The sequence below is a fragment of the Podarcis liolepis genome, assembly GCF_965112155.1.
Source record: "Podarcis liolepis genome assembly, chromosome: 5".
Lineage (NCBI taxonomy): Eukaryota > Metazoa > Chordata > Lepidosauria > Squamata > Lacertidae > Podarcis > Podarcis liolepis.
The window spans coordinates 48,019,895-48,132,019 of record NC_139556.1 but is presented as its reverse complement, the minus strand read 5'-3'; the positions used below and the strand labels follow the sequence as shown (position 1 = coordinate 48,132,019).

At 41.8% G+C, this 112,125-nt stretch overlaps 1 protein-coding gene across 1 annotated transcript; it reads right to left on the bottom strand.

Moving 5' to 3' along the window:
• Positions 1 to 18,881: 18,881 nt before the first annotated feature.
• Positions 18,882 to 88,369, bottom strand: CPXM2 (carboxypeptidase X, M14 family member 2). Its single transcript, XM_083506141.1, has 14 exons — positions 87,723 to 88,369; positions 78,513 to 78,614; positions 62,668 to 62,777; positions 58,293 to 58,432; positions 45,415 to 45,499; positions 44,198 to 44,348; positions 42,354 to 42,442; positions 37,006 to 37,129; positions 34,532 to 34,728; positions 32,517 to 32,696; positions 31,892 to 32,189; positions 27,336 to 27,475; positions 25,229 to 25,328; positions 18,882 to 21,039 (listed from the first exon to the last, which is right to left on the bottom strand). Exons 1-14 carry the CDS (start codon positions 88,045 to 88,047, stop codon positions 20,768 to 20,770), a joined length of 2,313 nt encoding a protein of 770 aa, XP_083362267.1. The 5' UTR covers positions 88,048 to 88,369; the 3' UTR covers positions 18,882 to 20,767.
• Positions 88,370 to 112,125: the final 23,756 nt, after the last annotated feature.

Here is a 112,125-nt window from a genome sequence, read left to right as displayed (position 1 = left end):
TTAATACTCTAGTACAGGCATGGCCAAACTTGGCCCTCCAGCTGTTTTGGGACTACAATTCCCATCATCCCTGACCACTGGTCCTGTTAGCTAGGGATGAAGGGAGTTGTGGTCCCAAAACAGCTGGAGGGCCAAGTTTGGCCATGCCTGCTCTAGTATTTTCTTCTTTTTCTGCAAGTGTGAGTGTCAATGGTATAAATGGTATAAGGAATCTTGAAGCTAATTTACATGCCATTTTCATGGGGTGAGGTGTTGGCTCCTAGGCAAGTGGTGAGCAGCAGCATATCCTCCGGAAAGTTGTTGCAGAGCAAAAGGCAGGACAAGGCTCTGATAGAAGTGTCCAAACATTAGAGATCCATCAGTGGAATGTGGCCTTTATTTGGACTTCCTCTGTCAATCACTCAACTAGACAATAATGCCTTTTATGACAACCTAGCATTTATCACAGCTTGTCAATAATGAAATTAAGTGATCAATTTCTCAGTGGTTTGGAAATGAAAATGAGTTCAGAAACTATCGGGAACCAAACATGGCAAATTCCAAGGATGTACAGAAACAGAAGGTGGTTGAAGGGGAGGGTGCAACTTTGAGGTCCGCTCCCCCCCCCACTTCACTGCTGTATCTTTCGAATCCCATGAGATTACATTTCTCAGTTCCATTCTTACACTTAAACCTATAAACCTATAAAGTTTGAGAAACCATAACTATTTGGCATAGTTCTGCATATCAAGGGAACAGCATTTATGGGAGCCTACCTCACATGATAAGAAAATTCTGGTTGCAGAACTAAAGTTATGGGTTGGAATCAGACTTTGCCTTCTTCAGGCAGAAAGATTCCTTCCATCAATGAAACAGTTTATGAGCCAGCAGGACCAATGGTCTGGAGCTGTGCGGGAGGTAGCGGTGTGGACTGTAGTAGAGTTTCTCTCACCACCCTGCACCAGTTGAAGAGTCTGTCTGAGTTGAATTCTGCTCTGGGGATGCTGCTCTTGGAGGAAGAAAAGTCTAGATGCAACTCATTTTCAGGTATTGGCCAAACAGCTTATGCCAACATTATTTCTCCTATTCTTCTGTATTTCAGATATATAGAATCTTCTGCATAAATAGATTTTCATTATCATCCTTATTTTGATTTCCAGTCATTCTTGGATTCCACAATGATAAGAAGTGATTGTTTTGTACATTTACCTGATTATGTATTTTTTAAAAAATAAATCAATAAGGGGCCTGTGTTGCCTGTTCTGTTTACAATGGCTTGTGTTGTGTGAAGACATATCAACTGTTGTATGATATTTTTCTTATGTAAAATTCACGCTGAAAAGACCATATAAATGTATGTGTGTGTATGTGTGTGTATTAGGATTTTGTTATACTCTACTGGTATAAAAATGTGGTTCTAACTACATGAACTTCTGTGATAAATTTTTATCATAAAAGTTTACATTAAAAACCAACAACAATGCTGGCTCAGTTTATATCATTATTAATTAACCATTAGAACACAATTGCAAATATGAAATGATTGATAGATCAGACCTGTGTGGGGACTGGCAATCATCACCGATGTCATATTAAGGGCCAGACTCAATGTGAGATCAAGCACATAATTAGCCCTTGGCATTTGTTTTTTAAGCAGCCACTGTGCTTAAAACTGGCCTCTTTTGAATAAATAAATACAGACTCGGGGGGGGGGTCAATGTGGCACTGTTTACTACAGACAAAACCTTCATGAGCAAAGAATAGCTCAGCAGGGGGGTGGGTTGATTCTGGGCTGGAAACTAGTGGTAGACCAAAATCCCACCTTCATTTTCATGTGATCATTTGCTCTCCTGTAATCCCACTATCTAAGGTGCCTTCAGTGGTTTTCAAAGTGGTGGTGGAATACATTTATAAGAATTTTTCATGGGTGATAAGCCTGCAAGGGGCACTTGTAGCAATTTTTCTGGGGGTGGGTGGAATAAAATACTGAAAAGGGGGGGTTAGTGTTAGCATCGCCCTTGAGCCAGTGCCACGAACTGGACTCATCCATTTCAGCCCCAACTGGGCTAGGCGAGCTGGGTAGCACTTCTAGAGACCACCTTCTGCACAGGAACAGGTCAAAGTGCTGTGGACTCACAGCTTAGAGTTGTGAGCACCAGATTCACTCCAACAAGAAGACAGTCGTCGCACAGCAGAGTATAGCAGAGCAAAAACGACTCAGAGAGCAGCTCTGTAGAATATCTTCTTTTATTCTATCTACAACTATAATACACAACTATGTACAGAGCTAAATGAGGTCTAAACGAAAAATGCTGAACTGCACTGAGTGTCTGCAGCTGCTCTTAGCAGCAACCTTATCTATACACACGATCTCTCTCTAACACTCAGTCTCTCTCTCTCTCTCTCTCTCTCTCTCTCTTTGATGTGAGGCTGGAGCAGAATAAGTAGAGAGCAGAAACTGCCCCCTCCTCTCTGGAGAATCAGCAGAGAACATCAGCAGATTCTTGGATATGGGAGGGGTGAAATCTCCTCAGTTAGTTTCTCACTCAAAACGAGAGGAATAGTGCCTGTTCATTTTAGCTCTTATCTCAGGTTCTACTAACACCACTTGTGTTGAAACTGTGAACTATGATTTATTTCTCCACCCTATAGAGAACCACATCCTCCTGAGTATCTCTTGCTGTGTGAGATCTGGCACATGAAGTGAAACTCTTTTTAATTTTTTTACTTTTTTACTCTCCCTTTGGTATAAAAAATGCAATACTAAACTGGGGGAACCTAATTCAAATTGGGATGACAGCAGAAGGGAGGGCATGGTTAATATTTTCCTCTCCAGCTACTATTTGAGGTAGATGAAATGACTAATTGCAAAATGACTAATTGGTAGCTGGCACCTTGGGAACCATCAGCATCTATGGGAGAAGATCGTTAACAAGCATCTTTCCACACTTTGTTTATTTTCTCATTTCACTGTAGTAAGCAAACAAAACAGCTTCCAATTACTGTGGGCAGAACACTAAACAGCTGGCTTTCACCAAATATCTCCCAAATGTCACAACTCTGAAAGCAAAGTGGCTGGCATATGAGCTCTCTGATACTGTGTAAACTGAAGAAGGTTTTCCCCCCACCAGAGTTCATTACCAGCAGCTGGGAGAGAGTGGTTGCATTCACATCAGATTGCTCACCATGGGGACCAGTATCTCCTTCTCCTGCTTCTGCTTGCCATGTCATTTAGATAAGGGATGGTGTCAGAGGTTGGCATCACTGGGCACCTCTTAAGTCCCACCTCTCTGCATAGGGCCCACAACAGACCACCCCCCCACACACACACCTAGGCCCCTAATGCTCCTCCTGTTTGCTCTTGCTACCTGTTTATATGTCTACATCTCTTGCCAAAGCTTTCAATTTATGCATCCAGTATGTCTATCAAGGAATCCATTCATCATGATGTTTCTCCCATCCCTATCTAGGTAGCCCAGGCAGCTGCTCATTCTTGAAAGCAGCCAACCCATTCTTGAAAGCAGCCAACCCAATTTTTGCTTAGCAGAAGAAGAGAAGAAGAAGAGTTTGGATTTGATATCCCGCTTTATCACTACCCGAAGGAGTCTCAAAGCGGCTAACATTCTCCTTTCCCTTCCTCCCCCACAACAAACACTCTGTGAGGTGAGTGAGGCTGAGAGACTTCAAAGAAGTGTGACTGGCCCAAGGTCACCCAGCAGCTGCATGTGGAGGAGCGGAGACGCGAACCCGGTTCCCCAGATTACGAGACTACCGCTCTTAACCACTACGCCACACTGGCTCTCTAAACCACTGTTCTCCAAACTTGGGTCTCCAGATGTTATTGGACTATAAATCTCATAAACTCTAGCCATTTTAGCCAATGCTTGGGGGTGATGGGAGTTACAGTCCAACAACATCTTGAGCAAGCAAGGTTGAAGAACACTGATTTAGCTGTCCAATGAATATTCCAGAGTCTTTAAAAATCCAAAGCTCGCAATGTAAAGAATAGTGCAATAAGTTAAGAAAGAAACTTAGGCACAACAATCAGATTTATGTGCAACTTGACTGGAAATCAGACTGAAGGGGAGGATGGATTAACCGCCACCCCAAACACACACTCTCACACACAGTTCTGCATCCCCCCACCCCAGTTCAAAACCATTTGTATTTCTTTTCACTTATTCGGATTTTCTTGGCAGCCAAGCTGTAACGACAGAGAACATTAGAGGAAGGAAATCAAAATTAATTATGTGGCAGTAAACAAAAGCTTATTCATGTTTAGCACTTTGTCAGCAGACAGAACTGATGCTTGAAAGGAAAACAGGATTAAAATATATTAACCATTCTGCTTGTCACAAAATATAAGTGCCTTTGACAAGTGAGAGACATTCAGGAGGTGTTTCCTAACGAAATATGATAAAAGAATGGCCACACTGGAAGACAGAGGAGGCCTTTGAAGAGGCAAATAAATCCTCACATGGCCCACAACCATGATGATTCAGTGTTAATAGGTGAAGGGAGATATCCTATGCTCCTTGGAAGGGTGGTTGCCAAAATATACATTTTTTGTTTATTTCATTAAAAAAATTATATACCCCTTGATTGTGAGAAAACCTCAAAGCAGTTTACAAAAGGTAAAACAATAAAAATTTCAATAAGAAAAATTAACACCAATAAGACTTCAAAAAGTTAAAATAATGATAAATTCAATATAGATTGAAACTTTCTAAATATCTGGATAGGCTTGTCTGGACAAAGGCAGCCCTGTTCAGGGAAGTTTTTAATGTATGACATATTAGTGTATTTTTGGTCTTTGTGGAAGCCGCTCAGAGTGGCTGGGGAAACCCAGCCAGATAGGCAGGGTACAAATATTATTATTATTATTATTATTATTATTATTATTATTATTATTATTTCTAGCAGGTACCCAAAAGAGTACGGTGAATGTGCCAGCCCAATATCAATGGGCAAGGATTTCCATTGTTTTTGTTCTTGAACTACCACTCTCATCATCCCTGATGGGAGATGTGGTCCAACAACATCTGGGGACCCAGCATTGAAAAACTGTGTTCTAGAGTGGCTGTTACTAGAGTGCTGGTTCTGGATGTGGGGAGGAAAGGTCCAAATTCCAGCTTTGTTATGAAGTCTGACATCCGATTTGACCAATCTTGAACAATTTAATTGGAAGACTTCCAAACTGTTCATTTTCAATATATTTTACCTAATTGAATCTTCTTTAATTCTCAGTCTGTCACTTGATAGAGATAACATCTCCCCTTTTCATTTCATTTTGCCTTTTGTATCTTCCTGGTAAAACATTACTGTCACTGAACCTGCCATCGCTTATGTAAATTTCAATACTGACAAAGGATTTCCTGGTGAATATTCATATAGATGCCATCATTAAAGCATACTTAAGCTTTTGCAAATTAATTCTGCAGAGGGTTTTGGTTTTTCCCCCATTTGCATTTGCATGTAATGCATTTAGTTATGATGGATCCCATTCCTTCCTAATTAAAGCTGCTATTCCAAAGTATTCTTCAGTTTCTGCCTTAGGGTGATATTTTTCTTTTCTGTATTATATCTAATTTCTATTCAGTGCTAAAGATTACATCTTCTGGCTTTCATAGCAGATCACACTATCATCTGGCTGTAATCCAATCTCTAATGAAAGCAATGGCAAATCTGCAGGGACTTTAGCTAAGCTTTGATTTTACTCTACAGAGAGCCATGTTTAATAAGGCTCTTTAAATTTTTCTCTTTGCCAGTGAGAGCTAGATCTTTTAAACTTTTCACTTTTCCCAAACTGGAAAGGAAAGGAGATGTAGCCAATCAAGTTAGGTAAACAGGCTCGCAGCCATGAACATCTGCAATCATTAACAGTGTGAACATTTTCATCCATGGCTTTGAATAAAACCAACTTTGAATGGAAGCAAGCCACTTCATGTATGGCCATGATCATGATCAAATGGCAAAGCCTTGAGATTTCAGATGGTGCGACTTTCAAGGGACCTAAAGAATGTACTCTCAAAACTGCAGGCCTTTTATTTAAACATTATGTTCAACCCTAGTATGGTGGGGCACAAGATCTTATCCACATGTGACCACCTCCATCCTCTTTGCACAGTCATCAGGATGCTTGGAATACTATGCAGATGTAAAGACAGTGCCTAGACTCCTGAAGCTCTGCTTGGCAGGTGACTGTGCTGAGCAAGGGCTTATGTGAGCATGGCAGAGGAAGTGAACAGCATCATAACTTGAACAACAACAAATATGACATCTTTGGCATCAAACAGATAAGAAAGATGGTGTGAGGACAATAATATCTGAAGCATCATGGCAGAGCAAGCCCTGTCTCTAGGTACCACCCATCTCTCACATAGGCAGTTGGAGGGAGAAGGCTTTCACTCTATATCTTAATTTTCAATATTCATTAATAACATTTGTAAGTTGTCCTGGACTTCCATTAAAAGAGCAGCATCCAAATGTGATTGATAAATTGTGAGAATTATGATAACCTGAGATCTAAGCAAGGAAAAATACATTTATCCAAGCTCTTTGGTTGCCCATTTCCTTCTGAAATGTTGTGAATGTACACTGTTAATTGAAGTTTTTCTGTGGTTAACCTGGAAATTATGCCACATGCTGCACATGCATTCAGCAGGCACTCTGAACAGTTCTTGTGTGTATTTCTGGGACATTATATTGCTTTGTTTTATTTTTAAAAGGTGCAATTATGCTCTTTAGGGCATCATTTGTCATTTGCTATGGCTACTGGTGAGTCACTTTCTCTTTAGACACCTGCCTCCTAGGTGTGTGATTATAATAATCTGAAGCTCGAAAACTTGTTGAGAATAATCACTTTGTTAGGTACTATTCAGTCAAAATCACAGTCTTGCTTTTGTGTCATGTAGCTTTTGCATAACCATTTTCTGCCACTGAAAATGTTAACACCAATCACAACCTGGACTTCCAGACAAACACAATCTTTGCCTTCTTGTTTTTACTGTTCCTTTCAAAAATAATGGGGTGCACCTTACTGAGGCAGGCAGGTTGTGCATGAAAATATCCTCTAAGACTCAATAGAGCCTTGTTGCTTTTTCTTCCTAACTCAGCATACGCACATGAGTACTTCAAATCATCCTGATACATTTCTGATTTCATCAGTGGTCCGTGATAAGACCTGGCTTTCTTTCAGGTGACGGTAATGTTACACAGTTGCAATGCATTGTTGGTTTTGTAATGTTGGGGCTACAAAAATCACAAGCTGTTAATATTTCTCATCAATGTATCCTTATAGGAAGTGGTCTCTTTGGGATATTTAGGGGTTGACATATCAGGAGAATAAAGGTATCACAGGAATGAGTTGGTACCAATAACAGAATACTGCTGAAAATGCAGCACACAGTCCAAAATAACACCGGTTTGGGTAAGACAACCTGTGGTAAGTCATTTTTCTGTTTTGTTGTACCCTAAATTTTGAACTGCACACTGTTTTGGATAGAATACACTAGCAGGAACCTCGAGTTGTTTATTCTGCAGTTTTCGCATCTTTGTAAAACAGTGAATTCCACCCACCACAGATAAAAGCCTTGTTCACATTTACATGATTACTTACTTCAGTAAAGCTAAGTCAAGAGCCCTTGATCTGCCAGCAGTTGTTGATGGTCTTTCAACATATTTAATTTCAACCTCTGATTCACCTCTTGAAAGTTTAAACAAATCAGAGGGTAATTGAAAGTGTAGCCCTCAGCATCCCAAGTGTTTAAAAAAGTTTCACAATTGGGGGGGACGGGGTTTGCTGTCAACAAGGCTCAGCATGCAATGTTTCTTAAAAAAGAAAAATCCCAGGCAAGGTCACAAAATATCCACCTACATATGCATATACTCTTTAGAGATAAGGCTTCCATTAGGGCTGAGCAGACTGAAGACAGGATGCTTTCTGAAAACATTTACACCGCCTTTGAAAGCCACCCCTTTCTGCAATTCATTTGGGAGGCCTTTTTCTACTAGGGTTGGGAAAGCAGAGCCCTGACTGACTCCAGCTGCAAAAGCTGAGGCTTTGGGGCTAGGGTTTTGTTTAGAGGGTTTTGTATGCGGGGGGGGGGGGGCTGTTGTTGTTATAATTTTTAATATCTTTATTTTAGATTTTATAATGATATATGTGTGGAAATTGTTTGATTTGGTTGTGTACTTTTTGATGTTTTATTGTTTATTACTATTGGTTATGCTGTAAATATGTATTTTGTCATATTGTAAGCCGCCTTGAGCAAGGCTATAAAACGATGGAAAGGCAGTGTACAGATAAAATGATGCAGGTACGTTAAAAGGAAAGGTAAAAGTCTTCGTAACATGGTTCCCTTCAAATAGCTTCTGAGAGTGAGAAGAACAACACCTTCTATTTCTGAACTGGCTTTGTGATTTAATGTAGCCAAAAATGACTGCCAATATAGTGTTACCACAAAGCCAGTTCAGAATGAGAGCTGGAAGCCTTGCTCCCACTTTGAACTGACTTTGTGTTTTCGTCATATACCCATATCTGATTGGCTTCTTGATGTTAGTGATATCATCTCCTGTCGTGGTGTGTATGGTGAGGTGGAGTCTCCATTCCAGCAGAGGTGTCAATGTTGCTCACCTGGATGGGCCAAGGCTAGGCAGTGATAAGGTTGGGGCAGCACAGCTGCACTCTTGGCACCAATCCAGCACTCACTCCAACTGTGCAGCTGCAACCTGTCATCACCCCACTGCATCCAGGTAGGAAGTATACTGTGAGTTTCCTGTATGACTATTGTGCATGGCTCTGACACTATAATTTGTCATGAAAGTGCAAAAGAAGAGGCCAGGCATAGGGTAGAGGCAGCTTATAAAGTTGATGGTGTGCCCCAATGCCAATGTAGGCTTCTTGTGAAAGAGCAAAGGGGGTTGCAATGTTCATCCATGAAGGCTTATACAGAAGAACCATCCCTGCCAAAATGCTGCACCAAAATTGCCACCAAGAGAGATGGAGAGCTTCATAAACAATGGCAATAAAGATAAAGTGAAGGGAGTTTGGAATGCACATTTCAGTTCCTTCAAACCCACCTTTCATGTCACAGATATTGGATGCTTAAACGTTTGTCATGGCCCCAACTTTTGCTTTTTCAATGGACTGAAAATCTGTGTCCTGAGCAGCTGCGTAATAGACAAAAAATCACAATTGAAGCTTTTCATAACTTACATATATAAAGACTGCCCGTTGCTTTATGCTGGTGTCAAAAGCTGCCAAACTCTTGACATTATATGGTGTGGTGCAAGTGGTCCTAATTGGCAAAGGCAGTTTTAGAAATATATTCCAAAGGGATTCCCAGAAATAAATGCACTTTTCAGATTTCCAGGTCATGCTACAATACCATATTATAGAAAGCAGAAAAGTCACTGGATTTCACTGCACAATCTGCAGAAAGCTGCCCCCCCTTGCTTGTGACCTTCTAAAAATAGAGCTGTATGTTTCAATTAGAAGCTAGTGATAAAACACGACAGCATTCTGCACCTCATCGTGTGGTGTGAGCTTGCTTTGAATGTAGGGCAGGGAAGCAGAAAACCAGCACTGAAATCACCTGTAATCACCACTTAAAAATCGACACAGGATCTTTAACAATTAAAGTTTGAAAGCGACAAATAAAAATAGCCTGTTTAAACCCCTTGAAAGGAGCAGACTGCATAATAATTGATTGCATGTTCATTTTTAGAAGATTGACCTTTCCTTCCAGTTGTGTGATGTGGAGATTTGCTTTCAGTACTTTAGCTATCATTTGCCTTTGTTTATTCCATTAAAGAAAAAAAGGGGGGAAAGGGTGGAGGGGGGGGAGCCTCTTCTCTGCCCAGCATGGAATATCACTGCTGATCTCATTTGGTGTCTTCTAATAATTGCAGGTTTTAAGCAAGCTGGAGACATCAACTTTCGCAAGAATTAAGCATGCAGTGAAAAGGAACAAGGGGGGAAATGAGTGGGAGTATGGTAATTGCATCCCTCTAAAGGCAGGCAAAGTGAAACAGAGCAGCAGATGGTGTCGACATCTAAAAGAAAACACGACGTGGACAAATGCAGACAATAGAAAAGGAAATTATGAGATTTTTAAAAAACAAAAAAATCCATAAACCATGGTTCTACAGGGCAACAAAGGCTTTCTAAAGGGCACTAAGAGGTGGAAATGATTACATACACAAGATCGTTGCACTGGCATCGCTGTAGAAGTTAGGGTAGTGAATGGAGGGGAGGAGTCTGCTCTGACTCCACAAACATTTTTGCAGGTTTGTAAGAAGCACTCCTGCAAACTCCGGGAAGAGAAGAGTTCCTGGCGTGCTCTGCTCCATGGGGTCACAAAGAGTCGGACACGACTAAATGACTAAACAACAAGAAGAAGCACTGTGACAGAGGATTTTTTTAAAAAAAATCCAGTAAATTCCCTTTGCTCTGTCTTCTCTATTTCATAGGCTACAAACCTGCTCTTGCTTCCAGTCCTATTCAGCAGAGGATAAACGTCTGAACCTGAACTACGCAGACAGTGGATAATTGGGTAAATTGTGTACCTGGACTTTGCCACTTCATCCTGCAAGAGGAGAATTGTATCATCTGAACAGTTTCCCGTATAGCTAGCTAGGTAGATGCTATATCTATATAAAGCCTCTGCTGCAGTCAGGCAAAAACCTTGAAAGAGAGTGTAGGAAATGGCAGTGGTCTGGGGAGTGTCCAGAGAGGGGCAGAGAGAGCTCTATGGAATCCACATTCAGTTGGCAGGCCAGAGATTCTCCTCCCACCTCCCCAGCATTAGCAGATTCAAGGAGCGGGACCTTCTGATTTCCAATGCTGCAGTTAAGGAATTCCCTGCTTTTGGTCAGGTTTTGAAACTTTTATTGCCATAGGTATTTGGTGTTGGAGATTTCTCTCGTGGTTAAAATAGTTTGACACTAGTTTTAATGCCTCTCTCTGGGCTTATACATACTTTCTTTTGTTTCATGTTTCTATATTGCACCTTAAAGCAACTGGAGGCATAAAAACTGACTCCTTCTGGAATAAAGCATCGTCCAGACCCATAGATTGTTATTCAAAACTTTACTTGCAGAACTTCCTTCAAAACAGAACAAAAACATCAAAGATACATCCAAATAATTCCATACAATATATTGTGCATGTCCAGCACAGGCTCGGCATCTTATAAGAAACAGACCTTTGAACAGACCTAGAAGCAAAGGTCTGTCTCTCCTTACAGCCTCCATTTTGCCTGGAGCTGTATTCACTCTCTGGAGAGGGTCTTTTACATATTCTTACTCTCACAGTGTAAAGACAGCTCCCTTTCGAAGTGGAGATTTGCAACCAAATACCCACATCATATGTTCAAAGGTAAACATTCAGTTTTAGAGTAGATAACATTTACAGTTCATTATCAACCAATTAAAGCTCAGAGCCCTTTAGTATGCTGCCATGGAAAACCCCCAATGTTAGCAATACACATTTAGCCATTCTCCATTTCAGTGTCAATTAAACAATTATACTTAATATTCTAGGCACAGGTCAGCACTTTAAAGCTCTGTATCTGAGCCCATCACCTTTTTTTGGTGCTTTCCCTATGAAAACCTGCTATCACAGAATTGGAGTAAACGGCAAACCACATAAAACTTGAATTGCTCTTTGTTCCGATTCAGTGTTAAAGAGTGGGTTTTCGTGGGGAAAAGTGGTGTGGCCAAAAGAGGGGGGGGCTCAGACACAGAGCTGACCTGTACCTACAAAGCATAGGCAAAAGGAAAGTGTGAATGCGCCTCCTCCCACTATATATATTTCTAGTTTGATTTGTACTGTTCTTGTATATTAATATATTATTGTTGTTTATATTGCATTCTGGTTTAGTTAGATTTGTAGAAAATGGGGTAGAAATTAATGAATAAATAAAGTTCCTTAATGGGGCAATTCTATAACATTCCACTGAAGATGGTTTATCCCTGACACTGGTGCACATCTCTGAGGTTTTTTTCTTCACTGTTCTGCTTAAGCACCCCAGCACAACATACCCCAGCTTCTCTGTAAAGGAATAGCTTTCAAGGGAGCCGATCAAATTTACAGCCCAGATTTAAAATATTTCATGCTAGACTTCGTCTAGAACATAGCATAGGGCACCACTGTATTTTCAATGAACTTTTCAGGTATCGTTAATAATAAAGACTAAGTTTCTTCAGGCTGAAAGTGTACTTCTAAATACAACATTAAATATGAAGAAACAGATGCTGTACTTGAGATTTGCCAACAGTTACACCACACATTTCATGTTGCTGTTGCTGCTGCTGCTGCTGTTGTCATCATTATTAATTTCATGTATGAATTACTTCCCATGAAGTATCCCAAACAATATACAATGGGCTGTTATTTACCAATGACAATCATTTCACAATGCTGTATTGATTAGTTGCGTTCTGATCATCCTGGCCAATGCAATTTCATTTAAGCCCAATATAGGCTTGAGTTTATTTTCAGTAATCATGATTTAGAGATAGCTATGCAAACAGGTCATTCCAGGGTGTTTTGGTTATAACCTCTTAACAGTTATTTCTGATTATCTGCTGTGTTTCTCAATGAACAATAGTCCACAAATCAGAGATAGCAACGCTGCTGTCAAAGCCATACTTTTCACCTCCCAATGATGGCAGAGGTGAGGGAAGAGCCAAGTCGCTAATATCCACAACATCTTCTGTTTCCCCTCTTTGAATGGAGAGTTGTTATCTGCGAATAACTAGCAGAGTACATTAGTCTTGCATGTTGCTTCACTGCACGCAGTGCGCATGAAGGGGAAGGAAGACTGCACCTTCTGGCCACACCTCCAACTTTGCCTACCAGCTTCACCCACATCTGAAAAGGAGAGACTATGCATGGGCACATATTATTATTACACTAGAGGCTGCTGCCCCTGTTCACTCACCAACCCCATCTACCCACCAACCCCTTGCCTACCTGTCTCCCTTTATGCCTGGCCAAACCTCCCTCCCTTGATACCTCACTCAAAAGAACCTGTCTTATCACCTCACCCAAACCATTTACCACCTTGCTGAAAATCCTCTCTTCTTCCTTTGCACCTCACTCCCCAAAAGCACAGCCCGTCACATGATCTCATCCCTGCAACATTTTCTTAGCTGATGCAGATTCCCCAGCCTTGCATTAAAGTGAGGTCGCCATGATGAAATCCAAGAAGTGATACATCAAGGTTTATTGAGAAAATAATGTTTTATATATATATATATATATATAATACAGCCCTGACATTTGTTTGCAACATCATTATTCCACATGCCACTGAAAAAAATTAATCCTTGATATTTTTCTTGTTTAATATACGGAATAAGCAATATCTACTCTAGTTGTGCAGTCATTTTGTCTTCCCAGATAATAGCTCTTTTCATACAATCAACAGTTTTGTCCCTGATTACATTTTTATTCTGTGGAAAAGTAAGTGTTGGGAGTTATATTTAGGCATGGATGAAGAAGGATTTTTTTCATAATCTATTTCATATTTCACGCAGCACATTAATTATTTTAGCTACTGACTTAATTAACAGTGGCAATTTCCACCCGTATCTCATAGTTGGATAGTTTCTTTACCACATCTAACAGGAAGTTTCAGATAACCAGGTGTCAAGTAAGATGTAAGTCACCATCAGACTGCCTAGATGTTCTGCAACATTCAGCATAAGTAATAACTGAGAGAGAAAAATACCCATTACCCACTTGTCATTTTTGAGAAACAAAGATTCAGATTATTATCATCCCATTGTCCTTTACATCACTGAACATGAAATATCACTGTTGCTTTATGAATATACTGCTTGTTGGCCAAACCACAAACACCATTTGCTTTTAATTAAGTTTCATCTGCTTGTGATAATTTAATGGGCCCAAGAGCACTGCCCCTATTCCACTCACCCTGCACTCGGCTCCCACCTGTGGCTCCTAGAAGCTGTTACCATGCAACAGCAGCCACACCCAGGACCTGCTTCGACTGAACGACTAAACCAGGTGAGGAGAGCCAATGGATGTCAAGCCCTCGTTGAGTTAAGGACTTCCCCTGCATGCAAAGATATGCTCTGGCAGATTGAGCAGACGAAACCAATAGTAGGTCCAATGGTCAAGAAGGCGGTTTCTGCATGTGCTGTAGAGGTAAGTGAGTGGCAGATGGGACTTATCAACCAGGGAAGGTAGCCCATCTAGACCATGCCTCTAAACTTCATGGCCCTACTCTGAGTAAGACCAGCATTGGCCACAAGACAATGTATCTCACCGTGAACAGAGGGTGAGGGGTCATGAAAGCCAGCCCTGCCCCAAATATCCCCACTGCCTGTTCCACCCCCCAACTAGGAAGATCTGAAGGGGTGCATTTGAGTGAATGTACTTTCAGGACTCCCACAAGTAAGCCTGATAATGCAGGATTTCCAATTGTGGGGAGGCTTCTATGTGTGTTCCCACAAACTGTTAGAATCTTCCTTCATATCTTTCCACACAATATGAAATCATAGAATTGTAGAGTTGGAAGGGACCTCAAGGGCTACCTCAACTGCCTGCAATGCAGGAATCACAGCTAAGGGGAAGGCTGGATAAAGATAAGGAAATGGGGGGTGGGGCCAGAGCTTAAATCTTCTGTTCCATGAACACTTGGTATGCTCTCTTCAGGATCAGTCCTTCCCAGTGCAAAACATGTTTACTAGGAAGTAAGTGTCACTGTTTCCAAATGCCTAGGGTTCAGGTGGGTTCAAATATGCAAATTTCTCCACAAAAGACTTACTGTGCTTCTCATTAAATCTGAGTTGATTAGTTCTGATCCTGATGCAATTATATAAAAAAGGTTTTCCCAAGACTGTATTAGAAGTACAAATATTGTTTATTCTCAGCAAAAAAATTCAATTAAGAGAAGAACACAGCACATTCCAATTATATAATACCTCAGGCTTCCTATGACTCACTCAAACCTATTGGCTCCAAGTATACTGATGGGTTTAATGAAGCATAACAACGTAAGCAAGAGTAGACGAGATGCCACAGCGGTCACATCTAAATGTTTTGTGGATTCCCTATAGTCTTTACACTGGCAGTTCACGTTAACTGATTCTCAAACCGTAGTCTAGAATCTAGATTACCTGCAAATATAGCAGATCTGTTTTGAATCAGAGCTTAATATATGCAGTCAAAGTGCAGGAATAAAATGCAGGCAATTCATCCACAGAAAAAGATTCTGGAAATTACTGGCAATTTGAAAGGAATATTCCACTTTAAAAATTGGAATGTTAAGTACTTTACAGATAATTTGACTTTAATGCCTGGGGTTTAAGCATATTCACAAACTGAACTTCTTGACTTACATCAAACCATTGGTCCTGGCTTTTCAGGGGTTCCTTATTGTGTTCACCATGGGAGGCAGTTGAGGAAAAGAGCGAGGAGATAATCCTGTCCCTGGCGCTGCTGGTGATGAACTAGTGTATCTGTTGCCAAGTTATACCTCTCCTCCAGAGCAAATTGGCTGTGCCAGAAGGCCTCTAGGGGTGAGACATTGGAGTGGATGCAACTTCTTTCTTAAGATTCACTCCCAGGCTATCAATGAGACCTTACCTAGTAGCATTGGGCTGGATGCTGAATGGTTTTTATTGTATTTGCATTGCTTCTTATAATAGAATCATAGAATTGTATGGTTGGAAAGGGACCCAAGGGTCATCTAGTCCAACCCCCTGCAATGCAGGAATCACAGCTAAATAATCCCTGACAGGTGGTCATTCTACCTCTATTTAAAAAGCTCCAGTGAATGAAAGTCCACTACCTGTTCCACTGTCAAACAACTCTTACCATCAGAAAGTTGTTCCTAAAGTACTCCACAAAGTGGCACTAGGCAGAGAGAGACTTATTTTGTACGTAGGAGTAAGGAAAGGATGAAAAGGCCCCTTTTGTGAGGTGAAAAATTGAAAGAGCCTCTGAGGTTTGGCCTACGTAGCAAAAGGGATGCTACTTTCAGTAAAAATAATAATTGAAAGTTCAAACATTAGTGTAAATAGGGTGTCATCCTCTAGAGTCCCAGTTTTCAATTCCCCCTGCTTATCTTGAGTCAGTGGATCAGGTAAAACTGAAAACAGTCTTAGGTTTACAGAATGCAAACATACCTTTCCTTCAGCAAGATCTGTCAACAGATTCACAGTAGATCTAGCCATTCTAGCAGATCAGAGCAACAAGCAGAAGTGGATTAAGCAGCCACTTGTAGATAAATCAAAATTCGCAAACCACACTCTTCTATAAATATCTAATTCAAAACCTAGAGTGACGTCAAGCAATAATACATCCTGACAAATGCTAGTCAATTCAGGTGACGAAGTATATGCCTGAATGAGAGCAAGTCTTTGGACATTTTGAATTTTTGACTCATAGCTGAACCGCCACAAGATTGCATTAAACGTGATGGATTCACTGCCTCTGGGCACAGTTTTATTGCTCAGAAACTCTCTTGCTGAGTCAAAGCAAAGTGGAACAATCCGATTCCAGCCTTTTCATGAAATATCAATACAATAATTTACATTATGTTCAGAACAAGACTGTGCCTTAAGTCCCTAATCCTGAGAACTGAGATCCATTTAACAAAAGCATTGTCTTATTCTGCCAGGGCTTCAGAATGATTCATATATGACAAAAACTACACAAAAAGCACCTACCCACATGGGTACTTCATGAGACAGTATTGTACTTTAAAGATTTAAACTCCATGCTTTGGTCTACATTAGGGTTGCCATATCTCAAGAAACGAAAAACCAGAAACAGAGGTTGTTGAGCTTTCTTGGCAAAATCACAAAAATTATGTTTTTCAGCTATTGGGGGTGGGGAGGGCCAAAGTGACATTACCGACATGGGTTGCCAAATATCTGGATTTTCCAAAACATTTTGCCGATTTCCAACAGGACACTGCTTCCAACTGCAGTATTCTGGGTATGTCTGGGAAATTCTGGGAATTCTGGCACCTTCATTACATATTTTAGGTGCCAGGAGAAAATGTTTCTCTATAACCAGGCCTTTGGCGGATTAACATTCTATGTCCTTGTAAATGTGCTTGTGGGAATGGGTTTATCGGTTTGTTTTTATTTTATTGTGTATTTTGTATTCCCATTCTGTTTGTTTTTTCAGTTGTGAACTGCGCTGTGATCTTCGGATGAAGGGCGATATACAAATTTAATAAATAATAATGGTGATGCAGGAGAGATCCAAGACCCAAACAAATTTGAGGGATTTGCACAGTCATGCAGTCAAATTGGGCGGGGGTGTGTGTGTAGATGTACTTCCCACTTCTGACCACATGTTTAATTACCACAGCAACCATTCCAGTCTTCTGCAATTCATTGGTCAGTGCCCAGCAGTTCCCCTATCTGCTCCTCCTGTGCCAAATCTCTTCTGGTTCACAGGACATGCCACTTGCTACTTGGTTGTTAGAGGAGAGATTAAAATTAAGCCATCACGAACAGTCTTCTGGGAGAGCGTGCTGGCTGTTCCTTAGCAACCCACCATTTTTTCTGTCCTGCTGCCTCATTAGAAGGTGGCAGTTCTGCTCTGTGTCAGTCATGTGAGCATGCTTTCTCAGACAAGCAGAGGGCTTAGGGAGAGAGATATGGGGTGATGGGAACATTTTCACTATATGCACCACTGGAAGTTAGGATTGACAACTGACCAAGGGATAGGAACAGTGCTTAATAGTACCCTGATATGGCCAGGGGATTATGTTACACTCTCATTAAAGGCACAGCTATTGATGCCAGTTGAAAAGCTGGCAACCCCAGTGAGAAGTTAGTGGGACTAGGGGAGGTTTCATGCATATAATGAGTTGCTATTGAGAAGGCTGGGGGAGAAGGAGATCTCCCCAGGTGGACCTGATGTGATCCAAGGCTGTCTCAACCTGATCCAGCCAAACCATGGGTTGACCCAAATCTGCCTGATTTCATTTGGGATCTGGGATCCAGTTGGCTCCCATGCACAGCCCTAATAGATGCCATCTATTATGGAGAGCACAGTTATTTTGTATGGCATCGTCACTCAAAGGTCCAGCACATACACAAGGTCCCAGCAGGGGTGTAGTTTGGTAACCTTTGGTAATATGGTGCCCTGAGCAAGGCTAAAATTTGGCAACCCAAATGGATTTTCTCCATTATGGATCTTCTCAATTTTGTACCCCCTTCCCCACACAACCCAATATCCAGCACTAGTCCCAGATTCATCCATGGTATCTTCAGTTAAAAGGGGTAGGAATCTGGTGGTGTGAAGTCCTGCAAAGCCACAACTAGTCAGCAGTAGACAACATTGGTGTTGATTGACAAAAATACTCACCTGGTATAAGGTATGTCCACCACGCAGTAATTTATGAAAGGGAAGACAATCCTTTTTTAAGCTTCCCATTTCCTTGTAATCTAAAGGGAAAGAAATGGAATTTGTATATATGTGCCCTTCATAATCAATGCTTTGTGTTGGTGTCATGATGCACGCACGCGCGCGCGCACACACACACACACACACACACACACACACAGAGAGAGAGCAGAGGTTGGATGCTCATCTGTCATAGATGCTTTCATTGAGATTCCTGCACGGCGAGGGGTTGGAATAGATGCTCCTTAGGATCCCTTCCACCTCTACAATTTTGAGGTTCTATTCCATACATGCACACATTCTTCAGCCTCATTACCTGTAAACAAGCACTATCATCAGATGGATGCAGCGTGAAGATTTGCAGTGGTTGGAATGTACGTGCTGCTTGCTTTTAATGAGACTTAGTCACTCTGCACATTTTGTGGCTTCTGTTCATCACAGAGGATATGTTGGTTAGTGTTAATAAATTGAATATAACAAGTATGTTGCACATCCACTGTCAATTTCCTACTTGCAGCAGTTTTATTTCCTTTAGTTCTGAATGTGACTGAGACAATCATTATTTGTTTTTTACACGTCTCACAAGTATATACTGAGTAAGACAACCACTGCAATTAAAAATCATAATGGTTAACAAACAGTGTACAGTAGTACCTCGGGTTACAGGCGCTTCAGGTTACAGACGCTTCAGGTTACAGACTCCGCTAACCCAGAAATAGTACCTCGGGTTAAGAACTTTGCTTCAGGATGAGAACAAAAATCACGCGGAGGCGGCACAGCAGCAGCGGGAGGCCCCATTAGCTAAAGTGGTACCTCAGGTTAAAAACAGTTTCAGGTTAAGAACGGACCTCCAGAATGAATTAAGTTCTTAACCCGAGGTACCACTGTACTTAGTCGGGCTCAGTAAAGTCTTGTTGTCATGCATGATTCTATATGTGACACAATTGGCTTATTTTCAGTCATAAGAGAAGAGTTGAGATTCTGCTATTGAATGGCATAATCATGTTCAAACCCTATATAACTGATACGAGCTTACATCATGTTACACAAGTTGAAGAAAATGTCCGGTATTGACTGGTTGGTTGTTTTACAAGCTGATGTCATTCATTTATAAAGACAGTAGCAACACACCGTTTATATATCACATCTGTAGTTTTCACATACATTATCCTTATATCTCTGCAAGGCAGGTAAATAATGTTATTTCTGTGTTGCAGGTGTGACGCAGAGCTGAAAGAGAATCAATTTTCTAAGCTCACCTGTTGAGTTCATGGCAGCGATGTCTTGATTCAGGGCCCAGTTGCTGTGCTCCAAGCCTCCTAATCTTTCTGGCCCATCACAATCTAACTATAAAGAAGCCTGCTTTTCAATAATTTTAACTAGTTTATGTCCTGCAAATCACTAGGAGGATACTCAAGCTACTATTAATGTTAGAGAATGGAAGTTTCCCTGGTATTCTATCCAGGGGTTTCTCCCTGTCACTTGTCCAGTGAACCTGGAAGTAGCAAGAATATGGAACACTAGTTTAAAGATGATGTTAACTTTATAGTGAGACCAAATATTGAGGTCACTTTTAACATATTTGCAAGGGTGGTGCATTTGTTGAACATTCAGCAACAATATGGTGACTGGTGATGGGTAAGAGGTGAAGCTCAGTGGTCACTTTTGCAGAGCTATTTGTCCACCAAGCTGTTGCCTTCATGACACCATGTTGAAATCTGTTCCAACGTGGCCCCAGTTGGACTGATCTGGCACCACAAAGGTGGTATCTGAAATAACTCTTGAAAGAACCTCTCGATCTAATGTTTCATTCCTCCATGAAAAATGGGCACCATTTTAATTGCTTTTGCTTTAGACATCTTTGTTCACTTTTGCATTTCGTTTGTTGGATTAATGACAGAACAGGTGCCACAGATAGTATCTTGGGCAGAATCTGAATTCTGTCTCCCAGCTCAAAAGTATTTCAGTGCTGAATCTTGAAATCTCATTTCTACCCCCCAAACCCAATGCTTGTATTTGCAGAATCTTTAGTTCAATGGTTTCAAGGAAGTACATGGTCTGCGGCTGTATATGTGTGGAATTTCTTCTGGTTATAAAGCCTCTCCTCTGGGTCAGAGAATACCAGTGCCACATGCAATTGTTACGCATCAGATCTTTTTAGAAGACAATATTTTATTCCACATTTTTCAGATGAGCATATAAATCTAACATTAAGTAGTGGAATCCCAAGATATTCTATAATAAAAGATCCCTAATTAGAATACTGTCAGACAGGGTTGATATTATATATATATATATATATATATATATATATATATATATATATATTCATTCTACTACGGGAGTAGGTCTCAGTTTAGATGCAGAGCATGATAACATAATTTGTTACACTGTAGAAAGTTGTCTATATTGCTGGCGCCTCTGCCTTGCTCGCTGTCTGTTCCGCCGAAGTGACAGACTAATGGGCTGTTTCCCAAATTTCTCCATGATCTCTTTGATTCGGGCCAAGTTGGTTTTGCTGATGGTGAAGTCACACCGGGTCGCACCCATGTCATAACCCACAGCACAGTTTTTGGTGGCAGCAGTATAGCCCTCTGCTTTTGCAGTGACGACGTATTCTCCAGGGTTTAGAAGGCGCCAGTAATCTCCATCACTTGCTGTTGAAGAAGGAAATAACAAATATTGTGATACATTTTTGTTTAGCCTTAACTTCCATCTTTCTATTTAGTATCAAGGAGCTTATCCATTTATTGTTTCAAATTTGTAATGCTGGGGAGTCCAGTCTATATTTTGTACCAGTCCACCTAGGTTTGCAACAGCTCCAGTCAAAGTTTCACCCAATAGCTTTAGAACCAAGACTGGGGCAGCTGGGGACATGGATCTCTGGTGTGGTTTTCCTCATGTTTGTTTGAGTTTGTTCTAAATAAATAATTTTGGTCACCGTCCTTTGTGCCAAGACTACATCTTCCAATAGTTTTCCTTCCCCAAGGAAGTTCTAACTAGCCTTTAGGAGCCATTTTCATCTGATGGAAAGAACACTGGAGACTTATGGCATCTTTGTAATAACCTGAAAATATACAGGTTGAAGAATAACTTAAGGCTTGCAGATACTAACACACAGGTAGTGTGAGGAAAACAGCAACATCATTCCCTCAAAATCAACCTCCACAATGCAACAGAAAGGATGAAGAGGAGTATACAAGTTTTAATAATAATAATAATAATAATAATAATAATAATAATAATAATAATAATAATAAATCATTTCCTACTCCACTGTTAGCAATGGAGTAGGTAGATAGAACTGGATGTCACTGATCAGTAGTTCTGGAGATTCGTTTTTCCAAAAGTCAATAAAAAAATGGGTTCTGTTTGAAGAATCCGAAGAAACAAAGGCTCTGCACTGCATTTCATCTGATAATAGATTCTAGCATCCTTCAATAGGGAAATGTAGAAGAAGACTCTGTATGATTAGTAAAAATGTGAATTGCCATCATGTAACACTGGGTGCGTTCACATTACCACTTATTCCACTTCCAGTGCACTCCCACTGCTAGTTTTTAAAGCTGCATTCACACAACTTTAGCCACAATCATATGGACCCTGTAGTTTATCAACAACTACTGCTGTCTGATGCACTTTTCCTCTCAAACCAGATTCAATCTGGCTAGAAAACCTAAGCTGCATTCGCTTTATATTGACAGCTGCCACACATGCGCAAACAGCAGCTTCACGAATAGGAGTTCCAGGGGTGTTGCAGGAGCAGGGAAGCCAAAAAGGTCAGGTGTATCAGGAGAAGACATCCCTGCCCCCTCTTTGATGTAAGCAACACCATGCAAATGCAGCTTGAAATTCAGCAGGGGGGGGGGGCTTTGCTGTGTTTTAAGCCACTGATGTGAACATAGCCACCATTACAGTGTTTATGTCTCATTCTATCCTTCCACAATAGTGATTCTTCTGCCTGGGAAACGAAAGCGTATGATTAAACTTTGTTTCAAACCCATTGATTCCAATGAGACTCAATTGGCTGAAATCTAAATATTGTGAATTGGGCTGCTAATTAGCAGGCTGGGAACCTGTTGTGGATCACAGCAACACACACACACACACGGGGGTTCTTTTGGGGTGGAGTTAGTACAGTATATGCATGATTTAACTACCATGAGCTTTGCGGTATAAGATAATGTTAACTGTTAGAAAATAAGATAAATTATTGCATATGAGGACCTTATCTGTACATCCTGCAGAGTCTCCTTTATTTTTCTGAGTGCATAATAGGAACACAGGAAGCTACCTTATACTGGGTCCGACCATGGGTTGAGCTATCTCAGTATTGTCTACAGTCTGGCAGTGGCTTTCCATGGTTTTAGGCCACAACTTTTTCTCCAGTCCCTATCTGAAGACGCCAGGGATCAAACCTTTGACATTCTGCATAAAAGTCAAGTTCACTACTACTGAGCTGCCTTTTCTCCCAACACTTAATACAAGCTGCACTTCTTCTGGAGGGGTTGCCATCAAAATACTAGCTTACAAGGGAAAGAGGTAGGCAAATATTTGAACATATTTTCAAGTTTCCTATAAACAATTCCTATAAAGAATGTAGAAAGTCTCTTGCAGTTGACATTTCTTGCACGATGCAGGGCATTTCGAAAGGTAAATTGCCTGCACTTTGTTTTGAAGTATTGTCAACATGCTGAATCTGGGTTATTCCCTGTGAAGCCAGTGACTTCTCCTGCAGATTACCTGTAGCCCGCTGAGAGCCTTTCTCCATGTTTCTGAGCATGTAATGCTACATAAAAACATAAATACACAAAACAGCTCCCTGTTTTCACACTAATGCAAAATGACACCGTTACTATTATTTGTCTTGCCCGTGGGTAACTTACAATGCCCTGAAATACTATACTAAAAAGACAAGTTACATTAATGGAATGCATGTTGATCATTGTTGGGCTGGTTCTGCTCATATTTAAGAGGATATGAATTGTGCCCCAGAAGATAAGTGGGTCATGAGTAGCACACACACACACACAAAAAGCTTAAGCCTAACCTAACCATCAAATGGGGACGCGGATGGCGCTGTGGGTAAAACCTCAGTGCCTAGGACTTGCTGATCCTACATTCGGCAGTTCGAATCCCCGCGGCGGGGTGAGCTCCCATCGTTCGGTCCCAGCTCCTGCCCACCTAGCAGTTCGAAAGCACCCCTAAGTGCAAGTAGATAAATAGGTACCGCTTTATAGCGGGAAGGTAAACGGCATTTCCATGTGCTGCGCTGGCTCGCCAGAGCAGCTTCGTCACGCTGGCCACGTGACCTGGAAGTGTCTCCGGACAGCGCTGGCTCCCGGCCTCTTAAATGAGATGGGCGCACAACCCTAGAGTCGGACACGACTGGCCCGAAAAACGGGCAGGGGTACCTTTAACCAGCAAATATCCACCACTTCCTGTGAACAGCTGAGAGTTGAAACTAAACCATCTATACTATAGCAGTGAACCTGAAACACCTTGGCAAATTATACTAAATTGTTGAAATGCGATAGAACACACAGAGCAGGCTGATTGGTATTCAGCTCACCTCACTTTTCATACTGACCCTCAAAACCTATTTGCTTAAGAATGGCATACAGCAAGCAGGTAAACATTCCAAACAAAGCTTGCCCAAATATTTGATACCTGAAGCACAGGGGTTTTGTTTCCAAAAGGCACATGTCAGTCTTCCACTTGGAAAATAATCTAGGTATTTTTTTGATCTGCAGCAACTGGCAAACGTTTTGCCTCCACCCCCAATTTCTCTCAGTAGGTTAGTTATCCTGCCCTCTTTTATTTTTCTAGTCTGGGCTTCAGGAAGAGACTTTGCTTTCTGGGCAACAGTGATGCTTCTGAGATAGTGATATACATAGCAACTGTAAATATAGGCTGCCTCAGGGAATGCTCCCTTGCTATGGTGTCACAAACTATACACTGTTCAAAGGATGGTGTCAAGAAAGCCTGGTTTTGCTGTTCACTGAATTCAATGGGTTCTACTTCTGAGTAGACATGCATAGGATTGAACTGTAAAGATATGCTTCATTTTTAAAATCAACAACAACAAAGCAAAACCTGATTTTTCCAGACAGTAGATAACTGACATGCATACTTAGACAAGTTATTTTATGCCATATGGCATAAAATATGGCTCCATCATGCAGCAGCCTTGACCCTGTATACTTGAAGGAGTGTCTCCACCCACATCAATCTGCCCAGACACTGAGGTCCAGCTCCAAGGGTCTTCAGGTGGTTCCCTCACTGCAAGAAGTGAAGTTACAGGGACACAGGCAGAGAGCCTTCTCAGCACTGGCACCCACCAGCTTCCCAATCAGATGTAAAGGAGATTAACAACTACACCACTTTCTGAACACATCTGCAGGAATCCCTGTTCTTTGATGATTGATATTTTGCTGTGCTTTTATTATGTTGGAAGCTGCCCAGAGTGGTTGGGGCAACGCAGTCAGATGGGCAAGGTCATAACAACAACAACAACAACAACAACAACAACAATTGTATACCACCCTTCATCCATAGTTCTCAGGGTGGTTCCCAACATAAAAATACAAGATAAAAACCAAACAAAATCCATAACAAAAATAGGAAATAGAATAAACCAATACCTCCCCCCATTGCGATGTTAGGTGGGCAGCTCCACCAACATGACAAATTTGGACCACAATAATGCTGTGCAGATGTTGTACCAAAGCCCATGCTCAACTCAACAAAGTGCCTCATTAATAAAGTTGCCAGCTAATTAACTTGGCATTGTGTGTTCCAGTCCTCCTTTCACCCTTCTCTTGTGACACAGAGGCATGCAATTACCTGTGCGAATGTCGTGGTTAACGCCTTCTACAGAAATAATAGCGTTTGGAATCCCCTTGCCATGTAGATCCCTCACCATGCCTTTAATGCCTCGGTGCACCTGTCAGTAGAAGTAAGTACATGGAAGTGAAAAATTAGGCATTGACAGAAAAAGAGAAGACTGCCAGTCATGATGAACCAAATGATGTCAACTAAATCATAGAGAATGGTATTTTTGCATGATATATATGCTGTTCCAAAACTATGTACAGTAATTCACATCAGGCCAAAAGCTTGAAAAGAAACATATGCTCTTAGAGAAAAAAAAAAAGTAAAGTGATGAATGTCAGAGGTGCCCATGAATGATATTTTACTGGACGTTTATGAATGAGATCATTTTCTACCAGTATTGGGTGGTGCCATATTTCCAGCATCAAACATGACATGGATCTTGTGGGGTAGATTCAGTTGGTATTTATTGACTGCGTGTGTTTATGCTTTTTTCTCCTTCAAAATATGACACACTACAAATGTGATTAAAATGATATCTACTAAAGCACATAAAAATCATTCCCCAAAGTGTATTTAGCACAAGCACACACAAACTTGGAAAAAGACCATAGCTCAGAAACAGAGCAATTGCTTTGCATGCAGAAGCTCTCAGATACAATCCATGGCATCTCCCAGTAGGGCTGGGAAGGCCCATCCCCAACAAAAATCCCAAAGAGCTGCTGCCAATGGACTTACTTGATGTAAGCCAACTTCCTATGTTCCTAAACTCCTCCCATAGCAAGGAATTACATCACCTTGAATGCCCATTAAAGCTTTGTTTTAAAACCTTCAGCGAAGGGCTCAGATGGAACGGGATAGGCATGTTGCTCCACAGCCTTGGTACCATGACCCAAAAGACAGTGTTTCCTTCTTTCACACAGTCCTCCTCCCCTGGAGATCTCACAAGGCACGACATGACCACTCTTTATGACAGGCAAAATGCCGCAAAGCATTTAGCACCTGCACACAGCGACTTGGTTTGCATGGTATGCATATCATTCAAGAACCTTCCCATGGCCTCTTGAGCATGCTGTCGGATGGATAGGAGATGGCTCTAGCAAGATTGCATTAAATAATTCAAGCACCCAACATGTCCTGTGCACCTGGTGGCCATCGGTATTTATATAATTTATATAAGAAGGGTGAGGGTTATATGTAGATGGGCAGCAAAGATAAAAGCAGTGCAGGTACGTCAAGTGGGGGAAATAGTTGCCGATGTGTAGAAAACGAGGAAGGCAAAGTTAATGTTGAGGACACATGCATAGGTAGGTAGAGTCTCACAGAATTTTCAGCAGTCATTGCTTATCCAAATGTACTTTGCATCTCATCCAAATCCACCTTTAATAGCATAAGGAGAAAATCAAAGACCCTGTATTTTGTTTACATTTAGAAACATGTTCTGGTGGCATGAGATTCACGGAGATGGCAACATGTACGTATGTCTATTTCTGACATGTATGTATGTCTATGTCTACTTCTCTCAGAAAGAGACACATACATTACCAATACTATATTGCAGTTATTTCTGTTCCAAGATAGGGAAATGGTGACCCATGTTTTTCAAAAGCAACGTTGAAAGCTCTAAGTCTTGGATCCAGTGCTGCCATCTTGCTCACGTATCAGATTTCTGCTTGTGCAATGTAACTTCCTCTTCACCCCTGCAGCCTCTCAACACCTTCTAAATATGCTCTGAAGCTGATTCTGGGGACACACCGGGGGTGGAGAGGAAGTGGAATTCCCATTGCATGAGTCGAGCTCCATTTGCACATCACTGGACACAACCTCAAGTTTCACGGAGCAGGCCCCAGGGAAGTGATTTGTTTTGACTTTTCGGAACGTGATGTGCCAGATGTATACCTTTCTGTTCTGAGTTAGTGGAGCCTGACCCAGATTTTGACTCAACTGCCAGTGTCTTTGGAAAGACTTTGCATTCTGCTCTTCCCCTTGATAATCTTATAGGCAAGTAATAGAAAACAGTGAGTTGTGGTAACCAGATGTAAAACACCCCAATTAAAGAAAAGGAATTCAATTGGAACAGATCTAGATTTGAATCAGCCCAAGTGTTATTATTTCATACCTGCTCCATGAAAACAATAAGGGACTCCCTGTTATTTTCCCACTCTTCAGGTAATTCACTTTCGTGGGGATATTTATCACAGCCAACATATATGGATAGTTCAAAACAATTTGTATGTAGGTAGCTGAAGTCATTTATACCTGTCAATGCAATGAAAAGAACAAATAAAAATAATGTAATAAAAAATAAAATACAGCTTTTATTTAATCTAGGAACCAGACACAATCATTTTAAATAATTAAATTTCCCTAATAGTTGTGTTAAAATAGATTCGATAAAAAAGCTTTTATGGAAATGCATGCATTTTGTAATGATATCAATAATTTAATTAAAATGAACTCATAAAACATTCTGCCAGTAAAATGTGAAGATTTATATTCATTTTTAAAAATATAACAGACATCTTGAAATTTAGCCTAGCCTTGTATTCTGTCGGGGCTTCAGAATCTGGATGGACTTCCAGGAACTTTTTAGAAAGTCATGAATTTTAAGATGGCAATGTTACAAAAGTCTTCAGTTTCAAAAGTCTTGACATGCATGTGATTAAATTGTAAATATTATTACTTTCTCATCCAAAGAGGATAATGTCAGGCCACCACAACTTAGTCTGCAGGTCATCAGGATGTTAAATGGTTGGTTAAAAAAAAGTACATTGTTGCAGAACACTTGTTACAGTCAAACTGAAATTAATTTATAAAGATTATTCACAAAAATGCAACTAAATTGCTGATGACAAAGGTATGCGTACTATTCTTTAAACAGTTGTTACTATATCTGGGAAATTCATTTATTATGATGATTTTGCATGCATATATATATATATATGTAGTTTTGTCTCTATTTTTCTTACCAGGAATAGGAATACTTTGTTCGTGAGCAAACTGAATTTCAAATTATATGGCAAGTTTTAAGCTTATAGATGAATTTTAATTGTTTTAATTCATTTACTTTATAATGACCAAATATAGAGGAACATGGATGGAACTAAGTGAAGAGAAGGTGGGGGGCAGGAAAATATTACTATACAGCTGCTACCGAGCACTTAATGAGCCTGAAAACACCTTCTGGTTTCTCTGTAGGAGGATTATGTAATGCAGATGTTAAGCTTGTCGATAGGGAAAGATTAAAATATCACAGTGTCGGGTTCTGCTGCTATGCTAAAGCTTTTCTCCTTCCCAGTTAAGAGTAAGAAACATTTTTACTCCGTCTGAATTAATATTTTTCCAAAGATGCTTTATCTACAAAGTTTCATTCAGTTTTTTAGACTGTCCTAACCCGGAGATAGGGACGCGGGTGGCGCTGTGGGTTAAATCACAGAGCCTAGGACTTGCCGATCAAAAGGTTGGCAGTTTGAATCCCTGCGACGGGGTGAGCTCCCATTGCTCGGTCCCAGCTCCTGCCAACCTAGCAGTTCGAAAGCATGTCAAAGTGCAAGTAGATAAATAGGTACCGCTCTGGTGTGAAGGTAAACAGTGTTTCCGTGCACTGCTCTGGTTTGCCAGAAGTGGCTTAGTCATGCTGTCCACATGACCCGAAAGCTGTACAGCAGCTCCCTCAGCCACTAAAGCGAGATGAGCGCTGCAACCCCAAAGTCGGTCATGACTGGACCTAATGGTCAGGGGTCCCTTTACCTTTCTTTAACCCAGAGATGGGGCACCTCTGACCCTCCCAGTGTTGTTGGACTACATCCCCTATCATCCCTGACCATCCTGGATCAACCTGATGGGAGTTGAAGTCTACCAACATCTAGAGCAGGGTTCCCCAAACCTCAGTTTCCAGCTGTTTTGGACTACAACTCCCATCATCCCTACCTAGCAGGACCAGTGGTCAGGGATGATGGGTACTGTAGTCCAAAACAGAGGGAGACCTGATCCAGTGTCAGAGCAAGCTGCATGGGCAGCTTGGATAAACGTTACTGCTAAGAAGATCATAAGTAAAATGTAGCAGGAATTCTGCGAAGTACTGTAATAGAGATATTTATTGAACACATGCTGTGTAAAAGCCGCTCTCATTCAATTAACACCTTTTTGCTAATTCCACTTTATGTTCATTAATCTGAGACAATTCCTCTTGTATGTCAAGAGTAAGTAGATGGAATTTTAAGTCAATATTTGAGAATCATCATCACACAATGATCCAAAACTTATCATTGCATTAGGATGAGTATTATTATTATTATTATTATTAAAAAACCTCAGAGTATAATACAGCTGTAAAAAATGAATTTGATGAACTAAATCCAAAGCAATAATTGCTGCTAAGAAACCAGGTAGTACTTATTTTTGTGGTTAAAGCCCTAGCATACTGGATCAATTCATTATCAAGTTTGCACAGCACTTTAAAAAATGAAAGTCATAAATTAATGAAGCAGTCAATTCTGAATTTAAAATGGTTATTGTATGGGAGGGGGGGAATAGGACATGTATTGGGCCAACTTATTCAAAAAAAAATTATGCTGTACCACAAACATATGAAACTATCTCCATTTCCTGAGTTCAAAGAGTTTTTGCAGACAGCAAAAGAAATATTCTGCATGCTGGCATGTGAATCATTATGTCCAGGCCAAGATTAACTTCATGTGGTCCAATGCAAATATTATAAAATTAGCTTCCAAGTTGTACACTGTTTGTTCAGTGAAAGCGCAGCTTGTAGCAATGAAACAGGCCAACAAAAGGACTGCAGGAACTGTTATCCTTATTACTGCTAAAGAGACAATGCTATGGATGGCTATTCATTACTCTGTGCCCAACACACACAATTCGCTTGAGGTGTTTTTAGCTTGTTTTTACCAAGGTTCATCTTGATGAGATTCATGCCAAGCAAATGTTCAAGCAGGAGCTTTGAAAGCAACTGAGATCTTGCCCACCCCGAATCCTCTACTTTGCACACAATATCCATGGAAGCCAGTTAGTAGTCCCATGTGCTTCTAATTGGTTACCCAACTGATCTGTAGGCAAAGGCATAACAGAATGTCTCTTCTCTCTTTCGCTGTTAGGCGGAAACAAGAAAGTTGGATGTGACTGATCATTTCTGGTCTCTGAGTACATCACAAGGACACTCTAGGAGAGCACAAGGGGTGAAAGGCCTTTATACCCAACACAGAAGCATTCTTCTCCCGCTCATATCCCAAAATATATTAAATGCCTTCCAGAATGATGATGCAGTTAGAATTCATCAATATATTATTCTTTTCTTAATATAAGATAACTGAATATTTATTTACTGATAGCAAAAGCAGGTGCATATGTGCAGCTAGTTGTTGGGTGCATGATTTTCAATGTATTGTCAGGTTTCAAGAAGAAAGTTTTCTTCCCAGACTTGTATGTGTTAGTTATATCATTTAATGCTTTAAACACCAAATTCCTCCACTGCAAGGCAAGATTATATTGGGCAAAAGATTCCTGCATTGCAGGGTTTAGATTGGTGACCTTCGGGGTCCCTTCCAACTCTACAGTTCTATGATTCTATAATACACTTGTACCTTGGATCCCAAACACCCTGGAACTCGGACGTTTTGGCTACTGAATGGCCCAAACCTGGAAGTGATTGTTCTAGTTTGTGAATGTTCTTTTGAAACCCGAACATCCGATGGGGCTTCCATGGCTTCTGATTGGCTGCAGGAACTTCCTGCAGCCAATCAGAAGCTGTAATTTGGTTTTCAAACATTTTGGAAGTTGAAACAGACTTCCAGAACGGATTCCGTTCAACTTCCAAGATACGACTGTAATTAGAAATAAACTGCAGTAGTGTACACCTAAGGCAAATAGCTTCTGATCCCTGAATATATGGCTTATCAACTAGGTACTTTAGGGCTTAGCTATATATTACATTAATTGCAAGGTTTGTGGCCATATGTAGGAACCTTTTTTAGAATCATCATCATCATCCTAGGTGCATCCTCCTCCTTGATTTCTATCAGGACAGGAGCAAGTAATGATGGGAGATTTGACTCTTCCATCTCCCACAATGATTCAGTTGGAAATTAGTCCCACACCGTAAGTAGTGGTTGAAAAACATCAACAATTTGCCATTGTCGCAAATGGGACCTTTTTTATAGAGAATTGCAGCATTTGCCACTGCAAATGGGGGAAAGATTCCATTGGGATTGTGGTTAAGGAGAAAAGGATTAAACATCACCCTCTCTACATGGCAGTTGTGATGGAAAATGAGCCCCCGCACCTTGAATGAATCTTGCGACTGGGTTGCAAGTCACACGGTTAACATGTAGCCAAGCCCTTAGTTTCATATCAATTGCCGGTTGCTTAAACAGATGCGTAGTCCCTACTCTATTAAATCGCTTTGACAGGTACCATTTAAATTCATTGCACTATAAAGGCAGAGTAGTATGCACAGAAACCAAAACCTCCTTGGTGAAAATCTGACAGCTCTGCATCAATCCAGGATGCATTGTGAAACACAAAGAGGAAAAGTATTGTTTCTGCGCTGCGTAGGTGGGTGACAGCCATTCAATTTAAGTTAAGGTGGTAGAACAAATAGTACAGGCGGCCTTCTTTATTTTTGAAAGTTTAGGGGTGTTCTGCTTTACAGACACTTACTTCCTGCAACAGTATGCCATGAAGCTCCATTTACAGTCCCGTCTTCCTTCTGGAAGTCCTCCGTATGGCACACTCTCCGGCGAGCGTCTGTCATCAGCCGATGGGTGGAGGCATAAGAATATGCCAGCCACCTGAAAACATGGTCATCTGGGGTAGGCGTGTGCTCCTGGGTTTTCCACGTCGACCGGACCATATCATAGGGGTAGGCAACAACAAGTTCTCCACCTTGTAAGTTGCCACCAAGCACAAAAGGGTTTTTCTCCATCCAGGCAATCACCGCTCGTGTTTCAACTGCTACCTGGGAAGTGAAGGAAGAAAAATAAAATCAGTTCAAGAGGTATGAGAAACTCATCTTGGAACAATTGCCACATTTATTTATTTTTTAAACCAAAGGCATTTTTAAACAAATGGCAGCCATTTCTAGCACATCTACAGAAGAAGAAAGTAGTCCCAGTTTAAACACTGTAGTTTCTTGGCCCATTGAGGGGTGTAAATGGGAGAGGTATGGATGGGAGAGAGTCCCAAGGGCCAGATAGGGAAACATGGATGGCCGCATTTGACCTACTTTAAACCATTTCAAACACAGAAGGTGAGTTTCCTTCCCAGTAGCACTGATCCTACTCACTGTAGCGTTTTCAGACAGGTACCATTCTGGTATTGGTATGTGATGATTTGGGACCTTTCTCATAACCCTTTTACGATCTTCAGATTCCCAAAGCAGAGTATTTAAGTCAGGGAAGTTATTGTTGATGTCAATGCCATCTTGAGTCCATCTTCCTAAAGACCAGCCTCCTAATTCTGAACCCTGTAACAAATTAGGTTAGGTTGTATTATAGTGACAAACTCTGTGTGCCTTTCTTATAGTAATAAAACAAGCCTCCTGAATGCCTACGATTATGGCAGAGGTGCAGCGTTTTCAGGACCTTTGTGATGAAGTTGTATTCCCCTTTTCTAGAAAGCTCACATTCCTCTAAAACAATTTTTATAGCACTCCTGTTTCCTTTGTAAAATGTATCTCATTGCATGGCTTATGGCCAAAGATTGTGGTTTGCTGAGTGGAGATTTATAAAAGCTGAAACTGAATAATATTCAGAGAAAACACTAATTAATTTGTAGAAAGAATCAGTGCTGAGCCATAATTTTTTAAAAAATTACTCTGGTGCAATAAAGCATTGTTTATATACAGCTTCAGTTATTAACTTAATTACAAGTAGGAGAAGAAATAAATTCAATATCACTTAACTGCAAAAATCTATCTAAAGACTCTTTATTGCTTCTCCTGACCACTCTTTTAAATTGCACAATATGCCACCAAGGCACTTTTAGGTCTTAAGAAATGTTTGTGCTTTGATCAAGATGTCACATTAAGTGAATTACTGGAAGAAAGGCAAGTCGAGGAGGTAATATCAAATCAGAGTCGAAACAAAGTCTCTCAAAGTTTCAGGGTGTTCGTTTTTTGAAAACTGAATTTTGGTGTGGACATTCTACCTTAAAATATGACGCTGGAAATTCGGGTTCTAAATTTGGCACCAGAAATCACACATTCTGCTTATTTAAATAAAGTCATAATATAACATTAACCAAATTCTGTTGCATGCCACCTATCAAATATTGTAAGGTGCTGATGCCAGTATTTTTCCCTACATTGCACTCCCTTAAAACATTATCAGAATGGCATTGTATTTGACTGCCCATGAACAGGATGAAGAAAGGTAGGGTGGGGAACATTTCAACTCAACCCTGTTTATGACCACTATCGTGTATTCTTGTAGTATCTATAATCTCATACTTCTTGAAACTGTATCAACATTTTTCGCTCTATAAGATGCACTTTTCCCCTCCTAAAAAGTAAGGGGAAATGTGTGTGCGTCTTATGGAGCGAATGCAGACGGGAGGCTCTGTCAGCGCTCCCTTTAAAGAGCCGCGTGGAGCTGCCCTTCTCCCTCCTCGGGGAAAAGCCCCCAAGAGCCGCACACATGCTTTGCATGCTCTTTAAAGGGAGTGTGGCTCTTGGGGGAGCCTTAGCGATGCGCAGCCTCTCCCAGGCAGGGCAGGGGAGGCTGCGCGCGGCTAAAGAGGAAGCCAGGACAGCGAGCGGGATCCATCCCGCTGACTGTCTTGGCTTATGCCATAGTGCATGGCTCTGTCCCTTCCCCCACCTCCCAGAAAAGCCCCCAAGAGCTGTGCTCCCTTTAAAGAGTGTGCGGCTCTTGCGGGAGGAAAGCAAGTAGGCTTGCTTTCGCTGAAGCCAGGAGGGCAAGAGGGATCGGTGTGCACCAATCCCGCTTGCTCTCCTGGTTTCAGGCGTAGCTCTGCAAAGCCTCCTGAGCGAAGATAGAGGAGTGCTCCCTCTTAGCTCAGGATGCTTTGCGTTCCTTTCTTATTTCTTGTTTTCCTGCCCTAAAAAGTAGGTGCGTCCAATCGTCCAGTGCGTCTAATAGAGTGAAAAATACGGTATGTATTATTCTAATATCTTCTATTTAATTTTTTTCATGTAATCCTACCAAATAGCAGGAAACAATCTTCTGACTCAAAACTCCAACTGAAAGTTCTACGATGCCCATGTTTCTATGCCTCAAAAGGCAGCATGTGTCTTTTCTATTAATCGATCAGCTGCATCCCAGCGCAGTTCTTCCTTACCACTTCGTAGGCCTTTTCATATCCATCTGGGTTGATTGAAGGAAGAAGGTGGATTCTGGTATCCTTAATGAGGCGTACAATACGTGGGTTCCCAGCCAGATATTCCTGGCACATAAACTGCATTAACAAAAGCAGTAACTCGCGTCCCAGCACCTCATTCCCATGAGCCCCTGCCATGTACCGAAATTCTGGCTCACCTGTTCAAAAAACAAAGGAAGATGTGAGCACAGCAAAAACAGAATCCAACTAAGGTAATGCGATTTGGAGGGTCTGGCACAGAAGGAAGACACAACAAAACTTGGTATATTCCAGCATATCATTCATGCCTCTTCAATACCATATGATAGGGGCAGGAAACTTCATGGCCAAGAAACAAATCCAGTCCCTAATAGTTTTATAACCAGCAAAGCTATGTTTCCAAGGAAACATCATCTCCCAAGCGTATCTCGGTGACTTTTCTCTAAATGTGCAATGGAGGCAAAGGGGTCTCTTTAATTCCCTCTCCTGCGCTTTGGACAGCAGGAGATAAGCTTTAGCAGAGTCATCCCTTATTACATATATCAGCTGCTATTTCCAATGCACAAGGGGAGATCTGTCAATTTTGATTTCCCTCAGCTTCACATTTTCTCAATCTTAAACTCAGTTCTCCATATTTCCCTATCAGTTTGAGATTATTATTGCAAATTTCAGCACAAATTAGCACGAATTTCTTCTAATGGAATTGTCTCTGTATACATTTGTCCCCAATATGCAATTTTTTGCAAAACATTTTCTCCCAATATGATGCTTTTTGGGTGTGTTATTTTCCTAAATATATGCATTTTATGCACACTTTTGGTCTGTGCACTTTTGTACACATTACTTGGCTAGAGGACTGCACTGCAAAATTCAGAGAATAGCAAATTTCAAAGGCTGGCTGTGTTTTGGTTGGCATATTGTTTCACAAAGGGCAAATTAGGTGGGTTCAGCTTTAAATGCAAGCAGAATCAGGTTTCTCACCCACCTCTATGCACAAGACAGGGAAATTTCTGTGTGGTAAAAATTGAGCCCACTAAAGCCTCCGCTGCTCTTCACATGGAGGAACAGGCTAAAGGCTGTTTGTTGGTAAGTCAATTGGCAGACAGTGTTGCTGCCTTGCACAGTCAAAATTGTTGCTGACTAGGACCACAAACTCTTTCTCTCCACATTTATGTATTCCCCCTACATGATTATGCAATTTGAACCACCACAAAGTACACAAATACTGGGGCAAATGTTTTCTTCTTACATCACTTAACAATTTGGTAACTAATAACTACCTCATTATCATTAATACTTTTTAACTATCGTACAATATGACCAGCAAACATTCATAATCTAGATTTTATTTATTAGTCTACAAAACTGCCAAGTTACCTTATACAGCGTGTGTGTGTATGTCTGCATATATGCACAGAAAATTCATTAAAATATGTGATTATCTCGAACCATGAAGTCAACCATATTCATGAATATATGTATGTGCATATATAATAGAATTTCTCAGTTCAGAGCGCTAAGCTTGAAAAAATCACATTAAGCAATCATCTCTCTCTTCTCTCTCTCTCTCTCTGATGATACAAGTTCTCTATGAAAAATATTGGGAGGGGCAAGGAAAGGCTAGGATACTTTAATCAGTTGGTGTAGCCATATTTGAAATATCAATCCTGTCAATGGTAATTCTGTTTTGGCTAGGCTGGGAGAGAGAACACAGGTAAATGCTTTTGCTTCCAAGAGTGGAACCACAAGTCATTTCCTTGTTACAGGACTGACCTAATTTGTTGTCTACACAGGAGACAAATACACCAACATTACTACTTTTCACATATTTGATATACCTTTGTTCAAAGGCAGAACAAAACATGATGTTATTCAAAAAAATAGCCCTTCTATGCTGATCTGTTTTCAATCAAAAGCAGAAATTGGGGTGGGGTGGCTCAGAACCATAACCTGGTAGGGTGGTGTTTAACACCATGGTTCCGATCAAAATCTGGTAGCCCCATATTTGCTATATGCAATTAGAGGGAAGCTCCCATTGGGAGCACGCAGCATAAAAGTGTAACATTAAGAAGGCCCTCGGATACACAGAAATTGTTAACCAGATTGTCTTCTAGCTCTTGCTGTCTATTCTGACAATGACTGTCAGTGCATACTTTTCATCATTAAAGTTGGCTCCATTTTTTTATCATTGCAAAAGAAGAATATATGATTAGCATAAAGGAGTTTGATCCCACTCTTTGGATGGCTTCTATTTATATTCCTCTTCTTCTCTAATTAGAAGAAGTATAATCAAAATTCCTCCCACATGTACTCAACACCATGACTGCTTGTAGGCACATGCCTCCACTGCGAAGTGCTGCAAACATGTGGAATGTTAAAAATTTAAACATTCTAAACCACTTCATCCACCAGTCCGCCAGCCGGGATTTTATCTGGTCAGAATATATCGTCCTAACCAACTTCGTGTTCTCCTGGGTTGTCTGAGATTTCAACAGCATACAGCTTTAGCCCTTGGTGGCTTTTCCCAATATTGTAAATTCTTGTGATATTTGGACACATCTCATTCACCACTTTCATCAGCTGCAAAATAATCAAAGAAAGAAAGACAAATTTGTACAAATTAACGAGAGGTGTGATATAGATAAAAGCGTGTACCTCACCCCATAATTGTTTCCATGTTGTAAGACAATGAGTATCACAGATAGCACTCGACAGGGATGGGAAACTAGTAGCCCTACAGATGCTGAGAGACTCTGTTGCCCAACATCCTTGGCTATATCCTGTATACCTGAAGGAGCGTCTCCACCCCCATTGTTCAGCCCGGACACTGAGATCCAGCGCCGAGGGCCTTCTGGCGGTTCCCTCATTGTGAGAAGTGAGGCTACAGGGAACCAGACAGAGGGCCTCCTCGGTAGTGGCGCCCGCCCTGTGGAATGCCCTCCCATCAGATGTCAAAGAGATAAACAACTACCTGACATTCAGAAGACATTGTAAGGCAGCCCTGTTCAGGGAAGTTTTTAATATGTAATGCTGTATTGTTTTTAACACTTGATTGGGAGCCGCCCAGAGTGACTGGGGAAACTCAGCCAGATGGGCAGGGCATAAATAAATTATTATTATTATTATTATTATTATTATTATTATTATTATTAGCCATGTTGGCTGAGGCTGATGGCAGCTGGAATTCAACTTAATCTGAGAGGGGTGTGGGTTCCCCAGAGCTTGAGGCAGTATGCAATTTAAAAAATCGCCCTCTGGTGTAGGATTATGTTTAATGTCTATGAAAATGAATAATTATATAAAAGGGAGGAATAGTCCAATAAGGAGGATGCAGGGTTTTTAACATTATTCAAGAAACTTTGTGCTTTGTTGATTAATCATACAGGTGCTGCTTTAGGGCTTCCCATAAGCATCTGGTTGGCCACTGTGATAACAGAATTCTGGACTAGATGGGCTATTGGGCTGATCTGGCCAGCTCTTCTCATGTTCTCTTACCACTTTTTCTGGGCTGATTCTTAGCTAACAGACTAAATATGTGGTTGGTTGGGCTGTGTGTATAGTATATACAACAGTTTCCACCATGTGTGTACTCCACAGACCAATTTCTCCAGTTTGAAAATGTACCCACAGGGCCAAAAGGTGGGTGATATTTTGACATGGGTGATATATATATGATGTTTAAATTAAATGACAATAGCAATTCTTTGGTCTTATGGTAAAACAACTTTCCCTTTTTCCCCAGAAATGCAGTAAATAAGAGAAAGCATTTTTTTTGCCCTATTTCCCTCTCGTTTCCAGAGCTGTGTAGCACAAATTGCATATTTGGCAATGTGATATGTTAATGCCTGCCTCCCCCCTCCACCTTTTGCTTGTGTTTGCAGAAACAGAGAAGCCTCTGATAATATGCCGTCAAAGCTATTAACAACCAGAAGACTATAAATCATGCCCAGAGTAAATTTGCTAATAGACAATTATTATGAGTTGTATGCAGCAATTATTTCTTCTATTAACTTTCTGGCAAAAAAGCTGCATAAATTCCCTCAGAGAACCCATTAGTTTCAATCTCAGCTCATGCGGTGCCCAAGGCTGCAGAAGGATTTTGAGAGCAAATCTAAGCCAGTTGTCGCAACCTTTGAGGAGAATGTAGTGCTGTGGGGCCAATTTATGACGAATTCTCTTTCAGGTTGTTGACTAGGTCCTTAGCCAGACTCATTCCATATATTTATCTCTTTCATTCTCTTCTTCTCTTTCAAGAAGCCCAACATTATCTGTTACAAACCATATGAGACTAATGCAGAGATCATTTCACTATCTCTTCCCTGCAACATGCAGCACATGCTGACATTCAATTGTGGTCACAAAACACAGCACGGCTTCTCTTGGCTCAGGTTTTTTTTCTCATTTTTGTTATGACAGTATATTTAGATATAGTTAGATATACAGTGGGAAACTGTTTGGTGTGTGTCCCCCCCATTGCACTGCTTCCTGGAACCTGCACACAGACTATAACAAGTCTACGAAACAGACCTACTAAACCTATATTCATAATTGCCTGGAAGTAAGTTCCATTGAACTCAATAGAGCTTGCTTCTGGGCACACATTTGAATAAATCTCTGGCCCTCCAAATGTTGTTGGACTCCCACATCCATCAACCCCAGCCAGCATGGTCAGGGATGATGGCAACTGTAGTCCAACAACATCTGGAGAGCCACAGGTTCTCTATCCCTGATGGATAGGATTGCACTGTAAGGTAGTTTTTGAAGGCTGGTTGAGACATTTTGATAATAACTAATCTAATAAGTAAAATAAAATATCACATAGCCAAAAGTGATTATGTAACATTAATCTCGCATCGTATTGAGTATGTGATCCTAGAATGGCTGGTATCACCCATGTGATAAAAGAAGGAAGAAATGGACCCAATTATTTTCTTTCTTTTTTGAGAGGTGGCGGTGGGAATGGCACCTAGACATCAGCAAAAGGAAAATCAATGCTAGGTAAAGCTAAAGGTACCCCTGCCCGTACGGGCCAGTCGTGACCGACTCTGGGGTTGTGTGCTCATCTCGCTTAAGAGGCCGGGAGCCAGCGCTGTCCGAAGACACTTCCAGGTCACATGGCCAGCGTGACGAAGCTGCTCTGGCGAGCCAGCACAGCGCACGGAAACACCGTTACCTTCCCGCTATAAAGCGGTACCTGTTTATCTACTTGCACTTAGGGGTGCTTTCGAACTGCTAGGTGGGCAGGAGCTGGGACCGAACGACGGGAGCTCACCCCGCCGCGGGGATTCGAACCGCTGACCATACGATCGGCAAGTCCTAGGCACTGAGGTTTTACCCACAGCGCCACCTGCGTCCCATACAAAGGTGAACATTAAGTCATTGGGGGACATATTTTAGCCCCTTTGAGATATCTAAAGGTAAAGGTAAAGGTACCCCTGCCCATACGGGCCAGTCTTGCCAGACTCTAGGGTTGTGCGCCCATCTCACTCAAGAGGCCGTGGGCCAGCGCTGTCCGAAGACACTTCCGGGTCACGTGGCCAGCGTGACATCGCTGCTCTGGCGAGCCAGAGCTGCACACGGAAACGCCGTTTACCTTCCCGCTGGTAAGCGGTCCCTATTTATCTACTTGCACCCGCAGGTGCTTTTGAACTGCTAGGTTGGCAGGCGCTGGGACCGAACGACGGGAGCGCACCCCGCCGCAGGGATTCGAACCGCTGACCTTTCGATCGGCAAGCCCTAGGCGCTGAGGCTTTTACCCACAGCGCCACCTGCGTCCCTTGAGATATCTAGTTCTGCCCTAAAAATCAAAACAAGCAAATATTACCTCTAAACACACACATTTCTTAGAATTAGCGAATCACTTTTTGATTACACCATAGCTAATATTTGGATTGTGCAGAATCAATATCAGTGAAAAGAGACAACTAAATGCTGCTTAATGGCCCAATTATAATAATACTCTCCAAAGGCTCAGTGATCAGAGAAGCAGAGAATGTGGAAGGATCTGATGAAGGATTTTGCTCTCCACTGACCAGTTAAGCTGCTGCTACCATTTAATCACATATCTTTTTGCTCATTATATAAGACCAGAGGAAATAATTTTCTCCTGCTTTAAGCTATTAGTTTTCCCCAAATATATTTCAAACCTGACCAACCTGTCTTTGCACAATTAGGATCTAAAATGCATTTAACTTTATTGTTCTTGACACTAATTATGCCAATTGCATTTCTACTCATCTAATCTGTCTGCTGAAAATATAGGCCATGAAATCTCTTGTGAGCGCAGTATGTGACTCAGTACACAATTGCTCAATAAAAAATGAATGATGACTCATTCAGTATAAATACGCTGAAGATTCAGCACACTAAAAATGATTCACATACTTCTTGTCCAAACATATTACCTTTATATATTTGAAGAAAAAGATAGGAAGAAATATCTTTAACACATTCTACACCTACATCTGTGGTGATATAAATTTGTCCACAGTGCCATGTGCTTCAAGCTAAAGGAGCATAATTATAGCTGGTAGGTCTAAACTTAGACTGGCAGGGATTAATGCCTATGTGAATCTTGGTCATTTGTGTGGCACAAGCCTTCTGTTGCCAGTCACAGTGCCTGTCAACTCTGGATGAAATACTGTTCACGTCTACAGTGGTATAAAATTATAGCTATAGAACTGTAAGGCTGGGACCTCCCTGAAGTACATTTGCCTAAGATGCTCTACACATTAACCCAAATCCATGCCACAAATTCACAGAAATGGTCAACATTGTGTTGTATTACAAGGAGAGAAGGGATGGATGAATCAGTCCTTTTCTGATCCATTTCATGTGTTCATCCAAAGTATGTTCCATCACATTTCTGCATTAATTTGCTACTTAAAAGAGCTACATGAAAATACAGTTGTTAATGTATATATTTCTCTCATACGTTGATTTAAAAAATAAATAAAATTGAGCCAATAACTACATCAGAACATTTGGGTAGTGTGAAGTACAATGGATAGCTATGTTCTTGGGGTGTGGGACATACAGGAAATCCCATCCACTCCAAAATGATACTTCTGATTGTAGACCCTTCTCTTCTTTAATACTCATCAGTGGAGCAAATGTTCTTAATGGACTTGCGTGGAGCACAAGGGTCTACATCTAAGTGGTTTTGGTGCCAGCAGACTTTCCTTTCATCTCATACAAGTGGGATGAATATCCCCCATTCACATGTGCAAAACCAACCTGACAAAAGTCTTTCAGATAGAACAGTTTCAAAAATTTTGTGGAGTGAGGAGAGTTCTCCACTTGTGGAGGTGAGGACTTGTGTTCTTGTCTTCAACCACTTACACAAGGTGCCTCGGCCCAGTTCAATCTCTGCCTTTCTCTCTCATTCACATACACTAAGACACATGGCATCCTGGAGGGTCCTTTAACCCACATTCTGCTCATGGAAGTCTAGATCCATGCATAGGTATCCAACCCAAAGTTCACAACTGAGGAATCTGCAAGCACACATAGCTTTTTTCTTCTTAAACAAGTAATTACCTCACACTCCAGCCATAATGCAAAAAATTAAATTATTTGGACAGACGCAGTATGAATCTTTATATGAATATAAGTAAATTTCAGTGGGATAAGATTCAGCAGAAATAGTTTTTATGTAGCGTGCTCTGAAACCCACATATTGTTTCAGAACATGCTGAATTTGAAAAGTGATTCAGGTGGTGATGGCCTATTATTGCAGTGCTAATGATCCAGTCTTTTAAACACAAAGACATTTGCACCAGAACCTCTATTTGTTGTGTCCTACCTGCCTCATTTCTTTATAGTTGTGGTGCTTAAAATCAAGGTTGTCTGTTGTTGTCATTTCATTTCTTCTGTGGTAATAATTATTTGGGTCTATGATAAAAAACAACAACCAGGAGGATACAATGAAGAACCACAAAACAATTTAACAGTAAAATACTTTTAATCTAAAATTGGGGTCCCCAATGCGACTCTCAGACACCCACATTGCCACCCCTTCTAAAACTTAACTCTACCATGGTACCCTTGAAACCCACTAAAACCCCCTCCCTTTCCATTTCTTTGTGGTTTTTTTAAATATCCAGACATTTTAGCTTGAGGAGATGTTAGTTGATGGCAGATACCAATGGGGACATCAGAGAAGGGTTGCCTATTTTATTGTCTGTGGTATACTTATTTTGATGGGGATATGTGTTTTGCCTGCTTTTGGGAGGGGGGAAGGGTATATGAGCATCATCAGTTTCTCTTCTGTGAAATGGGTACCTGAACCCAAATGTATAACAGGCCCAAAAAGGTTGACGTTTTTTAAAAAACAAACAACAAACAACAACAAAAATCTATCAAGATAGAGAACCTGTAGCCCATAGGCCCCTTGGAGAATGCAATTTGACCTACAGGGCCTTTTCCTCCAGAATAGGCTCACCTGCTAATCAGCTGGTATTACTTACGATAACTGCTGATTTGGGGGCAGGGGGGAGGTTGAATTCTGCATTGACTTTCCAAGAGTGAATAGGCACCTTCAGCCAATGCAGCAGTCAAGACATGTACTGGAGAATTCCCCAAGTACCATTTCAGAAGAAGTGCCAGCTTGGCTCTGCAACCATGGGTGCCTGACCCCCTCATGGGGAATTTTCTGGGTGCTCGGGCACCCAGGGCCCCAGGGAGTTGGCACTTATGCACTTCAATGTGGTTATGGAGGAGGAACAGATGCTAGTAGTCATCTTCTGATCTTCTGATTCAGACAAGTAGCAGGCTGTGTGATTATATTGTTATGGACAGCTTGCCCAAGACCACCCAGTGAGTTCTGAGCTAAAGTACGATCTGGATCTACATTGCTATCTGCTACATTACCAAGTGCCTACAGGTGCAGAATGATTCTCATTCTGCAAAAAATGTCATCCTGCCTTGAAGCTACCAATTCTATGACATACTCATAAATAAATAAATGTGTGTGCTCAAAGACATTTCCTTCTCTGCTTATATCAAGATACTTTCTTTTTTGAAAGTAATTTCCGGGTGGTTCCCTCCCCCCTCTTTTTTTTCTTTGTGTTCAATTTGTGAGAGAACTAGAAATAAAAGTACATTGATCCCTTTCAGGCAATTGCAAATCTCTGTATGTCATTCTGTATCCATCTGCACAGCAATATTCTGGAAACCAGAGAAGAACCTGAAGAGCTTTATCTTCCTCCTCTGAGCCTTCATTATCTTCCTCTTCAGTCTGTGCCTGTCATATTTCCTCTTTCCTTTTTGAAGACCATTTTGCTGAATCTCCACTGCTGGGACTATGAACTGGTTGAAGCACATCTCGCCCCCCCCCCCAAGAAACCTCAAACATTAATTGCCTACTTTTAACTAGCTCGGTGATTCACTGAGGAATTCCAGAAAACTTTCTGGGGATTCTGGGGCTATTCAGTAAGGATGTTTCATTAACTTTATCCCAGAGTAATACAGAAGAATTATTATGTGCTCTGAAAAAACATATCCAGCACATCCCCTGAACCAAGGGAGACAGGCAGGATGCCTGCCATCAGGCACAGTTGTTTTAATAAATAATTCAGACAATTCCCACTGGAACTGGTCCAGGAACTTTGCTATTCTGCCAAGCCTGGTCCTAAGCTTGTCACTTACCTGGGAGAGGGCAGCCTAGGATTTCCAGCCTCATGCATATGCTTCCATCTTCATACCACGTCCTAGGATTGATCCGAATGTAACGTGCAACAAGAGGTACTGGCAGCTCATTGAGGACTGGGATCTCCTTTTCACTGTTGCCTTCAAAAATCTATTTCAGCATACAAGTAAGTGAGCGTCGTTAGTCACAACACCTGGAATAAGTCAAAAGGTTTTCTCCCCATTTCATAACACTGGGACTCGTGGACATCCAATGAAGCTGCGTGTTGGAATTTTCAGGACAGATAAAAGGAAGTACTTCTTCACACAACACATAGTTAAGCTATAAAACTGTCTCCCATGGCAGGCAGTGATGACCATCAATTTGGATGGCTTTAAAGTAAGGTAAAGGGACCCCTGACCATTAGGTCCAGTCATGACAGACTCTGGGGTTGTGGCACTCATCTTGCTTTATTGGCCGAGGGAGCCGGTGTACAGCTTCCGGGTCATGTGGCCAGCATGACAAAGCCGCTTCTGGTGAACCAGAGCAGTGCATGGAAACGCCGTTTACCTTCCCACTGGAGCTGTACCTATTTATCTACTTTGACGTGCTTTCGAACTGCTAGGTTGGCAGGAGCAGGGACCGAGCAACGGGAGCTCACCCTGTCGTGGGGATTTGAACCGCCAACCTTCTGATCAGCAAGTCCTAGGCTCTGTGGTTTAACCCACAGCGCCACCTGCCACCCGGCTTTAAAGTAGGATTAGACAAATTCCTGGAGAAGGCAGCTATTGATGGCTACTAACCACAATGGCTATGTTCTGCTTCCACAGATGGAGGCAGTGATGCTTCTCAATGTCAGCTATGGAAATCACAGGAGGGGAGAGTGTTCTTGTGATCAAATCCTGCTTGCTGGTTTCCCACAGGCCACTGTTAAAACAGGATGTCGGACTTAGATGGGCCATTGGCGTGATCCAGCAGACTCATCTTACGTTCTTATCATTAAATTTGGCCAAACAGAATGAAGAAACCAGAAGCATAGGATATGTAACTGGAATCCAGTATCAACTATCAGATATGCCTTTTGCCAATTTCAGTTATTTTGCTCATGAGAACGTGACAAGAAAAGCCTCCACAGAAATTGAGGGAGTGAGTGTTACCCTTGAGACATTTTATTAAAATGGAGCTGTGACAAACAAGTGCGATGGGGGGGGGGGATATTATGTTTTGCAATACTAACCATGTCTCCAGAACCATTTTTGACAGTGATCCATGCATGGCTGTCATTGCTCACCATGACTTTGTAAGACGTTACCCAGTCACTCCTAGAAAGAATCAAAAGGTTTTCTTTGTTAAGAAATGAATATTGATTTACTGACTCACACAATATTCTAGTAAAATAAATCAGAACAAGTGAAGTTATAGAAATGTAAATTTAGCAGACAATGCAAGAAAACCTAAGTTTATGACGCATGGGGTAAGAAAAGTACATGTGGACAAATTCCTCAAGGAAGTTCTCATGCTGAAGCACCTTCAACATAAATGGGAGCTGTACAAGAGTGCTTGCAGAGTTTAAATTCATTTCAGTGGGAGAACTCCCTGGAGAAATTTTTGCCCATTCTTGTGTCTCATCTTTTCCTTTATCTTTACTGCAATAAAAATTATGCATGTCAACATAAAGTATATAACTCTGCTTGCTTATATACTAATGGCTTGCAGATGAAATGTTGATGTGTTCAATGAGTTGTTCACCGGAACATGGTCTTGCTTGCACACTATTTGAATTTAATGGTGCTAAACTCTAAATGAACTACATTTAAAGATCCACAGGATCAAAATTGCTTTTCCAAATCAGATCAAAATGCATCAAGTCCATCATTCTGTTTTCGAACGGCACCCTGCTCCCAATCAAATGGAATGGGAAAGGTCCATGATTAGGTCTTCCAAAATCTTTTTCTTTAGATAAAAGCAACAAGGGTGGGGTGGGGGTTGAACTGAATCAGCACTCTTTCCTTCATCCACCATTTCCCTTATTTTAAAGCTCTATTCATTATGACCACAAAGAAGTAGATTCCCCACATGGTGTAGATCACACTTCAACTCATAGAGGGCAGACGCCAATGCAATCATCCCCATTTACACATTGCCCCATACCCAATAAAGGCCCATAGGCATATTTATATCCCGTCATTCCTTCCCAAGGAGCCATGGGTAGCAAACAGATAAGCCATTTACTTATATGTGCATCTGTCATCTACACTGCAAAAGTGAGATGGTCCTGGGCTACTATGGTTTGGCTGCTATTTTACAATTGGATAGCACATAGCCATATCACCCCTTGCAGTTCTACGGGAAAGGAATCACTAACAAAAAAAATTCCCTACACTCGTAAATGAATGTGAACCTTTTTGCAATGCAATTTTCAGGCAGTAGAGCCCCTGATGCCAATTGGAATCATAGTAGGATGCAATGAGTTAAAGTCCCCTACCTATCGATTGTGTACCCACTACCCACCCACACTGACAGTCTGTGGAAACAAAAGCAAAAAATCTTGTTCACTCAAGGACAGAACTATGCCATCTAATTTGTCTCTCAGTATAACACGACCCTTAGGTTCCTGAGGGGCAGGTAGTAAGGATAAATGATATAAAATTAATGTAAGTTTTGAACATAGATATGTTCTCTGTTTTCTATTGTGTGACCGAGTTTGGTCTCTTTCTTGACAGATCACATTGGACTAACGTAGCAAGATTGATCCCACTTAAATGAATAGGTAATTTCACCATTATTTCAACAATCTGGTATTTAAAAAAGAAATCTGCTGAAGATACTTGGGGGGGCAGATTTGTGGATTATGTTTGTATTTAAAAGCTGGAATCCGAGGGCTTTTTATACACTGGTTTAATGCTTGTCACACAATCTTTTGACATCAATAGCCCCAAAGCCCTTTAAACAGTTTCCTAATCTTTTATCTGTTTAGAAATCTCTAAGGGCTGAATTTTGATAGGGTATTAGCTCGGGGGGGACGGACAGAGTGGAGTCTCAAGTCTTTCTAAATGTAAAGTGATACAAAACAATGCAAGTACGAGCAATTTCAAAGCTTCATACTAGTTCAGTAACTAATCTCACTTTGTTTCTCCTTCCCTGCTCCCCAACCACATTAATGAAAATTATTGTCCTACCTGATCATACTGCAAAGGTGAATATTGCTTTGGAGGCAATATTCCATCTAGCAGTGTTAGAGCAGAGGAACCCAAGCCAAATGCCAATTAAAGAGAAAACCAGTAGAAGAGTGCAAAGGAGAAAAGAAAAAGCAGACAAATCCCTTATCCTAAACATTCAAAATATCACCACTAATGCAGCACTACTGAATTTGTTAATGATTGAAATTGCCTAATTAGTTAAAAGCAGGGCAACTGGAATTTTTAAAACTCTATAAGCAGTGGCCAGTCCAGATTTTTAGGCTACCTTATATAAGCATTCATCACAATGGTATCAGTTCAATGCAACTTAGAACTACAAGGAACATGTAAAAAGCATCTGACCATGTTGCTCATCAGTCTTAGGTATGTCTATTTTGGAGTCAGGCATCCTCGGAATAATAGTTCTGAAGGAAGTCCTGCTGAGTTTGATGGGACCTACTCCTAAATGGGACGCGGGTGACGCTGTGGGTTAAACCACAGAGCCTAGGACTTGCCGATCAGAAGGTCGGCGGTTCGAATCCCCGCAACAGGATGAGCTCCCGTTGCTCGGTCCCTGCTCCTGCCAACCTAGCAGTTCGAAAGCATGTCAAAGTGCAAGTAGATAAATAGGTACCACTCTGGCGGGAAGGTAAACGGCATTTCCGTGCGCTGCTCTGGTTCACCAGAAGCGGCTTAGTCATGCTGGCCACATGACCCAGAAGCTGTATGCCGGCTCCCTTGGCCAATAAAGCGAGATGAGCACCGCAACCCCAGAGTCGGCCAGGACTGGACCTAATGGTCAGGGGTCCCTTTACCTTACTCCTAAATAGATGTACGTATCAGAGTGCAGGTCTGAATATCCCATCAGGAATAAAGCATGAGATTGATAGTATATTTCACGGTGAAGCATTTGGGAATGAAAAGCAAGCATTATTTTGTCTTCTCATTTATTTCTCCCTTCTTCCTATAAATCTGTGGTCAGATTTACCTATTAGAAAACAGATGCATCTCCATGTTCCCAAAAGGGTATGGCCAAACATACTTTTGGGAAAGCACATAGAAAATGTAAAATGTGTCACGTACGCAGCAGGCAAAAAAATCCTAACTATAGGAAGCTAGCAGAAGTTTCATTGTCTTAAGTTAAGCTGGAAAAAGTTGCCCCAGATCCAAACTCCCAGCAGGAGTGGGGCTACTGCCGGTTGATCAGGCCTGCGCCAGGCAGAGGGAAAACAAGTCTTTATTTTGACTTACACCACCATTTTCATATGTTCTGCTGGGTTGCTAGATCATGTAACTGAGCTGAAAGGTGGTTGGACTGGGTGTAAATCTGCCCTTGTCCTGTTTCCAGCAATGAGAGCTCCCCCCATGGCCCCAGAACACCCATTTCAGGAATTACACCAGCCTCAGTACAGTCAGCTTCTGCCAAGTCCAGAGTGTTGGCTGAGCTTGGGTGGAAGATTTACCATGGCACAAATCCAGGTGAACTAGGATGAGGGACTTTAGCTGGTATAGCCTCAGCCGAGTCAAGCTTCGTCCAGCTCAGCCAGAGGTCTGCTTATTCCAAACTTGCCCATCCTGGTGGATCTTGGGTTTGGCTTATGGTTAAAAATGTAGTTTGTGAAGTACAATACATATACATATACACACAGTGAAGTACATCAAACTGTGTACTGATCTCCTTCCTTTTTTGGGCAGAGAGATTGTGAGGACCATTTCACTGATTTTTCTCAGGGGGGAAGATAGTTTCTCCAACAATTAATCAGAGGTGGGATTTACCATTAGGACAGCTTTTTCCTCCTCCTTGGTTTTTCATTTTCTGTTTATTTGTGTTGCATCTTCTGACAGTGGTAGCAAGAAGTACTGTGTTGGCATTCTCCATAATAAGCAACATCTTGGATCTTCCACAATGCTCTAGGACCTAATGTCATCCATAGGCATTTGGGAGACGTTGCACAGAAACATGGTGGAAAATATTCAGAGAAAAAATTCTTTATTGAGGGGGAGGGAGAAAAAGATAAATCATTCAAATGTTTTGAGGGGGGTGAGATGTATTTTGAGAGGTTTTGACCCAGCTCTGATTGCAATTGTCTTCTATATCAAAAATAGCTCACCCATGTTTATGTAAATAAGCTGCAATAAATAAAATCTGAAAGAGATTTTTCATGTAATTTTCAAAAATGAAAGATTTTTTTTAATCACAGAAAACATGCTGAGGGGCTGAACTAAATTAGTTCAAAACTACTATATGCCTGTAGCATGCAAAATTAGGGATATGCATCCCATTTATGGCTATATAAAAATATAGGAGGGAAAATCAACCATCTGCATAAGAATAATGAATTCATTATCAAGGCTATTTTTGAGCATAGAACAGACAGTTCAAATCTGAATTTTTAAAAGCTTAAAAACAATGTTGTCACAAATATATTTTGTGCAAGCATGAACTTTCATAATTCTGCACAAAAAGCTGAATCTAAAAAGAAAAAAATATTTAAATATTTAGCTATTTGACCAATTGGGGTCTTTTGGAATCCTGTTTGATTCAGATACTTGGTACGAATAATGTTCTATTTTCCGTTTGAGTCCCTTTTTTGTCAATTGGCTTAGCTTCAGTACATAGGAACAAAAGGAGCTGCCTGACACTGTGTCATACCAATGGTCTATCTACCTGAGTAATATCCACACAGACTGGCAGTGAGTTTCCACCCTACCAGGTGATCCCATGGATTGAACCTGTGCTGTTGACATGACCATTCCCAAGGGTCCTCTCTGGTGTCGCAGAACCCACACTTCAGACAATGAAGCAAACTGGGAGACAACTGGAACTCAGGTGGTGGAAAATTCACACCAAAGCTGGCTGAACACTAGTTAGGCTACATAATTCTGCCTACCAAATGACAGGGAAGATGGCAAAGGAGAACTACTTTGCTATTGTGTTGCAGCCTCAAAGAGTTGTTTTGGGCGGTCACAGTGGTAGATGGGCCTCTGGTGTACTCACAGGCATGCTGTGACCAGTTTGCATGGCACTTTGACAATAAAGCCATTAAATTCCATGTTGCCTCAAGTGCTGTGGCTGTCAAATGCAGCAACTTCTTATACCTTCTGAAAAACAGCTCTGGTGGAGAGGGTTGTCAGAATCAAGGATATGCACAAGAGGAGGACTAATACCCTTCCCTGCATACTGCAGTTCCCATCCCAGTTGCCCCCTTTCCCCACAGCTGCTATTTTTAAAATAAGAAACAAACACATTAAATGCTGTCATGCACTTGATAACAATATTCCAAACACAATCACATCCACTACTGGCCTACCCCCTAGAAAAGGCGAGGTTCCAGATCACATAGGCACAACACACACCTGTATAGTTTGTATGCCTATAGACCTTATGATGAGCATGCATGGGGTCATGATCCTGCTTCTTGTTCCTCTGTGTGTGCTCACAATAACTTCTCAACAGGGCCTTCATTTGAAAACATGGGAAAATTCAATGTTGGAATTTCCAGAGATGAATACCCAAGCAAAGCTTCTGCCTTCATGAGTTTGTCAGACTAGCTCTAATCCCCAAAGTACTTAAAGGATTTGTCCCTATCACCACATAACCTCATACTTCAATGCAATTCAACATGATTGGCAGTTTCTCTTCAACAGAGGGTCAAGTCTCGAATAGCAATATTGGAGATTATTCATTGGGGAAGTTCAGGGAAACGCTCTTCGCAATATATGCGGCACCTGCAGATAGAATTTGCCTTTCATTGCCGCAGAAACCCAATTTAACTACATTACACAAAGCCATAAAGAATGAATGGAAATTCTAAATAGTCAAAAGAACAGGTTTTCACCTTAATCATAACCTTCCTAACATTTACAACTAGAACGCTTTGAAGCAAATCACACTCAAAGACCAGGCTGAGATTTTCTCTAATACTTTAATTTGGTAGTTGTCTCCTATGTACAGCCAAATGGCAAGAAAAAAGTATAACGCTAAAGGTACCCCTGACCATTAGGTCCAGTCATGGACGACTCTGGGGTTGCAGCGCTCATCTCGCTTTACTGGCCGAGGTAGCCGATGTTTGCTCACAGACAGTTTTTCCTGGGCATGTGGCCAGCATGACTAAGCCGCTTCTGGTGAAACCAGAGCAGCACACAGAAACGCCGTTTACCTTCCTGCCGGAGTGGTACCTATTTATCTACTTGCACTTTGACGTTCTTTCGAACTGCTAGGTGAGCAGGAGCTGGGACCGAACAACGGGAGCTCACCCCATCGCAGGGATTTGAACCGCCAACCTTCTGATCGGCAAACCCTAGGCTCTGTGATTTAAACCACAGTGCCACCCGCGTCCCTATAGTATAAAGGTACAGGTAAAGGTAGCCCTGACCGTTAGGTCCAGTCGTGGATGACTCTGGGGTTGCACTCTCATCTCGCTCTATAGGCCGAGAGACTTAAATAAATTTGTGCTTGAAATGAAGTTGGTCCTCTTGGGCAATTGTGTTTTGCTTTGTAATTTTTTTTAAAAAAGCAAAGGGGACACTCAACTTATTTTTCTAGTTGCACATAAAATTAAGAAAAAGGGCACATATGGGTAGGGTGCCAAGAAGGGAGCCTCAGGGCACTATGGTGCCCAAGGGCACCATATTAGAGACCTGAGACTTCGTAAATCTTCAAGGCAGGCTTGGTAATCCCTTCCAAGTTTAAAATGCATTCATTTCTGGAAGCCAGGTTGCATGTCTGGTTCTCATTGGTGCCTTCTTTTTATTTTTCTAGCCTCAGGTTTAACCTCCTGCTGGAAAGGCTTTTTGGCACGTGGCCAGTATTGATGTCTGTCAGCAGCTTCGTGGAGCCACCAGCAAGCATTGAGTATCTGACTGGGAAATGAATGCCTCTTATAAAAGAATGTAGCTATCCTTTGGCAAAGTGCCATTGCTGGAAAAACAATAGAAACTCTGTGTGTGTGTGTGTGTGTGTACGCGCGCACACACACAAACACACATACACATAGAATTTCTTAAATGCACTTTCTTAAGTTTTCAAGTAAACGCATTTATTTGAAGAAAGAAATAAAAGAAAGAAGAAGGGAAAGGAAGGGAAGGGAAGGGAAGGGAAGGGAAGGGAAGGGAAGGGAAGGGAAGGGAAGGGAAGGGAAGGGAAGGGAAGGGAAGGGAAGGGAAGGGAAGGGAAGGGAAGGGAAGGAAGGAAGGAAGGAAGGAAGGAAGGAAGGAAGGAAGGAAGAAAGAAAGAAAGAAAGAAAGAAAGAAAGAAAGAAAGAAAGAAAGAAAGAAAGAAAGAAAGAAATTGCTGCAAAATGTACAATATTTGGATGGCATCCAGTTTTCTTTCCAATATTTCAGTATTGAATAACCTACAGAACAACCTCATCCCAAAGCCAACCAGGTAGTCAGTATTTAAACAATAAGTGTCCAATTATCTCTGAGGCTCAGGAGCAGCTGGCAACGGGAAGGGAGGGAAGGGTTGCACAAATGTCCTTCTGACAGCAGGATGCTTACCTGGACAGGGCAGAACCAAGGGAGGGTCAAGGTTGGAGCTGTGCAGGCACATTGCCAGAGCCAGTCCAGTACTACTGCACAGTCCCATTCTTTGATCTGATCCTGCACCATCCCCATAAGCTATAAACAATCACAGGCAATATGCCTGTGATTGTTTATAGGTAGTCTGTTCTTGCAACACAGGGAGTTCCTTTGTTCCATCCCCATAAGCAGCAGTGATGTAGCTGCTGGAAAGGCAGCTCCCCTCTGCCAGCTCTAGCATGACACTTCCAGACAGATTTTTTATAAAGTAAAGAAAAAAATAGAACAGCCAGTGTGCAATATATGAGCACTGAATTAAATCCACCACTGAATTATGGTGAAAATAAAGGCCTCAGCATTCAAGTTGAATGAAGTAATACTTTGGCTATTGCAATGCTTTATGTCTTGCTGTTTAGTCATGTCCGACTCTTTGTGACCCCATGGACCAGAGCACGCCAGGCACTTCTGTCTTCCACTGCCTCCCGCAGTTTGGTCAGACTCATGCTGGTAGCTTCAAGAACACTGTCCAACCATCTCGTCCTCTGTCGTCCCCTTCTCCTTGTGCCCTCCATCTTTCCCAATATCAGGGTCTTTTCCAGGGAGTCTTCTCTTCTCATGAGGTGGCCAAAGTATTGGAGCCTCAGCTTCACGATCTGTCCTTCCAGTGAGCACTCAGGGCTGATTTCCTTCAGAATGGATAGGTTTGATCTTCTTGCAGTCCATTGGACTCTTAAGTCTCCTCCAGCACCATAATTCAAAACCATCATTTCTTCAGCCATCAGCCTTCTTTATGGTTCAGCTCTCACTTCCATACATCCCTACTGGGAAAACCATAGCTTTAGCTATACGGACCTTTGTTGGCAAGGTGATGTCTCTGCTTTTTAAGATGCTGTCTAGGTTTGCCATCGCCTTTCTTCCAAGGAGCAGGCATCTTTTAATTCCGTGACTGCTGTCACCATCTGCAGTGATCATGGAACCCAAGAAAGCAAAATCTCTCACTGCCTCCATTTCTTCCCCTTCTATTTGCCAGGAGGTGATGGGACCAGTGGCCATGATCTTAGTTTTTTTGATGTTGAGCTTCAGACCATATTTTGCACTCTCCTCTTTATGTCTACTGTTGCACAAATACATCCCTAAAGGGGAAAAGCAGAAGCACCGCACAGACAAGACCAGTAAAAGCTCTTCTTAGGTAATAACCCCAGCATAGGTGGTGATGAATAGTTTCAGCTCTTAATTAAAACTGTCAGCTGGTATTTGTGTTACGTCAATAGTCCCCCCCCAACTTTCTCATAAACTGGTATTCAGAAAAATACTGCTTCTGACCATGGAGGCAGCACATAGCCTCTTAAATGGCTAATAGCTCCTTTAACAACTGGATGCCAGGCATGGTGTTTTAACGGGACATTTAACTACAACTCAGGGAAAATGTCTCCTGACATGTGGCTGTTGAAGGCAAACCAGCACACAACATAATTCTCCAGGTCTAATCAGGAAGATTTCCCATTATTGTTCATTAGTCTGAATAAAAAAAGCTTCATTTTAATCAGCACTCTATAGACCATAAGTGTTTTTGTTTAAGCATCTTAAATTAGTATTTTGATTGAGGCTACAATGCTAAACATACTTACTTGGAATAAAACTGAAATCAGCAACTTGCATCTGAGAAAATATGTTTTGGGTGAGTGCAATAATAGGAAAGAAAGCTCTAATCTATGCTTGGAAAGTTATAATATGTGAAACAAAGCTTCTTTCCCCAGCCAAATATATAGTTTTGCTCCTCCCAGCCCAACACACACATTAGAGTGAAGACATGAGGCAGAGTTATGATTATAAAGTGTCTTGACTGTGTGGTGGGCTGGATGAGGGTCTATAAACTAAAACCAAATCCTGTCAAGAAAGAGGCCCTGTAGGTGAGTGGTTCCACAGTCTAGTATATAAGCCGATTACCCATTCTGGAGGGGGTTACACTCCCTCTAAAGGGATAAGTACATAGTTTGGGAGTAATCAACAACCCATTGTTTTCCTTGGGTGCTCAAGTGGCCTCAGGGGCTAGAGCTGCTTTTTACCAGCTTCAGCTGATATGCAAGCGATGACCATTCCTGGAAAGAGATAGCTTGTCTACAGTGGCCCAAGCACAGGCAGCCTTGACAATGGATTATTTCTATGTACTCTATGTTGGGCTTGAAAAGAATTGATGCTTTTGAATTATGGTGCTGGAGGAGACTCTTGAGAGTCCCATGGACTGCAAGAAGATCAAACCTCTCCTTTCTGAAGGAAATCAGCCCTGAGTGCTCACTGGAAGGACAGATCATGAAGCTGAGGCTCCAATACTTTGGCCACCTCATGAGAAGAGAAGACTCCCTGGAAAAGACCCTGATGTTGGGTAAGATGGAGGGCACAAGGAGAAGGGGACGACAGAGGACGAGATGGTTGGATGGTGTTCTCGAAGCTACCAGCAGGAGTTTGACCAAACTGCGGGAGGCAGTGGAAGACAGGAGTGCCTGGCGTGCTCTGGTCCATGGGGTCACGAAGAGTCGGCCATGACTAAACGACTAAACAACAACAATGTTGGGCTACCTTTATGTCCAGAAGCTGCAGCTAGTGCAGAACTGGGCAATGCCACTTGTGGCTGGCACTGCCTTCTGTCAGCACACGACACTGGCGCTGAGGAAACTGCACAGGATGCTATGATAGCTCTAAATATTTCCTGGTTTGTACATATTTCAAATAAATCTAAAGGGGCCATGCACACTAACTTGGTGATCTGCACCAAACATTGACAAATGTAACTATCCTGAAAGAAGACATAGGAACAGCCTCCCTGCTTTCTGCCTGAAGTATACTGCCCTGGCTCAGAAGAGCCAGATAGAAGAGCACCAATCCATGCCTTTCATCACTTACTCACCAAAAGGAGTACCCCACTGGTTGAGTTGATCTGTATTTAGGGGCACAAGGGCTCCAGCACCCAAAGGGCACACTCTTCATACATCCTCTTGCACCAGCTGGCAATGAGAAGTAGGTTAGGTGACTGCCCCTTCACCTTCCAGGTGCTTCAGGACAGCCATAGTCAATGCCAGGAATGATGGGAGTTGTGGTCTATCCCTGGACTAGAGAAACATTCATTTCCCACCTCTGCACAAGATGAATGTCTCTTTTAAAATGCCATTGGGGGCGGAGGAAAAAATATAACCAATTCCCAGGAATGTCTGCGTTACCAAACCCTAACAAATTCTTGTGGAAGGATAACACAAACAACTTCTGAGCACTTAATATCATGGATGTCTTCGCTTTTTTGGTACTCATGTTCCAGAGCAGGAGTCATAATAAATAACCACTTGCACTGACGTGACAGATCTTAACAGCTCTGCTTGACAGTAAGCAACAACATCTGCTCTGGGGAAACGGTTAAAATATATCATCCAGACCTTTCTCTTGACTTTGTTTTAGTTTCACTGGAGCAGGCTCACAAGATAAGGGTATAGTGCATGACTCTTCAACTCAACAGCAAAGGCAACTAGCTTTGAAAGGGTATTGACAGCATTAATAGTAATAACATTAGATGAAAATGGTAATCTGATTCTTGGCCTAGCAGAAAGTCAGGAAGATCTGTGTGATGCTTGCTAGCAAATACTAACTAGATAGTGCTATAAGCACTTGAGGGCTTATCCTAAAGCCACAAGATTGTACTCAAACACCACACTATGAAAATGTTTCTCAAAAAGCGGAATGTATCTCAGTTGCTACAAGTAGTGCAAAAAGGCCCTGTCTTCTAAAACAGGAAAGCAAGCCGTGATCATGCCTAGAGCAGGCTGGTAGAAGCAGTTTGGCTACAGACTCAGGATCTTTTGTTTACTGGGAGTCCAAGCTTGTTCCATAAATACATGGCAGGTAGGAACTTCATTGTGTGGCCTGAATTATCCACATCAGAAAAGCAGTGAGGTAAAAGTTTGCAGAAGAATAAGAGTTAAACATGAATTGAAATCCCTTTTTCTGTGTATACAAACTCGATTAACTAAGGGTGAAGTCAGCTGTATCATAAAAGGTAGGCTCAGTGAACTGTAAGCACAGTTCACCACTGAACAGATGGACAGACTCACCAGCCAATCGAACAGTGGTTCAGAGAAAGATCTTGCCCTTCCCTGCCCATCTTTCTACTTACTTTTTTGCTTACGAACGCTCCTGCTGCCTCCTCCTCCTCTTTCTACAGCAACTGGGAAAGGTTCAGCGCCCTGAAGTCAGATGCCTACAATGAAGCCAACACTGCCTTCCTCCCATTTGAAGCACCTGGCAGTGGTGTGCTTCACTACAGGGGTCACCAATGTGAGGCCCATGGTTGCACATGCAGCCACAGACACCTTTCCTCTGCCCTTCGCCAACTGAAATAAGACCTGGAAGAGGCATTCTGTTGTAGCCAGTAGCAAAAGAGGTGTGTGTGTGTGATTGATTGATTGAGTGAGTGAGTGAGTGAGTGAGTGAGTGAGTGAATGAGTGAAGGTGCTGTGTTTGTGTGGTGCCCATGAAAGTTTACTTACTGCAAATGCAGCCTAAAATCATGGTGACAACCACATTGCCAGAATATTAATTAATATCAATTAAATGTACTTTCCCAAAGAGACAGAGCAGTGGTGGGCAATCTCCAGCCAACAGGCTAAATTAGCCCTGTCTGTCCTTCCTATTTCTCTCAAGTTAAGCTCCAGTCAACATGAGTGAAAGAGAATAATCAGTCCCAACTTAGCAACCTGCCAAGAGCATTTGCTAACAAATCCCAGAAGCCAGAGTTGGGGAACTTCTGTACATGATGGGAAGTAGTGTTGGTTGTTTTAAAATATTGTCTTTCCCTTGCACATTACGAACAAGGCTTATTTCTCTTGTGTTTAATTATGTTGGTATCATTATTATGCACGCTATTGACTTTTTATTAGGTTTGCGAATCTGTCAATTTCAGTTTCTCTCAGTTTATTGCTGCATCAGCTTGTGATTCCCACTCCCACCCCCATTTTAAAAGTCCTTGGGAATATTTACCAGCATTTTCATTTCTCCTAATATCCACATTTTTGTTTGCAATTTTGCCTAATACACACATTTTTGCAAAGCCATTCTTTCTAAAGCAATGCATTTTCTGTGTTATTTCCACTTTATGCATTTTAATGCAAACCTTACCTTAATACAGTATAAGGATTTTTGTACACATTACTTGGTGAGAGAACTGCATTGCAACATTCAGAGAAGTGTGAATTTCGAATGATGGCAGTATTTCAATTTGCATCTTGCTCCAGAAAGTATGAATGTGGTAGATTTGCCTTTATAGGTTCTGAATCTAATTTCTCCTCCAGCCCTGTTTTTATATAGCACAAAACTATCACCCAAATTTCTGGGTTTTCCGTAGAAAGTCAGAAAGAATCCATGCACTTACAGCCAGAGAGAATTCCTTCCTTGCGTGATAACTCCTGTGAACTTTGTTAGCCTCCGAGCATCGACTTCAATCCACTGGTACGGATCATTTCGTCCTGCACACCAAGCACCATCATAAAAATCATTTTCATTAACACCTGCCTGAAAAGAAGGCAAAGCTGTCTTTATAAATATGAATAGATACATTTCAAATTGTTGCTGTTTTTTTAAAAAATACACAAACAATGAGAACATGAAAATATTGTTTACTCTCACTTCATTTTTTGTCAAGACTGATAACAAGTAGCCATGTTTAAGATAGTTGTCAAGACTGGAGAGTTAGAACTGCCTTTTTCTCACATTTTTCAAAGTTAAATTCAGTTTTCTGTATTTTCTCAGCAACTCGCTTTTTTAAAAAAAGGGGGGGGGGGGAATCCTGATTAAAATCTGCCAGTATTTTAGTGCTAATTTATCCCAATAAACACATTTTTGTACACATTGTACACATTGCAAGAATTCTCCTTTCCCTAGACACACATTTCTGCCTATCTTTTCCGGCTAATGAATTAGCAGTAAAAGCCCCATGCTATACCCTTAGACTTAAAAGAATCAGAACAACAATAAAAAATTTGTGGGATGCAAAACAGAAATGAGAACAGAATTATGTAAGCCAGTCAATACATTCTTCAGATGGCTTGGACTACAATTCCATCATCCCTGACCAGTGGACATACTGGCTGGGGCTAATGGAAGCTATAGTTCAACAACACATAGTAAAGGGCACCAGGCTGAAGAAGGCTGAGGCACAGGCAGCTATCATGCACTATGGATGGTGCATCTCTGTTTACCTGGAGCTCTTTTAATCTAATGTTGTATTGGACAATTATGCAAAAAAACTAGGCATCTTTGGAGTGCTTAGAGGATCCCTGCAAATCTAAAGCATGCAGAGCTGTTGCTACCATGCATTGTGCAATATCCTGAGCTTTCTTAACAATAAACTAGAGTCTGCCCCCCCCCCAAAAAAAAACCCTCTTCATTGACCCACAATCCCAGTCTAGCCGTAGCTAGACTGGTGACTGGGAGAGGCCGCCGAGACCACATAACATCGGTCTTGAAAGACCTACATTGGCTTCCAGTACATTTTTGGGCACAATTCAAAGTATTGGTGCTCACTTTTAAAGCCCTAAACGGCCTCGGTCCAGTATACCTGAAGGAACATCTTCACCCCCATCGTTCGGCCCGGACACTGAGGTCCAGCGCCGAGGGCCTTCTGGCAGTACCCTCATTCCGAGAAGCCAAGTTACAGGGAACCAGGCAGAGGTCCTTCTCGGTAGCGGCACCCGCCCTGTGGAACACCCTCCCACCAGATGTCAAAGAGAAAAACAACTACCAGACTTTTAGAAGACATCTGAAGGCAGCGCTGTTTAGGGAAGCTTTTAATGTTTAATAGACTATTGTATTTTAATATTCTGTTGGAAGCCACCCAGAGTGGCTGGGGAAACCCAGCCAGATGGGCGGGGTATAAATAATAAATTATTATCATCATCATCATCATCATCATCATCTCTGCATGGCTCAAGGTGTCATCAAAACCACAATGCTCCTCTGATAGGCAGGACAGTTATAAAGGAAGCTTAAAGCGAGAAGTTTAAAGCATTGCACAATCTCTGATGGCATGGAATTGTGATGATTGAAACAATCCCAATTAGCTCCTCAGATGATTTGATGCAGGGGTTTTCAGGTGCTACCAAGCTTCTAATCAAGCCAGATGTCTTTGCTCCACAAACACTCGGCAAAATTACACGTTTCTTGCTGTCATCGTCAATATAATTAGCAAAGAAGAACTAAGGATGTCTCTCAGCATACTGCAACTGGTCCTCCTAATCAGCCAACTCAGTGGCTCACTCTCCCTTCTTTGTACGTATATTGGGTATCTGGCATCTGGGGACAACACTCCATACATCTGAGTAAGTGGGCCCTGGGAGCACATGAAAGCTGGTGTCACAATACATTTGCTGGCCTTTAATGTGCTACCAGGCTCTTTGTTCTTTTTACAAATGCTGTGTATTTGATTTTAAATTTTGCTGACAATCGTAGAGTGAAAGACTTAAAGATGGTTTCCTTTATGTACACAAGTTTCCTGTACATTGTAATCATGTTTATGCGATGAGTTTGAGTGATTTCTTCTTTGGGCAATATTCTTACACTTTTCCTAAGCTTCTAAAATAGCAGCTATCATAAAGTGGCAAAATTGGCAAGGACAAACCTAAGGGAATGGAAAATCTAGAAATGTCCCCCCAACCCCCCATTTTGCAGTGACTTGGAAATGATTGATTTGAGACCAGAATGATCTTAAATGGAAAGGATAAAGAAAAGAGTAGCAAAAAACCTCCCATTGACACAAACTGTCAGTCATGGTGCACCACATGAATTATGAGATCAGAATTATGAGATTAGCACCTGGTTATCTGGCTGCCACATAGCAGGAAAAGTGGGACTCTAGCATTACTGGGCATGTCCATTGGAGATAAAGTTATATCACAGAAAATAGGCAATGTCTGAACAGGAAAAGCCAAACAGATAAACTCAAATGATTAAACACTGCCATGGATTAAACACTGCTCCTGAGTGATGGGATTTAATATATATATAGAGAGAGAGAGAGAGAGAGAGAGAGAGAGAGAGAGACCGATAAAACTAGAAGTCAAAAGCAACAGAGACTGCTGAACAGAGACTGGATGAAATCTCTATCCTATGGGAAATGATAGTGTTGTGGCTAATGGCTTTCAAAAAGACACATGAATTTTGACCACACACAGGTCAAGTCTAGGATGTGAATGTTTCAGTAGGCTTTGATTTGAGGATCCTCATTCTAAAAAGTGACTTAAAGCTGAGACGTCCACATGACGGTGGAGTTAACCCACCTGTAGCTTATTACAGCATATGTGGGCTACATAGAGTCTCGAAGTTTTTATCAGTAGCTATATTGGTATTGCCATTATTATGGGAGTACACTTTGGAACCAGAAAACCTGTATAACTTTAAATCTCATGCCAAGAGCAATTAAAAAAAATTTCCCCAATATCATTCTAATAATAGCCTCATTATATCAGTACCATTTTTATCCAATTAGTATAATTATTAATGTCAATTATTCAAATGTCAAATTATACAATTTAATTAAACTGACCCCCTCACATACTAGAGTTGATGAGTTCATTCTTCTACATTTTTTCTGCATTCCAAAATTTTAATAATTCCATTCCATTCCATTCAGATGGGAACAGCTACAATCTTGTGATTTCAATTCATGTTGGTATAATAGGTAATTTATGAAGTTTCAAGTGAGGAACGTTAGCTGTAATCCTTATTCTTTCCTGTGTGTGACAATTTTTTCCATGATGTTTTCCCATCCATATATAATGTTGTATCCTTTACTCTCACAGCTGGTAGACTCCTTTCCTCCCTGCCGCTCATTTATGGCCATTTATCTCAAACACATTCCTTTGTGGATAATGGAGGTTTGGGATTTTGCTCTATATTTTCAAAGAATAGCATTTCTTCCCCCCTTCCCTCTCAGTTCCTTTCTCTCTCACACACAGTTCCAGTTTTGTTATAATCCATACAATATTCCAATTTTCTCCATCCTCACTTGTGCAGATATTATTTAATAAAACTTGCATTCTGGGGGGCATTCTGTCATATCATAAATGTCAAGAAAAACCTTAAGTAAGCAAACCATGGGCTCCCCTCCCCACATCGTCTCTTTCACCAAATGAAATCCGCTCTCAATCCAAACCTTTCATATCCCTGTAGCTGGGCTGTTTTTACAGTTTCTTATCTCATTGTCTCTGGCACATGCCTGTAGTTTACTCCAATTAAAGTCCAATTAACAGGATGACCTGTGCTTCCAAGAACGGGAGCAGGCTGGGGGTGAGGGTCGTGGCAGCCAGAGTGCTCCTTGCACCCAGTGCCTTTGCCTGCCCTCACATTCCATGGGGAATTGAGTGCCAGACCACTAGGAAAACTGCGGGTGAGAGACTGGTTCCTCTTCCAACCCTATCATTATCTGATTATCTCCATCTGTCTCTCTCCCATGTTAGTAGGAGAAACTCTGTTCTTAGCACACCGGAAACAGGAAGCCAAGAGCAACTTGCTTAACTTTTGTAAACCTCCCTGCTGATAGTTCCCAAAGTCATTTTTTATCATCTGTGTTAAATTTTCTTTTGGACATTAACGCCAGAACATTCAGAGTAAAGAAACAAAATTAACTAGCATATATTCTTTAAAACAAACAAAACATGTTAGCCATCAGTATGGTCAAAATCTGTAAGTGTCCTTTGGAGGAAATTGCAGAGTAATCCCATCCTCTTGACCCGTTGGAAAGGTGAACTTACCTGAATATTTAGCCGTGCTCTGTGGGCCCCAAGGCCATATCGCTTTACAGTAGAAGCATGGAGCTGGAAGTCAGTAATTTTTAATGTTTCAAGACCAAGTGGAGGGCAACCTGGAAAGCAAGGATTTATATCTTAAGTTGAGAAAACAGTGTATGAACCACTATATTTGATTGTGTATATGCACAGATTATATGTGTATAAATATAAACACATTTTCTGACAAATGCATCTCAGAGATAGATTAATTAGTTCTACAACTTCATATTGTTTTTTGATTTCAATTTAGCAAGCTGCCATACATCCCAGGTTACTGTTTTTAATTAAAACCAATTATCAAGTCCTTCATCCTTCTTTCCCTTTTCCTTTGAAACGAACTTAGTCATATCTATCCAGATTTAGACTGAAAAATGTTTTCCACAGCCCAAACATTTCAAGTTCTTCCACTCACAATCTCCCTTCCTGGGGCTTTTGGGCCAACTGAGGAAGTGAAAAGCAAGACTGCAAATCATAGTTCTTTAATCTTTGTTTCTAGTTCATCCACTTCCAACTATTAAGTTAGCATTTAGTCAACATACCAGTAGAATAATATCTGTGTTCAAAGTAACCACGGCATCCTGATTCCTCTAAGGTCAATCACCAGGAGCTAGTAATGATTTAGAACTGTGTTGTCTTCAGTCTAAAAAGCTATTTAAAATCCATAGCAATGTCTTTATTAGTCCCATATGAGGACACGACCTCTCAGCAGTCCACTTGAAAAGCACAAAGTTTTCCAAAGAAAGGGTTGAGCCCTTGAGTAGATATAAACATGCTGGACATACAAAGGACACAGTTTGAAACAGTTTTCAACAAAGTTGGTGTGATGATAACAGAGGTTTTCTCCCATTTTATTATCCGTAATTTATTCACAATTGTCTCATGGCACCACTGCAGCCACATTATTGCACCCTTCTGCAAATGAAACCACTTGCAGAATGATCTGTATTAATTTGGCTGAATTTAGAAAACAACTCTCATCTGACCCATACACATGGAGGAGACAGAGGAGGCAGTGCCTTGCCTGCTCACCTGTCACACCTGTCCTACCTTCAGTGTTCTAGGATGTCCACACAGGGCACTAATGTCTGAATAGCTCTGGTGTAAGTAAAATCCAATATACAATGGATTGTGTGGTGGATCACCAGTTTTTTCTGAAATAACTGAACATGCGAAACCGAATGGAGGATTTTATGGTCCTTCATGCAGAGGCATCCTGGGATGTTGTCACTGCTGTCTCTACAGATTCAGGACAGGTGTCAACCAGCCCAGCATCATAGAGGTTGCTACATAAAGCATCCTGGGTGAAACAGTGGAAGGATGATCAATTGGTGTTTCCTAAGAAGTAACAAATGACTGGAGATGTTTTCTTGAATAGGCCATTTATCTGTATGGTAGTGTCTACTCTGTAAGCGGTGATGCAAGAGAAGAAAGAAAGCAGTTGGAACACTGACCCTAGCGCTGACCTCTGGACTCCTCACTGTTCAAAGAAGTGGGGAGCACTCAACTGTTATGTTGCTGAAGTAGAGTCAGAGATGTTTCTCAGTGGTGTGATCCTCCCATGTAATTTTGGTAGCATATGCATTGATGTTGGGCTATAACATGGCTCTTTCATATGTCAGCGTTGTCTGTAAGAAGAAAGCACATGGCTTCTGATTCTGACTGTTACCAGAGTGGTGTTGGACTGGACCTCCAAATGTACATAAGAGCATAAGGCCAAGGGACTATCCAATCCAGTACAGCATCTTGCTCCCCTCCTGGCCAACCAGATGCCTATGGGAAGCCCACAAGCAAGACCTGAGCACAACAGCATCTTCCCCATTTGCAATTCCCATGTCTCCTACAGTGGAGGGAGATTGTAGCCAGCACTGCAACTCTGGCAACATACTGATGGGGCTTCATATTCCTAAACCTACATTTCCAAAAATCTACAAAAATAGTTCACACTGACCCTCTCTTCTTTGAGGAAAAACTTGTTAACATAATCTCGTTAAAAACAAACTGCAGTATAAACCCAGGGTTATGATTATTTAAAGATTTCTACCCCTATCAGAGCAATATGATGGGGCTGAAGTGCCCCTCTCTGGGACAGCTCTGTAGGAATAAATCTGTTGCCAATGATGTTCCCACATGAGGTAATGGCCAAAACAAGGCATTCCATGGCCATGCTGTTACCAGCCCTGGATCAAAAGTCCCCTGTGCTCACAGATTGGACCCTCAGTAACCTGCTGCTGGCAATACTTAGCTTCTCTCCCACTGGTGTCAATCGGATGGCAAATTATTGGGTTAAAAAAAATACCAGCTGAGATAAATAAGCAGTAAAATCACCACCTCAACTCCTGCCCTGACCAGATTTAGATCGCACAACAGGGAATTTGTTTGTTTGTTTGTTTGTTTGTTTGTTTGTTTGTTTACTAGTCCGCCCTTCCTGCCCAAAGACAAACAAAATTTAAAAAAACAGTTAACTTATCATTGCTCTGTAAGCTGTTCAGATAAGAAAAACAGCATTGATTCGACCTGCTCAGTAAAAATATGCAATGCCACACAAGGGATAGAGGCTGGATAGTGCCAGAAAAATGATGAGTATCTTTTTCTTTCTTTTTTTTGCAGATTTCTGCTATTCAGTGTCTTTCACATGCATAAAGTGATAGAAATTCAAAAGTCACCTTTGCATTTCAGTGACATTTTTTACTCTCTGCAAGAACTCCATTAGGAATATCTGACTAGGTCTGCCAATATTAAATCCAATGTTAGTAAAGCTTTTACGCTGATGTAATTAACTACTTGATCTTTGATATTGGACAGAAGAAAATGCAATTGACATTAACAGCAACGAGTAAAGATGTGAACAAGTTACAGAGAGTGAGGAAAATCTAATATTGGCCATCTCTGCTAAGTACAGATGTGAAGTTTTAATAGTATGCATTGTTTTTGACAGGAGAGGTCTGAATGTGGTATCATATCTAGAAAAAAATACAACACAGTGTTCAGTCTTCTGTTCTCAAGCATGAAGCCAAACTTTGGATTTGTAGATGTGCAGAAATGTGCCATATTCATTGATCTAAATTTGATTGTTACCAAATTTACAAATTAAAAAAAGAGGGGGGGACTGGATTTAGATTTGGAGGCATGGCTCTGATTCAGAGCAGAAAATATATAAACATACGAATACTGCAGATAGAGCTGAATAAGATCTGAGTTTTTAGGCTTTTCTTCCAGCCTTATGCTAAAACATGGTCCAAATTTAGTTTTTGCAGGCATGGCTAAGCTGACATATTTTCATAGATATCAGGAAGGAAAACATAGACAAGAATTCTTGATAAAGTTAACAGAACATTATTGATTATACTAAAAGATAGGGTTCATTACCAGAATTGAGTTATGGATTTACACTTTTGATGATCAATCAATAATTAGTAAATAGCTTGAGATATAAGTATAATGATGATCATCATTGTTGTTTTTCTTCTTGTTATCCTTGTCTTGTAACCAACAACCTTTGAACTGGGCTACAGATGAAAGATTAACATACATGGGACATACTGAGAATTTTTTTCTTCTTTGTTGATTTATTTAACAGAGCTATGGGTGTCTGGGTTGCGGGTGGCGCTGTGGTCTAAACCACTGAGCCTAGAGCTTGCCGATCAGAAGGTCGCGGTTTGAATCCCTGCGACAGGGTGAGCTCCCATTGCTCGGTCCCAGCTCCTGCTAACCTAGCAGTTCGAAAGCACATCAAAGTGCGAGTAGATAAATAGGTACAGCTCCAGTGGGAAGGTAAATGGCGTTTCTGTGCGCTGCTCTGGTTTTACCAGAAGCGCCTTAGTCATGCTGGCCACATGACCAGGAAAAACTGTCTGTGGACAAACGTCAGCTCCCTCGGCCAGTAAAGCGAGATGAGCGCTGCAACCCTAGAGTCGTTCACGACTGGACTTAACTGTCAGGGGTCCTTTACCTTTACCTTTTTTATGGATGTCTAGCTGGCTTTCTTTCTTTCTTAGCCTTAATTATCAAATTGTTCATAATCATGCTGTTATGGAATCTTGCAAAATTTAATAGTAATAATGATTTTAAAAATAAATTACCGGTAATTTGGTCTTCTGAAAACCCGGTTTTGGTAAATTAAGCACTGTTACTGATGACCAGCCCATTAGCACATCTTAAGAATAGTTGATGGTCAACCTTCCACAGGAGGTATATGCAGGAAGTCACCCTCTCTGTTTGTTCCACACTTTTCAGTGCCCTTCAAGATCCCTGCTTCAATTTGTTGTGTGTGGTAGGCAGGATTCTCCAGGTATAAACCTGTGGTCCTCCATATGTTGTTATACTACATTCCTCTCATTCCTGGCCATTAGCCATGCTGTCTGGGACTCATGGGAGTTGGACTACGACAACATCTGGAAGACCAGAGGTTCCCCATCCCTGCTGTATTCCTTTCTTTTCTGTTTTAGTTGTTTTGAACTTGACTCAGGGCCCCAAGAGAATATATTGCCCTGCACATTGCCTCTTAGCCCTAGTCAAGGAAGAACCACAACCAAACAGGCTTAAGGAACCTGCAGGCCTGCTAGCCTTAACTCTCCACTAATACAACCCCCAGGAACCCCAGATGGTTCAATGTCAATAAAAGTCTATAGACTTAGCCCTCATCTCCTTTCCTCAGGCATCAGGGAGGTAATATTGGTAAAACTGATGGACTCTAAAGGTTGACTTGCAATGCATCTGAATCTTGCCATGTGACCCACAGGATTTTCTCGGTATAGAAAACAATAGATGCACCGTTTTCTGCCACGAAGCTTTTTTGAGTTGAAAATATGGTTTGATCACTTGGTGTTGTTAAACATTGCCGTGGACAGGCTTTGTGGAGGTTGGATGAGACTGAACAACATACTTCACACAATTGAAATAAATCTGTTTTATTTATAGCTGCAGACAATTGATAGGGGGCGGAGGATAAATTGCAGCTGTATTCTGCCACCTTGAGGATGGATCCATTCATATGATATTTCCACATTTGTCCCTAATTTATATCAGATGCTTGGTATATTAGAGTTCTGAGGGCTTAAATTCCGAATATGGAAGTTTGGGCATCTTGAATACCCCTTACAAGTCACCAGCAAAGAATCAAGTTCTAACATTTTCACACTTAGCCATTGTTGACTTTTGGAATGATGTTTTGTGTATTATGGGCCAGAGTTAAACACTTAATGTGTTTCTTATATTTTTAAAGCAACAGCCAAATATCAGCATTGGAAAGAAAGAGAAATTGATCTCTGTGTGCAGTTTTATCTTTCTTAAGCCACAAGGAGACCCTGTTTAACTTATCCTCATTAGAACACCTTCAATTTGGCCTAATCCTAACTTTTGCCTTTAAGTAAGGTGAGCGGACATGGCACACCACGAAAAAATAACCTCCTTCCCTACAGACCCTTCTTGGGTGAAGATTAGGTGAGCAGGCCCTCCTTCACCATCAGAAGTTTGGGAGAGGGCATTCTCTGTGAAATCCCCTAAATTGTTGTAATCTGCCCTGGGACCTTATGGTGAAGAAATTTAAAACAACCACAAAAGTGTGAAAAGTACTTGAGAAAATTGAAACCTCTGAGACTCTTGAGGTAAGCAGGGCTTGCCTAAGACATTTGCTACCTGAGGCAGAACAACAAATGACAGTCTTGCTGCCCACCACCACACACAGGTCAAGGTTCATAATACCCAAGGCCAGCCAAATGATTTTGGTATCTAAGACAAGTGCCTCTCCCTGGGAGTAAAAAAAACCTTTTTTTTCCTTTTTCCTGGAAGAAAAATGCAACAACAACAACAAACCATTTGCTAGCCTTAATGACATCCAGAATGAGCTGCCTGCAGTTTCTTTCTAAGAGTTGAACGAATACATTCATACATACATACATACATAAGTTTGTATGCCACCTTTCCATAGTTCAAACCATGCTCAAGGAGGGTTACAACATGAAAATAATACATAAATCGGCAACATAACAAAAGTAGCCGTAAACAATCATTAGAAAATACACAACCAAACTGAAATATTTCCACATAAATCACAGCAAGATTTAAAATAAAAATGCAAAGATGCCAAAAGAAAAAAACCAACAGCAACAACCCCCTCCCAACAAAAAACAGCAACAACGCCAAACAATACCCCAGCCCAAGAGTGTGTTCAGCAGCAGCTTTTGTAGCTGTAGTCAGTCAGGGCCCTGCCCTCCTAAACCTGCAAGGTTTTCCAGGACTCATAGCCTTAAGTACTGGCTGATAACTTTTGTCCCTGCCTGATCACTGAGGGCCTTGGGAAGTCATTATTTGTGGATTCCTTTGGCTCAGGTTTATGGTAGGGCTGCCATACATCCAGATTTTCCAGGCATTGCTGGGATTTCAAAGGCGGAATTGAGGTATAGGGAGAATTTTTGGGGGGGGGGGGAGAAAAGCTCAACAACTTTGGTGGTGGCTTCATAAGAAAAAGCTCAACAGCTTTCAGTTTACGGCTCACATCAACCAGCAGCCATATGTTTCATGTTGTAGGCTAACTTCTTTGGAACTCCCAGCTGAGATCAGAAAGGCTCTGTTGAACTTCAGGTGCTTGGTGAAGACCTTTTTATTATCGCAGACATTTTTGCTAAATTTTCCTGATTTGATGGTTAGTTTAAACCAGGGGTCAGCAAACTTTCAGCAGGGGGCTGGTCCACTGTCCCTCAGACCTTGTGGGGGGGGCAGGACTATATTTTGAAAAAAAATAATGAACAAATTACCCAGAGATGCATTTTAAATAAAAGCACACATTCTACTCCTGTAAAAACACCCTGATTCCTGGACCGTCTGCGGGCTAGATTTAGAAGGCGATCGGGCAGGATCCTTAGTTTGCCCTAGTTCCTTAGTGGGCCTTAGTTTGCCCACCCATGGTTTAAATTGATTTTTTCCTTTGTATCTCTTTAGTGACCTCAGTGTACACTGCTTTGAAACAATGGTGTAAGTGGCATGTATAAATTGCTGAAATAAATAAAATTAAATAAAAATATTTCTGAAACAGCCACACTCTGGAAGCCTTACCCTAGAAAAGCACAAATGTGGATTTTCAAAAGCAGGATGGGGCCCCCTCAGCTCTCCATTGTCTTTAGAATTTCATAGGTCTTCATTTATGCCTTTTAAGAGCTTAATGATATCGTTCCCTTTTCTGAAACCAGCTGCATCATGTTGCGTTCACAGAGACAGATCAGAATGCTTCAGCTTGTTGGAAATATTTTTGGAGTTCAGTATCAGTATTGGGGGTAATGCCCTCTCCTCCCACTGAACATTTTGTCATTCTTTGCATGATAGCAAAAGAACAGGGAGTTAATTATCACTGTGGTCCCTCTACTCCAAACATGGAATTGTTGAACCAAACATTTTGGATATTTAGAAAGGCTGAATTGTTTATTCATCAGTCTCCAAAGGAGTGCTCCTTTGCACTTCTGGGTTCCAGCTGGCTGTGTGGCTGCCAACTTTTTTTGTTTTTAAAAAGCACATTTAACGTCGAGCTTCTGTTATTTTGGCAGGGTTGAAAGTGGGAATTTCCAGTAAATCTGTTCTCATGAGATTTCCTCTCCAAGTTTTCAGACTAAAGAGGTTCAGTTAAGCTTTAGATAACATACAACAGTATATCTTTGAAACGGGTATGTATGAAACTACTGCTGCTGCCTTATCTTGTCTTAAGCAATATAATTTTATGATGCTCATAAAATGAACGCTGTATATATATCAAAGACCCTGTGGACATCCTGTTTTCAAACTGTTCTAATGATTAAAAACATAGCTTGAAAAGAGGTTGCTTTCCTGTTTGCACGCACGGTAACCCAATACCAAAATGCAGGTAAATTATTATCATGTTCCTCCAAGTATATTGCTGTGATGTGTATCTCTAAAGCAGTAATGTAATGGAGCATCAATATATTTATTAAAAAACCAAGAATCAGAAGGGATTCTTTGAGCAGAGAAATTGCAGGTGGTAAGAAAGACACTGAGGGTAGATGCCATGTGTGGCTGAGTAGTTACAGTGCTAGACTAGGATCTGGGTGGCCAGGGTTCAAATGCCCATCAACCATTAAATTCACTGGGAGACCTTGGGCCAGTCATGATCTCACACTAACCTACCTCACAGGATTGTTGTAAAGATAAAATGGGGAAAAGAACCACCAGGTACACCACTATGAGCTCCTTGGAGGAGCAGAACACCTTCAGTGGTGGCCAAACTCGGCCCTACAGCTGTGTTGGGACTACATTTCCCATCACGCCTGACCACTGGTCCTGCTAGCTAGGGATGATGGGAGTTGTAGTCCCAAAACAGCTGGGGAGCTGAGTTTGGCCACCACTGACTAAATGATAAATATGGAGTAGAGAAATGTTAGGAAAGGATGGGGTAATACGCAGCCCCTTCCCTAATAACTTTTCTTGTTTAAAAAGAAGCCCCCTCTTGAAACTGTTTTGCTTTCAAAATAAAGTACAAGGACTCCACTACAAATCTTTTCATGTACTGTTATTTAGTTTACAAAGAATACTTTTCTGAAATCTCTGTGCTTGAAGGAATTCTATCACTGAAGCCAGAATTCTGATATAAGATCCCCTATGTCCTCCTCACTAGGATGCCATTTGCTCTTAAGTCAACAGTAGGAAGTACGTCTGGTTTTGTTGTGGTGTGGCTCACTCCCTAGTGCATGTGTTTCAGGATTATAGCCTAAGCCTCGGAACAAACTGACAGCAATAGCTATGCCACTAACAAGGCCCTAGTTATAATTATGCAATTGGAGCTCTTGGGACCTTCCTGGGTTGGGACCTCACAGCTGACCTAAATTTCCAGCTTCCAGTTTTTGAAAAAAAATCCCAGTCTCTAGCCCTTGTAGAACCAGAGATGGGAAATGCTTTCAATCATTTCCAGCACAATCATTCTGCGTTTCCATACTGGAATGCAACACAAAAAGACTACAGTGCAATCTGATCCTGTGGAGCAGAGGGACAGAGGACATCCCTAGGAACACCCTCATACAAAGAAAGTTCATATATGCAGCCTAACCTTAGGAGAATCCCTGGACATCCCAGAGATACAACTGGAAAAGAAAGCATTTAGCACTAGTGACCAAGGACAGGTTAAAAGACTAAGAGCAGTTCCACAATTAACAAACAAAAATCCATATGTGCTTGTAGTGTGGTTCATCACCTTAGAAATTGGCACTGTAGTCCTGGTAACCACTAGCTGTGAGAGTGTATGACTTTGTTTTTAGACATTTTCAATATGTTATTTTATTTTAAAATGCATTGTTTTAACACGGATGTGTTTGCCACCATGGGTTCCCTTGGTATCAAAGATAGATTATACATTTAATAAATAAATAACATTAGAGGACACCACATGGGTTATTCCAGGGACATAGGCACTGACTCCTAGGGGCTGAGGCAGTTTTGTCTACCCCCCCCAAAAAAAATTATAAGGGGGCCAGGCCCCCTGAATATTCAGGGGAAGTTAGATGACATTGTGCAACCTCATTCCCGCCCCCTCCGCCTATCCTCTGGAGAAGCTGGCACCTCTGTCCGGGGGTAATAAGCTATGCAACTACTAGTATTAGGTAGGTACCATCATTGTATTGCTTTCACAATACAGATCTACTCAGGCATGGTATTTTTATTAGATGCATATGTTTTTGCTTTTGTATTATTAAAAAATCTTCCAAAGTTATCTCTATTTTGATAATTTTATCATGTCAACTTTTTTTTTAAAAAAGTTATGTTTTTATTGCTTTTTAAATGTGTTACCATTCATGTAAACTAGTTAATGATTTATTTAGCGGTATATACATATTGCTAAATATATGGTTTTCTTTTCCTGCCAAGACACCCTGACTATAATAATCTTCATACAACAATCCACAAAATATTCATTTTTCATAATGGAATCAATGATGGAATGGTTTACAAGTCAAGATCCTCTTGAAAAGAAATAAATATCAGTAGACGAAAGGAATCACACACATATAGGGAGAGCAAAATAAGCAGATTTTTACACAGTCTGGTCTGCATGAGGCGGCAGAGCAAGAAAAAGATGGAAACGAAAATTGCTTTTTTAAAGTAGGTAACCAATATACCAATCAGTCGAAAAACTGGATCGTTTCTCCTCTTCCAAAATATTTCCATTTGCTTTCTGCCAACAAATGCTTTCTTTTTTAGGTTGCTTTAACAAATCTTCAATTCTGCCAGGCACAACAAGAAAAAAACCATTCCTGTTTCCCTACAGAACCCTCATGAATGATAGTGTCTCTCCTCCACATGAGTATAGGAAATGAGACTTATATAAGTAAGTTTTATAAAAATGCATAGGCCCATATCTATGCCAGCTCAAAGATTTTGGCTCATGTCTTCCCATGTATAGCATGGTCAGAATGGAGTCTATTATTTTCCAACACAGTTATTATAGCTAGTTAAATATGATTTACGTTCAGTAATCAAGTTCAATTAGAATGCAATATGCAATTTGTATCTTAAGAATTAATTGTAAGTTCCTCTTCAAAGAAATGAGGGAAACTAATAATGTCAGTTTGTCAAAGCCTGAACTTTAAGACAGGGACAGTGCATCCTGTTTTGCCACCCAAGGCAAAGTGGGACTGTGCCGCCGCCCCACCCCCGCCAAAGCCTCCCTTACTTGGGTTGTGTGGCAACATCGGTGGGTTCTTGAAGAAACCCCACAAGTTCTTGTGGAGCTCTTGTGAGATCTCAAAGAGTGCACGAGATCTCATGAGATCTCATTGCCACTTTTCCACCAATGATGGGGGCTGCAGGGGCGACGCCTCTTGGGCTTCTGCAAGTTGGCTCTGCTTTAAGATGAGCCTGGTGGATCGGGCCTGTGGCCCATCTAGTCCAGCACCCTGCTGTCATGGTGGCCAACCAGAGGCCAGTGGAAAACCAGTGAGCAGGATATGAGTGTATAAGCACTCTTCTCACCCACGATTCCTAGCTACTAGTATACTTGCATCTCAGGATCTCATGAACTGGCAGGATGGCAGGGGAAAGGATCCCAGGGAGGGGGGCAGCCGACACTGGGACATTCCAGGGCAAACAGGGGGTGGAGAAGGAAGTGCTCACAGCATGATGGAGGATGGCAAGGGGATGAGGATCAATGCACAGAATCCAGAGCAGCAGGACCCATCACCAGAGCCGGAGGGACTCCTGTCCCCACAAACAAGGCAAGCTCTGAAGCACAGGGAACAGCAGTCAGGGTGCTTCAGGAGGCTGAAGCAGGCAAGGGCTCTCTAGCTGGCCAGGTGGGGCTTGTTAGCTCTGGGATGAGATGTGTGATTCCTCAGCTGAAGTAGGCTCAGAACAGATGAGGCCCACCTGCCTCATCAAGCCCAGATGCTGCAATCAGCTTGCAAAGTACAAAAGGGAAGCAGAGCTGAGGTGCTGTGTCTGCACAACTGCTCATGTTGTGGGGCCTTGACTTGGATCCTCCTGGACCTCTATGGGACTGTGTTTTGGGTTTGACTGGACTGTATCCTGACTGCTAGACTTCAGACTTGGCTACTTGGATTGACCCTGGACTGCATTTCCTGAGCTTTGGATTTTGTGTGGCTTGACTCCTGCACTATGAACTTTGGACTTGGCTTACTGACTTGCTACCAGGTAGGCCAGGGATTCAGGACACAGGATAAGTGAAGAATAGCATAAGTGTTCTCTTTGCAATAGAGCTGAGATTATGTTGTTGGACTCCCAGCCAACACAGCCAATGATTGTGAATTATATGAGTTGTAGTGCAATAGCATTTGGAGAGCCACAGGTCAGGTAGCTGGGTGAATCTCATGATCTGCACCACACCTCTCACTCTGTGAGAGGTATGCCACTTCAGTTAGGCAGGAACCTGACAAATTCCCTTACCTCTGGAACAGTCAATCTCTAGCTAAGCCTTGAAGCTAGGTTATTTTTCTAGTGTTAGTACATGTAAATGAATCAACATATCCAAAGACAATGGCCTGTTTTCTTTCTAGAGAGCAGAAGCTTTGAAATTCCTTTTTATACTGGGTGAGAGGTTTCTTTGGCAAAGATTTGTGATTCCCTAGAGGATGAAATTTGGAAAGCCAAAATGCTCCATAACAGTAGTTGTGCCAGTACATGCCTATCAGGCCAAATTCTTTAAAGCTCCAGTCCAAACTATTAGTCATATATGGTTTGGCTTCTTCCATTATAAAACAAATGCTTTCTTTGAAAATACCTCTTCTGATCCTATTTCACATCTCATGGGGCAATGAATAGCCTTAACTCAAAATCTGCCAACGTTATTGAAACGGGAAGCTTAGAAACTTTGTAGAGGTATTAGTCAAACATTATTTCAGATGAAAGCTTTCTTTCCAGTTCACCTGATTCTACTTTATTTCCCTTCTCCATCATAAAGCAATACCCCTGTCTCTTTTAAGGTACATGTCAGAGCCCAGAACAACAAAGTATTCCTTTTTCCTTTTCATTGTACTTGTTTAAACATGCTTTTCAACACTTTTTTCCAGTCAACCCTTGATGGTTTATTCCTAATATATAATGTAGCTACTTTACAATGCTTCATTCCAAAGATCAGACTGTTTGATAATGATGTACCTGCTCTCTGTAGTGGCAGATTTGCCCCGCCCCCCATGAAAAAGACACTCAACTTGGTCTCTCCCAGAGGAAGGGGGGTCATGAGTCACAAGATCAGAGTGTCCAATGGAGTGCCAGAGTAGTAGACAAGTCTCTCCTTGCCCTAATTGGAAATGCATGGGATTGAGCCTGGGACCTTTAGGCTGATTGGTTTGACATGGCCAGAACAAAGCAGTGAGATGTAAACAAACTGGGACGAGCATAGTATTTTCTAGCGGGTGCTCTTGCTTGGTCTGGAGGGGATGTAACTGAACCCAAAAACCCCCTGATTGTCCTGGCCAGTGGTTGGGCCACAGCATGATTCCCTTCTACTTTGTTATCTCAGAGCAACTGACAGTTAGAACCAAATATAATTTGACAGGCAGAGGGAAAGGAAATCTGCCATGCCTGTTCCTGCTCAGGATGAGGGATGAGGCCAAGTTGCCTCCCCCCCCCCTTGTGTGGATATTCTTCCTAGAAGGCAAGAGATACCACTTCTCTGTGGCCCTTGGTCCCCTAGGTGATGGATGGGGCAGCGTGTCCTCCCCCCCCCTCCATAGTCCCGGGAAGTGTGACAAATGGAAGCATGTTTCAGAATTTGACGTCTGACTGTCAAAATATGTTTGGCTATTTTTAAGTCTGTATTATTGATTGATTTATTGGTTTCCATGTGGATGCAATAATTTGAATCTCTTGCCAGATTTTTAAACATAAACAGTGATGGTGTTTTGGCTAGAGTGGAACAAATGCAAACCATTCAGATTTGATTTCGCTTTCACTATTGCCAAACAAACGAGCCTTAACATCTGTTTCAAATGATCCTTCAAAATTGTCCTGGATACTAGAAGGAACATAACCAAGCAGCCATTCAAGCTCTAGGGAGCCATGCATCCCAAGTTAACCAAGGAAGCTCCTTCCTAAACAAAGGCGCTAAGAATTTTTGGGTTTGTATGACCCGACCTAAATTGAGGTGAGGATTAAACCAGGGTTGGAAAACATGTGGGCCTCCAGGTGTTGTTGGACTCCATTTCCCATCAGCCTTGGCCAGCATAGCCACTGGTCAGGGATGATGGAGTGGTAACCCAACACCTGTGCATGCCTATACCCACCACAGGGTCATGCTGTTCAACGTGCTGCCAGAAAACAGGCTTGCACCTCCTTCCCCAAGCCTGGGAAGCATTTGCCCAGTTTTGGGAAGGAGGCACGATGCTCTGACAGGATCCAAGAGCCCCCCTCCTCCTTCCCCCCCCAAAAAAACGGACAGAAAAAAGTACTGGCTGCTAGCCACAATTACAATATTCATAATAGTGTAAATGTTTAGGTTCAGCCTCCTAGCAATACTTCCAATAATTCCTAATCATTTCCTGATGAGATTCAAAAGCATCAAAATACATAAGTGTAGGTCTAAGTATATTGATACAACTGAGGCTGACCTATATTTAAGATAATGGTTGCAATCCCACACACATACATGCAAGTAAGTCCCATGGAGTTCATTAGCCTTATTTCTGAATAAACTTACATAAGATTGCATTGTACTAAGCATGCACTTAAATACTATGGCATATGGGGGGTGTTTTTTCATCCTATTTTTACTGCAGATGTACAATTGTGTAAAGATGAACTTTGCACAGCTCCCTAGGGGGAACCAACCAGGAAATGTTCAGAAGCCCACAAGTGTGTAGTGTTTGCTCAGTACGGTGTAAATCTCTGGAGAATAGTTTGAAATTGGTCTGGTGTGGCCTATCATTTCTTCATGATTCATTTTTATCTGTTCTATGGCACTTAAATAATATTTTTTCCTAGGGTTATACAACATCCATTGGAATTTACCTTTTGAGATAGTTCAACTCTATATTGTGGGGTGGGCTAGTGGCATTTATTTTGAAGACTCTATAGATTTGATGGAACTGCTTAATGCAAAAGTAAACTTTACTGCTGCAGAAGTGCTTCTGCAAATTTTCTACAGGAGTCTAAGGAGAATGTGAAAAAATACATGTCAAGTGTCATGTAAAGTACAACTTGAATTATTTTTTTAAGTTTGTCTAGTTTCTGGGGGCCATTCTGTGCATAATGCAGAGTGAGGTGCGAGACTGAGGTAATTTTGATCCTGACTCCTTCCTACAGCAAGAAGGACCATATTTTTGAATGCCCTCCCATCATAAAAAGAACCTCCCTGCTGATAATAAATAAGCGCTTTGGGAAGAAAGTTATTCTCTGTTGTGTGGCAGTTCACTACCTGCAGCGTGCTTCTTTTAATCCAGTCAAAAATATGATCTTCCCTTACAATAATCTCCCTGATATGCTGGATTATTACAAGCAGGTAATTTTTTCATTTAATCATTCAAAAATATTATGCCTTCCCTTTGCTGAATGAAGTGGTTCAGTTCAGAAAGCTACCACCTACATCTGTCCCATGCTGACCAATGGAGATAACATTCAGTCCTACTACTGTTTCAGAAACAGTAAAGTACCTTTACTATATTCGTGGAAAACTAGTTTTGTTGAACAAAATCTCTCACAGGAATGAGGACTGTTGCTAATAACTAGGCAGTTTATTCATCCACCCTTTCCCTTTCTGTGAGTTCAATGGGGAAAAACTGTGGGCAAACTCGGTCTCAAGGGTTAAATGTGGATCTCCACCCCTCTTTACCTGACCCACAGAACTCTCCCTAGACCACCTTCACCATTTCCCCAGGCCACAACCCTCACTAGCTCTACCCCCCCTTTTTTTTTTGCCTGGCTGGAATGTGTCCTTGAATTCTGATAATTCATGTTGCTTGTCTGGATGTGAAATGGAGAGGGCTGGGTGAGTGCTCCCCCCCCCCTCCACCCACTTTAACATCTTGGCTCTCCCCACCACTTCCATGTGGCTTTTGGAAGGTTGCCAGAAGGGAATGTGGCTTTCGGGCTGAAAGAAGTTTCCCATCCCTCCCAAGACTGATCAACATGGCCTGAGGTGTAAATTAAAAGTAAACACAACAGCAAAAGCTGCAGGTTTCGAGCCTGTAGTTTTAGTCAGCAGCTAATAAGAAGGTTCCAGAACACACATCTGGAACTGACGAGTGCTTAGTAATGAGCTAGGCTCTCTTTAGGAGGTACCATTTCACCTTGTTATTTCTCTCACAAAATTGTTCACCAAAGAATGAAAAAGTAAGATGCCATCTGAGAGGATTCAAGCTTACTTTCCCAGCTCTCCTCATAAGTGCTTCGTCTTTCATAGTCTCCATCTGGTGTCCTTTCGTTGCTTTTCTTGTTTTTCTCACCTTTCTTGTTCCCATTTTTAACTGTAAGGAGAAAAGAAAAATATGGTGTATTGTTTCCCCCAAATATAGACTATTGAAACATAAAAGACAAAATCCACTAAATGAAGGGGGACCCCCATATTTTAATCCCTTCCTCTTTCTGCCAACAGCAAAAAATTGTTCCGGTGCCTTTTTCAAAGGCCCCCAAAATCAGATGACTTGGGGGGAAAGGGCCATTGCTCCCTTGCATGTAGGGTTAGATGGGCCTGTCAGTTACAGGCTTCTCATTTTCTCCTCTTAAATTCAGTTCTCCACACATATTTATTTGGGCGGGAATATCCTCTTGAAAATTCATGCATATTTATTTACTATTTCATAAAATTCATATACCACTTGGTTGTAAGAAAAACTTTAAACCTGTTCACAAATTGTGAGCATTGTAGATTTATCCTAACAAACATATTTTTTTGTATGCAGATTTGCCTAATATAGACATTTCCTGCAAAGTACTTCACCCTCATATAATTCATATCTGTAGGTTGTTTTTGCATTTTCGTACCCGTTTCTTGGCTGTCAAACTGGGCTGCAAAATTCAGAGAAGTCTGAAGGGTGATTTGTATATTTTTTTCTGAAAAGTGTGAATTTGGTGAGTTTGCCTTTTGAAGCAATCTTAATGGAATTTCTCCCCCATTCCTATTGGAAACACTAGAGAGCTACTGCTGGTCAGTATAAAGTATACTCTGCTAGATGGACCAATGTTCTGACTCAGTTTAAAGCTGTTTGCTAAGTTCTTAATATTTGAAAAAATTCCGAAAAAAGTGAGATGTGTCTTATGAATTCCCATGGGGCATGCAGTGCAATCCTGTGTGTGTTTATTTGGAAGTGAATTTCACAGATTGCAATAGGACTTGCTCCCTGGGAAGCATGCACAGTTTCTCCAACCAGTAGTCTAAACATCTACATAGACAGATTAATGGCACAGTGCACAATCTAGCCCAAGTCAAGCATTTTAAGTCTACTTTCAGCTGAAGATTTAAGAAACACACACTTAATTGTTTCTCCTTGAAAATCAAAGTGGTGTGCAATTGCTTAACTTATGTGGCAGAGTTTTACCAACAGATGTCAGAACCTGGTTCCTGTATGAAATCAGGATTCTTAACAGTGACAACCTCAGTTTCCAGACTTCAAGTCTATCTGTATCAGTGAGGATGCAAAGTTAAGAGCCCTACAGACCAATGGGTTGATTGTGACCTACAGTATGTTTTTGTAGGCATTGCCTGATATTTTGGTACTCATGACATGACTCATAGAGAGCAGACAATTTCCTGCAGAAGTTCATGACCCAAATTCCCATAAGTATGCTGTAAATCTTAATATGAAGGTACCGACTACTTGAGTCTCGGGGAGTAGCATTAATAAAGGCTGTAAGAGTGGAACAAGCTGTGAGCTGGAAACACTCTTCCATCACTGGCAAGTAAAGGAACATGGCAGGCTTCCTATTTTATCTTCCAGACACAACCAGTGAATTGGTTTAAATTCCATCAGGGGCAGAAAACAAAGAGGCAGTGTCTTTCACATGTTATGCATTATCCATAGACAAATTAAGGTGCAAATTTAGATCCTGGCCTTCACCAAAGTATTGGAGCTTGACTATATTTGGGAGAGTGCAATTGTGCTCATGAGCTGCTTGTGAGTTTCCTATAAGCATTTGTTTGGAGACTGAGAACCAAATGCTAGATGAGATGAGCCCTTGGCCTTATCTAGTTTGGGTCCTTTTTAAGTTCTTACGACCTAATACAGAGTTTCAGAACAGGCATATGATTCACATCTAGTGATCTCAAGGAGGTTTTGGCTTGTAAACACTTAGCTGGGAGTAAATCCCATTGATCTTGATATTTTTGTTTTTAAATTATGTTCCTTGTAGGGAGGAGGACTCCACCGTACTTGGATTCCAGAGCAGACTCATCAGATCCAGTCAAGATAGATCTTGACCCAGATGAGATCAGTGGTCAGCTTCAGAATCCACAGTTTGGTGTATTTTTATCAGGTGATCAGAAGATAGCACACTGCTCCCCTGCCAATCCCCCCCCCCCCTTTAACACCTTTGAAATAGGTGCTCATAGAACATGGTAGCATTCTATTGCTACAAGGGGCAATTGTACAGAAGAAAGCATGGCAGTCCCAGTGCAGAAGTGGCAGTCCCATGTTGGCTTCCCAGTTGCCACTTGCCCCATGCAGACGTCCCTGATGCCTTGTCTCTCTTCCTCCCAGTCCTTTTGGGGGGGGTCGCAGGGGTACACACACCCCTAAACATTTTGTGAATCTAAGTTTGGCATCATTGAGGGGCATTATTTCAATATGAGTAGGAAAATGAGAGTTCCCCTAAACATTTTTTTTAGGAAAAGAAAGGACTGCTTCCTCCTAATAAGCAACAACAACCCATGTGTTTGATAGCTGGTGTAATGGCTCCACTCCGCCGTGCAGGCTATGTCTGCTCCAGAAGCTAGCCATTTTTTCGTATAATTCCCCTGGGAAGGGATAGAACATCTCCAAATCCCATCATTCTCATGGGATCTTTCTTCATGTACTTTAAATACATACAGCGGCAAGGAGCGCTAGCCCCACAAGTTTTGGGCAATTGGATACACTATTTCAACTGTTTTAAAGGGGAAGACCTGGAAGTGAACAAAGGCAGCTCACAACCCTTGCACCACCTCTTAAGTACTTTTAAAGGTGTGCTTGTGTTTTAAGTGTGTTTCCGGGTATTTTTAAAAGGACTTTTCATAAACAATCTGCATCTAAGCAGGTCAGGACAGACTTCGTCCTGTAACCAAGAAATAGGATGGGCCTGATTTTAATGGGTCTATCAATCCCAAGTTCTTAGCCATATTAGGCATCCTGATGACAGGTTGGAACGCCAGGATATAAATATTTTAATTGAATAAGAAACAAATGTGGAGATTCAATCAAGGACCATTTATTTGGATCCTCTTGACTGCCCACTACAGTGGTACCTCAGGTTAAGAACTTAATTCATTCTGGAGGTCCTTTCTTAACGTGAAACTGTTCTTAACCTGAGGTACCACTTTAGATAATGGGGCCTCCTGCCGCCGCACCACGATTTCTGTTCTCATCCTGAAGCAAAGTTCTTAACCTGAGATACTATTTCTGGGTTAGCGGAGACTGTAACCTGAAGCGTCTGTAACCCGAGGTACCACTGTATTAAAATAATTTATACTGATTTCACACATGCCACTAGAATATGCAGCTGATAATAACAGTGGCAAAAAAGAAGGGAAGTCTGCAATATGCCATTTTGCCACTTGTAAGTCCACGAACTCTTAGTCTTATTTTGTTCTCCCTGAAACCACCCCTCTTTTTGTCCCCCTTTCAAATTCTGAGTCAAAAATTTGAGAATGTGAACTTTCGTCACACCTCTCCGCCCAACTTTCAGTAGAGGCTCTTTGGAGCCTCTCACTTTCTGCTGCAGCTTGTGTGTAAAAGACTTAAAAATTAATTATCATGCAGGGAAACGCATTTGCAATCAGTTTTTGAGTTTCCTGTGGTTTTTGTATCACATGTGAACCAATTGAAATTCTTTTTGAAGAACATCGTCAGCTCCCCTTCCCCCATTTCCCCCCACAGGGCTGGAATGAGCTTAAATGAGCATAAATGAGCTTATGTATAGTTTAAGCTCTCTCCTCTGAATGGAGTCCCTCTCTTTAGTCATTTGTACCATATTAGGAAAGTTAGAAAGTCTTATTGCCTCCCTGCTAATACTTTCCACTGCAGCAATCCTAGATTGCCATCATGTAGGTTTGTAGTGCTGAGGTTTATGCTCGAAAGCACTGCTGCTACCAACCGCACACACAACATGCAGCAGGGAGATAGCGAGAGACAAGAAAGGGAAAAGAGATCCCCACTTGCTGTATGGCTGCAGCTGTTCTCACTGAGCAAGCCTGAAAAGGAAGAAAGTGAGACAAGAAAAGATGCAGGAGGAAGCCCTGATTCAGAGCCAGACACTTTAGTTCAAAGCAAGGTGGGGAAGAGAGAGGAAGTAAAAGAACAGTGTGTGCGTGCGTGCGCACGCACGCACACACGCACACTCATTCAGCAAAGCAAAAGAGTACCACAGCAGCAGAAAATACTGACAGTGTACACCAACCACAAGATTCAGTTCAGAACCTGACTCAGTGCTTCAGAAAACAGCCAAATTTGATTCAAGACGTTTTAGAGGGTATCGTGCTTGGGGAAACATCCAGTTTTGTCAAAAGAAAAAAGTTATAGCTGTGCGAGCAGTGAGAGGTTAAATTGACAAAAATGCTTGCCTTGTATGCAGTGTTATCAAGGTCAGCCTTACCTTTAGGCATAAGGAGGTAGCTGCCTCAGACAGCAGATTTTGGGTGTCATGAAACCATTGTTATCAATGATATGTTTTTCCTTTGAGGTGGCGGAGTGGGGGGAGGTGCTTGCAGGATTTCCTGCCTGAGGAAATAACATAATTTGACCAGCCTTGGATGCTACCCAACATGACTTGGACCAGGAAGGGGGCACCATTTGCTGCTCCCACTCAGCCAGCAAAATGTCCTGGGATAGCCCTGAAAATAATTGCTTTGCATTGCAAGGCAGAGGAGTGATTGAGCAGATAATGTAGCAAGATGGGGTAACTCAGTGTATTGTGGGTCTGTTTCAAAGTCTAGTTACAAAGCGTTGCAGACCAGAATCCAAGATAGGTATGAGGTGGAATATCTGCACTAGTTGGAGGGGAGGTGACTGCATAACTTGTGTGTTCCTATTCCAAGCAATCACTGAAATGCTTAAAAATGTACATTTCATCCTCAGCATTCATCCTCAGAAATGGAGGCACATGTTGATACTCATGGAAACGAGCACAAAACTAGGTAAGCACTTTCAGAACCATCTTAAAGATGAATACATTCCTAAGGAACTTTTCCTGACGTATATACAAAATGCAGAACAGTCAGGATTTGTTGGTTTGGCACATCAAGATTTCAGAAATTAGAAACATAATGCAGTTTGAAAGGCTTGTGTTTCACAGGAACGCTATGGAGAAGAGACGTTTGGCATGGAGGCATTTCAGAATAAGGAATGTTCCCTTAAATAAATTACATCTGGCAACTCCAGCAAGATATTTTTATCCTAGATTTACTTAGATGGAAAACATAGTTCTCATCCTAAAAGCCTTTCTATGCAATCTTTCCCTGCCAATAAAATCTTTATATTAGGGGTGGAGGGAATACAATTTTGTTGGCTACTTCTCGTCTGGTGCAACAAGGATTTATTTATTTGAAAAATAATGCTTAGCCTTTCTTTAATGTCTTGCATCAGCCTTCACCAACCTGGTGCCCTCCAGATGTTTTGGACTACAATTCCTAGCAGCCTCAGCTAGCCCAGATGTCCTGACTGCTGATGATGGGAGTTGTAGTCCAAAACTTCTGGGGGCCATCAGGTTGGCGAAGGCAGCTTCACATGTATTATCGCAGTCCTACTTGCAGCTACCTGATTTATACTTGATTTATACAGGAATCAGAAACAGTTGGTGGAGGGGGTCCACCAACTAAATGCTTATCCTGTGCATGTTTGCAAAAAGTGTCATGCACCCACTGAAGCACATACGTCACAAGCTCCTCATATTCAAATCCTATATTGTACTGCCTATAGATTTATGATGCATGCAGCTATGGCAGGCTTCCTCAAACTCGGCCCTCCAGATGTTTTTGGCCTACAACTCTCATAATCCCTAGCTAGCAGGACCAGTGGTCAGGGATGATGGGAACTCTAGTCTCAAAACATCTGGAGTACCAAGTTTGAGGAAGCCTGAGCTATGGTATATAATGTGCGCACACAGCTACTGTGAACCAGAAAGTCTCCTTTCAGGATGCAGTGAAGAGAGTGGGCTGTGTACACCCTGACTCACCCCAATTCCCATAGGGCTTCTCCCACCACAGTACTTGCCAGTACTGGCCCTATTTCCCCTGTAGGACATAGAATTGTAGATGACCATGAGAATCATCTAGTTCATTCCCCTGCAAAGCAGGAATATGGGGATCAAACCTGCAACCTTGGCATTTTCAGCACTACACTCTCTAACCAGCTGAGCTAGCATGGATCACCAGTGGTCCTTGAGCTTCACTCAGGTTGTCCACAGCATGTCTGTGAAAAACAGTGGGAGCAGCAGGCATGTCAGCTGCTCCATTAGTCAAAGAACCTACAAAGTGAGCAGGATAGACCACTAATGGGTAGGAGGAGGCCAGAAAGATGGAGCAGGGAGGGGGATAAAAATAAATAAAAAGAAAAAAAAACAATTGCAAGTCAGACATTTAGCACAGTTGCTGCAATGAGCAGAAAAATAATTAAGTGCCCTTCCAGGACCCTCAACAATTTTCAGGTGGTCTATGGGGTTGGAGTTTGGGAACCACTGTTGCAGAGCATGTCACCAGAAGTTCTGCAGCCTCTCACAAGACATCCTGGCTTGGGAAAGTGGTTGTGGCAAACCTGTCAAAGCCATAGCAACACAGCATTCATCATTCTCTCTTTACTTACTGACCTGCTACCTACCCTTGCTTTGATAGTAGCAACACTGGCTTGCCACTTGGGCACTGGCCTGCTTTGTTGTGGTTGAGAAAGATGTTGTCTGCCACTTGGGGACCTTTCTTGCTGCCAGCTGAGTTGTGGTCAGGGCCAGGGTTCCAGGCACACACACCCCCCATGGTAGATTTTTCATCTACCCTGAATTTAGTAGGTAACCTATCTTTCAACCTCTGCACTACATATGCAATGTGTGGTTAAGAAGACCTGATATATACAGACTACAGGTCTTGCCAATGTGTGTATTCCTTGTCTATCTGGTCTCTCTCTCTCTCTCTCTCTCTCTCTCTCTCTCACACACACACACACACACACACACACACACACACCCCTACTCCTACTCCTACCTCTACCTACCTACACCTATCTGAAGCCATCAATTGCTGGTGCTGTAATAAGATTGCCTGCTTATGGACCAAATGATTCTCCATGCATCCTGTATAAATCATGGAGTGTTGAAGCTGAAACATACACAATTAGTGAAGGACACCTACTTAGTTCATGGTAGCGAGAATATCTGAGCTGAAACTTCCCAGGTCAATCCATTGGCTGCTATAGTATCTGCATCTGTATAATTCCCAGAAGTGAATTATAGGGTATAAATATGAGGAAGGCACTATAGGAAGTGTGTGAAGCAGGGGCTGTATGGCATTTATCACTTCAAATATGATGTGATCCATGATGTGTCATTGGTGGGAAGGTGAAGAATAGTTCTGTCAATTCATATTATGCATTGTAGTTAAGTGAAACTTAGAATTGGTCCAATGCAACTGATTTAAAACAATGGAAATGGAAGGCAAGCTATCTAGCACAGTGTTTGAAACAGCTGCATTGGAACTTCTATCCCCATTAGTTTGCTTAACGTGTGTATAAGTGTTCGTAGCATCCAGACTGCAATGAATTTTAGCCCTACTCTGATTCAAAGGAACTACTGATTGGTACCAGCTGCTCAGCCAAAGGGCACATCACATGTTCCTAATTCCTGTCCGTCAGCTTTGCTTCATTCCAGTGCAGACCCAGCTGATTGCTTGCTACAAACACCTAATTAATCCCACATGCCTTTAGTTCTGCCGAACTGAAGACAAAAGGTGGCTTTAACGCTAGCCAGTTCAATTTTCATCTTCTGTACACAATCTGTTTTCTCAAATCCCATTTTACATAGGCAGGCTGTTGTTCCTGCAGGCAGATTCACAGCTGTAAATTAAGGTTCCTTTATCTCCTATTGGTACTGCCCTATGCTGTCCTGCCCTTAGGAAAATAGTGTTGTTTGTCTAGGCACGCTGTGTAATTAATCTGCATAGAGGAATCTCACAAAGGTCTATCTAAAAGTCCCGTATATCAAAAGACATGCAGAAAGGCAGTTGTCATGTTGCTACATTTCAGTGAAGTGAGACTGGTGCAAGCAAACACATCTTTAAGGTGCAAGGGTTCCCTAGCAGAGTATGCTGTATCAGCATATTCCTCCCAGAGCACATCCCTCTATCTCATAAAGCCATATCATAACTGCACAGGTCCTTAATGTTTCCTGTGCAACATTCAAACACTTTATGGTCCTAAAAAGAGGGGGGGGGGGATACCTGTGCTTATGTCTTGAATGCAAATAAACAAAGGGCACAACTGATACAGTTCCCAAAATCCGGACCTTTAAAGCAACAAATCCAGGTGCAAATTCTCTTTCAGCCATGAAATGCCTTGAGCAGTTCTGGGCAAATGTTTGGACCATATTTCAATATTCTGGGCCATATTTCAGCTGCCTTAGCTTACTACACTTAAAGTGTTGATGCAAGAATAATAAGCAATTTATGTTACATAATGTGGTATAAAATAATTAAAGTAATTGTAATAATATAATGATCATTGTAGTGTTTGCTGAGGTCAGATTTGCAATCATAACCATGTCTACTTAGAAGTCAGTCCTGTTGAATCCAGCATGGCTTACTCACAGGGAAGTGCAGTTAGGACTGCAGCCCCAGTGTCCTGACCCCAAGGCCCAGACTTTAATCACTGGGTTATGCTAAGTCCTGATTCACAATAAAAATCACAAATTGATTTTAGCTTATATCCACTGAGATCTGGCTTTTGCCGGGGAGGGCTTTGTTATGAAATCAGAAGTTCACACTTCCTAGAAGCAAATCCCAGAACCCCTATATGAACCTGGGCAACCTGCAAACAAAATTCAGCCCATCTCTACCCTTGCTGGTAACATGACCATTTTACTAAGCAAAAAAGAAAGATGCACACAAGATGTGTAACTTCAAGAAAACTTTTCCTGAAAACCTTTAGAGCAAGAGAGAAAAGGAAGTGGAAGCAAATTTCAGTCTTCCCAAAAGAGTGAAGGCAGGGGTTAAAATTAGACTTTCAGACCAGCATGATCACTAATTCTGTTAGTATAACAGCTGTGATTAGTACGAGGGTGTTTAACGTCATTAGCAGTGCAGTTACTATTTCTGCTTTTCTGCTTCGGATATTAACTTATGGGGGCGAAATCCTTTGAGACCCATCTGGAATCTCAAAATTTCGGAAGTGAAAGAGGAAAGTTACCTGGCGGGGTCTCGAGAGTGGATTTGTCTTTTTTGTTGGCTTTCTTCATTTTTAACTCCTTCTTGTCCAGCTTGAATCTTTGGGGTTCTTCTGTCTCCAAAGGGGGCTCGGTTTCTTCCTCCCTTGGCTGTTCTGTGAAAGGCGAATACTCCTCTTCAGGATCTGGAAAGGAATAATAATGATCCCTGTTGATGATTTCCTGCAGATAGTAATCCTGCTCTTCCATAGGTAGAGCCCAGGTTATATCCCCAAGCAGTGTCAGATCAAAAGCACACAGCGCGAGGCAGAGCTGAGCAAAAGAAGCTTTCTCGACAAAGGAGGTCATTATTAATTTTTGCTTTTTTGCAGTAGAAAGCTCCTCTGTGAATATCCAATGTAGGATCAGCAGAGAGGGAAAAACAGATCTTGGCAGTTAGCAAACCCCAGAATCAAGAGCAGAGTCTGGGATAAGCACTTCAGCTTTGGAGTAGTTTGCAAAAGTTGCAAGTAATGAAGTGGGAGTGAGGACTGGAATCAGAGGGAGGGAGGTGGTTGCCTGAGGTCCATGTGATCGTCGGGGCTCCCCAGCCAGCCAGACACACATGCAGACATACGGGAGAAGAGAGAGCTGGCATTTGGCAGGTGTTGGACTCTGTGAATCCTTTACAGATCTTTGCTCCTTTCTCGGCTTTCTCTTCCCTCCTGCTCCTCCCTGTTCCCCAGGCAATTAAAAACTTTGATCCAACTCTTGGCACCTAAGATGCTGTGTTTTGAGAACTGATATTAACACAGAGTCTAAATACTGTATATTCAAAGAAATGAAAAACTGGCCATGAGCCTCGCTCTCAAAATCACTGTACAAAAAAATGTATCTCTATTCTCTTGCCAGGACTATGTGCAGTGGGGTGTGTTTGGATGAAAACTTGGAAGAGGGAAATGTTTTCTCCTGTGGTTTAGGGGTTCCTGCTCCCCCTTACAGAATATTAAGATTGCATTCAGATTCTATGGAACAGAAAGGAAAACATGCTTGTGAAAATTCCTTCTACTCCTCCAGCTCTTGATAAAAAACAGGTGCAGACCATCAACAGCATAGAAAGTTTACATTTTACATTTATAATCCCTTGATAGACTCAAAGGTTAATAATCAGGATTCTTTCTTTTGCAGATTTTCAGCTTTATTTTATTTCAGGCATTATTATTTTTCTGAACCCCACTCAATCAGGTGGCCTTGGATAAGAGATTAGTTACCGAAAGCCTGAATTCTCCTTCAAGTATGTAAAACAGTTCCACTTGAAGGTTTTTCAAAACAGGAATGAGTTAAAAGCATCAGAAAGATACCTCACCTTCCAAAACACATTTCAACAGCAAATATAAAATGTTGGCATTTCTCTTTACTGGAGTTCTGTATCTGTACCAATATAATAGAAAGGTACTACAAATCCCATGTAACTTTTTGCCATACACAAGTCAGTGTCATTGCTAATCCCGAGCCAAAATGACAAGACCATTTTTTCACATTCATTTTCATCAATTGCAAAATAAAAAGAAATCAAGTACTATTCTCAGCTTTCCCCCTGCCTCCCCACCTATGTCCAGATGGAATTTGTATAAATGGTCTTGCAAAGAAATTAAGTGACATCAGCTTTTAATTGCATAATCACAACTTTCAACGACCCAAATTTGCTCTTGCTTCTTACCAGATGTCAGTGATGGGAGTAGGCTGTGCTATGTCACACACAGCATGGGAAAGAGCTTTAATGCAGGGGTGCTCCTGAATTTATCTAGAAATGTAAAATGGAACCAGTAATTCACCAATCAGCTCTCTTGTAGAACAGAATTTCATGGATATGCATTTTGGTATGATTTCATATGATGCAGATGTTGATGTAGTTAAACCCTTTATTACTCGCTCTCCATTGCAGCAGCAGAATAAACAAACAAACAATAGAGATTATAAATAGTATATCAATCCACTCTGCAACTGGAAAACGAGCACAATGATAAAGCTACTGCTTAAAGGTACTTAAAGGTACAAAAATTCAGCAAACACCTTGCCAAAAGGGTGTGTCAGCAGCTGGGGCCAGAAAATCATAAGAGGCAATAAAGTGCATATTTCTGTACATAGATTAATTCAATTTCTGGTCCATTGCCTTGATTTGAGTGCATTGTGAATATAACTTGCTTTCATAACAGAGCTCACCTGTAGGCACAAAAAATGTCAGTGGTTGGCTCACCCTGCCTGTATCTGGACACACATACCTTCCTCCAGGCATGTTTAACCTCCACCTTGGACAGCAAATTCTTTACAGCAGTCATTAAAATAACCACCAAATTGAATGTAACAGGGTTGGTCTGTCAGGTTCACGGTCTCTATCAATCTATATCAACAGCAGGTAAATCATACAAGAAGTTGCACAACTGTGAAAGCATACAGATATGAATCTAATGGGACCTAAAATGTTTTTTTTGCAGCTGATCTGTGAAAGATTGCATCTTGCAATGCCTTGTTACAAAATGCAACAAGAGAGACATGCATGCACCCATCCCTTATCTCTAACTAGCTATACAGTGGTACCTCGGGTTAAGAACTTAATTCGTTCTGGAGGTCCGTTCTTAACCTGAAGCTGTTCTTAACCTGAGGTACCACTTTAGCTAATGGGGCCTCCTGCTGCTACTGCGCCGCCTCCGTGTGATTTCTGTTCCCATCCTGAAGCAAAGTTCTTAATCCGAGGTACTATTTCTGGGTTAGTGGAGTTTGTAACCTGAAGTGTCTGTAACCCAAGGTACCACTCTACTTCTAAATATAGCAGCTCTTCAGCAATCTTCTGGCACTAGAACACTTTATCATGGTACTGGTGCAGTATTTGCTTGCTACTAATAGCACCTTAATTGTCACAAAGACTTTGCGATGCTCTTACAGCTAGTAGGAGAAATGTTTGTCTGATATTGTTATTTTTATTGGAGTGAATTATGTTCTTGGATGATGCCAGAGGGGAGGGTGGTAGAGACAGCCCAGATGAAACCATCATGGATGGGGGTGGGGGGGAAGAGATGCAACCCCATTATCATAGTCAGATTATTTTCTCATGAGGTTTGGAGTGGTGGTAGCTTTGTTCCCCAGTATGATGACCCCCCCCACCCCCACCCCCAGAAACCTATGAAATCTGAAATTCCTGAATGCTATGGTGAGTTTCTTTTGGACAAAGGTGGCCATCCTGTTGGGGTGCTGGAGATCTCACTGTGGAACAGTGTGATGAAAAGGGCACCAGCACAGTCACTCCTGAGTGCTCCCTCCCACATTGCCAAGCCCAGAATTCCACCTGGTTTTCTATGGAACTTTGGACAATGAAGCAACCTGGATAACGGTCAGATCACAAATGGCAGATAGCTCATCCATCAGATGATTAGACATGGGTTAGAACACTATCACATGGTGGGGAAGACAGCAAAGAGGGCTTCCTTTTCTGCTTCTACCCCACTCTCAAGTAGCTGTCCCTTAGAACTGGTTCAAACGGTGAAGGGCTTGTTGCTATCAGCCCCAGCCAATGGGAGGCTGGAACACTTAAACCCCTGCTATGACAAGTTTGCAAGGCACTTAAGTGTCTGTGCAGCTTTTCTTTTGGATTTATTGATAATCTGCATTGAGTATAAATCAGATATACAGAAATTAAAGGTAAAGGGACCCCTGACCATTCGGTCCAGTCATGGCCGACTCTGGGGTTGCAGCGCTCATCTCGCTTTATTGGCCGAGGGAGCCAGCATACAGCTTCCAGGTCATGTGGCCAGCATGACTAAGCCGTTTCTGGCGAACCAGAGCAGCGCACAGAAACACCGTTTACCTTCCCGCCAGAGCGGTACCTACTTGCACTTTGACGTGCTTTCGAACTGCTAGGTTGGCAGGAGCAGGGACCGAGCAACGGGATCTCACCCCGTTGCAGGGATTCGTACCGCCGACCTTCTGATCGGCAAGCCCTAGGCTCTGTGGTTTAACAGAAATTACATCCTCCCAAAACCTGTACCAATATAGACGGTTATATGCAGCAGTAGCTCACCCAATGGGGTGGAGCTTCTCAACAGCAGTGTTGCTACTGTGTACCAGGAAGTAGAAGGGGCATGGTAGGAGGTGGCCTGGAGATTGTGGCTGTGTGGGCATGCTGATGGAGCTAATCCAGTGTTCCTGACCCTCCTCCTCTCCAGCAGTGGAGGACCAACACTGCTATGAAGCTAGCACAGTCTCTCCACCCCACTGTTAGAGTGCTATATCATAGGGAGAAAAATTCTGGTACAGTAGCTTTCTACATACATGGAGTTTTCTATACACGTAGGGTGAGGATTTCCCTTTCTTCCCCCATGTGCAATCTAAAATCATATTATCCAAGAAGTGCTCCGCATGAACTGCATGCTGTTTGTGTGCATTTAAGTGAGGTCTACCAGATTTTAGCTTTGGATGCTGAAGCCATACCTGGGCTTTGTGTTGATGCCTTGTTTGTTGGTGAGCTATACAAGGATGAAACTCAGATGGTGGGCCACTCAATGAGAGCCAACTATCCACATCTCTCAGCAATGCGTAGCCCATTCATAGCTGAAGGTTGTTCAAACATTCACTCCCTCCTTGCCAAAAATAAATTAATTGTGTCCCCCAAAGCCAGCTTCACTTCAGAAAATGAATGCCTGAATAAAATTACTGATACAGTTTATGATTAATTTCCTTATAGAATGCCAAGGTATTTAAAATCGCAGTGATTAGCTTAGTTCCGAAAATGTACAGTTGATGAAGTCTGGATTTAGAAAGAGAGAGTGGCTACATTAACTCTTTGAGAGAACACATATGGTTTCTATATGTTTTAGCAATAAAGTATTGCTAAATGTAGCCTATCCCCACCCCATGCCACAGGGAGAAGAAACAGGGAGGGTTTTGTCTCTCAATACTTAAGATCTGGGATAAATTGTGGACCATAAAATGGAGCAGGAAAATGGAATTACATTTTTTTAAAAAAAAACACACCCCTTTTTCCTTCACAATAACCATTTACAGTATACCTGCTGTCTATGGCAACAGAATTTACAACCAACCACAAGGCCAAGAAATCTTGAAGGTGCTTTTGAAAAATACAAAACAATCTGTTTAAACACTGGGACCATACTTTTTAATAAATAAAATCCAAATGACATTAAGTACTTTTTCATTTTGAGCATCTCCTTAATTTTGAGCATCTCAGATCCTGCCTTATTATATTAGTTAAAACTTTAACAAGTTGCTTTCACTCACGTCCTATAGCAGGAGGCTGTCATAATATAATTGAAACAGAATTTTTACTATAAACTGGGTTTAGGGGGGCAATTGTCTGAAAAAATCACTGAGTTAATCAGTTTTTACAAACATAATATAAAATCCATGTTAGACAGAGATGGACTTCCGGATATGTTTGGACTAAAGCTCCCATTAACTCTGACTGTTGCCTGTTGGAGTTAGAATTCAACAACACCTGGAATGTCACTGCTCCCTCATCCCTGATGTTAGGGATGCTTCCAAACTTTTTACATTGGATTTTGGAGTGTGCATGATCTGATCCGGTTTCTGAAGTGGAACTGTTTTACCAAAGTGCAGGTTTTACAGCATATGAATGCACTGAAGAGCGTGGGGGGGGACACATCAGGGGGAAGTAAGTGAATGAGCAAGCCAGTGGAGGAAACAGTTTTATCAGTATGTGAACAGGCCAATAGAAGTTAGGAATCAAGCAGAGGCGCTTAAGCAGCCAAAGCAGGCCAGCCAATGGGATATTGTGATGGGGACGGTATTTTTTGAAAACTCCAGCAGAAGACGGTGCTTTGGCCACCAACAGAGGTTTGGTAGGAGGGAGGGAAAGTTTTAGCAAGGCCCTGGAGAATGGTGGGGGCTGGATTTGGGAGCCTGCAGAGATAAGGTGCAAAGGTTTGGTGGGGGAGGGGGTGTTGGCAAGCCTGTCCCAGGTGAGCAAGGTCCAGGCAAGCCACAGAAGGTTGGCAGAGGGAGAAGGAGGTTTCAGCAAGGGGTAAAGAGAGAGGAGATTGTGGGCTTGGTGAAGAGGGTTGGGATGGGTGAGTGAAGGGAGCAGGGTTCATATCCTCCAACATTTCTCTGGTGAAAATAGGGACATGCTATTCAATAATAATAATAATTTTACTTATACCCCATCATCTGACTAGGTTGCCCCAGCCACTCTGGGCAGCTTCCAACATATATAAAACATAATAAAACATTCAACATAAAAAATCCTTATACAGGGCTGACTTCAAATGTCTTCTAAAGGAGCCAAGGTCTCCTTGGCTCAGGGGTCACATAACTCCATATCCTCCAACATTCCATGAATCAAGTTTGCTCTTTTTGAATCAAGGAGATGTGAAAAAGTCCTGTTTTTAAAATTCTGACTCTTTGAGGGGGGAAATGCAGCATATGTTGCTTTAATTAAGCCTCTAGGTTAATACTGAAGCTTGTTTAAATTATTCAAGGAGACACACAACTCCGGATTGGGTAAAAATATAGCATTGTCTTTACCTTTCCCCACAAAATAATTCATTATATTGCCTTTCTCCTTTCATATAATGAAGGAGCACCTATTGCCATGGCAACAAAAAACTTCCTGCTACTTTTATCTCCACCCTAGGCAAGGATGCCATCACCACCTGACTTTTAAACTTTCTTAGAGATAGTTTGGGTTGTATAATTTAAACTATTATTTTTCATACACCAGAAGGCCTGATGGAGAGGCCCCTAATAGATGATGTTGAGTCATTCTCTGCAGCAAGCAGCTGGGGGAGAGCAGGAATGAATATTTCACAGCACAGTCCTACTGTATTTTTATATTTAATTATTCCACACTATTCTAGACAAACTGTGTAGGAAAAACAACCATTTAAGGGAGTGGGAACATTATACCGCTCACTGTGCCTGTGATGACCTCACAAAGGCTGTGAACACAGTTAACATTTCTTCTGGCATATTTGAAGGGATCTAGTGTTTCTATTTTAGGATCCTGAGAAAAGCAAATTCCTCCATGGAATGGTATGCTTCACAGATTGAATGCTGCTCAATCAATTGACCTCTCTTAATGAATGCCTGGGAAAACCTCCTTCCACAATGCAAGGCGTGAGGGAGGGAAAACCTCTGGTACAGTAGTGTATACATATGCCTACAGCAAACATACCTTTAGAAGCATTTGGACATTTATTTCACTTTTATCCCCCTCCTTTTCAAACAGGAGTGGGGATCCTTAGGCTTGGGGGCCACATCAGCCCTCCAGGCTCACTATCTGGTCACAGACAAGCCATGATCAAGCCACGTTCATTATCAAGCCCCACTATGCAACCTGTGTCATGGACTGGCTGGATGCAGATGAGTGGTAGAAGGCATCGGCTGGGGAACCCCCAATGGAAGAAGGTTCAGAGCCCAGGGGGTTGGTGGTGGGATGACGATGAGTGGCCAGAGGGAGAAGAGCAGCAAGCCAGGAGGAGGAGTTGTCAGAAGCTGCAGAAGTAGCAGGGTTTAGGGAGCAGGAAGAGGCTGGGGAACAAGGAACTGGGCAGTCCAGAGGCAGAAGCAGAGGCTGGAGAGGAGGGGTCTCAAGAGGCAGAGATGAGACAGACTTCTGAAGAAGTTCCCCTCCTGCTGCAACCAGCTCTCCTCCCCTCTGGGGTCTCGGAACCCACAGAGGTATGAAGAGGGTGGAGCAGAGACAGGCAAGATGACAGAGCCTCAGATTGCTTGTAATGGAACTGGGCTAGGAGGAGACTTAGAGAGCTGTGGGAAGGTGGGGAACTTGAGTCCCCACAACTGCCTCACTGGAGGGCTGATTTGGCCCCCCCAGGCTTACTGGGAAGAGTAGCTGTGCTCACTAGGCCTGAGCTGTTCGATTTCTTTGAATAAAGAGTTAACTTCACTGACACCCTGCAAGTTGTTGCTGACCAGCTCCCAGCTCCCGCCTTGACAACCTCATTGAGTGCTTTTGTCTGGCTTATGTGTGTCTGAATTCTGATAAGGCTTCTTGCCTAGATGGAGGATAGAGAGGGATATGTGAGTGTGAAGGAACTAGACTACTGTACTAAAGGTAAAATCTGCATTCATTGCTCTACCACTTTTGCCTCTGGCTGTGCTGACCACTGGCAAGTGGCCCTTGGGTGGGTGCTTAGAAGGGAATGTGGCCCTTGAGTTGGATAAGGTTGTCTACATCTCAGCACAGCTTTCAAAAAATCATCAGCTGCCTAATGTCTAATATACAGATTTTTGCAAGCAACTTTTCTTGATAGAATGCATTTTGTATGCTATTTTCAATACATGCATTTGACTGCACCCCTAATGTAGACATTTTTGTAACACTTTTTGGGGTGTTGGCAGAACTGCATAGCAAAATTCAGAGAACAAAATTTGAAGGCTAGATGCATTTCCATTTATGTATTGTTCCAGGGAGTGCAAATTAGGGCAGAAGTTCCCAAACAGTGATTCACAGACCATCAATGGTCCATGAGCTTCATGGAGTCTCTGTGAAGAATACAATAATCTGAATTCTATGGAATTCAAATTGTAATACAATAAAATACTATATAAAAATAAAAGAAGCAATAAAAATACAATTTAAAACCGCCCAACATTGAGCACAGCACATTTCAATTGCTACAACAGGCAGAAAAAAATAATTGTTAAGTGTTCCACCAAGACCCTCAGAAATTTTCAAGTGATCTGTGTAGGAGGGAGTTGGGGAATTAGGCTTTTGCATGTCATACAACAAAATAAATTATATGACAATTTAATTTTCCAGCTGTGTAACAAATGCGCTCAGACCTGACTTAAGAATCATTAAACATGGGCCTGTGCCAGCATGTCAGATGAAGTTGTTTTAAAAAAGGTGAAATTGCAGACATGTATTCAGTCCATTAAAGACAAAATATTTCCTAATGTATTATTTGATGCTTAATACAGAAGGAATTACACAAAAACATTGCAGGCCCATCTAAGTGACAGATGCAGGCCATTAGTGGACTAAATTTGACAGTTATTTGTTATTTACCCACTGGAAGACAGTCAGATTGCTGTTTCTGTGAAGCAGAAGTAGTGAGTGAAGTAGCAAGATTCCACAGGAGACATTGGATCACATTTTCCAAAGCTTAAAGAGTTGTAGATAAAAGTCCAGAAATACCATAGTGAGAAAAACCAGAGGAACATGGGAGGAACAAAGCATGACCAAGAAGAAAATGCAGGTGTGGTTTAGGTTGGGTTTGTTTGTTTTTTAAAAAAATGGTTTCATGTAGAGCTAGAAAACCTTGAATGATTTATTTTTCTCTGTCTAGGACCAAGTCACAGAACTTGCTCATGGGCAGATCAATGTGGAGCATAGCTGTCAACATTTTCCTTTTTTTAAAAGGAAATTCCCTTATTCCGAATAGGATTCCTCACAAGAAAAGGGAAAAGTTGACAGCTATGATGTGGAGTGCATGAACCTGACCACAGCTGAGATCATTGTGTCACTGATTGTGGTGTCACATGAGAGGGTTCACATGACCCCCATTCATGCATTCACAAATTCATGTCAGGGAAGCAAGGGTTTGGGCTGTCGGCCATGCCCCTTGCACAAGCCCCATCAACCACATATTCAGGATCAATGTGCGAGCCACATATTTGCACCAGTGTCCATTCTTAGGTGTCTGTGTAGGGCTCCTCCACAAAGGAAGTCCTGGGACAATCAGGATGTTCCATTTTCACCAATGAAAAACATAAGGCCAGCTGGCATTGTGGCAGAAAGGTACAAACCCATGAAAACCCACTTTCCCATCGTACATTTGAACCTCCTGTTTTTTGTGGCTGTGCAGAGGCACAAATGATTGATGGCTCTGCTGTAACTGCTACTAAAATCCAATATCTGAATGTTCCTAATGTTTAACTGGATATCTCTGCAAATGAGCATGGAGAGTTCAGCAGAATGGGACACAGCTGTAGGCAGCCTGAGGAAGTACCAACCACCTTGAGCCTGCCCATAAATAAAAAAAAACAATCTAGGGTGAGAGACTAGGCCAGGCACCCCCAAACTTAGCCCGCCAGATGTTTTGGGACTACAATTCCCCTCATCCCTGACCACTGGTCCTGTTAGCTAGGGATGATGGGAATTGTAGCCTGAAAACATCTGGAGGGCCGAGTTTGGGGGTGCCTGGACTAGGCTGATGTCTGCTGTTTCCAGAAATTCTTCTCATTGTGAGACTTTTGTCGATGAGCTGAGTGTTTGTTTGAAGCCTGGATGAGAACACAGAGAGAGGGTGTGTCAGAAGGAAAGTGAACACACACACCCCAAAAATTATATGTAACTGTGTATTTTTATAATATTAAGTTGTCTGTTTTTGCTTCAGGTTTTTTTGTTTTGTTTTGTTTAGTATTCCACTTAGAGATTTTAATATATTAAGCTGTATAGAAATTAATCAATCAATAAACAAGTCCACAGCCATTGTCTAGAATAGAAATGTATGAGCTTAATACAATTGATTTCAATTTAATGTGCTCTTAGCTTTAATTAATTGTGCTTGTCACTTAATTGTGTTGGATAATGGCCCATGTGGTTTTAATACTCGTGCTATCAGGTTATACAACTGATTTAAGGGTTCTACAATGAACGTAAGGGCCTTTGCTCAACAATAATACTTTCCTTGTGGTTTGTGAGCCACTAGCCTCTGCAGTCCCTGTGCAGTTGTCAAGGACTCTTTCTTTTACGCTTAATTGTTGAGAGGGGAAGGCAGCTACAGATATATTGCTTGATTCAGTAGACTTCCCACCTCCCTGCAAGTTCAATTTAGGTAGCAGAGAAAATCTTTCCACTTTCCCGCACAATGTCTTAATTTCAGATATAAGATGAGGGAGTTGAACTGTGAGAAAGGGGGAAAGCATTCAATAATGCTGGCAGGGGTAGTGCAGCAAATTGCTAGGTCTTCCATTTGTCTCTTTCTGTTTAAACCTTTTCCTTTCTTATTTTATTCCCCAGATCTTCCTCTGGGTCACTGAGTATCAGAATTCATGCTATCCAGAAAGTGAAGACAAATTAAGGCTTCCCTAGATAGGTTTCTTCTTCTTCTTCTTCTTCTTCTTCTTCTTCTTCTTCTTCTTCTTCTTCTTCTTCTTCTGAACTGAACAAGCAGTGGGGTGGATTAAACCGCTGCACACTCAATTGTTATTATGCAGAAGCCCTGTAAACTTTCCTGGTTTGGTAGCAACTAAAACGGCTGGTGTCATGACAGTCATCTTGACATATCAGTCCTGGGGAGGGGTGTCACAAGCTTAAGATGAGCTTCCAGAGCAGCAGCCACAATGGCAAAGGCAACACAAGAATATTGTGGCACCTTAAAGATTTAAGGAGGTTTGCAGGCCACTTTTATCAGATTTTGTGTACTCCAGACCACAGTCTTTGAGGTGTCATGAGATTCAGCCAGACATGCCATCCTGTGAACAAAAGTTTTTCCATTTGCAGAAGGGACTCTGATCCAGCAAAAAGCTCCCATTGGACGGAGGGGGAAAGTGATTTTTGCTGATTCTCCCCCCCCAACTTTCCCCACAGCCCCACCCTACCTCCCCCACATCTCCAGAGGGTCCCCCAACCCCACAGAGCAGTTTTTGCAGGAGGCGCTAGGGAAGAAAGAATTGGTAGAATGCAATTTGTGGCTATCCTGCATTCATGGGAGCTTTAGCAGCCAATGCAATGTCATCCATTGGCACCATCACCTGTAAACATTGAAGTCATGAAATTCTAAACCTTAAATTGCAAGGATTAACTTTCTAACAGTCTAATGAAGCGTCGTTTAGACTACTCTTGTACTCCTCAGTGATCCTATCTATGGGGGTCTTGAGAACCTGGAATCACAGCTGCAACACCGAGCATGCCTTAACTGCATATACTCTTTTTCAAAGCTCCGTTTGCCAAAATAATGAGCATATCATTAAAAAGCCCAGAAAATACACAACCTGAAACATTCTTCTTAAAGACATGTTTGCCATTGTGGCTTCCAGTGCATTAATTTCTGCTGTATTTGCAGAAGCATGGATCTAATAAGCATAATTCCTCAGATAGTTTACTAAAAGCTGTCAAATCAAAAAGGGATTACATTTCACCACACCAAAATATGCCCTAGCATTCATCTTGGAACGTGGCCATGACAGCTGATACCTGGAGAGGGAACCTCAAGAGAGCTGATTCTGTCCTTGTGTTCCCCTGCACTGAAGAAGGCAATTGACAGAGAAACTTTAGACCATGCACCCCAGGAGATAGCTCAGTTGCTCCAGCATGGCTGAACACCTGCTGGCACTGAAGAAAGATCACCAAAAAAAGTATCTGTATGCCATATGAGCATATAGTGACAAAGTTAGTGAAAATGAGGGAAGAATCAGTTTCAAATGGATTTATGCACAAAATGTAGCTGTTCTGACACAACTGAGCCTTGCCTACATCGGAGCAGCTCTTGCACTGAGTGCCAGCTTCTGTCTAAGCCACTTTCACATTGTTGATTTTCTTTTTTAAAAAAGTCTAAATACAAAATACAAAATATGTATATTATATGCATAATAAGAATTTTAAAAGTCAAGTCCCTTGCAATGCTGTATTTCTGTGGCACAATTTTGTAAGAATTAGTACCTATGTCTTTTTATACAGTTACAGTGGTACCTCTGGTTGCGCACGGAATCCGTTCCAGAGCTCCAGTCGGATCCCGAGGTGTGTGTATCCGGAGGTGCTGCTTCTGCGCATGCGCGTGGCGCGGTTTAGCGCTTCTGCGCATGTGCATACGATGAAACCCGGAAAAATACTTTCGGGTTTGCCTCGTATGTATCCCGAAAGATATGTAACCGGGGGTGAACACAGGTAGAGGTACCACTGTATATGCATTGTTGTATGAATCTGTTTATGTTCTGGTAAAGCTGGAGCATATCTGTGTACAATTTCAATATATCCAGTGACAGTTGGTGCCCACTAGACCTTGTAGGGCTGCTAGGAGGTCCCAGAGGTGTAGCCAAGTTGTTCTGGCCAGGGGCGTAGCTAGCTGTTCCGGCACCTGGAGCGGCGGGGGCGGGAAGATCTGCCCATGGGGTTCGGGCGATCTGCCCAGGGGGGCGCCGTGGCGATCTGCCCATGGAGTCCACCTGGCAGACACAAGCCCCAAGGTGATGTTTCGGGCAGCGCGTGGCCCCAAGCCACCGCGTCACTCCCAAGAGAGACGTGTGGTTTGGGCACGCTGCAGGCCAGGCCCCATGGTAAGTTCCGGCCCCCATTGTGTGCCATTTTGTCACCCTCTCAGGGATGACACCCGGGGCGGCCCATCCCCCTTCCTACGCCCCTAGTTCTGGCTTTCTCTTCATTCTCCTCCCTTGCAAAGATACTGTGGACACTTGAGATTGCAGTTGTACAAATACTTAGCACTGAAACCAATTGAGAAGTATCTTTACATTGGTTCAGATGGGGTCTCTACTGTCACTGCTGCAACTCTGGTGGGAGAAAAGGTGTGTGTGTGTGTGTGTGTGTGTGTGTGTGTGTGTGTGTGTGTGTCCTCAACCTGTTCTGGTTCTCTTACTGCCCTCCTATTTTGCAAAGAAACAGTGTAACTGAAATGATAAACTTTAATAAAAGTGCAATGTTTAAGTGTCCTATTTTGGTTCAGAAGGGGTCCCTGCTGTCATGATTTCTAGTGCGGATTCATTCCAATGTAACCATTTGTTCTTCAGAGGTGACTTCCACTGAATTCCACTAGGATTTCGTCCTGATTATTATGTACAGGATTGCAGCCTAACTGGTTAGTCTTAAAAGTGCCACGCAGGACTGTTAACAAGGGACCCCAACAATTTCCAGACGATGGGAAAAGATTATTCTCTCTTCCCAGCTTATTCACTTCCATGTTACCTTTTAGTAATGTGGAATAAATTGGAGGGATATTAAGTGGACTAGGACCAGGGAATTTAGGGACAAAATCACCACCTAGTCATGAAGCTCATAGTGTCCTTGGGCTAGTCACTGCATCTCAGCCTAGGCTACCTCACAGGGTTCCTATGATTCCAGTTACAGATAGGTAGCCGTGTTGGTCTGCCATAGTCAAAATAAAAAAATTCCTTCCAGTAGCACCTTAAAGACCAATTAAGTTAGTTCTTGGTATGAGCTTTCGTGTGCATGCACACTTCTTCAGATACTGAAGAATAGGGTTCCTATGAGTATAACATAGGAACATAAGAATAGGGTTCCTATGAGTTAAGAACTTAATTCATTCTGGAGGTCCGTTCTTAACCTGAAACTGTTCTTAACCTGAAGCACCACATAAGAATAGGGTTCCTATGAGTATAACAAGGCCAATAGCATACAAAATATATAATATGCAACAAAAGATCCTTCTGTAAAACACAATGTGAAAAAGAGCAGCTTTCTGTTGCATTTTTCTGCTTCCTGTTATTTTACTGATGAGAGGGTATCACATATTGGACTAATTAATTTAAAGCAGCATGCTGTCTGGGCTTATGTATCTCAAATGGTGGTTCCCAGCATGAACTATGCGGTATCCTGGGTAACTGAACACACGAACATGCCAAGCAGCTGCCTTCATAATAAATTATAATTGCACTTTAGATAAATGTTAATTTATACTTATGTCTGGAGGGATCCCACATTTATTACTGAATGTCAGTAAACACCTTGAGTTCTGTGTGCATTTGAAATAACTGATAAATAATAATTGCCTTTCAAAAGTTATGAACTTCCAAGGTTTGTCCATAGTAATGAGATTAATCTCACTGAGCTGCACATCAGAAATAGGGCCGAGTAGATCTTTGCAGAATTCAAGGGACAGCAGTTGTTTAAGGTTAGAGAGATATTCTGAAGATACTGTTAGATGAAGCCAGCTCACTGTCACAGTCTGGGAATGGGCACATAAGCCAGGACTAGAGGACTACACCAGTCTAGGTCAAAGCCAGATACATTAATGACCACAGAAGTCCTCTTTGGTCACTTCGGACACATCTGGACCACAGGGAATTCTGGGAAATATTGTTTGCTAAGTGTGCTGAGAGTTGTTAGATGTCTGTTCTGCTCAGAAAGCTACAACTTCTAGAGTTTCCCTGAGGAAGAGGGTGGATTGTTTGACCACTTTGGGAAATGCAGCTCTGTGAGGGGAACAGGGTCTTTGAACACTTCTCAGTACAGTGGTACCTCGGGTTACAGACGCTTCAGGTTACAGACTCCGCTAACCCAGAAATAGTACCTCAGGTTAAGAACTTTGCTTCAGGATGAGAAAAAGAAATCTCGCCGCCCCCACCACAGGGCGGCAGCGAGAGGCCCCATTAGCTAAAGTGGTGCTTCAGGTTAAGAACAGTTTCAGGTTAAGAACGGACCTCCAGAATGAATTAAGTTCTTAACCTGAGGTACCACTGTACCCTGAACAAAATACTGTTCCTGTTAGTTTAAATATTTTGGTTTGGTTAAAAGAATAAATATTAGATATGGTAAAATAAAAGGAGAATTCCCTTGATGCCTAGATCCAGGTTTGGGGCAAGTACTCTTTGGTGAAAGAGCCCCAGCAGAGATTTAAAATCACAAAACATGCAGCAAAGCATGGAAATATAGGCTGTTAGACCTTTAAAATATCCCCTAAGTGACTTCTGAATTTCTCCACTTCCCTTAGCATAGAAAGAGACTACACATTTGATAAGTGAAAAATGGCTTACTTACAAACTCTTCAAAGGTCAGATTCATGTGCTTTTCCATACAGCAGCAAGAAAGGACAGGTGGTGCAACTTAGTTTCAAAAATGGTAAGTTTCTAAATTATACAGAGATGGCTTGCTAAAGCCTTGTGGTCTAAGCTTGGAGCATCCAGTTTAGACATCCTTACTGGCAAGGTTCACATAGTACAGTGATGGCCAAACTTCGTCCTCCAGCTGTTTTGGAACTACAGTTCCCATCATCCCTGACCACTGGTCCTGTTAGCTAGGGATGATGGGCGTTGTAGTCGCAAAACAGCTGAAGGGTCAAGTTTAGTAACCCTTCCTCCCAAGGTGAGGGGGTGTGACCAAGTGAAGCCTAGTAGAATAGCTTACTCCAAAGTAAGTCTTAACCCAGTGGTGGCCAAACTTGGCCCTCTAGATGTTTTGGGCCTACAACTCCCATCATTCCTAGCTAACAGAACCAGTAGTCAGGACTGATGGGAATTGTAGTCCCAAAACACTTGGAGGGCCGAGTTTGGCCACCACTGTCTTAACCCCTTCATGCATTAAGTTAAGCATGTTGGTTATAGGAAGCTGATTTATCCCACAGATCCCAGGATTCTTTGAGGGAAGCCCTGACTGTTTAAAGTGACATGATGCTGCTTAAAATGTATAGTGTGGTGTGGATAAGGTCTTATACTACTCACATGTAAGCATACATGCTACAGTGAGAAAGGGATGCTGGCAAGTCTCTGGCATGTCTACTTTAGCCATTCTTCTGCTCTTCCTGAGTGAGCGGACTATGTAAATAAGGGAGCCTCTACTTACATAACTTCAAATACAATTTAAACTCTTGAATGTGCTCTTTAGAGCACTTAGGATTCTCAGTGGAGGGCTTCTTGCATTCAGTCAAGCACCCTTAAAAGCCTTCTTCAGGCCTTCATGCTAGTCCTGTGAAGGTCTAAAGAGCAGACTGCACACCCAGGGAAACTGGGGGGGGGGCTTGTGTCCCCTAGTTTTATAGCTCCCACATTCAGGCAAATGCTTGAATGCTGCTCGATTCAGGGTTATATCCTGTCAGAAGAGGATTTCAGTACAGAACACAAAAGATGACAGCATGCCGACAGTGATAGGACTGAGACGCTTGATTGCTCAGACAATCTTCTCTTGCAGCAGGGGAAAAGGGAGGCTTCTCATATTCACAGAGCGGTTGATATGAGAGGATGTGCAATTGGGGAGGTTATAATTGCCAGTCAACTTTGTCAGGTTCTAGCAGTGACATGGAGGTCAGAACCCAATAGTTGCCAGGTTGATGAGGGAAAGTTCTTGCAGCGGAGTCCTATTTCACTCAGAGTGCCACTTAGCAGGGAAGAGCAGAAAGCCTTGTCATCCTGTCAGGATCTTTTCCACAACAACAAGGCAGTTGTAGAATACACTCCTCCCCAGGGAAGCTTCCATTTTACAATTTAGAAAACTTGTAAAACCTTTTACCCCACGGATTATTATTTATTATTATCCCAATATTTTCACTGCTTAAAGTTTAAGCCCCCATTGTGCATTACATGGGTGAAGGGGGTCTACAATACAGATGGACAAATCAGACTGTTTCGGTTCTCCCCATTTCTTATTTTTCCAATCTTAAATTCAGATCTCCTCAACTTGTGAATCTTTTTTTTAAATCTTGATGATAATCTGTCAGCATTTCAGAGCGAATTTCTCCCAATAAACAATTGTTTTGTATGCAGCATTGACAATGATGCATTATTTTGCAAGCAATTCCCCCTAATATAATGTGTTTTTGTTTGTTAGTTTGGGCTATATCTGCATTCTGTGCACTTTTATATGCACTTTTGTAGACATTTTTTGGTCGGAGAACTGCATTTCAAAATTCAGAGGGGTGTGAGTTTTGAAGAATAGCTGTGTTTCAGCTTGTGCGTTGGTTTGAGAAGTGGGAATTAGGTAGCCCTAGCCCACACATGAAGTAGTAGATGCTGATGACATGTCTGAACCTCTACCTATGAGCAGCTCAGTGTGTGGGCATCAGGGTGGGTAGAGGATATGCCACCCATGTGGTTTTGTGGGCAGGGACCATGAACCTTGTTGTGTGCCAAGTCTTTCTTCAAGGATATGATTTCTCTCTCACTCTCTTTGCCAAATGGCCACACTCAGTAACTCCTTTTATTAGTTTTTCAATTATAACCCAACTATACAATACCAATTAATTCCAAATTAATACATTAAAGTTGTTCCCTGAGCTCCTTGTCCGATGCATTCTTTATGATCTAATATTACTGTGTTTCATATTCCTATTACAAGCATATGATTTCTCAAGGGAGCTGTGGTTGTACACTGCTTTGGGCATCTTCTGGCAGAAAGGTGGCAATGAAATTGCAGGAAAAATACATTTATTTTCATTCTAGTGCATTTTTCAGCAGCCATTGCATCTGAGGAAAGATGTACTTTCTCAATTAATTTCAGGAAGTTGTCCAAGTGTTGTGGGCTGATCTTCCAGTGAACACAGCTTTCCAAATGGATAACCATGTAAACATACACTTTGTGACAAAATAAGACAATTTTGTAAAAATTAAAAAATAGTTGAACAAACATATTTAAAGTTTCAGCTGTTGCCTGGTGTGCATCTCTTTGCCAAATGCCATTCATACAACATGAGGTAAGTGATCATAAATGTTGTCCAGATGTTTCCCTGTCTCAGCTGAATGGTGATTAATTTTAAACTTATCTGAAAGGTTCTCCATGTGCCAGATGCAATTTGTGGCCTGGACGTGCTGGGTATTAATGGCATCTTGGGCTGGCCCTCAAGAGAAGCTGCTGCTGCAATGGAGGCTGTTCTTCACCCTGTCCCCACCAGCTGTCTTCTTACTTACAACCATTCTAGGGGGCAGCAATGCCTGTACCCCTTCTAGAACTCAGCAGAGAGGAAGATGGTTGGGGTGGCAGTGGTGGAACAAAACCAGAATTAATAGGCTCTGTTCTTGGCTCTGTTGGTTTCCCTATTGGTCTCAATGGGCACCAGCCCCCATGGACTTTACAATTGTTAAAGAAATATGTGTATTATTTGTACTGAGGATGAGACAATAATAGATTGTATATTTACAGACCAATCTGACACTGACCTAGGCATACAGAAATTCCACGATTTCAGGGAGCTTCAGCAATCAGCATATCTTTCTCTTTATAGGACTAGGCCATTTGAAACATAAGGCACTTTATAGGAAATCCCTTAGGCTTTTAAATGTGTGTGTTTATGTATTAGCAGCCAGAGGCCATTGAGCCTTTGTTGTGCTTTTAAATGGAATCCAATCAAGTTATTTGACACAAGAAACAATGTGTTATTAATCACATTCATGGATTTATTCAGAAGCCAAGCACCTTACTACAGTTAGTAGTAGCTTTCCAAGGTAGAACTTTTGGAATTCTTAAAACAAAAACGAATCAGAGTTTATGGTTATCTAAGATAGCGAAGAAAGTACACAAGATCAGGCCACTAAGAATTAAACCCACAGTCCTGTACACATGGTCACTATTCACTTCCCGTTAACATGTGTTAGGAATGAAATCCGAACAAAATAGCAAGCACCTGGGTAGGTGACCTGAAAGAATTCCAGGGGAAAATATTACAGGTCAAACATGGTGTGCCTGCTTTTTATTTAAGCTAAAAGAACAAAGACCAGTTTGTCATTAAATGATTTCATGGTACTTGCTCTTAGGTACCAATCAGGTGGTTCTTTCATCCTAGCATTTAATAATGCATTTGACCTCCTATGATCAAATGAAGGGCCTTCATAGCAATTTCCTGGGCTACATTATTCAGTGACAGCTCTTTGATCAGCCATCTGTCACATTATTTCTTTCATCACCCCTCCCCCCTCCAAGTTTTAAATAATAATTATCAACTGGCATTTGAGGGTGGAATAGGTACTTTTTGGCCATATTCCTATCAGTTTGATTCATGATATGGAGCTCCTGGCTTACACAGAAGGGGAGAGAGCTCTTGTACTTGAGGGTCCGGCTTGTGGGGTTTGCTTCCCATAGGCATGTGGTTGGCCATTGTGAGAAGAGGATGCTGGACTAGATGGGCCATTGGTCTGATCCAGTGGGCTCTTTCAATATTTTATCCTTAGCATTTTGGAGGTCTGTGTTTTAAATGTCTATGTTTTGTTGTTGTAAGCTGCTTTGAAGCCTACATGGTGAAAAGTTGTGTGTGTGGATTGATGGATAGATGATAGATAGATAAAACACATAATACATACAATGCCCTGGGTAAACTCAAGGTGGGCCAGGAATTATGCATGTTTTTATTTTATTTTGTATACTGAGGAGCCATGTGTTTAACATTGCAACCCCAGCAAAGGCTATGTGTTGTCTGCTGTGTTGCTGCTTCATGTGCAAGAATGCCCTCAAGGAAATTATGACACTGCCCCAGGCAGTACTGTAGACTATAGACAGTTGCCATCTGGGTCTCCTCTCAGAGTGTCTTCGGTTAACTTTTCTCTATGTGCATTTTTGAGTTTTCTTTAGTGCCTTTCTGATATCAGCAGCTGAGCACTTCACACAAAACCACACACACATGAGATCCATGTATTGGAATATCATAAAGTGCCCCTTCAGCTGAGGTCATGGGGTCAAACTATATGTGATGTTAATTTAAAAGCAATTAACATGCTTTAAAAAAAAAAGTAGCTACAGTGGGAAAACCCAATCAGGAACATGGTGTGCAGGTTCAGCTCTGTGCCTCCCACCAAGCAGCAGCTAGAAGGAGATGCTGTAGAGCTGCCCTCTTGACTGTGGCTTTGTTGCCTTTTACCTAGCTGATGCAGGGGCAGGGAAGGGCAGAGGCAAGGCCAGGGCTGTGGGGGCTCACTCCCATCTTTGCACCCCTGCAGCTCTGTCCTCGTTCCTGCTCTGACCCGCCCATGTATCATCCAGGGAAGCAGCAGTAATGCTGCAGTTGGGAGAGAAGCTCAATGGAACCACCAAACCACACCAGCTGCTCTTGAGGGCACCAACAGGAGCTTCCCTTGAGGGCTAACAGCAGCTTCAGGTGGGTGATATTTGATGGGAAAGGGCAAGGGTTTTACTCCCTCTTACCCTGGTGGTGCTGTGGTCTAAACCATTGAGCCTCTTGGGCTTGCCAATCAGAAGGTTGGTGGTTTGAATCCCTGTGATGGGGTGAGCTCCTGTTGCTCTGTCCCAGCTCCTGCCAACCTAGCAGCTTGAAAGCACGTCAAAGTGCAAGTAGATAAATAGGTACCGCTGCGGTGGGAAGGTAAACAGTGTTTTTGTGCACTCTGGTTTCTGTCATGGTGTTCTGTGCGCCAGAAATGGTTTAGTCATGCTGGCCACATGACCCAGAAAGCTGTCTGTGGACAAACACCGGCTCTCTTGACCTGAAGTGAGATGAGTGCTGCAACCCCATAGTCGCCTTTGAATGGACTTAACCATCCAGGGGTCCTTTACCTTTACCTTTTTTTACCACGGTTCTGCCTGTCATATCCCCCACAGTGTTTAAAAAATGCACAAAAGGAAATGCAATGAAATGTCTGAAAGTGTAAAAATTTAAAACAGTATGAAAGGTTTTAACTTGGCATCTAATAATCAAAAGAGATGATCCCAGGGAGTCTTTAGGGAGATGATATTCCACAGTGGTGGTACTACTTCCACAGCGTATGTAGTCAATAGTCAATAGTTTCATCACTCAGTGATAATGGAATATTTCACATAGCCACTTTAGAGGATCTCCTTTCCGTGTGATGGTGGGTGCAGGCCATTTAGGCCTGTTGCATTTTTAAAAGTCACAACCAGCCCTATATTGTCCTTTAAAGGTAAAGACAAGTACAGGTGAGCTACAGCTGGTATCATGGCTTCTCCCTGAATCCTTCCCCCACCAAAAGGTAGCATTTTACACTGGACATTGTTCCAAACGTTGTTTAAAGACATGACAGCACAGAATGAAAAAGAAAGCATCATGGCCTCATCATTTCAGTGCACTCATTCTTAGCATCAGCCCTGGGAATGCCAATCACAGATTTATATTGTCTACCAAACAAGAAAACTCAAAAGCAAAGAGCCATTACTTTATACTAAAGTTAGGTTGTGTGTTATGATGAATTGCATCACAAATGCTACAACAGAGACACATTCTCTGTTCCTAAGTGGAAGTGAGTTGTTGTAAAACGTTCAGAGGGAATCTAGTTTGGAGGACAGCCAACTTAAAATATCACTACCATTTTTACACAAATGGGGGACACGGACCCCAAAGCACAGTTCTCCCCAGGGCAAAATGTTATGCTGCTGATTTTAAAGGAAACACACCGATAATTCAGGGGCCACTAACTTTATTTCAGTGCATCTATTCTTTCAGACCCTTGAAAATATGTTTGGATAAGCATTTGTGTTGGCAAAAAATATTTCCTCGCTCCCTATATATAGAAGCAGAATTTATTGTTCTAAAACATGTCATAAAACCCCTATTGTATTTCAGTGTCAACACTCTGAAAATACCAATAACCACTTGGAGTTCCAACAGATGTGAATGTGAAAACAATAAACAGATGTTCACTTTTAAATTCTATCTTCTTATAGTAGCTTAAAGATGCAACTATGCACATTTACTTGAAATTAAGGTTTGTAGTCAACTGTCATTTGTTCAGAGTTGAGCCACTGAAATGAATTTGTTGTTGTTGTTTAGTCATTTGGTCGTGTCCGACTCTTCGTGACCCCATGGACCAGAGCACGCCAGGCACTCCTGTCTTCCACTGCCTCCCACAGTTTGGTCAAACTCATGTTAGTAGCTTCAAGAACACTGTCCAACCATCTTGTCCTCTGTCGGCCCCTTCTCCTTGTGCCCTCCATCTTTCCCAACATCAGGGTCTTTTCCAGGGAGTCTTCTCTTCTCATGAGGTGGCCAAAGTATTGGAGCCTCAGCTTCATTATCTGTCCTTCCAGTGAGCACTGAGGGCTGATTTCCTTCAGAATAGATAGGTTTGATCTTCTTGTAGTCCATGGGACTCTCAAGACTCTCCTCCAGCACCATAATTCAAAAGCATCAATTCTTTGGCAATCAGCCTTCTTTATGGTCCAGCTCTCACTTCCATACTTCACTACTGGGAAAACCATAGCTTTTACTAGATGGACCTTTGTTGGCAAGGTGATGTCTCTGCGTTTTAAGATGCTGTCTAGGTTTGTCATCACTTTTCTCCCAAGAAGCAGGCATCTTTTAATTTCGTGGCTGCTGTCACCATCTGCAGTGGTCTTTTAATTTCGTGGCTGCTGTCACCATCTGCAGTGATCATGGAGCCCAAGAAAGTAAAATCTCTCACTGTCTCCATTTCTTCCCCTTCTATTTGCCGGGAGGTGATGGGACCAGTGGCCATGATCTTCGTTTTTTGATGTTGAGCTTCAGACCATATTTTGCGCTCCCCTCTTTCACCCTCATTAAAAGGTTCTTTAATTCCTCCTCACTTTCTGCCATCAAGGTTGTGTCATCTGCATATCTGAGGTTGTTGATATTTCTTCGGTCAATCTTAATTCCGGCTAGGGATTCATCCAGCCCAGCCATTCACATGATGAATTCTGTATATAAGTTAAATAAGCAGGGAGACAATATACAGCCTTGTACTCCTTTCCCAATTTTGAACCAATCAGTTGTTCCATATCCAGTTCTAACTGTAGCTTCTTGTCCCACATAGAGATTTCTCAGGAGACAGATGAGGTGATCAGGCACTCCCATTTCTTTAAGAACTTGCCATAGTTTGCTGTGGTTGACACAGTCAAAGTCTTTTGCATAGTCAATGAAGCAGAAGTAGATGTCTTTCTGGAACTCTTTAGCTTTCTCCACAATCCAGCGCATGTTTGCAATTTGGTCTCTGGTTTCTCTGCCTCTTCTAAATCCAGCTTGCACTTCTGGGAGTTCTCGGTCCACATACTGCTTGAGCCTTCCTTGTAGAATTTTAAGCATAACCTTGGTAGCGTGTGAATAGCCATGACTAATTTAGATCCATTAATTTCAATGGGTCTACTCTAAGTAAAAATTAGTTGAATACCACCTTAAATCCCTTTGGATTTAGTACAAGTTACTATTCAGTTGGCATGTACGTATAGGATTGCGCTATTAAGTGTTAGAGCAGGATTGGTGGAGGGGGTGTTGAAAAAAGGACAGATTAGAAAAATCAGAGTGTAATTATACTGGGAGAAAATATGTATGTGAAACAATACATTACTTAGGAGACAAATAAAAAATTCATTAACTGCCCAGGGATTAAATTATCTCTCTTTGCAATGCAGTCAAGCAGTTGAGCACTTGGGGGCAGGCAAAAACAGGAGAAAATGGGGGAGGGAGAGAGAGAGAGAGATATTAGAAAAATCACAAGGAGTGTCAACAGAATGGGGGGATTACTCAAGTGCATTTGGGGGTTCATTGGTAGAAGCAATACTGTCAATATGTTGAAAACAGAGTATAAATTATAGAAGGAAAAACCTGAGACAATACCCTTACCTAATTTAAGAAAGGAAATGACAGAAAGATGGCTGAAGAAGCTCTTGGGAAGAATCTATGAAGCCGAATCCAAAGAGGTTTGTAGGGTGAGAAGATCAGTAGGTTCAGTTGATGTATTTAGAGTTTCAGGGAGAAGCTAAAGTACATATCTGTAATAATAATAGGGGTTGCTCGTGCGTAAGTTGCCGCCACTCCTGGCTAGGTTGCCTGGTTAAACCTTTTCTGTCTG

Coding starts and splice junctions, on each gene's coding strand:
- CPXM2 (XM_083506141.1), bottom strand. CDS start 88,047: ATGACCTCCTTTGTCGAGAAAGCTTCTTTTGCTCAGCTCTGCCTCGCG. Junction 44,349..45,414: donor AAAATGGTTCTGGAGACATG/GTTAGTATTGCA, acceptor ATGCTGAAATAG/ATTTTTGAAGGCAACAGTGA. Junction 34,729..37,005: donor CCCAGGAGAACACGAAGTTG/GTTAGGACGATA, acceptor TTTTTTGAACAG/GTGAGCCAGAATTTCGGTAC.